The following is a 144,179-nucleotide window of genomic DNA, read 5'->3' as shown; positions in this document are numbered from 1 at the left end:
TCGTGTTGGGCCATTGTGTTGACTGTCACCGTCTGCAGGTTGGGAATCTGTCCCGTGCTGATGCTGACTGGACTGGAACCCAGTGATAGCGTCTGGACTGGAGCCAGGGTTATCTGCTGGGGTGGTGTGGTTGGCAGCTGCAGGTTCTGCAGGTTCTGCACTCCCTGCACCTGAAAGGTCTGCCATTGTATCTGACCCGACGGCGTGACCGTCTGTGCTTGGATGATGAATGTTCCCGGGTTGATCAGCTGCACGTTTTGCAGGTTCTGCCCGGACTGGACCACCTGACCGTTGGTGGTCTGAATAGGTACCTGCTGCAGCTGGATGATGGACTGAGCGGAGGACACCTGGATGCTCTGCTCCTGGTTCTGTTGGATGAAGCCCTCCTGGAGACCAGAACTCGAGTCGGCTTGCTCTGTACCCACTGATGACAACGACGTGTCTTGTGTCAGCAGGCCCGATTCGTTTGTTTGAATTTGTAGCTGAGAGGAAGACGTTGGCACATATATCTCGTGATTTGCATTTGAGCCGTCTACTGGTAGTGTCTGTGAAAGGTGATTATCTGTCTTCGCCAGACTCTCCGAGCCATCAACGGGCTGACTCGTCATAATTAGCTGGCCATCGGCAGTGATCCCTGTTGCTATAGTCTGAGCACCAGAGAGGCCAAGGGAGTCCAAGTCCACACTGTTAATAGGAACAAAGGTAATGTTCCCAGGCAAACCCACAGGCACATTAGTAACAACCTGACCCTGGTTGTTGAAGGTGGAGCTGCCAAGAGAAACCCCCTGGAGCTGCTGGACATTAGCAGTCTGTGATATGAGGTTCTGGTTGCTATTAAGGATGTTTGCAGTTGATGTTATGCTACCGTCAGGCAAGATGTGAATCTGCCCTGTGGCATTCTGAGACAGAGTCGCTCCTTCCATGCCGGAAGTGGAGAAGCTCAGCTGTCCGTCTGCTGTTTGAATCTGAGGAATTACTTGGTACTGAATGTTAGGCACTGAATTGGCAGAGGAGACGTCGGTTCCCGACGTCACAAAGATCGGCTGACTCTGTAAGTTCTGGAGAGGAAGAACGTACTGTCCGTTCGATGTTAATATTCCGTGATTTTGGATTTGTATCAATCCGGATTCATCTTTTGCTGCTGTTGCGGGGGTTAACACCTCCCATTTGTCTGTTCCAGTAAGCTGAATAGATGCATCTGATGTCTGAGAAAATAAATGATTGACATAAAAAAAAGACATTAGGCACTTGTTGTTAGTTAAATATCTTGCAAAGCGCTTGCTCAGCAGTCTAGTTATAACCTGATTGTCAAAATGTACAGGAAATATATTTGAGACTTTGTACACAGCGCAATATTTTAAAGAAAATAGGGTGCAAGCACGTTGGGGCAGAGGGCAAAATGAGCTAAATTCTATGAGCTGCATAGGAAAGAAATGTAAGTTAAGTTAGACATGTATGTTCCTGTCCTTAGTAACTGGTGAGCTACGAATGTGATATCACCTTAGTTTTGTACGTTTAACTCAAGAGTGTTAACCCTGAAGTCTGTCTGGTAACTCATACTTTAGACAATTAACCTCCGCAAATGGGCAAACGCACGTGAGCTTGCGTCGACTGTATCAAACGAGAGCCGTGTGAACACAGCCAGAAGGAAACCTCACAGTTTTCTTATATGTTATGCTTTGTTATGCTATCACAGTTGTAATGAAGTGTTGATTTACTATAAATACAATCTTCATTGATGTTGCAGCTGCTTTAATGTGAAAACATTGAACTAGTGCTCTTGGCTTCATGTCTTTTGTCAGATTGATCACAATCAATCGCATTAATAAGCACAAATACAAAACCACATTTAACAACAGACACAGTCAAACTACATGTTGACCTACATTCATTCATTTATCTATAGTTGAACTTCACTTCATTCCCTGATGCACTTGTGGTTAGAGATGGAAGAAAATATCGAAAACATTGAGTATTGCGATATTGTGTTTTGTGATACTGTGAGCAAATAGACATCCCGCTCTTCTGATTGCATTACAAAGTAAACTATTACTCATATTCTATCCATGTGGTGTGTTCTTTATACTACGACAGTGTTTTCCTAAAGTTTGATTTTAAAATATTGATTACAGTATCACAATATCATATCATTTCATGATATGTATTATATCGCTAGACGCTTGCCAATACACAGCCCTGCTTGTGGTTGATGTTGCTGTTTTAACTGAGGGCAATAACAAACAAGCATGAAGCAATAGAGTGAATTTCCAGATGCATAGAATATAGAAGGTCTAGCTACGTAGTACTACCAAAGATAACTGCAATTGCATTCAATACGTCATATACATGTAGTCACATGACCAGAAGGATATGGATGCCCTTACTGAGTCTGTTTTAGTAGTTAATGGTAAAAACATTTGAAGTTGAAGCAATGAGACATCCACCTAAATGTCAAAATGTGTAAAAGTGTCAGCTTGACTACTCTCCAACCACCAATTCTGCTCAGCTGTGACTGACGACTTGACTGCTGTAGCTGTGTCTGATCTAGCAGAGGGGCTGACTTACCACATCAGCTACAGCACCTCTGTCCACCTCTGACGACGGTGACCCAACCTTAGTGCAGGTGGTTGCTAGCAGGTCGAGGGGTGATGGCTGAGTGTCCTTCCCACAATAGGCAAATTTAAAAAAGGAAGAAAGTGGGTGTCCATTAGTCTGGGCCACATAGAAATTATAACTCATTGCCAAAGAGCAAAGACTGAAGTTAGGAGGCTGAGGGACTTTCTTTCCAGGCAGCACCTATGATGATAGCACCCAGCTAATGTTGATATCTTACAGGAGTTGACAGCCTGTCACTTGAATCCAAGCTGAGGAAGCGGGATATGTAAACTGCCTGAGAAGTACAAATGAGGGCACAATACCCCACTCCAAGTTTGAAATGTGTGAACTTCGGTAAGCACGACTTAACGCCGTATAGCCTAATGAGTCCTAATCCCATGAGTGAAACCTTTACGTTACCTGATTGCCCCTGCATTGCTCCTGCAGCAGAAAGACGCCTTGACTGCTGTCCCCGTCAAAGGCAGCCATATCTTCTGGTTTCATCGGCTGCTCTGGGGCTGTGTAGTAAAACGCATTTAGCTAAGAGTGGGAACAGCCGAAGCTAACGTTAGCTAAACAAGCTTAATACTCACATAACTAGAGGACAAGCAAATACATGTAACGTCATAACGTCAGTAGACTGGCAAACAATACAATCACAACTACCGCTACCAACTGTACCACAGAAAATAAATAAAATAGCAACGTAGCAATAATGAGTTTGACTAGTAATGTGTCCTAAACAAGCTAACACGGCTAGCTTAGCTAACGAGCGCAGCGTTAGCTGCTACTGCTAACTTAGCCGGCGATGATTAGCAATATCACCAACCAGCATCCCTGCTAGCCTGCTAGCTAATTTAGCCAGAGGATGCCTGTGGTAGCTTGTTAGCTTGGAGAAGAATAAGATATATATTACATACCAGTCATTCCGTGACTTGTCGTGAAACGGAGAGTCCTGATAGTCACAAGGCACCGGACATTATCAGCAAATACAATTGATTGTTTACGCGTAGAAATAGGTGATAACTGTCAGATTTTTTTCTATTTTGATTGACGGGCGGTAGGTAACACAAAGGGTGGGGCCTCCAGTGTTGACTGGGAGTGTCTGCGTCACATACAGGAAATCCCGCCGTCCTTCACAAAGGTGATTGGTTATTCGTTTTGCACACCATGGTATTATTTGTCAGTCGACATGTCAATCATCCTTTGTTGGATTCTTTTCCTGTTTATTATGCATGTTCAGTTTTACAGTACTGATGTTGATGGTAGTGAGGATTTGAAGTTTCATTGTTTACTTTCAGTTACATTGTTACCAGTGAATCAAACCTGTTCAGTGAGACGGCTGCTATTATACACTTTGCCTGTAACTATAGCATATATATACAGTATATGCTGTATATATATATATATATATATATATTAACACCACTGGCCTGATTAGGCGTTGTGGCTGGTGTGATAACACAAGGTGGAACAAGGTACTCTAAATTCCAGGCAGATTCTTAATTTCAGATATAATGCACCAATCCAATTTGTTTTTTCTCCATACCGATACAGATAGAGATCTAGTGCTCTCTCATTTCCAAATGTAAAATCTGTACACCTCACTGCGTAGTGCTTATTATCTCCACTAGGAGGGTTATGTGATCGGTGAATGAGTGTGCACCTCTGTGTCTGTCCACGGCTAATCTCACACTCTACTGCAGCAAACTGCATACATTTTTTGGGGGTGACCACTTATGGCAGCATTCTCAAGGCCTCTCGTGCTTGCAGTGACTCACACTTTCTCACAACACATTTCATTGCCTGTTTTATACTGCCTGATACTGCCTGTTCATATATTGCCATTAACTGCCTGCCGACTTGTCACCCACCACTCTTAACCGGCCCCTGGTCGGTAAGGGCCGCTAGATAACACATATGAGTGCATCGCCGACCCCCAGCCACTGCTCTACGCCCAGAGACACATTGGTTTAAAATAGTTTGCTCACTTTCATTGCTTTGGACGATGTGTTTGGCTAACAGCTAACAGTACTACCAGTACACACGCTGATGCCACTCAGCCCTGCTACACAGGCAGACAGCTTGGTGAGTTTAATTTTTGTTTTTGGCAGGATTGCCTGTATCCTTCGCAGCTTGTTTGGAGTTTGAATGAAGAGTCAGCTCATTGCTATGACCGACCAGTATGGCTTTGAAATCTGAGCTGGTGGCCTGCTGGGAGTGAAATTTAACTGATGGAGGAAACACTGAATTTTACAATTATTCTGACAAAGAAACTGTATTTAATGATGATGGTTCAAATAAAGGCAGATTAGTTCAGTATCCATGTATCCTTATTTTTAAGTTCACAAAACAGATTTATATTTAAGACACTGCTAGAAATCCTGTCTCTTTGATGAATCTGAATGATGCTATTCAACATGGCAGGTTTGCTCGCATGTGTTTCTGCAAACTATTAGTGGCACTTTCTTTCCTGTGATTAAGAAAGTGGTCAGCCATTGAGTTTTAAGATGTGTGTTGATTACTGGGACAAAAAGGAACACAGTCGAGACACAATCTGAGTTTGTATTCGACGTGATTCTTTCCCCTCCATCTGATTGTGCACAACATTGTGAAAGTGCATTGAAATGAGAGCCTGCATGCTATTGTACATGCTCTGTGATGCTATCAGGACCCCACTTCTGAGTATTATTTGTGGTGTGTCAGTTCCTCACAGTGCGCGACCGCAGTGAGGCTATTTCTCTCAACCTTCAATTCAAACTTGGCCCATTACAGCCAGACTACAAAAGCACTTTCCGTGCACTCAGGAGCTCACGGCAGTGAATGGTGGATATTTCCAATCACTCTACTGTCAATCCAAGTGTCAGGTAAACACAGGCCAATGGAAACAGCTTTAGAAAAACCTTGCAGCTGTGTCTGTCTTACTCCAGGAGTCCTTGGAAACGTATCAACAATTTCTACAAAGACCTCCAAGTTAAAGGGAAAAGTCAAATATCCCAAAAACAGTTCAAATGCAACCCCCTGGTGGATGCAGTGGCCTACACGAGACACATCTGCCATGGTGTTTGTCTTCAGACCTGTGAGTGTTGTCACCAGCTCCGGCTGCAAACAAAGGAAATGAGATCGTATTGACGGACCTTGTATTCACTTCGTGAGAGGAATCTGTGAAGTCTGTGGAGCAATTACCCAGTGGGAGCTTCAGCACATCTATAAGGATTCGGTGTGATAGATATAACTGTAAATAGGGGCATCAATGACCTTCTCACTGCACAGACCCAGCTTTTAAGTATTGTTAAGGGGAAAATTTGATGATATATCATTTTTTAACAAATCTTAACAGAATAAATGGATTAGAAATAGTAATGAAAACTTTATTTTTCAAAGCAAAAGCCACTTCTCACTTTATTCTGGGGGTGAACATTGTTGTTGAGGCACAGAGCAGAATGGGAAGGATAAGAGGAGTACCAGAGTGAGCCCACAATGGCTCTGAGTGTTTCATATTAACATATTGACAGTTGTTTTCATGAAGGCCAGTCCAAGAGAGAGTGACCCCACGGAGAGAAACTGCCCTGCTGGAGGCACCTTGTGGGACACTGTAAATGGGAGCTGGGAGAGAGAATTGAATCTGGTGCAGCACAGAAGTGTGGATGGAATATCAAACCTCTGTCTCTGGAACTGAGAATATAACTGTTACATACGTACAAATAAGAGTTGCATGAAAGGTACAGACGTAACATGAATGCATATAGTATCAGAAATTCATGTCAACTTTCTTGACATGTACAAGACATTTTATTCCAGTTTTCAGTCGCTCTCGTGACAAAAAAGCAAAACAAAGACAATAAGGTTGAACAAAGATAAGCAAACAAATACAGTTTTTATGTACAGGTAAGAGGAGTAGAAATAGAAACGGCAATTAGACAACAAGCACAAAGTATCTATATATGGAATAATTGTTGGGGTGTGAACAGGGATTGAGGTTTGATTGGTAATGTATATTACAAGCATTCAAGTGCAAAGATCACTGAAGTAATATGGTATATAATAAATTTCTCCATGTACAGATGAGGATTATGTGTGTCTGTTGAAAAGCGGATTTACACTCAGTCGCCACTTACTAACACCTATTATATTATATTATAGTCTAATGTAATCTAATAGAACAGTTTTGCCATACAGTCTACTTTTATGAAGCCTATAGTGTTGTTGGACTGCATTATACTTTGGACTGTATTATATTGACCTCAGTAATGACATCATTGTACATGACCTCAGTAATAAACATACTTGAATTTACATATTCAAAAAAATTCTGTAGTTCAGACACATGCAATAAGAATTGCAGATGCAAACAAAGACTGCATTTGTCAACCTGATTATGATTTAAACACTTCATTCTGGAACTCCCCTGGGCTGTTAATGGTGTTCCTTTCTCTCAACATTATACTGGCAAGGTTTTATCACTCTGACGCAGAGAGCAATAAATCAAAGCACCAAGTTGAATCACGGTAGTAGAACTCGATTGTTGCAGTAACTTTCATAAATGAACATGAAGTGTTATATTTGTAAAATCCTGATTCTACATTTATGTCATGTTTCTTCTGTGTAGTATATAGTGCATGCGACAGACAGAGAAGTCACACAATAGCAGTAATTACAACATGGCAACACTTTTATTATCATCCAAAATAGAGATAATTCCTGTCTGTAATAATATGATGCAATGCGTTAACAATGACCATTGCATTTCCCCACACAATCCCTTGTGCATCGTAGCTGCTTTAAAAAATGGCGTAGTTATTTATATGTGTATTTGTTGTGTGTCAAACATTCCTTTTTTAAAAGTTCTTCAAACATCTTTGGTGTGCATGTGATTTACAACAGCAGGCCGCAGTCTGTTTTCCTGGGTGTGTGTTTGAAAGCGAGCTTTCCACTCTTAGCCTTCTTGGTTTGATGCCACTGTGGTTTGCCTCTGGGCAGAGTGGCACCGCTTGATTGATGGTGCTGACAGAACATTCGTGTCAACAGAGATTCTATCATATTTCTGGACTTGTTTTTAATTAGATGTACTTAGAGGTTAAACCAGTTAGACTTCTTTAACAATCCACCTACGACGTCTGATAATGGTTATATTAGGTGCTAATGTTTGCATGTATGCTTTAAAATGTGCTTAATTGTGTCAGGACACAAGGACACCCAGTGAGTTTATAATTCATAATACTATTATTCTATTATTAGAATTCTTGCCTCTTTGTTTTGGTGTTTTGTTCCTATTCTACATCTGCATGATTCTAAATAGCCTTATTACTCGCTCTGAGAATATTTATTGTCACTTTATGAAAAACAAAATACTCCACGACCCAGACCACTGGCAACAACTCGTCAATCTCCGAGCCTCAAAACTACAGCAGATGAGTATGTGGGGTTTAGGTTGGCCAACACCACCACCACCACCACCTCGAGAGGAATGCAAGGCCCCCATTGTGTTCTCCAGAGGATCGGTATGGTTTCACTTAGAAAAAAGTGAGCCGAAAACAGCCTGTTGTTGCACAGAGGACAGTATATGAGCGCTGTTAATGTTGGTCTGCTGCATGAAATATCTTTAAGTGATTAAAATCAGTGGTTAATGCTAAAGCAACCAGGCAAAGTAAGCTTAATGTTATTTTATACACATGTTGTCATCCTTCTTTCGTTCCATCCAACCACAATAAACACTATCCTGTATTTTGCCACTGATCTCAAACCTCAAAGACTATAATCCACCTTATTTCCATGACAAACACTGTGCTTTGTAGTGCTAGCACAGGCTCGGCTCCTTTCCAAAACTTGGATATGCAATACTATCTCCGTAAAATGACCATTTTTATTCAATCTTTTTGTTCCCATCAAAAGGCCATTTTGTTCTCTGCAGTCTTAATGGTTACAAGATATTCACCAAAGCACTGCTGATCTACAGCTCTTTGTTCGGACTCCCACGGAGAATACAATCTTACTTTGGAGCATTGCGGCTGCAGCCATACAATTCCATCAGCATAAACGCTTCACAAACACTTACACACAAAGTATAGAGGCGAGAAAAACACTACTTCAGACAACAGGAATCGTTTTCTGGTTGTGGATTGTGTCAACCTCTATTTTCATACAATACAGAATATCACAAGATGTGGACTTTTTTTTATAAAAAATGGTTTGAATATTTGTTCATATTTAATTATATTTATTTGTAGGTGTGTATTTGCCTTCAATGTTCAGGGACAGGAAAAATAAACTGTAAACATAACAAAGATGCTATAATAGAGGTTTGCAAGAAAGTACTGTAGGGACTGTGAAAGAGAGGACTCACATATATTCATCATCATTCATCATAAATTAAATGAAAATTGTAAATGAAAGGTTAACTCAATCACTTTACAAATAATCATTTAAACTGACCAGCTCTTTTGGCCGAAACACCTGCATCCTGCATGTGCCCTTCTAAAATCAGCATTACTTAACAGATTTAATTATAATTGTCCCCTCTCTGCTACAGTCAATGTCAGCTGTGTCTTTTAATTCTCTAATCAGTGGTCGGCAGGACCACTATCACCATCCCCATGCAGCTTCCCACTCAATACAGACATCCCAAAACACACACAGACTGGTTTTGTCAAATGTTTTATTGAGTGTAGACATCTGGGCTACTGTAAAACATGCATTATCTGCAGAAGGGGGAGAAGAGCAGGTGGCATTGTCCCCGCTGTCAGCTGTGTCAGTGCTGGCACCCGTGATGGAGATTAATGAGGTATCTGGAGAGTAATATGCTCCTTCAAATGCTGCAACAATTTGGAGTGGGGGCCGATCCTGATCTTAAATAGCAAAGCTGTCAGAGTTTACTGAACCTGTGCTTTGGAGCAGAGGGGGATTTGATCCTAATGTGAGAGTGTGGCAGTGGGTATCAGGCCAACAAAGGGTAAGAAGAACAAGATAGTTATGTAAACAAACAGATTCTTGTGTCACTTTTTCTTTGGTGCATTTGGGGTGTTAAACTTGAAAAAGATGATGTCTCCATCTTCAACAACATAGTTTCTGCCCTGTTGTCTGTATTTCCCTGCTGCCTGTAACAGAGGAAAGAAAAAAAAAACGAATTAACAATAGAGCACATAATAACAGTGTGCATTGTAAATAAATAATAGTGGAAAAAGAATAGTTTTCTGTCTCTCTCTCTCTCTCTCTCTCTCTCACACACACACACACACACACACACACACACACACACACACACACACACACACACACACACACACACACACGCATCCATGTTTTGCTCAAGGGGCGCCTGAATTCCCAATGACAGAATCCTCTGTTCTGTTCCTTGCAGTTTCATGTGTACAAGCACAACATGTTAATAAGCCTTTGATTACAGCAGTATCAAACTTCTCAAGGAAACAAAAATAAGTTCTAACATTTCTTTTGTATACAGTAAGTGTTTGTTCTCCTTCCCGGCAAACTCAAAAATAATTGACTTGAAGTGCTAATACGGACAGGTTTATGCATTCTGGTTCTGCACAGCGCACAATTAATTAGAAGAATCAATGTCCCTTTAAAGGCTCAGGAGACCATTTAATCCAAGCTCAATACCACCAGAAACACTGGATGGAGAGGGAGACAGGGAAAAAAATCAATGGCTATTTGTGATTCCTGAGTATGTATTAAACCAGACACGTCTAACTGGTTCATTTGCACTTGAAAGCAGCCATCTGGAGCAGCAAGCTTGGCTTAAGCAGATATGATTACTAATAATGTGATATCCCCATACACTGGCCGTATTCAGACAGCCTATTCCCACAACTGGCATTAAATAGAACAGACATTAATGCCACAGTCAGAAACGCTCAATGTTCTCATGAGGCCCAAAAAGGGATTAGTAAGGGAGCATGCAGTAAGGACCTAACACTCAGATCTCAACCTCGGATAACAATGGTGGAACTCCCCAGGGACCCACACGCTTCACCCTCTGTTTGCAGCTTATGATGGGTGTGGACAATACACTGCCGCTGCATTAAAATCTAAAAAAGGCTTGAATAGTAAAGAGATTTAAATGTTTTCATAGTGCTTCCTTTCCACACTGGTCCCCGCAGGTCCCTGTGTCACCATAATTACATTAGTTGAGTCTGTAAGTGGGCACATGGAGTTGATGGTGGTGATAGTGGGATTGTAATAGCATGGCTTGCAGCTGCTTCTCACAAATGTCACACATAGCAAGGTTTAAGTCACTATACTGCTTTAATTTAATCAACTTAGAATTTAATTTTTTAAACAGAAATTAAGGCATGAAAAAGAGCATCTTTGATTTGAAAGGCATCCTAGAGCGTTGATTAACGGATTATTAACTCTGTACCTTCAATTACCAAATTACAGTTTGCCGATATGAAACTACACTATATAAAAACAACACTTGTAGCGGGAAGGAATAGCATTTTGCAAAGTAGCTGATGCAGCACATGAACAACCCACACCCCAGTTAAAAAGTCAAAAACAAACACTGGCCATCATAAAAATAAGATACGGAAATCATATTTATGCGCTAGCCATGCACGAAACAGTCCTTATTTGGGGAATTTCACACTTTATTTAACTTGCTGCTTTATATCACTGTCACATGCTTACAGTGGCTTGGGGATTTGGAAACAGAGAGCTCTGAGCTAACAGCACACTCTATAGATCTGATAAATGCCTGGTGAGGAGACGAAGTGCTACCTCCGAGCAACTGTGCTGAGCCACGACCAAGAGCTGCCATCAGCCAGTTAAGACACATTGTGATAAAGATATGCACAGCTGGAGCAGAATGGCAGTGTTTAGAGCCAGAATCAGTTGGCTTGTCAGGAGTGGTGCTGGAGTGTGTGCAGTAATTTCTTCCCCTGAGTAAAGGTGAAGAGCGGTTTGCAGTCGGGGCTGTGTGGTGACTGTCAGCTCCACTGATCACAGGAGACTTCCCCTCATCTCTGCTGGCACCCTGACTGCTCACCTTGACAGCATTCTCACTGCCTTCCTCTTTAAAATCCTGGAATTTCATTACTTCCGCCATAATGAAGCCCTTCTCAAAGTCTGTGTGGATCTTCCCTGCAGCCTGTGGAGCCTTAGTTCCTTTCTGTCACGAGGAAGGAAAAGAGAGGACAAATGAATTGTTTTGGAGAAGATGGATTGCAGCATGCGAGCGACATGGTGTTTGATAGGGTGATAGCGTCGTGAGCATCACTCGGGGGTGTTTTCAGTCAGGGGTATTCTTGCCTCAGCCCTGATTTCTGGATAGCTTTCCACTCGGCTGTGCCCTGCTAGGGCAGCCTGGACACCGATAAGGACCCAGCACTGCTATCAATGCCTTCTGATTCCCATTCCGTGGTGGTATTGATTTCTGTCCAAGCAATCTCGCCTCATTGTGGGTCGCTGCTCGGCTCTCTGGACATGACAGCAAGAAGACCCAGTGTTGCAGTGAGAGGCCAGGGTGGTATAGGCCTCACTGCACTATAGGCCTTACTATTTTGGCACAGCAGAGTTTGGTCATTCAAATTCATTTCAAACCTTCAATAATATTTCACTGTTCGAGATGCAGGGCGTGTATGAAGCTGTTTATGATGTCTCTAAATTGACTTAATGATTATATCCTCAAAATATATATTTAGAGCTGCGCCTAAAGTTATTTCAAATGCCAATTTACAAAAGACAACGTAACAATTTAATAGTATATATATTCTTTGTACCTTGCATCCTCTTTTAAACTCAAAGACACAACTGGTGACTGATAAAATGTGCAATTTATATGCACTGAAATAATGCGGGACGGAAATGACAAATGACCCAAATAAGTGACGTGGCTGCTGTGTATCATTATGACTCCTGCCTGTCGACCTGCTCGCTTTCTCTCTCTGCTCTGCAGCTCTGTGCTCAGGAACTGTTGAGCAGTTTTAATTATGTATATATAATCAGGTTGGGGTCAACATATTTCATGCCAAAAGAATGATGCGTATTTAATGACTCTAATACATTACGATCTCTTTGCAATCTCGTTGACGGAGTGCTTGTGAGTTTAACTACCATTAATCAGCATCAAGGTTTGTCTATCTGGAGAAAAATAGATTAAGGGAGGGATTTTTTTCATACGGAGCATAACAAGAGATCCACATTGTCCTAGTTAAGAGCTATGCAGAGCAGGCTGATAGATAATGGTCACCTCGAGGCTGCCTAATAAAGCATGTTAAAGGACTTAGGAACACGACATTACTGAGTGGAGTTTTTACAATGCAAGATGTATTGGCTTAATATAGTTACCCACTGATGCTTACCTGACTAAATGCCCCTCACACACAATCAAGGCTGGCTGTAATCAGTTATGTCCATGAGGACAACAGTGTTTTTGAAGATGCCTTTGAAGTGTTTCAGGACTTTTTTTGTATATAGTGAGGACATCAGTCATGCTGAGATGAGTGTGCGCCTTAACCCGGTGATGTCATCTGACTGAAATGTAATGTGAGCTCACCTTCCCCTCTGGCCTGTACTTGTCTGAGAAGCCATCATGAAAATATTTAACAACAGGTCCTGTTTATAAACTTGTGTGGACATGTTTTATACCATTTGTAAGATTACATTTGATATTTACATCAAATATAAATAACAGAATTATGCTATTTGAAGATCACGGTTCCTTACATGGAAATGTGATATTCATGTGAAGTATAGCACTAAAATAATTATCTGATCCAGTCATTGGCAAAAGAATACAAACAATTTGCTGCATGGAAATACAATTTGCATTTCTGATCAAAATGGGAATATGTGTCTTAAGTATCAGCATGAGGCGTCCTGTTGGCAGGCGATCGAAGGCTCATTCTGTATAATGAAAGCAACATACTGTGTTCCTATCTGACCAGGAGGGGTTTGTTGCACGCTATCCCCCCTTTCCTAACTTCCTGTTTCTCTCCTTTGTAAACAAACTAATAAAAGGAACACCCTGAAATAATCTTTAAAAAAAGAATACTCAGTTTGGGTTACTGAGTCTGTATTTTCTTACATCGCAACATAACACAAGAAATATCAGATGCTGTGATGAATTCCTGTATTATTAATGCATATTGTGACTTTAAACCTGAAACAGTTTGGAGTCATTTAAGGGCACATTTGGCAACATAGAGAATCTGTTTTCACATGTTGACGTTCCAACACCACAAGACTGGAGATATCATCCTATAAGATAACCAGTTAAGCTGTAAATGCAGTTTAACACACGTCAAAGAGATTCATACGGGAAAAAAACTTTTTGACTGGTGCTTTGTTTTTGTGAGAAATCCATGGATCTATAGTTGGTGTTCAGCTCATATTCCAGCTAGTGTTGTCCTGCTGCATTCCTGGATTCCTATAATTATCAATTACATTGAACATTTCAACATGTTAGCGGTGGATAATTAATTATCTAATGCCATCCTAATGCCATTTATTTCAGATGGACCTAAATTCACAACTTAACAAAAAAAAAAAAAAATATATATACATATATATATATATATAGTTAAATAACGTCTTATCTATTTTTAAATATTGATGTTTATCTGTCATTATACACTCATTTAGTATACTAACTAAATCTTGAAGAGAATAGCATTTATCCCCTTGAAAGGTCATTGAATCCTGTCAAATATATATATGATGCACAACACAAACACAGCTTCCAATGTCCTGCAGGTAATAAGTAATGTCGGTTTTAGAGAATTTCAAGCAGTATCTGCAATGGTAATGCAGCCTATTCTACAAAGATATTGAACAGACAAACTGGAGAATTTTATTATAACGTCAAAATGGAAATAACTCACATTCAGGGAACAAAGCCATAATGATCTGCTTGGCAACACATTCTTTGAATAGATATTGTGGAAAATTGCAATACTTTTTGAAAACGGTCGTCCAAGTAATGTTTGTGGGAAGTTTGAAATTATAACCCCCATATCAAATTTCTGATGGGATGGAAGAATGGATATGAATAAGTGTGACAGAATACAACTCAAATCTTTCGTTTTCAAAAAGTTTGTTGAAGAGTTACTTTGCAGTACTTTTAGACCTAAATGATCTCACAATATGTAAGTCTTAATACCTTTTTTTAGCGGCACTCAAGCCTTCTATTTCCTCAAGAAAAAAAAAGATATTTACACAATACCAACATGCAAAGCCAACGTCTGTATTCCAGTTGAAGCTCTTGGCAGGCCAGGCTCAGTAAACTGAGACACACAGGGAGGAGGAGCCCCCTGCAAGGCCCACAAACAGTCGAATGAAAAGCAACATCAATTTTGGCACAGACAACCTCCGTCACACAGATTAGGCAGGCACAATGCACAGGCTCCTTATCTCCAGCGGCAGGAGGAGGGCAGGCAGATCTGCACAGGATGGAAACATTCTCATGGACGTAATGGGCAAAATCAATTGTTGCCCTCCTCAATCAATGTAGCCCCCACTTTCACTGTTCAGCAGCTCACCAGTAATTGAAGTTATCCTTGGCCTGTAATGACTAGCTAAGGCACAACCATGACAAAGTTGAAAGTGTGTGATATCAGTGAGGGTGCCAGCAGGGTGGAACGTGGGACACTGTGTGTGTATTCCTGTACGTGCGTGTCTGGTACACAGCCTCACACTCATATGTATGTGCACAGCAGGCAGCTGGCTCTTACCCGAATGGTCCATGCACGGACCTCATCGGGTCCAGCAGTGAAGAAGTACTCCAGCAGCAGGGCTGCGTAGCCTGCCTTGATGATCTTGCTCAGGGCACTGGTGGAGAGAAATGTCAGTTTAAATTGAGGGGTCTGAACTGTTTAAGTATTATTTATTGCCGCTGATGCCAAGACAAAGTTCACTTCAGTGGCATGGCCCCATTCATCCCAATATAAAGTCATTAAGTGAATAAGATGGGTCACTTCGTTTCACATAAGACATTCAACTCTCCAATGGTTTCTTTGATTAATTAGAAAGCTTGTAGACTCATTTAGCATTTTTAAAAATTCAACACGATGCCTCCTTCTGCACCAAGAGGAGAAAAAAAAAAACATCTGCTGTCACAATTTTTCTCTCTACAGAGGTTTTCACACGAGAACAATAAACCCAAAATGCCCAAGTTATAATTATACCTACAGATGACAGATGACAGTTAAAAACTTAATTTAGAGGAAAACCCTTTGACTGAGTTGTTCGGTAAGAAGAGGGATCCTTTGCTTTATAATGGTAATTACTCTGCCATTTATTATTCTATCAGCACATGCAATTAAAGGAGTGCATGGAGGACACAGCTGATAATAAAGTGTGGGGGGACTGAATGATAATTAACCTCTGCGTCTTGTGCTCTGTGCAGTGCTTCTCCCTCTCTTCTTCACTCTTGTCCTGTAGCTGGCTCTCCAGACTGCCGCTGAAGGGGATGACCAAGGCTCCGGGGTCATGACTGTCCACCCACTCCTTGATTTTCACCAACCTGGTAAAAATCAGCAGCCACAAAAGCAGTTGGAGGACTTGATTCACATGAAAGTATTTGTTATCCGCTGGTGTATGCACCATGAGAACAGCTGAACATATGAGTGTTTGCAGGAGACTTTGTTTCCTTAAAAGTGTTCACAATTAAAATTCTGACTTGACATTGTCTCATAGAAAAGAGTATAGATCCACACAGATTTAAAAAGTAACAGCAGCAATATCACACAGTAAAAATACAAGTACAAGTACTGCATTCAAAAGTATATATATATATATATACTTGAAACAAAGTTGATTTTAAAATATGTTGACTGATTTAAAGGATTTCATAACAAATCCAAATGACTGATGAGAGGACAATGCATCATTTATTATAAGCTGATCATATCTTTCTTATAAAAAATAATCTGCAAATAACTGTATCTGCAAAATAAATGCATTAAGTAAAAAGTACAAGATTTTCCAGTGAAATATAATGAGAAGAGGTATAAAGGCACACAAAATGGAGATTCTCAAGTACGCGTATCTCAGAATTGTACTTAAGTATTGTAAACTGAGTGCATGTTCTTTCCTTCCAGTTCAAAACACACACACAAAGCGTTGGATGGATTTTTACGATACTACAAACAAATAGAGTTCATTCAACTAAACATAAAGCCAGGAGAGAGTAAAAAAATGACCGCAAAGTGTCTCCTTACTCATAAATGTCTTTGTCATTGTCTTTACCACTTGAGTTTTTTTTCCTCTTTTTGTCCAGCAGGACACCTGACATTGCAGGACAAAGATATCCTCACACTTAATGGTAACTCTCAGTCAGAACAATACGAGGGGGTTAGGGCAATTATGAGATTAGCCCCACAAGCTCTCAGGCTGGGATTGGACAGGTCTCAAAGAACAGCATCACACAAATCCATTTTCACACGGCGGCTCTGACCGAGCTCCTAGGCTGGATTGATTCTAAGGGGTCCCTGTCATTATCTGTAATCCTAGTTTCCTGTTTAAAGCCCATAAGAATCAAAGACTGGGAGGGACCCAACCACCTCAATACCACATCTATTCCAATAACAATGTCACCGCTTTATCACCTACAAAACCATATCACTGCTCCTACCTAATGATTATCAATAAACAACATATGACAGGGAGAGCACAATTTTGCTTTGACTGGATGTTTTTCCCAACAAGGTAGAATAACACTACAGGGTACATTTGAAATGCCTCATATGCCTCTTCAGATGCACATCTATTAAGATATGTAACCTAATATTTCCCCTTCTGTTCGACATTTGACTGCCAACGCAATAAGATAGTTGCCATGTCTCACCAATAAAAGGACAGAAAAATAAAACACATTTAGTCAAAGCCTGAAAAGCTGAAAACAGGAGATGGCGGGCGCTCTAAGAGGGGAAAAAAATCCAATCTGAGATAATAACAGCTGTAGTTTGTCACTTTTAGCAGCACAGCTGTCTATTTGGTGGCACGTTATTTGCATTCCTCAGGTATTGCGTACTCTACAGGCGGCTGAATAATGATTCACAAATCACTCTCTCCACACCAGTCAAGGGCTGTGATCCTTTGAATAGACCATTGTACCTGAGACTGTAATTGGTGAAGACTTGACAGAGCTGAGCCAAGCCAGCCAAGTAACAAAGAGGCTCTCGGTAGAAGGCTGAGGGATGATTTTAATAATGTGAAGCCGAGACGGAGAACGTGAGCTGCAAATGAGCACGGGGTCTCTGGGTCCTTGCACTGAGTGACACAGGACCAGACAAACACCTTGCCACAGGAACACGAAACTCCCCCTTCCCTCAACTCCAGAAACAAAGCACTGTCAATTAAGAGCTTTGATGTTCCGTCAACATGGCTCCCAAAACCGATTCTGTCAACTTCACCGCTGTCTACCCATGCCACTTTGCAATTTGTATTTATGTCCTTTCCAATTATTTGTGTGGAATTCTATGAGGATGTGTAAATTGGGGAAATGTTTATGTAAAACATGTTGCCGATTTTTTTCATCTTGTCATTCATAAAATTCAAAATCATAAAAAGGTCTCCATGTAAATATGTTTTTCAGAGAAAATCTAAATGTTGACAAGAATCATGATTTCTAGACATAAAGTCTGCTCAATGGCATTGTATCAACATCTCCTCTTTTGAAAATGTACTGCTTTTTTTAATGCAGTTTGGGGTTTTTTCTGCTTAATATCCAAACGTTTTAAGAGAAAATTCAAAATATGTGAACTTCCATGACAGAAATAACAGATATAATAGTTGTTCATGTAGAACATTTAAAGGGGGTCTCTATATGCAAAAAAAAAATCCAGTGTGCAAGATTGTGTATGTATGTGTGTGTGTGTGTGTGTGTGTGTGTGTGTGTGTGTGTGTGTGTGTGTGTGTGTGTGTGTGTGTGCGTGCGTGCGTGCGTGCGTGCGTCTGTGTCTTGTCAGTCTCCTATTATGTCCCAGCACTGAGTGCCATCTCTCACTGCTCGGTTAATAGAAAGATTCAGCACTTTCTGGTCTTGATATCCCTCTCTGAACAAATGATGCCTGAAATTTTTATTCTTTTTATAATGGAATTCCAATGGCCTCTGCTGCAAATCAAGTGGAAATTTTTGCATATCAAGTGGGAAAAATTTAATATTAACCACGTTTTAATGTGATTAAGGGTGACAGGGACATTATTTCTGCTAATCATTCACCAGCTTTCTGGCTCAAACAAAGCTAAGGAACAAGCCATGTTTATGCTTTTCCTGCTGCTCTCGATTCAAAGAGGAAAATAGTTCCCTCATCAAACTTTTATAAATCTAAAAGATGTTATGCATTTATTTTATATTTTTTGGGTTTATGTTAACTGATAAAAACAAAACAATAATAGCCAATAGAGGTTTATCTTACATCTTGACAAATATGTCACGTTATTTGTTCTCGGCTTGAGATTTGATGTTGTTGTATCTACAATACATCCAATTTAAAGCACAATATAGTGAAATGAGGAAAAAAAAACAATTGAAGCTTCCACAACAGGCTGGCTCTGAATGGAGATGTCCCACAGGGGGCCACCCTCTGGGGCTAGTCTATTTGTCTTTTTGTGTGGGAATCCTGAGGGGGGGGATGCCTGTGTTTCCGCATGCCTGGGGCTTCCCTGGGCTTTGTCAGAGCTTTGATCTGCTTAAATGGCTCAGGAGGGGAAAACAATGGGAGTTTCTAAAGTACAGGGGCAGCTACCTGAGACAATGACCTGGGCCTGCGTCAAACATACATTCATACAGGTTGGCTTTATTAGGAGTGCTTAGCCAGTTAAGCCTGTAAAAGGTGGGCCATCACCTCCAGTTTGTGAGCTCCTTTCAGATGCAATTGAATGTTGACAGACCTGAAGAGTAATCCACTACCTGCATCCACCGCAGCTTTATCACTGACACACCCAACCTGGAGAGGGGAGAAGGGATCGACGACGGGTGTCTGTGCAGGCGGGCTTAAATAATTTAGGAACGCTGGCCAGGTGTTCCCAGTTCCCGCAATGGCACCTCAGCTCCACACAGGACCGAGGCAAAGGGCGCTGGGGCCGCCCCAACCAGCCGATTGTGTTACTGAGCCGTTCCACAAATCTTGGCAGCTGCTGGCGTGCATGCCAGGCACAGACTCATCAAGTAATAAACCCAGGGTCCCCTGTGTTTTGCTGCACCCCAATTGCAGGGACAAGCATCTTAGAGGGGAATGCTGCAGCACACAGCGCATACTAACATCCTCCTCTTTCCTTCTTCTGTGGGGGGAGACAGCTATGAGAGGTATGAGCTCATGGTGGCTTTTGAGGCTGGGAAGTCGGGAGCTCTGTGGGAAGCTTTTCATCCTCCCAGTGGTGAGCTCCTGAGCGACAAGAGTGCAGACGCTCTCTGCTCCCTGTGGCCATGGCCTGATCGAAAGGCATTACACATCAGCCTCTAAAAAGAAAGGAGATCTGATACACACACACACACACACACACACACACGCACACACTATCTCCAATATTGTTAACTTCTTTCAGCCTTCAAAGCAATCACAAGCTGTAGGAAACAGAACCCAGCGCAGGCACAATGGGAGCAGCTTTAATTAAGAGCATCACCTCACATCATATCTCAAACAAACCTCGGGGGTGTGCTGGTAACAAGCTTTTTCTAACAACTTTTTCTTTGATAACTTCACCCATAACATTTTTGTGACTTTAAATGTTTGCACATGACAGATAAAACCCTAAAAAAATATCCTCTCCCCCAGTGTTGTCTTTCCGATGGCTTTTGAGAACACATTATCGACGCTATATCCTTGTGTAAGGGTATTTGTGAGAGGGGGACGACAAAAACGCAAACATCTACAATTCAAACAGTAACCCAGAGGAGTACAATCTGCATCACCCAAAATAATTCTCTATATGGGGTATCCATGCTGTCATTCACAGCAGTTGACTGGGCGAGAGAAAATAAGGGGGCTGGGGTAGAGTGGGGGGAGTCATCAAAATGTGACAATTGTGACAAGAGCAGGCAAAGTGTAGCGCCGAAGAACACCACACGGATTTCTCCATCTCTTCTTTTTTTTTTTTCCTGGATGACAGCTTAATGTCTTCCACATGCAATATTTATTCTCATCGTGTGTCAGACTGTCTAGCTGTCCTAGGGAGTACAAAGAATGCCACTTATTAGAATAAAAGCAGAAGGAAGGTAATCAAGGACATATGTAACATCAGCCAATCATGTCCCCTTCCAATCCTGCATCTTTTTTCCCCCTCCCCTATTCATAACAGTTCAACAATAATCCTGATAATAAGCGTTTAGGAGCTGTATGTGGCAACACTAAATTCACTTATTTGTCTCATTAGAGCTGCCGAGGCCAAAGGCAACTCACTGTTACATGTGTGTTCGGGCTTAACCTTATCGCAACGATAATGAAAAGCACAGCTGAACAAAGCCAAAGCTATCAAAATGTATCATTAGACAGACTCTAAACTTGCAGACATTTCCTTTTTTATGTTGTGCCGAGCTTGGACTTAGCAGGGGAACAATTCCCAGGGCGCTTTCAGAGAAGGCGAGCATGTTGTGTTGCTACAGGGGTGTCTACATACATTATAAACTGCAGGAGACCCACTCGGCATTAGCGTCCTTGGGCTTGACAAATGAGGGTGAAGTGACAATCTGTATTGGATTTTTGAGAGCAAGCCGATTTCTTGCAGGGTCATTAAAGAACAAACAAGAAACAGAAAATGTCTCTTTATCCTCAGGTTTAGGGTCTGTCTCATTAGTTACAAGAACAGTGCTGTGTCTTCACCACCAGGACACAACAAAAGACAATGGGGTGACATGTTACCAGTGTCCTTTCATTACCTGGACAGGGGACAGTCAATAGGATAACTGGACAGACAGGACTTTATTAGCCCCATCTGTTTCAGTTTTACTGTACAGCCTCTGCTGTTGTTTTCTCTCATTGAAAGCTAGCTGAAGGCATCCATTAAGGACTGACTGTGGGCAGTAGAATAAACATCTTACCATGGGAAAGTGTTTCTCAGGATCCCACACTGCACAAGAAGAGTGGTCGACTGTGCACAAAATATAAAAGAGCAAGTGATCGTATATTTCCCTCACAGCTTTGAAAAGGGAACGCTAACTCCCCAGATAGTGGTTCCTAAAAACTTGGATGGAGCCAGTGGTTTTGCACTCAATAAAGTTTCAGTTGTGTTTATGGGAATTAGGGTCTGGAGTAGCTGAAGTGGGCTGCAGTGACTGCTTTCATGGAGTGGCTTTCGGTGAATCATAATAGTGTCTCCCCATCTCAGTTGATCTTCTGTCTCTAAATCTTGACGGGGGTTCTCAGAAATAGCTGGTTGTTTGTCAACATGATCACACAAAAAGAAAATGCATTTTTAACTTATTACTGTGCTTATTCAAAACCAAAAAAATGCATATAACACAATACAAGTCAACACTAAAGCTATAGGTATGTGCTCTCGAGACAAATGTCATGCTGCACCTCCTGTCAGGGCTTCCTTTACTTTAATTGTCAAAGCTCCTCCTACAGGCCAACCAGAGTATCAGTCTCAGCAAAGACATTCTCTTCTCCTTCCTTAACTGCGGGTGGATTTCTTTTTAATTTAGCATCAGAGATGTCAGCTCGTGTTTTCAGTGCATTAGACCCTGCAGGGCGACTTCAATAGAGATTTATGATAACGCCGATGTTATACTGTATTTGTCTTATTGTCAAAAAAATCCCTATAAAACGGGTTACAGATACATAGTTTAATTCTGTAAAAAGGATAAATTGTTTCCTTAAACAGCTGGGCAATGTAGTTTTTTAGCAAACATCACTCTAGAGTACACAATGCATTTGTTGGGGACTATTTTCAGCTGTGGAGTGATACACATTTAGTCAGCTAGTGGGTATTAAGAGTGGAAATCAAAATAAACTACAGTGTCCATGTATGTTGTTATAAAGGAAAATGTCACTCAGTGCAACGGTGTGGCTTACTGATGCTAATTTAATTGTTTTTAGACAACAATGGAGCTCTATGGCACGGAGGGATGAGATCAGGTTTTGGCTACACACACAACACTTTATAGAATTCATTCATTATTGGTTTTGATCTTTTTATGAGATTTGTTGACAATAAGAAAAAATATAAAATACCTCCAACCATATCCTTTTTACTTATGGTGAGAAAAGTAGACAGGGGTTGAGTCAGTGTCTTTCTCAAAGACACCTAAACATAAAACAAAGCCTTTTTTCTGAGATCAAACCAGACAAAGTCTTATTAAAAACAAGTCTCCTGAAGTGCTGAGCCACACTGATTGTTGTCCAGACCCAAGCTGTCTTTTCATCATCATAGTCAGAAATGGCCGATGAGAGCACAAGCATGGCAAACAATTTTCTGAATTACACCATGCCAGACAAATATGTAGGTAATTAACTATGAAAGATCAATTCATGCCTTTATGGCAGGGAAAAAAAAGATGATTACAAAGGCTGACTAGAAGAGCAGCTGCGGTATGTAACTATTTCAGTTGTGGTTTCCCAAACATAAAGACAGAGGTAGCTAATGTAACACACATTTAGAATAAAATAATCGTCAACGAGACAAAGTATTCAATACGTTTGAATGAGTGTAATAATAAGACTCGAAGAGTACAGACTATAGAGAGAAGTAGGACTTCACATGCCCTGACATATACACACTTGCAAACAAGCAGGCAGACAGACAACCACCCACACACACACACACACACACACACACACACACACACACACACACACACACACACACACACACACACACACACACACACACACACACACACACACACAAACACACAGTATTCACAGTTAACAAAAGCTCCAAGCAATAGTACCCTGCAGTTCTTACACTCACCAGGAGAACCCACACGGCACACACTCACAGACATAGGTCACGCTTGCTGGTTTCCTTAAAGGTCAACTTATCTACTTAAGAGGCACCAATTTACTTTAATGCACATTGTCAAAAAGAAGAAAAAAAAAAAATAGAAAAAGAAATGACAAGAGAGAAAAACATCACAGCATATCTGGAGTATTCTCAAATGTGCTTTTCAAAATGGGACTGCTCTTGGTTCTCTGAGGAGGATTGAATAAATGTCTGATATTAAACAGAGCAAAAAAGAAATAAAGACAGATAAAGCTGGCGAGGCCAAAAGCTTGTAAAATAAACAATAACTGACAAGTGAAAACACACTAACACTGGGCAGGCTGCAGCCACCACATCATCAACAGTGCTCTAATGACCCTCTCTAACACACAAACTCAGTATGCGGCACAGAGAGAAAGTCTTCGAGGCAGCTCACTGACGCCGAGGAAAGAGGAGAAAGCCTCTTGATAGACTCTTGTAGATGCCATTCCCTATCACGCAATGCCTCTCAGTCATAAACACATGACAAATGCGGCCTTAATCATTTTTTACGAGCGGGGATGTGCAGGGGGCAGTGCATGGTTAGAGGGGAGAGGGGAGCGGTGAGCAGCAGGCGGCCCCCTCTGCACAGAGGAGAGGGCTATGTGGTAAAGTCTCCTCTGGAACATCACTCGGCCAGCGATGCTTTGATCTCCACACCGCAATTACACCAGCATCCAAATGAGCATGGAGTCGCCTCTGAAACAGACTTCAAACATGCACATGTACACATTCTAATACACATACACTGTATAGGATTGGAGCCATGTGCTCCTCTCAACAGTAAATGATGTACTGTCTCCAGCAGAGAACCTGGGGATGAAAGGAGGCCTAGCTCCTCGTCTGATCCCTCCATTAATGATGGCTTGCTGAAGCTAATACTGTGTATTCTCGTCTAAACAAGGGCAGCTTCCCAGACTCCAAACAGGATGATCTTGGTTTACAATGGACTGCTTTTGAAAGCTCGAAAAAGTTTGATCAAACTGCTGCAATCTCCCATGTGAGACAAAAGCTACAGCAATAATCAATTGTGTCTCTACAACCTGTGACAGAGTGTGTGTCATAAGGAAATCAATTAACTTAGATACATTAAACTCATAAAATAATGTTTGGTGGAGCGTGCTGCTAGAGCATTAACATAAAGCCTGAGTGGCAGCATGAACAAAACACCTAGAATATAAAACAGCACCACTTGAAAAAACTGAACCTGTGAAATGGCCTGAATGGATGTCCCGAGAGACACAGATGAGATTGGCTTATTTGCCTCATTTTTTGGATTCGCCCTCTTTTCCTCCACACATTTTTGAGCTGAGATTGCAATTTGTCTTGCTGTTTGCTTTGAATAGTTCTTAACCGTATCATCATCTCAACTGTGCTGGTGGAAAAACACGGGAGCATGGCGACAGCCAAATGGCAGTCTGGCGTCTCTGCTGCAGACTAGCTGCCATTAGAGCTGAGAGCAGCATTTATTGTACAATTAGGGCCAGCTAGATCTACCTGTAATCATCTCCATACAGGTGTGAGCTGCTCTCTGGACAAGGGAAGTGACTCATCACTTGTCAAACATCAACACTTTGATGTCGACATTGTTCATTGTGGCGGCCTCAGGATACCTGAGCACTACTGTTTGGCTCTTTAAAACGCTCTAAGATTTATTGCGTTTCACACAGTTAAAAAAGAGGCACACACACGCAACATGAAAAAAAAAACCCTCTTCCTTCTGATGACGGATGCTCCACATGTCATGAATCATTTGATTTAGGAGTTCTCTTCCTCCTCCCTCCGTCTGACACTCATACTTTCGTGTCAGGAACATTTTAACAAACAGTCATAGGTAAACAACTTCCCTTGTAATACAATGCTGCCAAGCAAAGCACTGAAAATAAATTTTGGAAGAACGGACACCACAAGCCTAGAGGGCAATTGGAAAAGTGCAATAACAATCCACAAGTTGGTGTTATTGACAAAACGGCTGTAGTGTGGAAAAAGTAGCCTTTTCAGATATAATGGTTGTCTAACACCAGCCTTCTAGATCCGCTCTCACTGTGTCCACATGACATTACTATAAAACGTGTTTTGACAGAACAGAGCTGGAAACACAGCGAAGAAGTTTATTTAGTGCGTTAAAGGTCATCCTCAGTAAATTCACCTTACAAATAGTGTTGCACCTGCAAAGTAAAAAGTGTAAATCCGTGTATCTTAGCATTAAAAGCAGCTCTCTGTGCATCAAGAAAGCCTCAGTTGTCATTGTGATCCGTGGGAATTTCATTTGTAAAGTGATGCTTGTAAAACTACTTCAGCAACAACATGTGAGGACAAAACCAAATATTTGGAGCCAGACATATTTAGATGAATAAGTATAATATTCATAGAGTGTTGTCCTGATGATTTATTGGCTCTCTCCAGATGATTTTAATCACTTGTTTGGCTTTGAATGGACACGTTTGTTGTTGTTTTTTGTCATTTAAAGCCTTCCACATGATATGACAAATTTTGATGGAAAATGGGGACCATATGCTAGTATGAGCTTAATGAAGTGCAGAGTCTGGTTGGGGTTCGCAGAGCTGGATGTTGTGTTAGAGCTCACTTAGCGGCACCTCCAGGCAGATCCTCTCACAAAGATATGACCGTTTTTTGTCAGCAGGAGACCACAGTCATCAGCAAGGCTAACTCACACACGCCCACAATTCTCACACCCCGTATGCATACGCAGACGCATGCATGCCGACTTTTTATAGCTGAAATGCAGATTCAATCAAAGTTAGTAGAAATCAATGTAAATCCGTACATAAGCAGAAGGAAAAGCTCTTCGGTGAGGATTAATGAGGGCAATGAGTCGGCTCCAGCCTTTCCTCGAAGCACTTACCATTTGTTCTTTTTCCTGATGTAATCTTTCTCAGAGAGGTTAACGAGGTAAATCATTGGTTTGGATGTCAAAAACAAGTATTTGTTCAACACTTCGATCTGTGACAAAGACAGACAGGGCAAGTACTGAGAATCCAAACTTTCCAATGTTGCCTTTGAGGACAGCACCGATATAAGTGAAGCCAAGTCAAATTAGGATCTGGTATATAGGCGCTGTGGGGAGCGACTTTAAAGCCTCTAAATTAAAGCAGCGCGGCCAGATGTCATTAGCTTGTACAAAAGTAATGTCAAAATACAACCAACAAAAGACTGTGCATAATATTAGCTTGTGATTTGCACAAAAGACGAAACAAAAGAGGAGAAACAGCAGTTGTACTTTTAGGTCGGATGAAAAGATTAGCAAGATAAATCACATTAATAAATTTGACTGTAACATCAAAGGCTTACCTCCTTGTCGTTCCAATCATGATAGTAGCGAACGTGTTTCTTTTCATCCATTACCCAGCTCTTGATTTTGCACATAACGTCCTGTTTGGGGTTAAAAGAGAATGAACAAGAAGCCATTAAAGGAGATGAAAAAGAATATAAAACCAGCAGGGTATGGGGTAATTATTTCCTAAATGCATGGCATCCTGATGCCAAAATGAACAATGGCTGTGCTCGCATTTGAGCAGGAGTGGCCTGGCTTTGACAGGGATGGCATGCACAAGGCCCCCTTCCCTCCTTTAAATCATGACAAAATGCCTTCTGGGGTGTCTCGCTTAGAGTCACAGTTTTGAACATCAATATTCCATCGGGACTGTTTAATGAAAAGGATAGAGAGGAGACTAAATTGGAAAGAACGGGAAACTAATTGGAACTTGGTTAGTTGTAAATTATTGGTCCTTCCTCAGGCACTTTGCAGAATGTATACTGAATAAGCACTAGTGAGGTACAGAACCAATTATTCACCGTTTCTTCTGGAGAAAATATTGAGCATTTCCAGCTATGTATGCCACATTCATTACTGAGGTACTTGTGGGTTGAGACCACAGACAAGACTGAGCCTTGACAGGATCTGGAAGCGGAAAAGGGTGGGAAAAAGGGAGGGAGGTAGTTATAAAATTTGTAATAAAGAAATTGAGCCTATTATTGTTGATCCAGCCCCACAGAAATTAGCGGAACACATTCTTTTTGTTCCTGTCAACTTGACCTCCCCCTTCATATAAAAACTCCCCCACCCCCTGCAACACTCCCCCTACCTCCTTTTCCCTCCCCAAACCCTTGCAGCACTTCACAATCATACTCCCTTTTGAAAGAACTGAGGAAAAAATCCTGCCAGAGCCTCAATTACACAATGGCAGAAAAAGCTCCACACACTGACCCCCAGCCAGCTGCATTCACTCTCTGCACATCTCTCTCCACAGGAATTCTAAAGGCCTTTTAGTCAGGCAGCCAGAGTGCAGCCAGCGGGAGAGAGCGCAGGAAGAGCTGCATACACTCCGCCCGCGCCGTCCCAAGTCTTCACAGAGAGATTAATCATCTGTGAAATGGAAACAGCAAACGGCCAGTGACACAGGCTGAACCCGCTCCAGGTTTCCCTCATCAGCTCGCAGCCACCGTGCAGCGCTCCTCTAACAGGCAGGTGTTAATAAAAGGCATATAGGTCCCACAGGGGTCAAACACATATGCCTGCCACCATGAAGCGCCGCTGGTGGGCCGGCTTCTTATTATTGTTTTGTGAGGGTAGGGATTTTGAGGATTCACGTGGACAAAAGCAATGAAACATTGTTCTTGTAAACACAGTACCATCAAAATGTATTTAAATCGTCCTAACGTTGCATACACATGAGCCCCGTGCTGCTGCATGCATATGGATTTTGCAGAAACTCACAAATAAATATTCAGGGACTTTTTTTTATTCAGAGAGCAAATTTATACTATTTTACAATATATTCCAAATTTGTGATTTTTTTTTCTTCCTTACAAAACTGAATTTTCTTAAACAGCACATTTTCAGCTGTGAGCTGCAGCAGCAAGCGTATGAAATCTCAAACCAATAAAACCCACACAGGTTATATTTCTATTAATGTTGCCCCCCTATAAAACAGCTTTCCTCTCCCTAACTAATATCCATTTTAGTTCACAATAGTAATCGTAATTGTCTTTCCTGTCCTGTTTCAGTAAGAAGTACATAAAAAAAACAAAATCCTCGAAACACTTCATGCTTCATTTGTGTTGCAAACTGCAAATATTCAACATTATTATTTTAGGAGCACATGTACTAGGTATCACACTATAACACAATTATATACATGTATGTACAGTAGTTATCTCTCAGTGATACAATAAGGTATAGTGTTTCTATACATAGTGGTGACAATGTACAGGAAATTTCCTACACTGCCTACATTTTGCGAGAAAGAAGCTACAAAGCAATTTTAATTTTAATCTTATGCAACATAGAGATTTCTGTGGTCTTGTCATAATTACTTGAGAAATGTACTTAATTAAATATTTTTTTCATATAAAAAATCACTAATTGGGTTTACTATATCTTTATTTTACTTTCACTGACAGAACACATAAAATGTGAGAAGGTATGTTAAAAAAAATTATTTAATTGAAAAAATAGATTTTTAGGACAACTTAATGTAAACATTTGTGTACATTAACCAGCTCTATAAGTGTGAATGATGTATCATCTTGAATCATATCAGGTATACTATGTGACAATAAGCAGATATCTAAATGGTAAAATAATTGTGTAAATCTACTTCAAGCTGGATAAAAGCAGCTCATGCTCATGAAATTTCAGGCCACATAAAGACTTGTAGAGCTTATAGGAAACTGAGTGCAACAATGGAAATTATTATTTCAAAGGTCTTGCAAATTATTCAGTAAAAAGAAAAAGCTAAGGAAGTAATCATCATCTCCCTTTTATTCATGCTGTGGCTCTGCTAAAGAAAGTACAAACACTGCTGTTTCTTATAAACTGTACATTTAGACGTAGTCTTGATGCACATGTTCTGCATATAGATTACACAAACATGTATATGTGCCTTTGCACAGCTGAGCGTGTCAAACGCTAGGCGCAGCCTGTGAGACAATCACACAATCCCTCCCATCTAAAAGCTTGCTGCAGCCTTTGATAAGCACCATTCTTTGCCATCTAAAGAGGTCTTCCATAGATTTCACTTGCCGACGTGTGCACAACCTTTGACAAGTAATGTATCATTTTTATTCATTGCCTAAAATTGTTAGCAATTATGTGCGTAAGCGGCCACCTGCCTAGCCTGAATGGCTCCTGTCTGTGGGGCTACAGGGGTGTGGGGAAGTGGCTGAAGGGGGGGTTTAGTCTGATGGGAACCCACCAAACAGTGGGCCTCTGCAGCAGGTGAAAAAGCCCCACTCGTTAGTGTAATGACTGGTCAGAGCCTCGGTGTGTCGGGGCCTGAAATTGGGCATGACGCTCCAAGTGAAAGGCCAGATCCCCTCGCGTGCTAGTTCAACCTATCCTGCTCCACTGATGGAAGGGCATCATGAAACGTTTACAACCAAATCGTTGCTAACATTGGCTGCTCAGCCTCATTACCTTAACAATATGACCATCTGAATGCGTGTGCATCCACATACATTTGGATCTGACATCCAGGATGTAGATTATTTTTCTCTGATCTTACCCTGCATTTGGCCCTGCACCTCGCTGCATGCAACCGAGAAATCCTCTGTCAAAGAATATTCTAAACATTTACGGTATTCATAGCAATATATTGGCGTATGTGTCACCCACTGCATGGCCTTATACAATTCCCTGAGCTGCTGTAGGTGTAATAAGCATGAGCCAAAGCTGTGCCATGATTTGAGTATTACTTTAGATAAAAAGAGCTGTGTGGAAACACTTTCATTAGCCCAGTGCTGCAACCCAGGGTCACCCGCTGAATAAGTAACTCTCTATTAATGATTTCTACAGCAGAAAACCCCTGACCCCTGATCACTTTCAATTTCAGAAAGGGAAAAAAATGGGGCAGGGGGAGGGGTGAGACCTATTGGAGGGAGATTAAAAAAAACATACTTTTTTCTCCATGGCCATGTGTGTGGGAGGGTTATTATTTGTGCCTTGCTGTGAGGGGTAGCAAAGGGCCTGCTGGGACATTGACTCACGTATTCTGGTTTGAGTTTCTTGTCACTGCCTCTAATGGCCGTCTTCTCCAGCTTGTCAATAATAGGGCCGATCATCTCCTCATCCTTCAGCCTCAGCTCCTCGTGAATGGTCTCCATATCCCTCACTGGGTCCACTGTCCCCTCAACATGGATGATATCCTCATCCTCAAAAGCACCTGCAGCGATAGGACAAAAAACACAGAGAGATTATCAGTATAGAATTATTGTTTTTAGCAGCAACAACAACACTTTTTAACGTGAAGACAGTACAAGCAACAGAATCAGAGCCACAGAATCAATAACATTGACTTCTTGAGATCGAATGTGGAACAGTGATTAGATTTGACCCCAAAAAATCATTACCCTTTTGCAGATAATATGGGAAAAATAAACATCCACATGAAAAAGCACAGTGGGAGTCATGGGGAAGTCATAACAAATACAATGAAATACTCAGGAATATATTTATTGTTTCTTTTTAGTATGCAAGTGTCAGAACTGCAAAAAAAAAAACAGCTTATAGTGTCAAAGTAAGTTCCATTAAAATTGTCTTTAAGTGCAGCAAAACAGGCTTGTGTGTCACTCTGCATGAAGTGGGGAGTGTCTGGTCGTGCATTTTGTACCCCTTTGTCTTAAAACTATTAGCCATTAAGTTAAAAAATACAAGAAATTAACAAAAGTCAGTATGATTTAGGAGAAAAACCTCAACATTCACAGACCACAGGAGACCGTCTTCCCTTATTAATTTGCGTCGTAGATGTCTTGGCTGTGCTGGTGATTAGGTAATGAGGCTCTGAAGCAGACCATTTATCCAGCAGCGGCTCTCAGGACTCCTGATTCTCCAGCAGAGGGAGGGGGTGAGGGAGGGGGGGACACGGGTCTGCATCTGTCACATGAGAGTGACAGCCTTTAACATTACCAGTGGACTGCAAAGTATTCTTTAATTTGCAACCCATACAGTTGGCGCACAGTTTATTTTATAATATCACTAATGTTGCAAATAAAAGGGGGATTTACTGTGGTGGGAGTATTCAGATCCTTTACTTAAGTAAAAGTGTCAACACTTCAACATAAAAATACTGCAAAAAAAGTCTTGCATTTGAAATGTCACTTAAGTAAAACTTTGTAATATCATTATCAAATTGCGTTTGGAGAAAAATAATTAAGATTACCCCCATGCATCTAATAGTGTTAAATATTATATTACTATCATTGTTACACTATTGGATTATTATCACTGATTGCAGCTTGAACAATTTTATAGTAGTTATATTCCACACTGGGGAACCTACATGCTAGAATTATTTAGTACTAGTAAATCTAGCATATTTGGATTCACACATTTTGTAAATCCGTCAACAGTGACTTGGGAAGTTTCACGCTGTGGCATAATGGGAATGCCATCTCATTCAACAGGGTGGTGGATGTCAGGTGAATGATGACTTGGCTTTAAGTAATACCGCGTTGAGGGATGTCTGGAATGTGCATGGTGGAGTCACTTAATGACATCAACAATCCATATTCTTGTGTTGACACCTGAACGGTGAAGGTCTGTTGACAGGTGAGGCCCTGCGAGACATTAACGTCACTGAGGTGATCCGCACTATTCAACGCTAGGCTGTCACGTTGTCTCTCAACAGGTTCTAACAGTGATACATGTAGAAAATATTGATGATTCATAGCCGTGTGTCGTTGCCATGATGAGCAACAACATACGATTCAGGCAAATCTCTGCAGAGCTGCATTGACGTTATCTGAACAGTTAAGTTAGCCTCTCCAATAATCAGATAAATGTCCTGGTTGACTAAACACACAAACTAGAAACACGGCCCCTGAGACCATCTCTGAGAGTTTTTTAGTTGCATGGCTCAAGGGATGGCAACGCCAGTCCGCCAGTCCACGACTTTAGATCAGACTAAAATATTGCAACAACTGTTTATTGGATTGACAGGCTAATGCTCATTGACGTTTCACCTACATATATGAAATGTTGTAGGCAGACGTAACATGCCAACCAAACAGGAACTCATATTAGCCAATGTTTAGGCTTTTACATGCCCTGTACTTTAACAAACTCCCCCTACAGATTTACTCAGAATGATTTAAAATTTGGTCAGGAACTTTGATCAAACCTTTGCGTTTTCAAGCAACATTGTTGCCGTGGCATGATGCCATAAAACAGAAAGTTGTTGTAAATTCAGTGCACTTTATCAAATCTGCTCCAAATTGCTCAAGCATGACAAGGGTCCAGGTCTGTGTACATTTACATGCCAATATAGACACATAGCTCTGCCCCTTTCATCACCCATGAACCAGTTGTTGTTGACTTGTGGGGGGGCGACATTGCTTGAATTAAGAAGAGACACATACATGATTTACCATGAAACTAAACGTCACGGCGTTTACAATCTAGCGTCACTCATCAGACATATCAAAGCTCAACAACAAAATGACAGATAACCAAAATTCCTATTCCAGTGGCCTTATTGCATGCGAGTCAACAGAAGCTGTAGACTTTTGTGCAAGCTGTCATCCTGTGCGTTGTCCTCATGGTGAAATGAACTTATCCAATTACTCTTTGCCTAATCAGGCTGTTTTGGTTCCTCTCCTCTTGCAGAGGTACTCCACAGTATAAACAGTTCACTTACGCCGCACAGAAAGGGGCTAATCAGTGGAATTATTGTTTTGCTGCTCCAATTTACCAGCTCCCTGTTCACCACTGATTGGAATGAAAATTTGCTATTGTGTCTGCATGAACCCAGAAAATATAATGCAATGTAATCATTTTGTTAGCTGCAAGAAAATACATACATTATAAACAATTATGATGTACAGTTTTGATACACTGTTACAAGTTTGCTGTTCAATTTAGAACATATTAATGACGAGCAAAAAGGTTTAAAACAGGTTCACATGGTTAATAAAGTACTCATCATTGGTATCAATCCCTGTTAATGAAAGCATGAGAAATGAATATATGTCAGTCCATTTATTAAAATGTTTAAACACCTAAAGCAAGCACAATCATTTCGTAACACCTTTCTTGAATAAGTAATTGAGAGTTTCTTACTATTGTCATACATCCCTAATAAAAAAGCTGATAAATCAAAATTTCAAAGAGTCTTTCAAAGAGCAGTAGCAGCTGATTACTCACTATTTAGTCATCAGCTGATGCTCTCCTCTGACTGCCACATATTCCAAAGTAATTTGCTTTAATTAACTCCGCCTAATTTAACATTCACATCTACTTTACCGCCGACCCATTCAAGGCTTAGAGCCGGAGAACAAATGCACGAGGTGAAAGAGAGGAGAGAAATCTGAGGGGCAATCTCCACAATTAGTCCTTTAACAACTGGGTCTGGGTAGGGCTCTGTGAAGACAGCTCTTGTGAGTCTGCGGCGCCACACAAAGCCACATGCAAGACAGTTAAAACACACAAAAAAAGAAGAGAAAGGTTGGAAAGGCCCACGAGTCAGGCCTGTCTCACAATTACAATTTTACTGCTTCATTTCAAATAGTGTATGTTTTGAAGACACTATTAACAGGTGCTCCTTTATTGACAGAACAAAAGGATTAGTCTCTAGAGGGTGAGTGGTGTTCAATGGTCTGATTAGGGATCAGGCTAAGCTCTGCAAAATTATGGACTTACAGCGGCACCGCAGGCTGGCGCGGCCTGAGAGGATATAACTACATAAACATTTACAAATGAAAAACACTGACACAATGAAAAAAGGAAAGGAAATGAATTGATTTGACTGACTTTGTTGTTGTCTTTTACACTAACCTTACCATGCAAAATGTCACTTCAACACATTTGTTTCTAATATAAACAAAAAAATAAAAAAATGAATAACTTGCAAGCTGTTTCCAGTTTGTACAGGATTAACACCTAAAACAACATCAACCAGCTTGAGCTAGCTATCATCACTTTTCTGTCAGGTATACAGACAAGGCAGTCATCTGAGTCAAGTGAAGATCAATACTGATTGAGCTGCTTCCTCTCATGTTGCTACCTGGGAGGATATGTGGTCAACATAATTCAGTAAAATTACAGTATTCATTGACTTCTAACTTCCTGTGCATGTTTTCACATGCAAGATGGGTGCGAGCACATCTAAAGAACTTGCATTCCTCGCGCTGCTTTTAAAATGTCCATGCAAACTCAGTGCCGCAATTCTCCTGGTATTCAGAGCAGTAAAAGCTATTTTATGAGTCTGTCAGGAAAAGCATTATGGATGTCTTCCCAGCATAGAAACACTGGCAATGCACACACGAGTATTTCTGTTCATTCAGGAAATATCTTCTTGACATTCATTTTAGGATACATGAAATTGACAGCAATTTGTAGTACGCTGCTTCTGTAACAGAGTTTGTGGCATATTCAGCCTTGTTTCTTTGCTTATATCAATTATGGCAAATACATTGGCTGCTAAAAAGCAGTTCGACATCAGAAAATGGGTTTGAGCCCTTTAGAGAAACACCGAAACATGTTTTCTACATGATCCCATCCTTCAAAATAGATCACAGTGAAATCATAGTGCTCGATAGTATGAATATCTGTACCTCTCAAAGTGTCTCCAATTCCAGTGTGTCATACCAAACTGATTATTAAAAGGTGCATCTTTCCAAAATGTTTGCTATTACCGACGGGAAAAAAATACATGAAGAGGAAAGCCGTTTAGACAAGCCGGATCTGTGTGCAGTTGAAAAGTGGATATACTGGGGAGGCTCCAGTTTTCATGAACTCTGACAGAAAACAACAGTGTTAATTCCCCTTATGATTAGCTTAACCTCTATCACTCCATTTATTTTGTTAAACCACTGAGCATGAGAGTGTCTCGATTGAAAGAAACCGTCATATGCACACCACTGTTGTCCCACATCATTCAGGGAACACACCTTTTTAGATCTTTAACTACTATAGGGCTGCTGATTGCACAGGCACCAGCAATTTCCTAACCAACCGCCACCTGAACAATGATGTGTTCAGCTTTCAGACCCTCCAGCCTTTCAAAGGTGAATCATTTCACAGTTTGGAGCGAGATCTCCATAGCAACTCCTCTTTGAAGGGTTTAGAATCACCATCCAATAATTCTATGATCATCGGGCCTTGCCTTTCCCAGTGGTTCTTTTCACAGCGGACAGGCAAGGGGGGCATGAGGAGGAAGCAGGAAGATTCTACAGTCTATTTCAGGCAATTCATCTTGCAGCCCCATTAGAATTCAAAATATTGCGACCTTCAATCACCGGGCATGTTATCTGGAGCTGTGGCGATCTCCAGTCAAGATGGGTAGACATTTTGCTCTAATCATGCTCGATGAGTGGAGGCTGACAAAAACTCTTCATTCTCGCTGAAGCAAAATGCTCATTTAAATACTGTGACAGCACCTCAACACAGCCCCGAAAACACACAAAGGGAGGATGATCCTTATGCACAGCTAAATGATCTAGATTTAGAATTGCTGTATTGGTTGACATTACTAATATAAACAAAGACCCACGTGCAGGGAAGCGTATTTCTCTCATTGATTTTAATGCAACCTTACTGTTTTTTCCTCAAGCTTAACAAAACACAACATTAAGGCAGGTGCTAGGACCCAGCTGAGACTGATGCACAACACAGCTATATTTGTGGTGTGGGAAGTGGGTTGTTTACCTCTTATAAACCAGTTACCTTTGCCACAACAGAGTGGATCTGAACATTAAAAAACAGATTAAGAAACAAAGTGACACATTAATGCATAGACAAAATACGTAAGTGTTTGTACAAAATTGACAATTGACTTTAACCTTAAACTTGTTTCCTCTTTGATAATGTAATGCAATTTTCATCAGAAGTATTAATTTGACAAAAACAGTTGTTGGCATGATGGTACCTCAGCAGAAAAGAGTATTTCATACAGGCTTCTGAGGGATTTGTACTAATATACAATTTTATACGATATAGCAAATACTATTATTACCAGAATTACTATTCAAAGATGCAACATGACGGTTGATGGATAAAGCTGTAATAAATGCATTATGTATGTGGGCTAAACTTGTGAAAATGTTTGTTTAGTAAAAACGTTTTAATGCAAAGCTAATTAAAACAGTGCATTGAACTACCATTACTGGAAACATATTGTTTACTTTCCTTCTTTTAAGATTATGCTTTTTTGATCCCATAGATGTCCATGAAGTGAGCTAACAGACTCTTCTCTCTGATCAGCAAACATTAAAAGGATACATCTGTTGATGTTCTTTTTTTGTCACAAATCCAATGAAAAAGCTACAAACAACAATAAAGTATTCTTTTAAAAGCCAGACAAAAGATTCCGTTGTGTCATAGATCTTCATTGTTCATCAAAGATGTAAACACGTCAATGAGTCGCACTGTTACACTGAGTGACTCGCTTCTTCATGGCCACTGTTGTTTATTTTGAGTCAATCCCACAAACACCCTCCTGGTGCTAAAAATATTCACAGTGTTCCAAATGTGCATTAATCCGCTGCTGAAAATAGTCCCCAACAAATGCCTGTTTAAGAAATATGTGCTATCGTGCCCTTAAGAAAGTTACTCAGATCTTTCTTATTAATATGAAACTCTATTTAGGTGCCGTTTTTAAAGATTTTCCTCTTCAGTGGAGTAAACAAGAACATTCAAAATGGGCCCCTTTGTATTTGCTGTTGCAATGTGTGTTAATGCAGTAGCTAAAAGGAAGTAAACTTTGACTAAAACTATTGCCCTGGTAACAGAACGGCAATGGAAATGTCCATAGACTAGATAGGGAGGTCTAAGAGTATTCCTTAGCTGTTAAGTCTGTTTCTGCGTATAGTTGAGAGATGCAAAAAAAGGAAGTCAAATTCCTTGTATGGGTAAAGGTGAGTATGATTTTAAAATATAGGTTTACTAAAGAATTGTTAGTTTATTTGTTTGATAGGATTTGTTGACAGTAAAAAAGAGACCAACAATGTGTTTTGATTGGGAGGAAAACTACAGTATGACATAAATATATACTTTTAGGTCTTGGGAGGATTTTCCTCTTTTAAAAAAATCACTCTGTAAAATACTTTAGCAAAATAAAAATTGCATTTCTAATAGTTACTATAAAGTGGTCCAGGAATGATGTATTTTTGTAGGCCAACCCCAGAAGTTAGCATCACACTGGTTCCCTTGACAAAAAGTCAATGTAGTTTTTTCCATTGGATTGGATTTTGGATTAAGCAAACACAAGTTTATGATATTATGAACGCAGGTTTTTATCATTTTTGAAGCGTAAATGCAATCAGCAGAAGTAAAAAGCTAACGTTAGGCTACAGACCAAACTGCGAAGGCTGTGAAGGCTGACCAGTCAGCATGAAGTCGTTTTGTCATCTCATTTAGAAACTTGTCAGCAAACGCCTTTATTAAAACACGTAAAAGCTTCAACATTCCGGAGACGGGTATTTACTGATGTATTTTATATATAGAACAAAAAGGTGAAAACTCTCAAGCTTGTGTTAAGCACAGACCTTATTTCAGGCATCTAACCAAAAACCCATTCAAAAAAAACTATTGACATCGAGACAAGGGAACCGGAGGTGCAAAAATTGTCACTCATTTCCGTGTTTTAGAACTCATTCCTGCATCACGCTATTGGTTGTATAAATTGCACACAAAAAAAACAAGAATAAATTGCATCAACGCAACAACTGATTCAGCAGCTGAACTGATGAGAGATTCACTCACTGCCTGATTTGTTTAGATAGGCACACACATGGAAGTCAAGGGGCTGGGTGAGGCGTTCTGGATGTTTGTTAAGTTTGGGAATTTGTGAGTTGGTGAGTGATACGGCAGAACTCTCGGTGATCAGCCATTACTGGCGTCAGTGAGGAGGCAGGTTGGCCATAAATCATCTCTGAATAGTCAATCCAGTTTGTTCATAACGCCTGGAGCTAAACAATCATTTTGATTTGTTCACTGTAAGCGATTAGTGTCCTGTGGGCTGACGTCTGCATGATGCAACAACCAAACACAAACGCAATGTCCTAACAGGTTCAGCAAAGTGAAGCCAAGTGATTCGATCACCCACTCTTTATCATCAGATCGTCAGATATTCATCCGTTAATGATGATTCATGTGGAAGTCACTGAGGATATTAGAGCTCTTTAGATAGTGCACATTTTTAGAGGTGAGTGACTACGACCAATTTCTGGATCAATCTGTTGTTGACTGACTTTGATTTTATCATATTAGCCCCACCACCAACCACTGAAATGGACAGTTAGCACATTGCAACACTCCCCAAGTGTTGATACACAAGCTAACACGCTGCAACTAAATCAAACTAACATAGCAGCTCATTTGCTATTGCTCTGTTTGATGTTGTACAAGCTGCTGTTACCACAGCTACAGCTACCGGTTTATATTTACAGTGAATTATGTGACTAAAAAAGTATTCCCTGTTAGTGATAGACCTTTGTGGATTTGTTACATCTTCTGTCTGTTTAGTGTATTAAGGACAACACTGCCTACACTGAATGACGATAACAAAACACCGGCGTTATTAGCATTCTGTACTGTGGTTATGACGGCAATCAATGCACAACATAGATAAAAAAAAGTAACCTGCAACTAACAATTATTTTCACTGCCAATTCACTTCTTGGTCATAAAACGAGATGTTTTGTTTTGTTCGACAAAGAGTCTAAAATTCAAAGATAAAAGCAAATCTTCACAATTGAGAAGCTGGAAATATTAATGTCTAGTTAATGCATTAAATTGGTTGCTGATTAATTTACAATCGACTAATTGATTGATAGACCAAATGTTTCAGTTCTTTGAAGGATAGAGCCATGCATCTTCTCTACTGCTCTATAGCAAAGATGTCTTGTAATCAGCTTTACTACCCTTAAAACTTCTACCATTATTTTACAAAATGGGAAAACTGTCTTCTGTCTGCTTCAGGCAATAGAGGAGGAGAGGGAAGAGCCTCAACTTAACCAGGAGTTCAGGTGCTGAAAGCATGAATATCGCGGTGAGAGAAGAGTCTACGCCTAAACAAACAGCTACCTTCCACTCGGCTGCCCACAACCACAGGCAGTCCCTATGCAGATACAGTATCTTAAGGCTGGATTCTTACTGGATGTCGCGCAACCGTAAATAAGTCTTCATTAGAAGTGAACCAGAGCATTCCTGCAGTGATGAGGGGGCGACACTGTGTGAGCATTGAAACATCTAATTGCTGAAAAACAAACATCTGGGAATAAGGCCAGGTGAGCTGGCAGAGTTGCGAGCGGGGAACAGAAGAGCAGATGAAGTAGAACATGTCTGTGTCTTGTCTCAGACAGTGAGGTGTTCCAGTCACTGCGGAAGCACTGGGAACACTTAAAAAACATTTTGTTATGAGACCAGGGATCACCAGCCATTCAGCAGAATCGGCTTTCAGGATGCGCCGTAATAGTTGTTGGAAGGTATTCTTGAAAGCAAATCCACTGTTTACACAGGCTTTTCAAAGTCATTAGGGGTTGAAAAATATTCATAATGTGCACACCAATGGGGGAAGTTTGAGACATCAAGTGGAAAATCAAGTTGGACTACTCTCGAGAAACAGTTGAATCTTTTAAAAAGATGTAAATACACTATGTGGTAACCTATTCCACCTTTGAAAAACCTGTTGGTCACTATTTCTCAAATTTCACAACTTCTAAACACATGAATGTAACACTATAGGGAATAAAAGACCACACAATACAGAAAATCAAGCCTGCTTTCATCAGGCTCAGGTCAATTGCTTGTGTCCTCAGTTTGCACTCACGATCACTGTGTCATGCTACTATTGCAGATGAAGCTCTGTAGCATCTTTATAAACCCGTTTGCTAATTCACAGACAAAAAGCATACCACTCCAGACACAAAAGAGTGTGATCCACCCCCACAACCATATAATCAAGCTCTATAAAAGTAGTTGCTTCAACGCTGCAGTCTGCCTGACACCAGATAGATATAATTACAAAACAAATCCAGCTATGTTTAATGGTTAACTTGTGAAACATACCACATTGTTTCTGAGGACTTCACAACAGTGGAAACAATGACATGCCGAAGCAGATGGACGTAAACACACACACACACACTCACACACACACACATAATAAGCTTTCGATCTTCCTATTTATGACTGATGAGGATGTTTTTCTTCTTTGGGTGAGTAGAAACAAAAGAGTTGGTTTTGAGAGAGGATCTGGCATATACATTTGGCCCATATCAAAGGAACTGTACATGGTGATATTAAAAATACATATGACCCACATAAGTAACAATAATGTGTCACATCATGTTAAGTTGTCTCTCAAAAAGTGAACAAATCTAAATAATAATTTTGACGTTCTGATAACACTGTAAAGTAAAATATAAAAAGAAATGTAAAGAATAAAGTTGACAATATTTATGTTTTTCTTAGTGTTAAATCTCATGAAAAGACAAAAACCATCAATGAACTGAACCTACAAAATTCCATGTGTGTGATATAGCTTATTCCCCTGTGCCATAGACCACTATTGTTGTTCAAAAACTAAAAACATTTCGTCAGCGACACCGTTATACTGGTTGACATGTTCTTTCGTTACCATGAAAATGGGCACAGTAGTTTATGTTGAGTAAATCCCAAATACATCCTGCAGCTGTTAAGACTCACTAGTGCACCAATTATGTATTAATCCGCAGCTGAAAATAGTCCCCAACAAATACACCATGAACTCTTGTTTGAGTAAAGTTTGTTAAAAACTACAGTGATCAGCTGTATTGGGATATTACATATCCTTCTTTTTTATTTAAAAACAACTAAATATTTATGACGGACTAACACCTTGTTGGTTTTAACTTTTTTAAGGGTTTTGTTTACAATCAGAAGAAAATATAGAATAACACAGGCTTCTTCCTTGAACTTAAATTGTACCAAAAGTCATTAAAAAGTGAACTGACAGACCTGTTTATCTCACCTCACATGAATTGTCCACTTTGTAAATCATTATTAAGTCTTATAGCGGGTGATCTTCCAGTCCCACTTCTCACAGAGTCAAAGGCTATTTGAAAACTGTGCACCACTGACAAGTGCCAATATAGCGAAATGGCCCTAATCTTTACCCTTTGTATGCCGCTATTCCATGCCTGCCATCACCGACTCCCTAATCAGAGACTTTCCCACCGGGAAAGTCAATAACAGCATACAATCAGTGAACAAATTCAGCTGTTTTTAAAAGGGCTTCTGAATTCATTACAGTTTCTGTAATTTGAATGATTGTAGCATGTAACACTTTAATTGTGTTGGACAAAGACCATGTCAGGGACACAGAGGAACTTGAGGGAGACCTGTAAACTTTGTGATTAGCAACCTGTCTCAGGGAGGGACAGACTGGGAATAATTTGCTGAGATAATCACATCTCTACATTCACAAAGTCAAAGAAGGCAGTATTTCGAACCATTCCAAATATACATTATTTATATTAGCATTAGCATTATTATTGTTGTCAACAGTATTATAAGCAGTGGCAATAGTATGCATGATGTAAAAAAGAAAAAGAAACGTTCATCCTCACAGTATGTTCTTCAATAACTGACTTAGCTCCACTGTACTCAAACTTAACCAAAAACGGCATTAGGAGTCATATTACAATAGTATGTGGTGCTCCTTCTGAACTGTCTTGTTATGTTTCCAAACCTCAAAATATGCTACTGATTGTGTGAAGCATGGCTAGGCACAGACCTTTTCACTTTCCATTCAGGGAGCCTCCCAGTAGGAATGTGAGGTTTGATCTGACTTCATTAATCCTGACTGTTATGTGTGTCTTGGCACACACCACACAAGATGCCCGACCAGCAACGCTGCAGCACAACTAAGGCCTTTGCTTTTTAAAAGCTGTCACTGGGTCTATTTAGTGTGACCAAATGTTGCAGAAGCAACTGCTTTACAGTATAAAATACTGTGATTTGCTGATAATGTGAATTCCTATGAGCGAGAGCAACCCTCAACCTGTGACTCACGTGTCATATGGAAGATGCTGTCACAGGCGCTGATATGGGACAGGAAGGCATTTCCCAGGCCTTCGCCAGCATGAGCACCTTTCACCAGGCCAGCAATGTCAACAACATTAAGGAATGCTGGGATTTTACTGCAACCCAAGGAAGTAAAAGGAGAAAAGGTCAGCCATTTAAGACTTTAAACATCTTCACTTTTTAAAAAAATGAGAAGAGCAACTGCGTGCATTGTGCTACTGTTAAATACAACAGTCCTGTAAAAAGCCTGTAAAACTTCAAATTTGAATTGTGCAAGATTAAACTAAGACGTTTTTGTTTGTGATGTTGTTGTATTGTATTGCATTAGATTGTACTTTTTTTAGACAGATTCCTCGCCCAAATTTGTAAAAGTGGTGGACAATAGAATAGAATAAATTAATTGTTGGTGTTGGTCTTTCATGGTCTTTTTTACATTCAACAGAAAAAATATATGATTCGAATTATGTAGAATACCACCAGATTTATCATGAGAGAGGTAGGTATGGTAGAGCCGTTTTATTTGCTGGTGTATTTTTTTATTAGAGGAATCTGTTCTGCATGTAATTGAAGATACAGCATAGAGAATATACAGCATAAGTAGGACACAACTGTGTAGTGAGATTAACCGAAAGCAGGAGAGCGTGTTCTTCATGCCCTGAAGTGCTATTCAACATACCAATTCTTCTCAGTCAATAAGGGACATCTCACTAGTACTGTATCGCCCAACAAATCTGAATTCAGCCTGCTTTAACAGCCTCTATAAATGTGTATGATAACCAGGTGTTGAATGTTTAGATGCTTCATCTTTTTCCTTAGCAGCAAACTTTTGAGTAGAGCAGCAGTCATACATCAAACACAACTGGCAGCTACATGTCAACAACATTGTTACATGTTTTCTCATACCTATTGCAAGGAGACCGTCAGCGACTACAGACCTGAAGTGTGAATAATAGGTCAATGATGAGACCCCATACCTGGGAGGTTTGTGGAATTGGCAGAGGAAATCATAGCGTTCATCTGGAATGGGCACTCTGCTTTCATTTGGGTCAATGGTGCAGAAGGGGAAATTTTCAGCTGCAGCCTGACTCTTTGTCAACACGTTGAAAAAGGTTGACTTCCTGAAAATAAAAAACAGCAGTGAGGTCAATCCATTTTAAAGTGCTGGTGTGCAGAACCTGATGGTTCGATAGTATGATCCTGAAACACTTCAGTAACTTATGAGAGATTGCCTTTTTTATTTTCTGCACAAGAAGGAAAAAGCTTATTCCAATGGACTGCATATTTTTAGGGCTTAAACCAAAAATACTCTATGAAATACTTTGCCCAATTACAAGGTCAGATAATCCCATAATAGATCAATTGTACATGGAATCGAGGGGCAAATTACATTTCTGATAGGTCGCTGCTGTTGAACAGGATCAGCCAAACGCCGCCCCATGTTGTGATCACAGAGAGATTTATTTTCTATGGAGCAAGAAGCAGCTGAAGTGTACTTCAAAATCTACAGACAATGGCAAGTGTCTAAGAGTAATGATGGCATGCAGTTAACTATAATCCAGGACTTTCCCTTTTTATCCCCTCACTCAGTGCTTCACATTGAAATTATTATTGTTTGTTACGTCCAACAGGCAAGAAATTGCTCAAGATTGCTAAAGTGCTTGCATTAATTCCTTATATAAAGCTAAATTGTTTCTCTCACATACTTGAGGGCTTTTCTTGGGTCACCTTGGGGGAAAAAAAGAAAGACAATCCAGTGTAACACCACAACCATCGTCAGGTGTAAGAAATGTTCTTAATGATTACACAGCAAATGACTTACATACGTACCGATCAGAGTGTAATATGCTGGTCGATGGGGGAAGTGATGTGTATTAGCAGCTAGATTTGAGTGTGTTTCTCCACAGGTGGGTGGCAGAAACTCCTTCTTATAGGGAGGTGAGACATATAGATGTCTGGGCCAAATATTAAGCTAAAACCTTGGACTGGGTTTACTATAAAGACTATAGTTGCAGACAAAAATATGTATTGTAGAATACAATGAATACATGAGGATTGAGCAAACTCCAACAGTTAATGAAGACTGAGAAGCGTGTGAAATCTCCAGTTAATATAGATTATAATATAGACAAAATGATAACTGTTTAATACAAATCTGGGTGATCAGTGTCCACGCAAAAAGTTACAAACACATTTAAAATGATTATTAAATGGAAAAAATGTGTTACACTTAATGACAATTCTTTAATTATGTGGTTATAAATGGTAATTAATAATAAACAGCTGTGGCCTGAAATCAAAATCTGTCCTTGTACCAAAGAGACAGGGGGCTAAAAGAGCAGCTTAAGAGCAACATGCAAAGTAAAGCTGGAAGAGGAGAAAGACGAGGAAGAGAACTGTACAGTCAATGTATACTCGAACTTGCAAATCGTTCCCTAATTGCACACCTCTTCCTACAAAGATGAATTTCTTCATAGGGTCAGAGTGCAGGGTTGGCAGCTGACAACAAAACATGTTGCTGTACATTTATTAAATGTATCTGTTTCTGTTTCTAACAATAGTTCATATCACAAGATTCTTTGTTTTCGTGGTGGAAATAAATATAAATGTGAAACAATCCGCTCATATACGTCGTCTAGTCGACTCCAAATCCAGTCTCGCCAGGGTTGGATTACAACCCGTGGGCCTTTGCTGAGTGTCATCCCCTCTGTCTCCTCCACTTCCTGTCACTCTCCAGCTGCTCAAATGAAGGCAATAAAAGCCATAAAAACAATATATTTAAAAAATGAATGAGACTAACTCAACTTGAGTCAGTTAGGCCATATACTGTGCAGCGTGTCCAATCAGGGGTTACATTGACAAGACTAAACTTTGAGGAGAAAGACAACATGTGCTGGTCTAAGAGTAGAAACAGCCACAAGATTGGCTGAATCACACTCTCAAGTTTCCCATGTGTGTGAAGAATGGTCAGCTACGCCCAACTAACAGCAGGCTGGCATTTGAACATGGTTCATTCATGAAGAAACCATGGGAGGGTTGGCAAGTTATACTTTGACACAAATGTAGTATGGCAGGCCACCACCTCAATGAGTTCACTTCTTATCCCCGAAAGTGATTTGCTGGGGTAAGAAATGAAAACAAGGGACTCTAGAGAGTTGGATCTTTGTGCAATGAGCTCCAAATACTAGCAAAACAGCTAAAATACACTACATGTAGAAGCACAAACCTCTTGAACTGAATTTACTCTCCATCATCAATGTCCAGTATATGTGAATATATGACGATATGAGTCCTGTTAAAAATACCTTCAGCCTGTCTTTACAGTTTATTTAAAACAATATCTGTGGCTTATACAGTTCACAGTAAGTGGATAACGTCACGACATCATTGGCTTTTCAGTCCCTTTAAAAGCTGCAGTTTTCAGCTCTTACAAAACTTTCTAAGCTTCTTGAAAACAACAGTTTGGCTGAAAATGACTCCAAATGTTTTAAGTAGCTGCAAAAAGATGAGAACCTGCCAGCTAAGCAGAAGATAACCTATAACGGTGGCCCTTCCTGTAGCTCAAGGGAAAGTCGTGTAGGTTCTGCCCTGTGATTACACTCTGTCTCTGATGTTGCTGAAGGTCTGGGTAGATGCTGACAAGGTGGATTTGTCTGACATTCAGACAGTGTGTCAGCCTGCTAACACACACTGTGGCCATGTAATACAGATTCTTGTCAAGTTGTCCACCTTACCGATAATAATCTCTCACAGACTGAGCAACTCTTTGACTATAGGGTTCCAAGAATTCAAATATTCTTCAACTAACTCACATTTTTTCATTCTTCACATCAATTAATTGTGTTTCATTACATGGATTCATTGACCACCAAGAATTTGAGAACACCTCAGTTAGACTTTTACATACTCATCATTTCCTGTGTCAATGCCTGAATGTCTATAAGGTGCTGTCTGTTTACTTTCACTGTTAGGTGCTCATTGTGAACTTACACCACCAACATCATATATGCACCCACCTTCTCCCCTCGTATAACAGCATAATACGATGTAGAAGAAGGAGACAAGATACGGGACTTCGTTTGAAAACTTGTTCTCATTAGGTTCTCAACTCGCATTGCTTAAGTTTGTTGTGCTATAGAACTTTTAGGTTAGCTATAGCTTAGTTATCATTGCAAAATAAAAAAGCACAGTAGATATATTCTTGTATTTGCAAAAAACAACAACAACGTACAAACGAGATTAAATCATAACGACGAGTATTTTTGTGATGCTTTCCATGCTGGGCTTAGTTAAAGTGTCTTTCAGTTCTAAAATGATGTATGTGTTTTTTTGTAGGTTCATTTGATTAATCTTAAAATGTAGAAAAGTTGCAACACTCATTAAAGTGTCACAGGCACTGGTTGTACCTGTGAGACTGGGAGCGGATTCCAGCAACTACAGGCAAATTGCCATGCTGAAAAGTATGATTTCATGCAAGTGTAATAGTGTCTAACTGATGAGCGCTTTGAACATGCAAGTGAATTTCCTCAAGAAGGTACTTATATTAGAGTCGTGTTTGTGTTCACTTTGTGATGTGGTTCCTCAGACGTTCGGCCACGCTAAAGAGACATGCAGGTTAGGTGAACTGCAAACTCCAAATTACCAGATATATGAATGTGATAGTGACTGTATGTAGTATGTGGTGGACCGGAGAGGTGTCAAAGATGTACCCTGACCTTTGACCGGCGCATGAGTGATAAGTGGGTATTTATCACCAACGAACAATAGGGTTTGTTCATGCTTTTCATTCATTTAACCACCTTCTCTGTATTCACAGCTATAGCGTGGTATGGTCCATGATTGCTATGCCAGTTTTGTACAAATGTAGATGAGTCATGACACATACTCATCAATATAATGTCACATAGAATTAAACAGTTTTCTCTAATTGACAATATGCTGCCGTGATCATAAAACCCACGATCATGAAAACAGTACAGGATACACACTTATAATAAATTGTAATATGTTTTAACTATCAAAACTATGATTTTTGAAGTACTACAACTCTTTGAAGTCACAGCTTTACCCTCACTCATAACACTTATCTGCTATAACACACAACAAATGTATTGTTTGAAGCATTTTGTAAAGTTTGAGCAGCTCATACACTTTTGTTTAGACCAAAAATATGTAGAGAAGGAAAGACAACGCTCTTGTGGGATTTGATCATAGGCTAGTAGGGAACAAGTGGTTCCAGACACTTAACAGCCTGAGGAACACTGAAAAATGTTACTCAGACAGCCATCTACGAGTAAGTCAGGTGTTTTTGGCTCTCTGGCTATTATATACATCCAAATCATGTACATCGTGCAGCATAGCTTTTTGCTTGTTTCAGTATAAAGTGTGACATGCAAAAGGTGAGAAAGCTCCTTTAGGAGAAACAACAGAACAACTCAAAGTCTGAAGTGTCTGTATATCTTGTTTGTATAAATTAGATGTAAAGAAATGTAAATTAAAAACATTTAATTTCTAATCTTTAGTCATGCATTCTACTGGACTCAGCTTAGCCTTACATGCATTTATATGTATGGTATCATGGAAGACAGGCATAGTTCAGATGTAGACAGAGCACATGCTGCTGCTGCATGCAGTGTGAATGGTGAGAAAGCGAAACTATCTATTACATATAATAACAACTTTACTTACCCAACATTGGGCAGGCCAACAACTCCTATTTTCAATGAAGTGCCAAACCTTCCAATCAGTGGCGTCTTTGCTGCGTCCTCTCCCGTTCCCTAATAACGACAATGTGGAGATGTCTGCAGTCAAAGCGAGCAAATACCATTACATAATCTACAATGCAATGCTCATTTTTTTAATGGAGCTACTTCTCATAACCTGCACCTTTTTTGGAGCCATTTCCCACTATTACACTTCCACAAGAGCTCACCAAATCAGAGAAAACATCACATTCATTGAGAGGGAAATGTGCTAAGCTAAGTCCTCAAATGTAACCAGTCGCCTGCACTTCAACTGGCTCGCTCCCCCGCACTCAAAATAGAACATGCAGCCTCTGGAAATGAAAGTTGACACTGCAAGCTGGCAAGCTGACCTGAACTTCCAAATGTAGCTGTTCATAGAATCGATGTAGGTTGATGAGCTGCTGAGAGATCAATCTTACACACAACTGTTGGTTGAAATGTGCGTATTTAAAGCGAAGTTAATCTGTATCAGAGGCTCGACTGTATTGTCAACAGCTGCCTGCTTTCTATTAACATTTGAATCATTCACTTGACAGCCGTCTAACTGAAGACATCCACGAGTTGCGACGCAATACTGACTGGTCAGAGCAATTTTGCCATTTCCCTTTGTGTTACAGCTTATAGACTTCCTTCAGCACTACATATTTTCATCAAGTCGCCTTTTTCCCCCAGCGCACATTAATGTATATCAATTATATTTCCATGCTGTTGTCTCTAATTGCCTGCCACCACAATAAACAATGACGTCGCAACCTTAAAGTGCAAGAACAAACTCATGGGAAACAGAAGATGAGACCAAGACATTGTCATTTAAAGCAACAACGATAAAAAAAATTCTGTTTCTATAATCATCTTTCATAAGGAACTAGAATATTACAACCCAAAAATATCTGAAAGAACAGGGAGGTATCGTAAGTGAAGCGTCTTGACAAAATCGTTATAGGCCTACTTGTTTTACATTCAATGAGCTTTCACTGATGATACAAGTGTAATGGTCAGACAACAGTGTAGGCTACAGCTTCAGCGCCACAGAAAAAAAAGTGAAACATCCTCACACTCATAGTTTCCGTCAACCCCCCCCCCCCCCCCCCCCCCCTTTGAGAGAAACAGGTGTAGCCACATGAGCACACAAAATTACAACAATTAGTCAAATGTCCTCAAATAAACTTCCCTCAGCAGAAATACAAATTAAAGCACACAGGGGCACAACCAGAAAAAACGTCGGCCAATCCAGCAGCCTGTCTGGTTTAACACGCAGAAAATGAGGCTCTAATAATCTGGATTTGAGGCAAGTGAGGCTGGCTTTGTAGAAAGAATTCAAATGAATAGGTCTGAATTAATCATTTATCTTTTGTTGATGGATGCACCCCCACTTAGACTCATCACAATAGATGCAGAGCGTTTTGTTCGACCAAATAAATCATTCCCATTGTTTAAGGTACATTGATCAATCTAATGGCTTGTAATGGGCTTCTAATTGCCACAGAGAAGTGCTCACGAGTGGAGTCCAGAATTACAGATCCGACTCAAAATTCTCACTTGAATGACAAGGCGAGATCCTGTTCTCCCCTTTTGTCCAAGCAAACATCGTCTGAAAAAATCACTATTATTTTATTATAGCTTAATCTGACAAACACATTTATTTCTAAATAAATTTAAGGTATACATTTCACACATTTATTGGTGCATAAAGAGCGATTCCTAGGCACATTTCTTTGTTAGGATCATTAATCCAATCTGAACGGTCACACAGCTCCTTATTAAGACATCAAAGCCTGTTACACAAATACTCATGCAAGAAAATTAACATTTGAACAAACGGACAGAAGACTTTAAATAATGTTTTTTTTAAATAAATGTTAACTTAATTAAAGGGTTGATTTATTTTCTGATTTTTTTAATATTATGAAAGTGTAATGGAAAAAAGCTCTTACATACTGCGTCCATTCTCATTTAACGCTCGAATTAATATGACTTCTTTAGCAACAATCAACTGTATTTGTGTGGAATAGACATTTAATACTGTTAACAGCACTCAGCCAAATTGTCATGATTGCAAAAATGATTCAATTTTCTTGGCAGCGCTCAGTATTTGATGAGGATGATTTTATTCACCCTTCCAAAGGTGCTGGTTTTAAAGCAAAAAGAGTATTTGAACAAATTGCGCGTGTGTTGACTGGCAGCATTCGTACTCTATAATGGAGCATTATTCGCCCGTTTTGAATACTGTAATGCACATCTTTCGGTCAAGCTTTCTCTGGAAAATTGCTTTAACTTTTAAAAGGATGATGGTTCACGTAAGAGCAGGTCAATTTTACATGATGCCATTATCCCTGGGCGTTTTAACAAGCTATGAGATATGTGGGCTTATTGAATTGTGATATTAAAAGAAAAGAAAACTCTTAAGTTAAGGAAAATAGTTGAAACACGACATCCTCTTAATTGTCCACAATTTAATGAATGAGTGATTAGAGAAGCATACCATTTTAATTCTCGGATACAAGACAGGCACCGTGCGTCCTGTTTAAAGCAGTTTAATGGAGATGACTGGCGGCCTTACAACATCACCTGGACGATGAACTTTTCTCGCCCATAAAATACTTCTCTTTTTAAACACATGCACTACACGCCCTGATAAAGCAAGCTGTCATTTTTAAGTAACCCCTCACCTGCACTCCCCCAAAAAGTAAGCAGGGAGGGGGGTACGCTCGTAAGGAATGGCCGCGCGTGAACTCGACCACAAGCACGAGCGCAGACGCGCGTATATTTTTGACTGGAAGTAAACAAACTATAGGTTATTGATCCACAGCGAGCACATACTTTGTGGTTCCTTCATGTATTCAGGGACAAGTTGTTAGCTCATAAATGACCGAACCGTGGTTGGAGACGTGAGGTCCGTGCTGTCAGGCCTGTGCCTGGACTTCTTCACTAAACTTAATCCATCTGTGATTTTCCATTATGAACCCCAGCACATCAAGGATTTAGGATAGAACATATAGCCCCAGTTGTTTCCCCCACGAGTATCAACTGTACCGTGCCTAACACACAGGAGCATGCACTGTTCTGAATAAGGCATCGGCAACAACAGCGTCCCTCACCTTGTCCAGGGTACTATGTGCTTAAACGGCAACGATTCTCAATGACGTGTTGCGCATGATCTGAATATTGAAAATCAGAAGGGAAACCTGGAACTACACGGTGTCACCACAATCCACAAACGCTTTAAAATGATTGAAAAGCTTACCTCTTGGAGAACTGACGCGCGAACTCAATTCTGCAATGAAAGGAGACATTGAGCTTTCGTGTGAGAATACACTACATAAAAATAACTGTATGCATTCAACAAAAAAAAGCCAAATCGTGTCTTGTATGACAGTCTGAGCAGAGGCTGCACAACAGATGATTGACGGCGGGGTTTGTGGTGTTTCTGCCTGCGGTCGGGGCTCTCATTGGCTGACTTCGTCCACAGCCATACATGCGGCTATCAGATTGGCTGCGCGTCCTCGCCAGCTGTACTTCAAAGAACACGCTCTCTACAACTAGGTAGTTGTTGGGAGCGGCGAGCCAAGAGAGAAACCGTGTGACCTGAGTCAAACACGGTGAGTCTGAATCAATTTGGAGCCCTACAGCATTGCAATCGCGAACACTCTCACCACAGCACAGACCCTGGATATGGCAACGTCTATACTTGGGGTGAGTCCGACTTTGTATCTGCGAACAAGTTGTGCGTAAAGTTATCGTAGCCTGCTGCTGTTTGCAGCTTTCATAGACATGCTTGCTTTCAAGTTTGCTGTTAGTATTTCCTACTGTATTAATTACGAGTGCCTACTCGTTTATTATTTTAAAAAACAGTTGAGTAACGATAAAGGCAACTAGAGCAGTGTTTTGCTCACTGTATATTCACAGCAGATATCTGACGCAGTTCATAATCTGAGAAAGTTTGTAAAAAAAAGGTTTGCTCGTTAAAACACGCTACTCCTTTCTCTCCAAGCACATTTATCCGAGCTCAAATGCTACTTTTAATTATAACAGTTGTTATAATTTAGGCTATTTATTTAAGACCTGTTTTGTCTGCCTCCCAAATATCCAGATTAAACGAAAATCTTTCAGCAACATTTGTTTTAACTCCAACGTTTGTGTGTGTTTTTCAGGAAGAGCCACGGTTTGGAACTACACCTCTAGCTATGCTGGCTGCAACTTGCAACAAAATTGGCAACACCAGTCCTCTTACAACTTTACCTGACTCGAGCGCTTTCTCAAAAGGTGGATTTCATCCGTGGAAAAGATCCTCCTCGAGCTGCAACTTGGGATCCAGTCTGCCCGGTTTCACAGTAGCAACAAGCCGCGCGTCGACAGGACTAACACCGACCAGTGGCACGGGCAACAGCGCCTTTTGCTTAGCCTCCACCTCCCCGACCTCGTCTGCATTTTCCACAGACTACAGCGGTCTGTTTTCCAACTCTGCAGGAGTCGCGTCCCAAGAGTCCGGACAGTCAGCTTTTATATCCAAAGTCCACACATCAGCAGAGACTCTTTACCCCCGGGTGGGGATGGCGCACCCATACGAATCGTGGTACAAGTCCGGTTTCCACTCGACCATCTCTGGCGATGTTGCCAACGGCGCGTCCTCGTGGTGGGATGTCCACACTAATCCCGGGTCGTGGCTCGATGTCCAGAACCCTGCAAGCACCCTCCAGACCTCACTGCACACCGGTACGCCTCAAGCCATCCACTCCCAGCTGAGTGGCTACAGCCCGGACTTCTCCTCGCTGACGCACTCGGCGTTTAGCTCCACTGGAATCAACCCCACCGCGTCCCATCTACTGTCCACCGGTCAGCACCTGTTAACGCAGGACGGGTTCAAAACGGTCATCCCCACTTACACAGACGCTTCTGCCGCCAACGCCATGATTTCTGGGGGCAGTTCAGGAATAAGTAGCTCCTCGAGGTCGTCCCGGCGGTACTCCGGCAGAGCAACGTGTGACTGTCCGAACTGCCAGGAGGCTGAGCGGCTGGGACCCGCCGGGGCCAGCCTGCGCAGGAAGGGACTCCACAGCTGCCACATTCCCGGCTGCGGTAAAGTGTACGGAAAGACATCTCACCTCAAAGCGCATCTGCGATGGCACACCGGCGAGCGGCCTTTTGTCTGCAACTGGCTTTTCTGTGGCAAAAGGTTCACTCGGTCCGATGAGCTCCAGAGACACCTTCGCACCCACACAGGTGAGAAAAGGTTTGCTTGCCCGGTTTGTAACAAGCGCTTTATGCGGAGTGACCATTTGAGCAAGCACATCAAAACGCACACGGCCGGTGGAGGAGGCAAACGGGGCAGCGACAGTGACACCGACACCAGTAACCTGGAGACCCCGAGGTCCGAGTCCCCAGAACTTATTTTGGACGGGGTGAATCCCAGAATCACTGTTAAGGATCAGTCTCCTCAAGACGAGCCCTAATGATGCTTCATCCAAAATCAATCCAGATTCAGAACTGCACAGCATTGAAAACGGGTCTAATTTGACAGACAATAAAAGGAGAAAATATTTCCAGAAGCGATTGCAAAGTCTAAACAATGTATTCTACACAGGCGTAACAAGTATGTCATTCGTAAATCCATCTAAAGAAAATACAGGCAACTTCAATATGAAATGGATGTTTGAGGTGGCGCGAGACCTGTTGAACTTTGGTTGGACAATGTGAGTTACATCTTGTATATTGACGACTAAACTATGTGTTATTTTCATGTAAATGTTAGGCTATGATTGTTTTATTCGTGTTGGTATCCTGGAAATCAGGGAGTTTACTTTCGACGCACTTTGTGGATATGTATGTATACAGCTTTTTCAACTTTGGTTAACCATTTTATTTCTTTGCTAAAAAAAATCTATATATAAATGTTTACCTGTATAAAGTCACACGTATAAGACTTTCATTTTATCGTAATTAAAACATCTTTAAAAAAGGCTGCAATTGTGTGATGTAGATTTTATATATATTTTTTTTGGTTTAATTATTTACGTGAGGTTTACACTTTAAAAATAGTTTAATTTAATTCAGAAATTTAGAGTGCTGCTCTTAGGCTATTTTTCTTAAAATCACCTATAATACCTTGACTTCCCCCTATGGAATAAATCAATGTTTAATGCACCGGAAAAAAACATTTCATGGCCAAATGACAATCTTGTTAAATGGTATTAATTATGACTTGGAGCACATGGCAGCCCCATGTGTCTTGTATTTGCGATTAGGGATTCGTGTCTTATCAAATATCTAATTAATCTCCGAGACATCTTTTGTTCGGTTTCACTTTATCGGGGGGTTTCCAGGGGGGTTTGACGACAAAGGGCCCTGAATATTTATTCTAATTGTCCAAATTAACTGCTTTCATTTGCATACCAATCGATGGACCGAGAATAAGGGTACGGCGTCGTTCTTTTGGCCAGAAGCCACATAGATGTTATGGGAACAGTTTTTTAAACTTGAGAAAAAGAAGGGGCAAAGAGTCACATGCAAATGTTTGAATTAGAAATGCTCTTTGCTCAGCGCAGCCAAACGGCGCCTGCATGTTATTTGAATATCAGTGGCCCCGTATTGAAAGGGTTCAAGGATGCTCTCTGACTTCTTTGTGCTTACCCACTGCAGCGTCCGACTCTCAAAGAAAAAAGCCGGGGAATAATTACAGCGCGAGTCCAGGACTGGGAATACGTCAAGGAAAAGCGTCTCATCCAGACACCCTCTTTTTCTTTTTAAGAGGATGTTAAATTGACCAGAAGGCAATAGAGGGAAATTATTTTCATTTCCTTTTGTGCAACAGCGGCTTCAAGTAAACGGCCAAATAGTGAAAACTATTAGATAGCCTATTTGAATTTCATCAACATATAAAAGCTAACACCTAAGGAAAACATTTAGAAATTTAAGCTTCTGAGATAAAATGTAATTGACAATCTTTTATTTTAAAATCACAAGTGTTTTTCCGAGTCTATATTGTAGACTGTTAAATAAAAAAGGTGTAAAATGTCGGCCCAAACAAAAGTGAATAAGAAAGAATTGTCCAATCTAGGTAATATAATAATAATAATAATATGAATTCTAGTTTTCTCCAAATTAAAATATAGGTGTGCACCAATAAAAAATAAATACTGAGCTTTAGTTTCGTCTCTATATGCTGTATTTACACGCTGCATATTTAGACAGAAATCACATTTGTTTTGTTTGACGCCCGCAAAAACTCAGCAGGAGTATTGATAACACACATTGTGTCATTCAGGGAAACCGGCCGGAAAATTATAACAGTAAAAGTAATAATTTGCCATCAAGTGAGCAGAATTTAAAAATACTTATCGTGGAAATACGCTGATGGTAATCAACAGAGATGTCTACATTTTCAACCGATTTTTAGACACAGACATTCTTTCATTCATCGCAAAACAAACTCATTAAATTAAAGGTGATTACAAATTTAATCAGAAAATACAAAGTCCCACTTTTTTTGTGCAGTTAACAGCCGTCTAAGCAACACATTACCAAAAAAGACAATAATGAAAGCCAGATTTAAAAAAATAAAAATAAACTGCAGCAACAAAAATGTGTCTTTCTAGAAGCCATTAAAAACGAGTCCAATATTTTTCCACCAACGGATCATAGCCGCAAATTGCATCGACTGGTAATCAAATGATTTAGACTCTTTCATACAGGACAACATGAGCTGCCTCTACACATTTCATGTGTACTGCTTCCCTCTACTGGCGAAAAGGGAGACCTACTGCACAATATCTGCAATTCTAAAAACAGGGACACTTTGAACACCAGAGAATAGTCATTGCCAAAAACAGTCAACACATTAAGAGGAATATTGTATACAATATTGTAAGAGGGAAGAAAACAAACAAGTCAGTGCTTTCTGTTTGCTCGGTCTTGGCTTCTCTCTCTTCTCTCCCCACTCTTACTTCTTCCCCTGCCCTCCTTTTCCTTCCTCCTCTCCCTGCTTCTACTCCTCCCATCTGCTGTTCTGCCTCTCCTGCCATCTGTGCTACTTCTGTTCCTCTCAACGTCTCTGCTGTGTCTCCCGTCTCTACCTCTGTCCTCCCTGCCTTTGTCGCGGCTCCCACTTCTGTCCACGCAAGACTTGGAGCTGCTAGGTCTCTGCCTGTCCCTGCTGTTGTGTCTCTTTCTCTCTTGACCTCCCTCCAGCTTGATCTTGTTCTCTGGGCTGCGATTTCGACTGCCGCTCCTTCCCCTCTCTGTCCTTGTTTGTCTATAATCTCCGGACTCCTCTTCACGCCGCTTGTGTCCAGTGTGAGGGCTCGGTGACCTGCTTCGAGGAGAGGAGGCCCTTTTCTGACTCTTGACTCGCCGCTCGCTCTTAGAGCTGTTATCCCGACAGGAATCTTTTTTCTTGTTCTTCTTTCTCTTCTGGCTCTTGAACTTGCCGTGACTGTCTGAATCTGAGCCACTATCACTACTGCTACTGCTGCTGCTGCTGCTGCTGTCGGAGGAGTCACTCGAGCTCTCACTACTTTCATGCTTCTTCTTTTGTTTTCTTTTGCTCTTCTTCTTCTGTTTTTTGCTCTCCTTCTTCTTCTTGGCCTTCTGCTTATCCAGGCGATCGAGTTTTCTGTAAAACAGGAGCACAAACGTTCAATGAACATTCGACCAAGAGGCAAATAGAGATAGAATATCAAGCGTCTATGAATCACATTAATGTTTTGAGCAGAGGAACGTAAAATACTTAATCAAAATGAAATGCAAAACATTAGTTTTTTGTTTAAATTTCAAATAGATTTATAAAAAAAAAAAAGATTAAAGTAACCTTGCATTTCATAAGGATATCCTTAAAAATATTCAAACAATGTTACAACAATAATAATTTTGCTCCACTCCTTGAAGCTTTTCATAAATAAAACATTTGTAAGTTGTGCTGCATTGTTTACCCAAGGAGCTTCTGTTTTTGCTTTGTCGTTAATGACTTCAGAAATTCCACTTCGGGATCTTCCTCTTCATCACTGGCAACATATTCCTGCAGAAGCACAGAGCGCATTGAAAACGTACAACTAAATACGACTCTCAAAGACAAATTTGAGCAAATCTACATTTGAATAGATCAGTTGAACATCTTTTAATGCAATTGAATGAATCTAATCCGTTCACTTGACAAGCCGGCCCAATAACAGGCCGCTCTGCAGCATTTATGTATGCTAGGGACACATCACAGACATATAGTTTGTCTTTTCTCCTTGAAGGTATACGTGTATGTGTGGGTTTTTTTATCGTGCTATGTGTGCAAAGACGGGAGTGCGAGAAGACAATTACCTGCGATGGATCACAAACAGTAGCGTTCCTACCAAGAACACATTTTTTCAGGGCAAACCCACTGTTTCGCATCTCCGCCATTAACTCAGAGGGGTGCATCGACGGACCTGTTAGCACAAATCACAGCCTCAGAGTCCCATTGATGTCAAACCCAAGCCGACCACTATCTCCACAGTGGGAATTTCAGGGGCGGCTTTGTTAACAGAACGGCACATCAAATCAACTCACTCCACTTCCGGCTGAGCAAATCATACAATATCATTCTCTGCCAAAGCAGCAGTTAGAGGAATCAGAATACACAATAATTACATATTTTTCTCCCGGCACAGGAAGGGGACCATTACAGCACTCCACCATCAAGACCAAGCACTGACTGGACTCTCCCGGGGTAAACATTAGTACTTTACTCAACTCGCTGATTGCTGGAGTCAGAATCAGCTCAAGACTGGGAGCCCCAGCTGAAACCCAACAGGAAGGATACAGTAGGTGTGCCTGCTGCAGAGCCTGTGGCGGACTAAAGCCGACACACTCGCCACAAATATCAAGCAGCACTAACATTTCGTGGCTCCTTGTTCTTTTTGTGCTGCCATGATTATTCCACAACAACCATGTTTAACCGAAATATATACTGCAGCAAGTAAAATCTCTAGATATCAATTAAACTTTTGATTGTTACTTATTTTAATTTTACGCATTGATGATGGCTCACTCACTTTTAATTTTATATTTATAATGTTAACATGGACTTATATGATGATGCTAATGTCAGTTAATGAAATTCTCCCGTTTAATTCAATAGCGTCAAAATAAAACCTGTATATAATGGTCGTGGTTTGTTAACAGACATCAAATTAGCATTTAATTACATCCATAAACAAAGGAACTGCAGGGAAGCTGTTTAATATGTCAGCTTTACACAATTATTGTACATGTACTATACCTGGTGCCTCCTCTGAGGCCACAGAGCTGGCGTTGATCCCCGACAGCCCATAGAGAGGACACTCTCTGTCTGTGTTCACGTGGCCCCATTTGTGACATTTGATGCATCGCACGTTGCGCACCTGGGAAGTTAACAACAGGTTTTACTACAAAGTGTGGCGATGCATGCGTAATTATTTAAAACTCAACAAACCTCTTCAAATAGTTGTTAAAAATGATGGCACACCGATTTACTTTTTGAAACATTGTAATGTAGAACAATGCACACACAGTGAATGTAATTATTATATAGTGGTTCCCTATCCTTTCAGCATTTGGCTGATAAAAAACAAACCAGTGTCTCTTTTAATCCACTTGTGACCCCGTTAGATTTATTCCCCCACTCGTGAAGGCGATACGCTTCAAACTAATAAAAAGCACCACACACCTGGATTCCAAACGGCTGATCTCTAATATTCATGTCATCCTTCGCATATCTATGAGAAAGTTAAGGATTAAAACAAATGCAGATTCTGGAAGAATGCTGGACAATATGGCAAAAAAAAATGTAATTGTGTATAAAAATAAAATACTTACTTCTCTCGAGGAGCCGTCTTCTGCCACTCAAATTTGTACTCTTCTTCCCCATCCTGGAAAAGAGACATTTTCATTATCAATGTTTGTACGTCAACCTCTCTCGATATAAATAAGTGGAGACAATGCAAGTGGAATTGTATAGATTCACAATGTTCTCTACTTTACCTCTTTTGATTCCTCTTCAGGACAGAAGACAAGAGAGTATTAGAATGTTAGAATCTGCTTAAGAATCAGGTGTTTCAGATTAAACACAATATTTATTTGGGATCAGAGATGCTCAAGTGATCATTTACCTTTTACTCCGGGCGGAGCCTCGTACATGAAATTGAGGCCATTTTTAACACGATCGTCCCCCATCAACACCCTAGAGGTGAGAAAACAACATGTTATTTTAATGGTGATTATCAACATTTAGAAGGTGAAGTTAGCGGAGGGATTTAGAAAATGATGTTTAAGTTACTGTTCATAAAAACCTTGCCATTTACTGAGATTTGCACAGTATGTATTTATCAATAAACAAAAAAATGTATATGTTTAAAATACTGATAAATGATATTAAAAGATCATTTTTTTGTACAAGGTAACCTCTGACCTGTTGTTGTAACAGTCTTGCTCTTTCATGTACGCCTGCATAAGATCTTCTTGCTTCTTCTTGTCGAAGGTCAGTTTCTGTTCTGCTATCCATACCTGTGAAATAAAGTGAGGAGAATTACTGCACACATACTTCTTCATACATTCCCACAAGCTTTTTTGGGGACAGCTTACCCACCTGACACACAACTGCATGAAGAAATAAGTAACTCGACTACAAAGAAGTTCAGGTTTAATGCACTTTATGCAATTACTGCCCTGTACATAAATAATAAGTACATTTACAGCTAATTAATTTGCAAATTAATTGAATATATTTGGATTCTGGACTGTTAGTTGAATATTAAGGCAATCTGAAGACTTCAACTTAGGTTCTTGGATATTGTGAAAAGAAAAATGTTCTACATTTTATAGACCAATGAATCAGGAAGTGACAGAAACATTAATACAATTAATTGTGAGTTACATGTCTAAAAAACAAATTATTGAAAGCATACAGGCATTGAATTCATTGATTATTTTAGTTATTTGTTGTAGGGTGTATTGACAATATCAATTTAGACAAGTGACGTGTAGCCTACCAGAGGTGGCTCAGGTGTTTATTAAAAGGACATACTGTACATCCAGACAATACCAATACTGTACTTATCGTATATTAAATAACGTTAACATTCAGTACAAATAAGAAATAAAACAGCATTACTTGGTGTGGTCCAAATATATTAAGACACAGTCATAGTATTACTAGCAGTAATGTGATTTCTCACTAATACAACGCACACATGAGCAGCAGCCAGTTAAACAGTAAACACAGTTAGCATAACTCACTAGCTAGCTAGCTAGCTAGCAGGCTGTCTTCTCGCCTCAAGCAGTGACGCTAACTGAAGCTAGCACTCACCTTTTTTATATTTGACTTCGACGCAGGGTGGAAATCCTTCTTACACATGAAGTTGGCAAACGACTTCCCCATGATTGCCCACCTATAACGTCAACTGAGTGGAAATCGTAGCGTTTATGTTTGGCTAACAGAGTCGCTAGCGTAGCTTCCTTCGCATACAAACAAGTCCGTCTGCATGAAGAGAGTTCTATAATGGTGCTACGGGGAGCCGGAGGACTCAATTCTTGTTTGACCTCTGAACTACGGAAGTCAGTGGAGTTGTATAATAGATTAATTTTTATACCATTTATTTATGCCAAAACCACCGTGTCACACCAGAGATAGAATACAATATATATTACATACGTTACATTATTTGAAAACTATAAACGAAATGCTACGTAATTGATTGGTAGTGTTATAAATAGTCATCTCCTTCGCCGACATACGCTTAACGTCGAATATAAAACGGACTTCAGCTCGGTCACGTGACTTCACTGTTTCCGTTTCAGAGAACGTGACCTGTGACCGATGAGGTGACGTTATGTTGTGCAGAAATGAAACCAGAAACTTACGGTGACAGTACTCCGTCAGACCTACAGACACAGGTAAGGTTGCCTTATTGTAATGTTGAGTATAGTAACATCATTACATGACGTGTCTTAAACAGCACACATTCAACGTTATAGCTCTAAATCCGATGTCATATCAGGTGAATTTGAGGTATTGTAAAGTGTTTTGGCTGCTTATGCTAAAGTAAATCTTAACTTCTGTTCGTTGAATATTGTACCTCATCCAATCAATTGTTCTTTCTGTAAACTCAGATTCAAAATGCACCCTTCCTCCTGTGACACCTTCGTGGCTCTGCCCCCCTCCACGGAGAGACAACGCATCATCTTTGGGAAAAACAGTGACAGGCCCTGTGATGAAGTCCAGGAGGTGGTGTATTTCCCTGCCAGAGACTACAGTGCAGGGGAGAAGGTTGAGGTAGGTGACACAGACACACCACATTGTGACTGTTCCTTGGTGAAAGGGCAGTTGGACAACTATTAACAGTTTTTATTTTTCCTCCTCTTGTGAACAGTGCACATACATAGAGATTGAGCAGGTTGCCCACACGTATGCAGTTGTGTTGAGCAAACCAGCATGGCTGTGGGGCGCAGAAATGGGTGCAAATGAGCATCAAGTGTGTATTGGAAATGAAGCAGTGTGGGGCAGAGAGAGTGCAGATGGCGACGAAGCTCTTCTTGGCATGGATCTGGTCAGGTTAGTTTTCCTAAGCCTCTGTTACTTGTTAAACTACCATCAACTTGAGATGCAAAAGGGGGATTTTAATGACACCGCACTAACCAGAAACTATTTTGTACAATTTTTTTTTTTCAGGATTGGACTTGAGAGAGCCAATGCAGCTGAGAAAGCTGTGGATGTGATCACTGAGTTGCTGGAGAAATATGGCCAGGGAGGATCTTGCATGGAGGATGAGTGTAGCTTTACCTACCACAACAGCTTCCTCATTTCAGACAGGAAAGAGGCGTGGCTGCTGGAGACGTCAGGGAAGCACTGGGCAGCAGAGAGAGTGGAAGGTAATTGGGAAAAATAGTATTAAAACTGGGTGCACATCTGATATAAGGAAAAGCACCTGAGGACATTTGAAACATGTTCAAATTTGAGAATGCCAGATTAATTATATTGGCTGATATTTTTTTTCATCACAGATGTATTGGTATCTGTATATATGCCCCCTTGGAAATGTTTAGCAGTATAAAATGCCAAAGATATGTTTGAGGTAGTTCAAAATCAGTGTTGTCATGAACGAGTTTGTCCACCAGAGGCCGCTGGTAAGTTACTCTTTTAACTGTACAATCGGTCCCAGTCAGTACAATATTTTGGTTACAATGATCTCTAAAATGTCAATAATAGTATTGGCCTGAAATAGCAGTATTTTGTCGGGCTATAGTTGGGAGAACATGGCTGCAGACAAGAGGGTGAATTTGACAAGTACCATGGTCATCAGTGTGTCACAATACACCAATGGCTGGAAGTGGTTTATTTTTAAACACTTTCAAAAGCAGAATTAGAACAATTTATTCCACTCGTTTGCCAACTTTATTTAAATTGATTGCTTACAAATACTTCAGATTCTGCCTTTCATATAATCTCTGGTTAATTTTTTATCTTTATTTGAAACAACAAAAGTCACTTTTTAGATTTATTTTGAAAATCTAGGTCTCAATTTTGTACCAAATTACAACAGAGAGGAAGCTAGTATAACGTGAGTCTTTGTGCTAACGAGCTTGTTTCATGCAAGCATGTAAAATTCCCTAATCTGTCTGACTACCATCAGTCTGACCTTTTCAGCTTCAAACAACACAAAGCCCTTCTTAGTATGAGGCCAAATACTTTTATAATTACTTTGACATGGATTATGTCACACTGTTTGTTGTATAAAGGGCTGGTCGATATCATCTGAAATCAATATGATTAATTGACACATTTACCTCAACAATTCATTCTTGTTAAATACACAAGATTCTGTCTTTTATCGTCTTGTTTTACTCTTCTCTAGCTGGATATCGTAACATCTCGAACCAGTATGGCATAACGACCAAGATCGACAAGGAACATCCAGATATGAGGGAATATGCGCGAAGCCAGGGCTGGTGGGACGGAAAGACTCAGTTCAACTTTTCCACCGTCTACTCCTTCACGACTACGGCCAGAATAGAAGCCTCTGGGAGCAGATACTGTGAGGGGAAGAAGTTGCTGCAAAAGAGCAACGGTGCGTACTTCACTGTGGAGAATTGACACACTGGAGGAAAACGTTACATGACTTTTACCTCTGCTTACGCATGTCTTGATTTTATTTACTGAAGGTCACATCACCGCTGAGACGATGATGGATATCCTGAGGGATAAAGATAGTGGCATCAACATGGAGGGCATGTTCATGACTACAGGAAGTATGGTGTCTGTGATACCCACGAATCCGGCTCTGCCCGGGGTTCACTATTTTACAGCAACTCCAGACCCTGAAAGGTGCAGCGCTTGATCTCACTTCAGCTGATGATGCATCCTTTAAATTCATTTCAACAGCAGCTAATAATGATTTGATTACATTGTTTTTTTGTACAACAGATCTGTATTCAAGCCTTTCATCTTCGTGAAGAACGTTAATGAGCTGAAGGAGACGTCTTCTCCCAGCTACGGTGCAGATGACCCTGTAAAGAAGAAACCGCGCTTCCAGAGCAAGCCCGATCGCAAACACGTGTTGTTTGTCAAACATGAGCTGGTGGCTGCCATCATTCAATCCTACGAGGTTTAACAATTTTATTCCAGCTGGCTATTGACTTAACATTCTCACTTGGTTTAGGATTATATATATATTTTTGTTTGTTTTTTGTCTATAGGACAGAGGAAAGAAGATCACAGCAAGTTTGAGGAAGCTGGAGAAGGAAAAGATGACACAGATGGAGGAGAATCTTTCAAACGGTATTATAGAACAAGATTATTTTGCGGATCTGTTCTCAAGCTGTGTTCGGGAGGAGATGGCTGCGTACGGAAAAAGCTGAAACCACAAAACATGTATCCGGGGTGAAAGTAGCAGCAGACGCCTCTGTATTTTAACTTTTTTATCAGGTAGAAGTAAAAACGTGCTTGTATATTAAATCCTGAAAACACAACTGACTAGTAAAATTATTGGACAAAGAACTAAGCAGCCGAGGATACTGATGACTACAATGTTTACTTTTATGTATCGAATCATTGACCAGAAATAGAGGAAAGAACAAATTCATTATGCGAGACATGATTTGAGGGTTTGGCAATATTTATTTTAAAACAAATGCATACCTTAAAAATACAGCCAGTGCTACACACGCTATTAAAGTATGTTTTTATTAAAGTTTTCTCAACATTATTTGAGTTAATAATAAACACAAACCTTTGCACTTAATTATAAAGATGTATAATTAAGCAGTTAGTTTTCTACTTATATTACTTTATTCCTGAGAGAAGAAATGGAATTATCATATTTTCCCAACTCCCAATGTCAACGTGAACACTTTCCTTAAAACACATACATCAACACCAAGTTCTGACACTCATTTATACAGTTATCATTTATTAATAATAACTTTTGTTGTCAAACTGGCAGGTTGTGTGTTGAAATTGTGATACCACTAACACAGCCCTGGTAAACGGTAACCACTACTCTACATCAGTGCAAAGTCATGTTAAACTGCAGGCTGTCAAAGCCACAATACTCGTGCTTCGTGCTATATTACCAGTTAACTAACTGGTAAAACTAACTTAATCCTGAGTAAGACCGACTACAAACTAACTAACTAAAAATGGATACAGATTTAACCAAATCTTCCCTTTTTTCTTTTTGGAAAGTGCTTTAGTTGAAGAGTGATAATTCACTCTAAAGTTTCCCAGAGGAGGAAATGATACATTCAGCTGAAGAGTGGTGTTTTTGCCTGCACCTATAATTAGCTTTATGGGGACAGTGCATCGGCGCTCCCCAAATGACACAAAATAAAAATCATATGTTGAAATACATATTGAAATCAAAATGCTTACAAAAATTAGCAAAGTCTTGGCTCACCCTTTAAGATTGGCTGTTCATTTTATAGTTTTGGCCATTACAGACAGACTATTACAGACAGACTATTTGACATGTAGATAAACTAGACACGGAAACTGACAAATCTTAAAATGATTACTGTCTGTTGTAGACATGACTTCCTGACTAAACTCTAATCTACGGTACTAAGTGGCAGCTGTGTAGTACATTTTCCAGCCATTGAGGGATTAAAACTGCCATTTCAGGTATTCCCATTTAAGGTTTTACCTCAATATAAATGGTTATGATAATAAGGCTAAACGGGGGATTCCCTGTACATGTACGATCATCTGTCAGCTCAGGTAGTGTCCTGATTGACTGCAACACAAGAGCTCAGCAATTATCCTAGTGAATTAAATTTAAAACTGCAAAAACATTAATAAAAATATAAAAAAATTATTTTCCAGACCAACTCCACACAATGCATTATGCCCTGGCATTTTAGGTTTGAACTGGTCAAGTCTGTTGCACTGCAGTGCTGTACTTACAGGATGTGCTCAGCGCATGGCAGTCTGGGTGCAGGTATTTTTGTAAAGGTCGGTATTGTTCCTTAGGTTCTACATCCTCAAGATGTATTTATGTCATTTTATCTCAATTCAAATGTCATTTACATTTGGTAAAAAAAAAGAAAAGAAATGTGGACTTTGACCCTTGTGTCTTACGTCATGAAGCGGTAATAGAGGCGACTGTCTTGGAAGCCGTGTTCCTGCTTGATGTGCTCGAGCACGGCACCCTGCTGTAACCGTGTCCCATAGAGTACCGCCTCACCGGGGTCCTGAGCCAAGCCCACCAGCTGGAGCCACTCCACCAGTTCACAGCCAAGAAAACAGTCCACCACAGTCCTCTTCCCACACCTTAAAGAGTTAAAAGAAGCATTCACCCAAAGGTCTATGGATTCTTTAGAGTAGAAGCAAGCTGAGCCCACAAGCATCAGAACGATGAAATAGTAATAGAAATAATGGTATAATATTTGTGTTGTATGTGAATGACTACCAGGACTTCTCCACACATCAGAGAACATGTTTATTCAGACAGTCTCTCATAAACTTCTGACAAGAGCAGCAGTGAGTAAGACGATGAGCTCTCACCTTCTCCTTTTCACAATGTCATGAAAACACTGGTCCTTGTGGTATTTGGTGAACTGGGTGCAGGTCATCCTGATTTCCTCAGGTAAATCAGTCTGCGGCTGCTCGTCTTTCTTCTTTCTATACCACAGACTGTATAACCTAAAGACAAAAACTAAATATAAACGCATGGAGTACAGTGTAGTGTGTGTGTGTACACATGGTATACATACACAGTACATACAGTATGCCGTGTGTATAAACAACTCTAAAAGCGGCCGTAGTTTCGTAAGATGAATGTAGTTTACCTCTTCTTAAATGGCAGTATAATCAAATGCTTGTCCAGCCCAAACAGAGCAAAGGAGAGAAAACCCTGGAGGCAGAAAACATGTCATGATTGGTGTTGTGTGACAACAAATGCTCACAATCTTCGTAGCACAGTGTCTGGAACACCAACCTGTCCATAGTTGGCCACAGCACAAAAGAACTGCAGCTCCAAGTAGAGTCGACCGGGAACCTGATTCAAGAGCAGCCACAAGCAGCTGGACAGGTTCTGTCAGAGAGAGTTCAGAGGGTTGTTGTGTTTATGCGACGTGTAAAACTAGATCCTGCTGATAGAACATGTTGAGTTACAAAAAAAGTGTATGTACTGAACTGCCTTAAAGGTCGAGTGTGGCGCATCTAGCGGTGAGGTTGCAGATTACAACTGAAACTTCTCCCGTGCATCACGGTTTGTTAAGAGGATAATAGATATAAACTGATCATTGGTTCTCATTTTCTAAAGAAATAATACTAAATTATCATTATTTATTATTTCCATTTCTGCCAATAGATCCCCCTTGAGGCTGCACACTGTACCTTTTAAATACACATTTAAGAAAAATGTGTATTTGCACGTTCTTCGTTTTTCGCAGAAACACAGTTAACCACATTACACACACTGTATTGGTATTTGCTAGTCATATTTAATATACTTCCCATCTGTTATGACCAATAAATACTAATCAAAACATAAGAATCTTCTGATGGGTTTCTTTGGAGAAGGCTTCCTCCGATACCAAGTGAGTGAGGTGGAAATTACACGGCTCAGCCATTTGTGTCCGATTTGGTTTGTGATGCACTAAATATAATGATGCAGGCAGTAAGGCTGACTTCATGTCACTGCAGAAGTGAAAGGTGGTGGTTTACTCACAGCAAGCGAGCTGACAGTCAGAAGCAGACATAAGAGCACATGACGGGCCACTTGTCTATCTGCACCCTGTTTGAGCTCCTCCACTCGGACAAGCAGGCAGTCTGAGGACTCACAGCTGTTCTCACATTGACCTGGGGGGGGGGGGGCAGCAGAACAGAGCTTTAAAAGACTGAATCGTATTCATTGGAGAGAAAAGCTGAACGTTATTCAATGGTTCTGTGCTGATATGTTTTACTTATTGGGGTTTAATGCATTCTAAATTCTGTTGCTGGTCAATACAATACCTGCGAGTGTTGTTGGAGTGTTGTTCATATTTGTGCTGGTGACCATGTCAGGCACGGGCTGGGGTGGTGCACAGTCACATACGAGGCACGCTGATAACAAAGTGATAAAAGTGGGAGGGATTCTTTACCACATTACTATGATATAGCAAAAAGCACATTCAATAGCACCACTTATGGAGAGATGATCTGTTTAGTGTTGCTGTTCATTGCTTACTTTAAATAACTAACTTAACTGATCAGGAACTTCAGATATCGTGGTTCTCCAGATAATAACATGCAGAAAGTTGTGTTCCTTCTTCTTCTTTTTTTACAGTGTTTGGTTTATGATTTTGTAACTGCAGAAGCTTTTTCTTCCTGTGGAGGGACAAACGTTGCGTTGCCTACGTGGCAGTTTTCTGTGGATGTCTTAAAGATAAGGGTCAGTCGTGACCGATTGTGCTCTTCCTTTCCTTTCAACTTGGGCTTTGACAACTGAGGTGACTGAACTTCTTCTGTATGATCAAGTGATTGTAATGTGCTGTGATACAGACTAAAGTAAACCAAGCCTGGTATTTATTCAGTGCCATCAAGGTTACCTAATCAAACACATGTTAAATGGTCTCCATTAGAGAAAGTACCTCTGGTGAGATCTCCCGATGGGCTGACTGGCTCAATCAGAGTCTGGTTTTCTGCTTCAATCTCAGTCACGAGATCCTCTGCAGAGTTTCCCTCTTGGCTTTGGTCACTGTGGGACCAGCTTCCTCTACTGAGACACACAAGAGAACTCCCACCCAGCAGTATACTGAAGGCAACTACAACTGTAGTGCAGACTATCTGTCAAAGAACGCACACATGCAGACCTTTAGGTAATTCGTTGGGGGGTTCAATAGCAGTTCCTAAATGGCAGAAAGAGTAATGATTTCCACTTATGTTGTTACCTGTGGTTTGCCGTAAAAGAATGCAGAGTCAATAGTGTCTGACATTTTTACCCCAGAAATGAGCAACACAGCAGTTACTAAGGCTGGAACCCTGTTAATTAAAGACAACAAAATAAAAATCACTGTCAGTATTAAGATGTAAAAGGTAAACCATCTTAACGACACAGAACTGCAGATTAAATTGGCAGGAATTTAATAAGTTTGTTTGATCATTTACATTCAAATGAGGCATCATCACCCCTGTAAACCCCCCCCCCCCCCCCCCCCCCCGTCCAACATGTAAACTATAATTTAGGGCAGTTATTCTGATTGAGGCTCCGTTGTTTTAGAAGACCAGACAAACTAGCTTAGTTTCATTTCCGAGGTCTGTCTTCTTTCAAATGACTCACCCCCAGCCAGCAATGACGAACAAGCCCGGTGAAACTTTCACATCCTCAAACTTTTTTATAAGCACAAGAGAAAGTGCTATCAAACCTAAAACGACAAAACACGCATGAAACAATTAGCAATCAAACTTCAGATTTCAGAGCTCACCCAGATAGATGAATGTGGGGTAAATGTGGCTGGATGGTTGTGTGCATACACAGCATACCTGGCCAAACAAAGGTACTGTAGAGGGAGGTATATAATAACGCGAATGTCAGGACTTGCCCGACGAAGTTGTCTTCTTTCACCACAAAGTTCCACATGATCATCCCGATACAAGTAAGAAACTAGAGCACAGACACATGATGTGAAGTTATACCTACTGGTCTTGTCAATTCAATTAATGGATAATAAAATGAATTTAGTGAGTATGTGCAAGTGTGCTCACCTGTGCAAAGAAAAGGTTGACTGTAAACATGTGAGGTAGCCTCTTGAATTTCTTGCTTAAAAACATGACAGTAATTGTCCACACCTGGAAGAGAAACAAATATATTTATATTTACCTTCATAAAAACCTTTGCAGAGATGCTAAATACAACTATTATTAAACATCGTTGGCAAGTTATCTATTTAAAAGCAGAGGAATTGTGAAATTATTAAACAGAATTTCACAAGAAACACTAAAGATGAACAATTACTGTATATGAATACAAACTCAAATGTGAACATGTTTCACCACAACAAAGATAAGTCATTGTTTACAGCAATGAGTTGCAGGTTCCTTAAAACACTGAAAGTAGAAATGAATGAGGAAGTAGGTCCATAATTCAGTAAAGCATCTGTTTGGCCACACATCCTCTGGATGACTGAGTCTTTTAAGTCGACCTGCCACAGCGGTTAAAAACATCCAACAAGAAGCCATATTGTGTTGTATTTGCATTTCATTTCTGATAAAGATGGTGCGTGTAATATCAATGGTGAATTGTGCCATGTTATGGAACTAATCATGAAAGGGCAAACTGCCTTCAGTTAAGAAGTGGAGCATGCTAGAACAAATTTCATTCACTTTGACCTCAGTTTCCACATACTGAGAAAAAAGAATGAACAAAAGAACCAGCCGTTAAAAAGTCAGTTATAAAATATTAGCGAACAACAAGTTTACACATATCACACTAAAGTGTACGACTCACCAGCAATACCAGGGAAACTATGCTTATGTTGAAGCTGACATTCTGCAGTGAATTCATCAAAAGCTGAGGATCCATCCAACGCATCGAAAGTAACCAGGCAGAAACAAACATGATCGGAGCCGAGAGAAAAGTGCTGATCACCATCCCAGAGGTGACCTGTAAGGAAGCACAATTCAAAATCACGGCGGTACGATACAAAGAAAAGAACAGTTCAGAACCTGTATGGCACATAAGAGGTTGGCAGGTAGATGTAAGCAACTCACAACTTCCAGCTCTGCGTTGTAGTAGACGGCATAGATGGCCACGCTTGGTGCGGTGGGAAACACGCCATAAAGAAAAGCGTAATTGGAGAGGCTCGAGTGGTTCACAGCGCTGGTGTTGCTGTTGTCCAACAGATCCACCATTTCCTTACAAATCAGCGGCATCAGCAACCTGAAAGTCAAATCCAAAGACCGGTGTCAAGAACCATCGTTTGAGGTGTTTAGTTAACACTACGCTGAAAAATGCAGTTCTAGTAAAATATTTACATAGCTATTATCATGCTACGCTCGCCTAAGACCTCTTTGCATGTCATTTGGCAGAAGGCTTGTGGTGTGGGAGATGTCTGAGTCACACAAACCATCAGCACTAAACAACATGTTGGGAGCTTTAACCTGCTGACTCTCCACACTCCTCAGAGCATGTCTCATCAGAAAGAGGTCATCTGATAACACAAAATCATCTCTTGCACAAACATCAGGAGCAGTGAGTGTTGTTTTTTTTCCACTCACAGTTTTGCTGTAGTGAGTAATATCAGTGTCGCGACTGTGGACCTGGTTAATTTCCCCAACTGTCCCACCATGGACAGACCCAAGTAGAACAGAGCGGCTCCCCCGAAAGAGTTGGCCAAGCCATCCACAAATTGAGCCATGAAGGGAGGAACCGTCTGGTGCAGGGCAAAGTGGGCGATGATGCCGATGATAACCATGAACACGATGGGGTTCTTCAGGACCTGTAAGACTACAATTCCCACAATGAAGAGCTTTCTCGGCTGCTGATATGCCCCATTCTTCCATTTCTGGATCTCGCAGAAGGCAAAGCCGATGGGATTTAGAAGCATCAGGGACACAGGTGCAACCAGGTAGATGTACTGGAGGTACTCTGGGTATGTGCTCTGGTACAGGGCCGCAACTGTGGATGAAGACAAAAATGGCTCAATACCAACAAAACCTGCTTGGCACATCTGACTTGTTGGGGCAGTCACAAAAAGCAGGAAACAAAGTCATAAAACTTGGCCTAGATTTCACACTCACGGTCCTTGTGTACAGGAAGCCTCGTGTAAACAAATGACCCTACATATGTAGTGAAAGCAAACAAAAGGAAATGTCATGACTAAAATATCAAATGGGGGAGAAAGGCTTAGGAGCAAGTTGATGCTGCTAGAAATTCTGCTTCACTTGAATGAAGAACTGCAGAAATTACCATCCACTCCATTATTATATTATTATTCAATCAAGCTTAGATGGGTTTGTTTATTAATTTGATAACAGCCTGAGACAACTATTAAAAGAAACATGCAAACAGACCATTAAAGCACAGGGCTTTTTTAATCATTGGGCCAGTTTTGGGAGATTTAATGTAAACTTTTCCAAATAAACTAAAGGTAGCTGTGCATAAGCATGATCAAAGATGTGTTTTCTGCAAGTATGCAAGTACAGGATGATCAAAAAGATCACAACCTCTGTATTTATTTTGTACGCGTGTTAATAAGGGAGGGCCCTGGAAGCCATCTCATTCTGTTTGCTGAGGTAGTTTACAGAGCAACATAAAGATAATTATGGTTTTGGTTTGAAGGGTAAACAATCACACAACATGATTACAGTTGCAGCGGTGAATACAAGGCACTGTGGGTGGTAGGCTTAAAGTCATCATACTTACCAATGGGATACCCCAGGGCAAAGTCATTGCTTTGGGTGGCAAATATCGAGAAGAGCCCAGCTTTACTGTAGCGGCCCTCGGGACTGGCAACTATCAGCGTGAGGACGCACACGATGAAAAACACAACCACTTTGGCAATGAGGATGCTCCACAGGAACGGCCAGATGACATTCCCAAAGTCCAACTGCACCATGTTCTTGAACAGCAACGCTGGGAGAGCAAACTTGGACACAAAATTCCCCAAACCTTTGGCCTGGGTGGACGTGATGATGTTCGCCCTCCCTGCGATGTACCCACACAATATGATCCCAAAGCACTCCAGCAGAGCCGGTAAGAGTTTGTCAATGGACATGCTGGATGAGAGCGCAGAGGAGTCCCCCTCGTCCCCCTCCTCGTGTGAAAAATTGAAGTTGTTGGCTCTTTCCGGTGCTTCCATTACGCCAGTGCTCCCTCCAGGGTGACCTGTCACGCCTGGTTTGAAGTCATGTCAACGTCCGCGGTACTGGAAGAGGGAAATGAGCTACAGTTAAAAACAGGAGCCGTTACAGCTGACAGTTGGTGCAAAGATGCCCAGACAACTGCGTTAGTTAACCGAAACAACATCATATCCGTATGTTAAAACTGTTACCATATCCAACGAGCGTTTCAATGTCAGTGTGCGCGTTACAGTTGCTCACCTGCTTTGTGTTGTCCCCACTCATGTAACGCTACTGTAACTGTCACATGGACGCAGGAGGAGCGGTTAGCCAGCTAAGCTAAAGTGGTGAACCGAGAGTAAGGGTGTCGTCAAAAATATGGAGTTAAAAAAGCTTGTAAATCCACTGTTAGGAAACTGTTTACACAATTCTTGACTAGCCAATGTTTGCTGCTTAAACTGCGCACGTTACATAGGTATTAACGGTAGTTTAGTTCCCACCCAGCAACTTTTATAATCTCTGATTGTCAACAACGGTTTAACCAATCACATTATCCAGACGGTGGGAGGGGGCGGGGCTTAGACCCTCATCTCTGCTGCCTTAAAGAAACAAGATGGAAGCTGTTGCACACTTTGGTCTTGATTGCCTCGCATCACATACGTATATACAGTATAGTAATCAAACTGAATTAAACTGGGCAGTCAATTTGGGGTAAAGAAATAACTAAATTTGTATTTTATTGCTAATCAACTTTTCAAAAAGCAACATTTTTCAATTTTAATGTATTTGGCTTTTATATCCATAGAATCCTCATCCAGACTACTAGCAAAAAACATTTATGCTCATTGTATTGTGAAGAGTTGCTTGGAAAGTTGTTGTTATTGTTGTAAGTTGTTTATTTGACTAATGTTACATACTATTATTGTAGTGTGTGTGTGTTGTAGTTTTATATACATATGTTTTATTATCACTTATTTGTTTTATTAAAAGCTTGCACAAAAAGAAGCATGTAATTGGCAGGTGAAACATGTTTGTATGTGTACCGATATTGTTAAAGAAAAGTTATTTTAAGTTTTAGGGGAAACACAAATCGTCAGGGAAACAGACTTGTAGACAAGACTGAGGCTTCTAATCAGATTGCAAAATCTAAAGATTCACAAATACAACCAACAAAAAAGTAAGTTGGAAACAGTTCATACGTTTATTTATCATTATCATTCGTTTATTAAGTTTTAAGGATTTATTTATTCAGTTAAGCTGCAGTATTCAATATCTGTATTAAAAATGGATGACATGACTGTGACATTGATGTGACTGGGATCATTTTTCGGGATATGTTCACAGATAACTACTAAGTCTGCACTGTCCCTCATCTTGAATCTTAATAATTCATTGTTTTCGTTTTACGGCCTGCAACTTTAACTGTTTTGGATCTGTCACTTTGCTCTCATAAACATGTTAACGAGAGCAAAGTGACAGATCCAAAACAGTTCAAGGCTGTGTGAATAGGCAACTATAAACATATGTTGCACTAATAACTTAAGAGAACAGAATTTCCATTTGTATTTGAATGTGAAATGGAGTTGTCAGAAAAATAAACACATCTAAATAGTGCAGTGGAAAACCGTGGAGAATAAGTGCATAAGCGCTTCAGAATGTTTGTGTTTCTATTGGCCAACAAAGCCTGCATGTCCTGACAAATCAGGGACAAAGTCCATATCAGAGTTAATGTGTAATTTTATTGTACTTATCACCTTAAAAACTGACAAAAATAACTTTTATTCAGTTGTTCCCTATAAACATTTCAAGGAAAATATTTCAAAGTTTTCTTTTGAATGAAATCAACATTTCAATTGCACACATATATTCCCTAAAAAAGCAGAAAAACAGCACTGTTTTGTCATAAAATATGCTGAGGACACTGTAAACACCGTGCTCTTTTACAATCCCAAATAGGACCGATGCAATAAAGAGCAAACAGAGATTTCCACATGCAGCGTGAGTGCTGCTGGGCAACATACAATAGATTCAAAAACAAAGGTCGGAAGTTTCACATTGATCAACAAATCTGAGAAGGTGCAAGCCTTTTATAGCATGCTCAGCTCAATGAGACGGCCTGCGAACACGCCTAATGTGCCGATGAGACACACAGCCATGAACACACACAGCAGAATATGATCCAACACCATGGCCACAAACTTCCACTCTTCAGCCGCCTGGAAAGAGAAGAGGGACAACGTGTCACTTACACAAAAGCGAAAATCCTTAAAGAACCATATTAGTGACTCTTTCTGTGTGAGCGAGATTACATTGTTGGATTCCTCATCTGATTTCATGGTTTCTGCGATGTACTTGACTCCTTCAATGGCACTGCGGACGTCAGGGTTCTTGGTGATGGGTGACTGGTAGGTAACAGAAGAGGTCTGGTTGCCAGAGATGTCTGAGATGTCAAAATCAGCACCATAGATACTAGATTTGGTCTGCTTTTCTTTTCCTGGGCGTTTCATTGTTGAGAAGAACATGATGTTGGGAATGGTTTCAATAAAGACCTGTCATAGAAAGACAACAGATAATGCACAATGTCAAGGGACATACAACATCTACTACCACTAGATGGCACAATAACACAGAGGAAAAAAAAGATGAAGGATCGTTCTCCAAAGCTTGGGAATAGGTCCAATGGATTTCTATTCAATTAATGCTGTTGTGCTCACCGTGCGGACCCAGTCCGGCATTGTGTGAGTGCTCGGGGAGCGGTGGTGGGTGTTGATGACGATGACAGTGATGATGATGGAGGCAATGACGAAGACCATGGTGAAGAGCATGTACTTCCCAATGAGCGGTACAGCACTGGAGGTAGAGGGGATCAGCTCAACAATGACCAGCAGGAACACAGTCAGAGACAGCAAGACAGATATGCTGAGAGTCATCTTCTCACCTATGAGACACAACATAACATCCTCACTGCTCTTACTAGCGTTTTAATTACAGTAGTCTCAAACTGAGAGGACGTCATACAATATGCAGTTCTAAGAAATATTCTATCAACATTTCGACCGGTGTTTCTCAGTGAGGAGGTCAGGACACGATTAGAAGGGTAGGATTAAGCTGAAGGGTCCAGATGAGTAACATTTGACAAAACAATCTCATCTTAGGGTTCTTTTAGTAGCATTTGTGATGTGTGATATGATAAAAAGCCTTAAAACAGCTACTGAGATTACCTTGACGTGTGATTGTTTTTCAAGTGCTGTTGATAAGGTCACAGATGAACTAAAATAAACTCAGAAAATTGCATAACTATATCTTATTAATAATGTTTTCTTTTTCTTCTTGTCAATTTCTAAAAATCCTTCAAAAATAAATAGTTCTTCAGTTGATCTTGTGACAAATACGAAAGCAAGGACGATGGGTCACAAATCATCATTGCTTAATTGTAATGGGTGAACTTTAGACCACAACCTCCGTCCCAAAATGTTTCTAATAGAATATAGGACATGATGGACATGATGTTTTTTCAGTGAGAAATGTAACATATAATAACGCATTCTGCGTTGTTCAAACACATCCTATAACACATCCTATATACATCCTATTAAAAGAAACATTGAAATAAATAACTCTGAAACCAGTGTGGGAATTGTGGAGCTGCCACTTTAAACAGCTTTTTAGCTGATGATACCCATAACATGCAATCTTAATACAGTGCCACAGGGGAGAGCTGTTGCTATATGAGTAAATACTTTCCTTCCCTTCCCATCCAATCAGGATAGTATTTACACAACGACACAAAAACGGCAATGATCAACCGAACCAGCAAATCACATTCTAAAGAGTGTGAGCAATTCTGTCGTCGTTGTTTTTTCACCCAACAATAGCACAAGTAAACAGATTCTGACACCATTTCGCAAGTAAAATGCAAGACATGTTTTTGTTGTTCAGTACGAGCAGTTATCCCAGAGAGAGCATCCTTTGGCACCAGCTTCTCCTCCACACTTTCCTGTCAGCAGTCATATCAGAAACTGAGATCAAGTGATCTATTATACATTAAAGCAAAGGCCTGCTTTCAGACTTGACAACACAGAGGGACCCTGGGTAATGAGGCAGACCTACACACTGGGAACATATCCAGATGTGCACACATGCGGTGCAGTTCCTGCAGCAGCTGATGGCTCAGAATAAGGGACAAGGTTTTGTCATGTTAGTTATCATATCATATCATATCTGTGTTTTCATCACATATCATGAAAGCGAAGACAATTGCAAAAAGTGTAGATTTTTTACAGAACGTTCTCAACAATTTGCACATGTTGTTTTGCATACCCCTTATAATAAATATTCAGTGTGCATCTAAGTGCATCAGTTGAGTGTGTCGTAGTACATCACTACTATTGTACTATTGTAATGACATTTACTGTCCTCCATGTTTAAGAACTAGTTTTACATTTTGGGAAATAAGTTGCTTTCCTACTGAGAGTTAGATAATAAAATACATCTTCTATGTCTGTGGGCTGAACATGGAACTACAACGAAGAAACGGTTAGCTAATAACTTAGCTTTGTTGAATAATCAACTCTGATTGGTCAATTATTGCATTCTACAGTCTGCTATTTTTTTTTATAGCAGACTGATATGAGTAACGCAGTTTTGATCTCCTTACACAGTGAGTGGACTGTTCTGTTTTAGTCGAAGCAATAAAGTAATTCTTAAATCAATAAAATCATTTCTTTCATAAAATGAATTGCAACAAGAGGAAAAAGGCAGCGCGTGGGTCTTTACTGGGATTTTAACCTGGATATTAACCCTGACATGGAGAGCAGGATCATGACACGAACCTTAAAGGTGGTGGTAGGCAATTAGGGAAACAGCTAGCCCTGTCCAAAGGTAACAATCTGCTCGATCTTGTTTGTTTAATTCATACACAAACTGAACTGTGAAACCATTATATTACAGTCTACTGAAGGAAGCAGTGACTTCCTGGAGTTCAATAAAACCACCGTTTTTGTACGGATTAAACTAAAAAGATTTAGCACGTTAAATAGTGAATAACAGTTGGACCAAGCAAGGCTATTGTTTCCCCCGTTTCCAGTCTTTGTGCTAAGCTACAATAACCATCTCCTGGGTTAAGCTTCATATTTATCATAGAGATATGAGAGTGGTATCAATCTTGGGACAATGTCTTGTATATATATATATATATATAAATAATATAAATATAATATATTTATTATGAGTGATTGTATACATATTGTGTGCGATGAATGCATTTTTAAAAATCTGAAAAATAGCAACTTTGCACTGATATTCATTTTGTCTTAATGTCATTATGCTGTTAACTAATACTTAAGGTTAGATTCCTGTGGAAAATCAAGAATGTGGAATCCGTGTCAACATACCAGAGTCTGTAGGAAGATAGAAGACAAGACCAGTCAGGAAGGAGAAGAGCATGCAGGGGATGATGACGTTGACGATGAAGTACAGCGGGAGCCGCAGCATGAGGAAGTGGTAGGTGATGTCCAGGTAAGGTGTCTCTGGGCAGCAAGCGTAGTACACCCAGTGCTTCCAGCTGCGGAAATCCTTCATTACCCACTCCCCACTTTCCATAAAGTTACTCAGATCAGGGCGGTCACTGTCCTGGTGAAGAGAGGCAATAAACAGGGTGAGTAAAGGATCATTTAGAGTTGATGAGAAGATCAATACCACTCTTTGATTGTATGGTATGAATCTACAGACAGGAGACCGTTAGCTTAACTTAGTTTAGCGTGAAGCCTGAAAGCAGGGTGTAACAGCTACCCTGGCCTGGTCGAAAGGTACAAGCTCATTAATTAACCAACATAACCTCAGTGGTATATCTTATAAAAAGTTATTTTTTGTGCATTGTCCTACAAATGCCCAGGAACCCGAGCGTTCAGTGCACCTGTTTAAGAGAGAAAACTACTTTGGTTTAGGATAATATTATGGTTTGGTTTAAAATAAGTATGTTTCTTACGTATTTTACGTGTTGTGTTAGTTAAGTAAGTTATGTAACAAAAGTTAAGCTAAATTAAGTCAACCTTTTGGAGGTATACGTACGACCAATGAAGGAGAGCAGCCTGAATTAACACGTTACATCTCTTTTGTTGGAACTGTACTGAAACTGTACTGTTTGTGTGTTTTTATGGGACTACTGCTGCTGGCCAAGAAATGGTCTGACACAATAGACCTCATAAAACTGTAATATGTAGTTTTCCCCCTTTCAGTTTCTGTGCTCATGAAACAAACTAGATGTACTGTGCTAAATAGTGAGATTTAGAGGTGCTGGTAGGCAGATTTTTACCTTTGGACAGAACCAGACTAGTTTATTCTTAATGCATATGCTAAGCTAAGCTAACTGGCTGCTGTCTATAACCTTATATTATACGCATGTGAGAGTGGTATTGATGTTGACTCTTTGGAAGAAAGAGAAGAAGCACATTTCGCAAAATATAGAACTATTCCTCTTAAGAAATGGCCTGAATGAAATTACAGGATTGACGACGACCAAGTTTCCATCGTAGGTCCAGGTACCCAGCTTCATGCTGCAGTTCTGGAGGTCAAAGGGGAAATGCAGCACGATGATTTCACAGTAGCTCTTGAAGATGGCAGGTGGGTTCCATGTGATCATCCCTGTGTGCTCCAGCAGCACTTTGGTCTCGTGAACGATGGCAAAGTCTCCGTCAGCACTGCGGGCACAGAAAGCCCCAGGCAGCATCAACATGGGAGATAATAAGTTAAATGTTAACACAAGGGGACATCAGTGCCTGAGGTGGGGTCAGTGCTGATGTCGCACCCCAGCCAACCAGCGCTCAGCTTGGCACAAGTTGTGGCAGCGGAGCTGGTTGTCAGGGGGACGCAGCATATGGTGAGAGGGGGAGTGATTGCAGAGTCCAGATTTAGCCTAATGAAATCTGAGCTTTCACACGCTGCATACTGGAGTATAGGAACGTTTTGAAAACATCACTGATAGGTGTTTCTAGAGGTATGGATGCTTCCAGTCATGTAAAGCTTACTGTACTGAAGAAAAAACAGGTTTCATAAAAAAGGGATGTGGCATGGATCAAATATAGCCTGATAACATAGCCTACTTATTGTAGAGAACCAGATCAGGCCGCCAAATGTCAGTGGAGGGAACTCTGATCTTTTTGATTCCACTGTAATCCTCTGGGTTCCACTGCAAGTTCACATCTTTCCATTGCTGAAAGACAAACAAACAGAAAAGAACACCCAGAACAATGAACAGCGCTTCTTTTACGATATCCACTATTCATATTTTCTGAGAAAAAGCAAATATTTGTGTTCAGAAAAATATGTTAAAGGAAAATTACATTTTCTACATAAAGGGTTCCATTAATTGCTACATAATTTTATTTCCTATATTTCATCAGTGATATTATTATATTGTATTCATTCATAGAAGAATGATACACCTCGTATTTTTCCCACTTACCATTCTAAACTTAGAATCAATCATTTGGTTTGAAGAGGTGTTCTTTATATATAGAGCAACGTATAAGTGAATTGAATCAATCAGGATTCCCTTTGGCACTGCAGAAATAACTGAACAAAATGAGTGCCGTACCAGACCATAATCACTCTGTGAAGATGGTACCAGCAAGTATTCTTTTCAGTACACTTATTGTATAGCTTGCCTATTATTGTGGTCAATCTGTTGGTTTGTCTTTATGGTTTACTCATCGAGACAAAACATTATTTCTTAAAAGTGTATTTTTAACATTTCCTAAATCAAATATCTGTTAATATATGTACATTTCTTGGCGTAAGGATTCATTTTTTTCACATTTGGGACATTTATAATTTGTAGCTAAAGAAGCATGATGATGTATGTTTCTTACACATTTTTTATTGGTACATAATTTCAATTATTATCCGTAAATATGATGGTGTGTCTGAAGTCTCTTCTTCTTTCATAATATCTCATTAACATAAACAAAATAAAAAAATGTATCAAATCAAACCTGTTTCAGTCGCACATTGCTGCTGACGATCTGGTTGACCTCGTCCTGTAAATTCAGATAAATGTATTTAGACAGTTGCTGACAGTGAGTCTTAATGCGGATGGTAATGTGATGTGTTACATGAGACCTCACCACACTGATGAGCTGAATGAGCTGAAGGCCCACAGTAACAACCACCGGTTCCTTGAAGTGATTGACAGGACGGACCACCTTATTGTAACCAGTGAAGAGGGTTTTGACCAGACGTGTTTCATCAGAAGAGGCCCAGGCAGCACCTAAAAAAACACACCATACACGCTCATTGTTGTTTACAGTTACTCTATTTAAGGCGTTTAGACAGTACAATATGTCTTTACTCCTCAAGCTACAACTTGTGTGTGTTGAAACATTATCATGTTGTGCCAAAGGAGAATGTCGCTTTAAGAACATCTGATACTTGAGGTGACTTAATTTAATATGAGTTGAAAATAGATGTGACAAGTGTCATACTATAGTGAATGTGCATGGACTATGTTGTAAACTGAAACTGACCCACTTACTTGTGTACAAATGTGCACAAATGTGCATGGAGAAAAGCTCCAAAGCGTTGGGCTTTTGATGTGTTTTGGTGATTTAAAAAAGTTAAATGTTCGCTCACTTACTTCAATGGAGTTCCAAGATATTTAGTAGAGATAACATGCAATAGCACCCCAGTGAGGTTGTTAAAAGAGATGTTCTTATGCTCTTTCCACTACGTATCTGTCACAAGCCGGAGCAAGATCCCCTTTCATTTTTCAGCTGACCTTGAAACGAAGGTCATTTTACAGTTAACATGTTGTTTGAATGGTCGAATGATTCTCCAGACATTCGACTCAGTAAACTAACAAATCACATCAATATAATTATGCAGGTGACTTCATGAAGTGGCAGACAGACACAAGGCTGAAAAGCAAAATGCAAACAGCACACATGCCCTTGTCAATCAAGTAGCTGGTTTGCACAGAATTTAAATTTGCTCATTAGTTTTGTTGCTTTCACTAAAATAAGAGCTCAAGAAACATGATAAATGCAAACAGAGTTAACTGATTGTTTTTGTAGACTTTATAGACTTTTTATGCTATAAACACTAAAAGTAATTCACGCAAAGTAGACAGACATTTATCTCCACAGGTAACCAACAGACATTTTCTTTAGTTTTAAATAAGTTCTTACCTGCTAGAATGACTAGATGAAAAATGAAAAATACAGTATTCATTCTTGCCAATGAATGCAGGCATCCAAAACCAAGATCCAACTTCCGCACGCTGCCCGTTGACCACTTGAGAATTGTAAAGGTTTGACCCACCTAAAACATTCTTTCAGCTCTGGCAAATGACTTACTGTGCAAGCTCCAAGCTCTCCACTGGCAGCCTCGTTGTTATTGTCTGACAGCGGATGTGAGTGAGTGGCTGCCAATGCTTGTCATTTGAGAGGGCCACATTCTTTGTCATCTGTTATAAGATCAACATGCCGGAGTAATCCACCACTGAAATATCCCATCGTGAACTTCGCCACACACAACCTCGAGATGAGAAGCAGCACATGCTTGCGGTTTCTTTTTCTCGTGACAGTGATGTACTATCCTTCTGTTTTCAAATCTGTTTACACAGATCCATAATGTTTTAGCCGCTTGAAACACTGACTAATGATTTCATATGTTTAGTCAGTATCTGTTTGTGCCAAAGAAAGCTCTCTCTATGAGTGATGTACCATTTAATTTTTGTATAGTTTTAAAGCTTTGGATCTTATCTATAATTAAAAAATAAAGCCCTGTCAAGTTCATTTTTGACAATATGATCCCTCCACAAGGGCCATTTAGTAGCAGTTAAATTGTCGCACATGATCAATATCCATCTGCCGAGGAAGAGCATGTGATGAATTTTGAAAGCTCCAGAAACGGTTTGTGTGGTCACAAAACCCCAGTGATTAAATGTCAAGCAGTGATTGCTTCTCAGATGCTTTGTGGTGATATTTAAAGCACAGAAACCTAAACAGGGGGAAAAGCTGAACGTCAAGCTTCGAACAACATGGTGGGCCAAACACTTTGGTTACGTCAGATATTATACCTGCCAATAAAAATAAATAAATAAAGAATTTCTTGAAACTGTATGCAATTTCAGAAAAAAACATATGAAATGTATAATATGATTTATATGTACATTTGTAATATATTCATATATATTCATAAAAGGCTCCCTTGAACATTAACGCTAAACCTTGAAATTAAACTTTGAAAATACTTAATAAACTTAAGAGTTTTAGTGAAGTTCAATGATTAGTCTGTGATTTTTAGTTTTATTCATTATTTTTTTGTGTGTGATGCTGTGTAATACACTACATGGTTAATCTGACAAATGTATATCTGCTTACAACATTATAATGTGTTATAAACCATTTAAATGTCAATATACTGCTCATTGTTCATAGTGATTTAGTTAATAGTCGTTCAATGAAAGGCAGCGTCTCTCATGTCCAGTTGCCCCACAATTTATGATATTATAATCTCAGACTATTCAGATGTTCAAACAGTCTTGTGTGTTTCCTGGGGGGCCAGGTGTTACACCCATGTGTCCCTCCTCTGCTCTGGACTACCCCACCCTGTCGGCCCGTGAGGGGTCAGGCAACTCAATTTCCTCACACCCCAAATCCGTTCAATCAGCCAGTCACTCAACCGCCCACCTCATTCATCTTACTTAAGGACAAATGACCATTTTGGCAAAGTCTAAATTATGAGAGATTTGTCTCAACCAACCCCCTCTCTATCTCCTATCACTCAAGCTACCTGAACTTACACCATGTTAGCACCGCTTTGCCTTTCTTCAAGTCTGTCATGAAACACGGGACAAGCCAGCATTGTATCTGCTCAGCCAACCTGTAGTCCCAGGCGTTTTGGTTCTCTGTCAACTGTTAATTAAAACACTTTGAATTCCAGTCTCTGGAGGACTATAAGCTGTGTGTATATAACTGCGCTGTGTGTGTGATTAAATGTTCATTGAATCTGAATGAAAGTGTTCATGTAGTATCTGCAGGGAGGTGGATGAAAACTGGACAACATACTGGATGTTTATGCCTCGATGAAGATTAAGAGGATTAGAGTTTTCACAGAGAGATTTGAGACAAAGAGATTATGATGTATGTTGAATGTTTGTTTTTTTTACATGATATTCCAACATAAATATAGCAACGTTTGACATTGAACAGCATTAGTAACATTCCTTGGAAGACACTCTTATGTTTACATTAAACCATTATATGGTTTCCCTGTTGCTAAGTATGCAAGTCTTATTTTGACAGTGCTGGTTTGTTAAAAGGTAAAATCACCCTTTATATGAATTAGCATTGTATATAAAGCTCAAGCACAGCAACATTCATCATTCACCCTTTTATATAATTATTACGCTGTTGCGTGTTCTATATGAAATACAAAAAAAACATGATTATATCTAAGAGAATAAAATGTTTTGATTTCAAATACTTCACATTGGTGAACTGAATATTTCTTTATATTGCTACATTTGAAAATGTATTCAGGTCAGCTGTTTGCAGGGGAGGAAAGTATTACCATCCAGTCAACAGTGAAGAGTCAGTTATCTCATGGATCACAGCCTTTCAAATTTAGTCTCATTACTGTGAATGAGGCAAATCCACCGCACAATGCATTTGGCAGACATTACTCCAACACGGTGTTATCACAGCATCTCGATAGCTTTATTGGTGTGGCTTACCTCCTTTCACAGTCAATGCCTGATGTAGATGAAGGTATGATATATCTAAAATGGCTGATAATGGCGGGGGAGGATAAACGGTCGGATGAAAATCCAATTTTGCCACACAATCACCAGAGACAAGTCTGAATTTGGCTTACATTAACTCAATGTGATGTGGTCACAACACCCCAATGATTAAATGTCAAGCAGTGATTGCTTCTCAGATGCTTTGTGGTGATATTTAAAGCTCGAAAACCTAACACGGGGAAAAGCTGAACGTAAAGCTTCCAACAACACAAACATTGTGGTTACGTCAGATATTATATCTGTCAACAATAATCACACCTGACAGCTCACGTGTCCACAGAAAAAAAATTATTAATACGCAATGTAAAATGAAGATACTATCCAAATAACTCATATTGGAGCCTAAACAGTTTGAAACAGTGGTCGTGTAATGAGTCACTGATAGCTGTGCATGGCTGGTTTATAGAAATTGCTTGAAAGTCATAACCTGTGGGTGATTAAACCTAAAATGCATAAATTTAATGTGGCATTGTTTGCACATATATCCAGTAATTATCAGTCTCTCGAGTGGTGTTGCCTTGGGTGTTGTGTGTTTGGTTTTAATCTCACCATGAATCAGTGTGACTGATGTGTCGTTAGAGGGGTTTATGTACAGTAAAGTCACATGACGTGAGGCTTTTAGGCACAACATGTCATTCTGAATATACAGAAGTCATATCTGCAGCCACAATGTTGCTCAGTTCAAATGTTTTAAGCAGCATCAAATGTTTATATATCTTTTCAAGGAAAAAGATGTTGTTATTATATATTTTTCCTATTGCCAACAAAACCCATGAAAAGACAAGAATGTGTTTGTCTGTATCTTGATAATTTCGGATTTCGTCTTGCTATCCGTGGCACTCAGCCCCAAGCCCATCAGATACCACTGATTTTTTAATTAGGCTAATTACCTAAAATAGCTGGGAACTGCTGTTTGTAGCTAACATTACTGAAACAGGAATAAAGAGTACATTTGTTGGGGACTATTTTCAGCGATTAACACACGTTTGGCGCTCTAGTGAGAATTTATGGCAGGAGGATGGAGTGTTACGGATTGACCCGAAATTGTCCAGGATGATAATGGAAAACGTGAGCCAGCGCATTGAGGTGTTTAGTGCATCAATGGAGGCCGATGGCTCAAAGAACATCATTTTGGCTTCACAGTCAATATTTGTTAGTGAAATAAATACATTTCTGGTTTTAGTCTTTATGACAATATGTCATGTATTTTATATTGCCGGACTTATCCTTCAGGGCAAAGACACGTGAACAAATAGATAGTGAGGAGGTGTAGAGAGACACAGGACAGTAAAGTGTGGCTGGGTTCATGTGAAGACGGTTCACATGTGATTTCAGAGGCAGCATCACTTCTGCATCATTTGAGATGTCACCATCCCTGTAGAGCCTACTGTATGTCTATATGTTGTTTATCACTAAGAAACATTTGGATCAAATGATTATTTGAACTATTTAGGAATCAGTGATTTGGTTGTATAGCTTATATAACATTGACCTTTGATGCACACAGCTGGGGCATCACTAGCAACCCCGACCAGCCAGGGTCCAGTTAGGAGTAGTGAGTAAGGGGTCAGCAGGTAGTCAATGGCAGTATAAAACAGGCATTAAAGGGGGGTGGCAGGTGGCCAGGAACACAAATCCAAATGAAAAGGCCCACATGTTTACCATATCAACTTTAGAGTTGTGTTTACAGCTTGTTTCTACTGCCCAAAAGTGGCCGTAAAAAGTAGTTTTAACACACAATTTGATGTAGATCTTTATTATGCTAAGTGAGATGACACATTAAGCACATCATTTCTCAGAGTAAGGTTTAATAAATTAAAGTGATCATGCACAAGTTGCGTACAAAAACATTACAATAAAAAATTTAAACACAATAAAATGTTACGGTCAGGCAAATGCACCAGTGTGTACGCGTTAACAGGGAAGGCGCATTCAACTACAGGTATTCAGGTCACATAAAAACAGTTGAGGAGATCCAAAAAATACAGCATCATAGAAATTACCCCAGAAATATCAGTAGCATATTTTTACACCCAGCTATACAAGTGTGACAGAAAAGAAAATGCACAGCAGGCAGCTGGGAATGTGGACTATATCTACTACAAAACAGACAAAAGCGAAATCTCAGCGCTACACGATCTTAACACATGCTGGGTTACGACTACAAAGCAACAAAGACCTTGCACCATGCATGCTGGCCTGTCAGCTTCTGAAAATCCCCCGACAAAAATGGGGAGACATAAAGTACTTAAAAGTGTAAAGTTCATCGTCCACACCCGATACAGGAAAGGAGAGATGTTAGGGCAGCACTAGTCCATACAAAGGGCATTTAAAAAAATGTATCAATCAATGTAATACAAACAGTCATTCAAGTCTTTACACAAAAGATTGATTAGATAGCCGTTCTATAAAAGTCCTGATCTGTGTTTAGAAGAGCGCATCTTCATTTTTAATGAGCACCTCCACCACCTGTCTCTGGTAGCGGATGTCGTTGAGTGCTGTTATGGCCTCCAGGTCTGGTGATCGCATGAGGGTGGGTCCGAAAATGATGGCGAGGTTCTCTGCGTTCATCAGGTTGAATTTCTCATTCTGTGTCACCCTGCGAAAGTGTATGAAAAGAAGAAGAATTACTAAAAAGTTAGAAAAAATGACATATTCTGGAAATAAACAGTTAAGGGACTGTATGAAAAATAGTTTTGTGGTGAGGACTGGACATCATGTTTTCATTTTATTTTTGAGCAAGGCCCTGCCAGTGTTTCTAATATTAGACCGTCACCTTTTTGAAACACTCTCCCCACAAAATCTCAAAATAATGTAACACTTTTGATATTGGTATTTAGCCACCCGTAATTAAAAGTGTGCAAAGAATTTAAACCATAAAATATAATATATATTTCTCTCCCTTCATCAAAAACAAAACAATAATCATCCCCCTCTTCTAAAACCTTTTGCTCTTGTTTATTTTCACACGGTCCCTTAGCTCTTGCAGTGTTCGACTGCATTGCTCACCTTTTTAAGTGCGCCATGAGGTACTTTAAAGTTTCGCTGTGTGATGGCGGCAGCAAAGCAAGAGCCTCACGGAAAGCATCCAGCTTCTTCTCTGGGTCTGTGAGCTCTGAACAGAAACAGAGAGGAGCGTTCAGTTAGAGAGGCTACACTCTCTGACCTCAGAGGACACAAGCAGAAATCAATGTAGTTATTACCTGTGGGGAAATAAAAGCCATTAGTCTCTGAGAGGAAGTCTGAGGCTGCTTGAGATGGCTCATGCAGATTAACATTGTGAATGTGTCCTTGACTGTTGTGTTTTGCAAATTAGGAGCACAATTGGAGTTGAATACTTGTTCAGCTTTTAACGTTTTCAACTTATTCTAAGTGAGCTGTATAAAGCTGCATTTGAACAATTCTGTTCCAAATGCAACTGAGGAAAATTACCCTTTTCTCAATAATAACCATAAAATCTGTGTAAGCAAAGTTTTAAATTAAAGCAAAGGACTGTTGTTGTGCTGGCAGCAGACACACACAACGCACACAGTCAAAAGGACATCATATTAAGTGCAGTCTAACACAAGAACCCTGCAAACTACAGAATGTATGCTTTATAAACATATTCATGAAATCAGTCTCGACAGAAATCAAACATTAGTATTTACTGGAAGTCATTTAATTAGATTCCCTCACATACAGATGTTTACATAATTAAGCCAATATACTACAGCTGACATGTGTCTGTCATCTGTCATTTTCTGCAAATAAAGATTTTAAAGATAAAATACTGTTGCAGCTATTGTCTGTAATGTGACTCGCTGTGTGACCACCTGAAGCCAACAACATGAAGCTTAACAGTGACTGTTTGCCACCTTTAACTGCAGCAACATCTAACACAGTAAAACAGGTGTGTTTCTGACTAATTTGTCTCGTTGTGACTTACTTGCAGCCTCGATGAACCTGGGGTAAGCATCGTATGAGATGATGGGAACAGGCAAATCCCTGAGGTAAAGTTTCAGTGCACCCGTGATGATATTGATGTCTTCATAGGCATTCACTGAGATGTCTGTCTGCTCGCCATCTGTGAGGACGTGTGATGGAATAAGGGAGACGAGAAGAAGTGAGTTTTCACACTGTAAAAATGGTTGACATCAACACTTTCACATCATCGTGTGAATTGAAGAGTAAAGAGATTGTGTTACTGTGGGTGGAAAGAAAAAAAAGAAAATCTTCTCTCGCTTTGTATGTAGCTGCTATCATCCGCCTGGCCTGTTTTATTCTGACTTTCCTTCAGTTATGCATGCTTTCCAGAGCGGGCCATGGCCTACTTGTGCTGGCAGACTGAACATCACAGGGCTATGAGTTGGAGTGACACTCTGTCATGGATGATCTCCCACATGCGGATCTGGTGAAGAGTTTAGCCCACTGCTGCAGGGTTTTTCTTACAGTTAAAATTCACACTGCACTGGACAAAGACAGGCTCATTCTCACTAAGTCTACTACTGAATCCCAACACAGCGGAAGTTTTTTTTTTGTGTGTTTTTTCACAGCTATGTTTGAGGCAGTGAGAGTACATCCATGCTTTGTATCCCCTGAGGTCCCCCTGTCTGTCCATACTGTGAAAGCCTGCGTGAGAGGGACATGTCAGGATAGGATCTGCACTCCCAGATGGACAGTAATCCTCCACTCATGTGTCACTTTCTCATTAATCCGAAGTGTTCTGTGTGTCCTATGTAAACATATGAAAGCACGCTATGTCAACCGTCACGGTATAGGCTGACAGAAATCAATAAAGGAACACATACCTTTGTCAAACGCCATCTTGACTTCTTCCAACAAATCACTGAATCCAGATATTCTGTAAAGGCCTTCAGACGTCAGTCCTTGAGAAACAAACATATTAACAATTAAATCGTCAGGGCTGTCATGAGCAATGTAGAAAGATTCACCAGCATATATATCGCCTTGGGTAATTTAAGAAATGCCATTAAACACCCTTAAATATGCATAAGAAATGAAGGATAAAATGTCCACAATGTCACACAATAGAACAACATGGGCGCATGCCAATAGTTTTCTGCATCACTGGGCAAAATAATAAAGACATAAATCAAACTTAGCTACAGACATATATTAGCGGGCAGACAATGAGGGAGCAATGAGTTTCCTCCATAGTTGAATGATTTAACTGAAATGCAATCAAATAAGGCAGCAGGAAACAGAGTAATGTATTCCTCATTACACGTTCACAATTAATACCAGAACACTCATCACTCCTCTCAGTCATTCCCCCCGCCCAAAAAACATTACCTCAGTTCGTAATGTGGGCAGATTTTAAGCACCTCAAACAATAGTATTGTAGATCGCTTATTTAAAATGAGAGGAAAGCTATAAGCACCATAAATACAGTAAACAGGATCCATAAACTTAATTTCAAATGGCATTTTAAAGGGATCGTTAAAAGTAATTTAATTGTATTTATTAGTTATTGCATTTTCTAAAAACACATTCAGATCAACTTCAGAGTTTCTTGACCTGACCGGACATGAGCTTGATTAGTTGTCCTCGAATAAGTAGTAAATGTCTTCATGGAAGCAAAGAAAGGCGACACAGATTTGGATCTTATGAGAAATAGAATACCTTTTTATGAAGTTGAATCACTATTGAAATTTGAAAACTTACTTCATGGCTTTGAAACACCAACAGTATACTTTGAAAACTATCCATCTGAATGTAGACATTTCGAGAAGGTAATTTATGTATTTTCCATAACTGTATATTAATTGATGTTTACATTTTTTGGTTTCACAGATAGAAAATGTAAGTGTCCAATATCAAAGTCCTTCAGTTGGTTATGTTTGGATCTAAACTCTTAAAGTCGTGTCAAAAAATACATTTTCTGAAATTTAAGTTTTGAATTGGTTAAATGCTCAACATTTCATTGTTTTATGTGAATTTCTGAACACAGAAAAAAATTTCAGAGAAATCACAAGATGTTTTCTGATGGATATAGACATAAATATCTCAATGTTATAAATTAAATGTCAACATTAAGTATGCGGTGGAGACTTCAATTATTACCGCCTTTCTTTGTTTGTTTGCAGCATGTCAGCTGTAATCCTTCAATAGAAAACCTCCACTCAATTATTGTCAGTAAATCTAGTTTTACAGCTGTTAGGGCTTAAAATGTATTCAATTCGTATATAAAATAAACTGCATATTTACATCTTGGGGAAAAATGGTGTTATATTGAGGTATACATATGAAACACACACACACACACACACACACACACACACACACACACACACACACACAAGGACGTCTTAAACTGACCTCTAGACTCGATCTCTCGTATGCACATGTCCACCACCATGGGTCGCGCTGTATTATAAGCTTTCACCAGGGTCGTGAGGTCACAGCTGTAGACTTTACGGATGTGTCTCAGGTCTGGTTTGCAGTCGTTGGGCACCAGAGATGAACATTGTTTGTGGACGTTTAAACCACAATCTACAGAAAGAGACATACAGCAGGTATAGTTCATGAATGTCTGTAGCTTGAAAAGAGTTATTCAATTTAAACATTTGTCAACGCCAATGCAAAGTCAAATAAATTATTTCTCGTAGGTCAGCCATTTTATCTCTAAACGGAGGACTAAAATACAAATTCACATTCAACATCAGGTTCATTTGGATTTGGTCGGCTGGTTTCGTGTGTTTTGGCTTGCAGAGGAGAGTTAATTCCCTTGATCAATGTTTGCCCCTTAAATGTCACATGACCACTGGAGAGCTCCTCTCTCTCCCCCACACACGGCATGGAAGTCACCTTGAGAAGCCGGACAGATCCAAAGTCACCTCCAGAGGGCCATTTGTGTATTAAGAGCAGTCAAATAAAACAATGATTAACCACAAGACAGTACATTAATCTATGAAATGTTTGTGTGTATCTAATTTCAATTTGTATGAAAGCATTCACTAGTCATTCAAACATCAGGCAAAATGCATTAGATAATCATCAAAAGTGGGGAGATTCTCTTCTAGTTTTTTTCCCTTCGATATGATATTTCCAGGCGCCGGATACACCACACTGGGTGCTTAAATGGCATATTAGTCATGATGTCAGTTTAAGTATCCCACATTGCGTTTTGTCTTCAGTCACAGCGGATGAGGCCTGAGGCACAGCTGTTTCAGGGCAGGATTCACCTTGTCGGGAACAGAGGAGCCCGTGGAGAGCAGATGCAGAGAGAGACTGCAAACTCTGCTTTGTAACAGAGACGCATGGAGGGAATTAGAGGAACACTGAAAACGCTGTGGCCTGGAGGAGGGCGCTACTGCTGCGTGCTCTATTCTTTTCCAAATCCAAGCTCACACACAATGGCTGTGGAAGCAGCAATTGAGGCGCTGCGGGCTACACTAGACCTAGTTTCCCAGACTGAAATAGGGCAGCTCTTCATGCTCTTAGATCTTTTGAGTCGTTTCCAAGTACTGATAGGGTTTTTCGACAAATGATGTCTGCTTCTTGATTCCAAAAAAATTAAAAAAATGCATTTTAATCCCTCAGAAGAATCGCTACTTTTTAAAATCTTTGATCAAAAATACATCTGAGAGCAAATAATCTATGCTTCTGGAGGACCACAGACAATATTGAGATTAATATGGATCCCTGGAGAAAAGCCTGCATTTATATGCATTGATGCAGAAATGTAATTACTTTAAGAGATGATTCTCTTAAGGATATGAGACAGGCAGTGTAATAGAGGACGGCCTGTCATCAGAGTCTGCTGGGCTCCTGTTGGCCATGTGAGCCCACTGACGGCCCCGGGTCCCAGGTGGGCCGGGTGAGGGTGAGAAAGGGGCCCAAGGGACGCTGGGAGCCAAAGCGACAGGGGATGCTGCATTACTGCACCGTCAGCTCCGTCTCTGTTGCTATGGAGAGGAGACTGCAGCTCCGTTTTGGCTAAAGGGCTCTGAGAAAAGGTTTAGTGGTGGCTGGTTGCTAATTTCTAATCAGCACACTATCACCATGTCGACTAGCAGAGTTACCGGTTAAAACCGGTCCTTCTCTGACTGGAACTGAAAACAAAATGTACCACTGTATTTGTTGGATGGTCTGTTTCTTTTCCTTTTTTTTTACCAAGTTAAATAGAGGTTGAGCTGCTTGACCTAGCTCTTTGGTTGAAGCCGCTGAATTTTAATGTGTGTGGAAACAGAGGTCCTTCCCCACGCTCCGAGCTCTGCTCCTCATTAAAGAGACATGCCAGCTTTGTTTTCCTTCATGGGCATGATGGGATGAGGCTGGGGGGGCGTACTCTGATGAGGAAATGTGGCACAACAAGCACAAGCAGAGGCTGGCTTCGTGGCACACGGCCAAAAACAGTTCACACACACAAAAAGAAAAGGGGGTGGGAGAACATTTTTTTTTTGGTATGCAAATGTGAGCATCATGTGAGACTTCGCTGCCCTAGATACTGGTAGCTGTGGTCGAGACTGAAGAAATGGCAACATAAGAGTTTGTAAAGATTAGCTCCAAACACATCCGCCTTTTTATTATTATTGCCAGTGTTCAAAATCAGGACATTAATAATTAACGCCAGAGCTCCCACAGATTTGTGTGACATACTTTGTTTCATCAATAAAACATCAAAGACACACATCAGACTATATTATAGCACTATTCTGGGATGTGAAACGGGCAAATTCAACAGAAGCATTTACCTCACAATAACAACGTGTGACGGTTACATACACAAAGTAAAATAATATTCATTAAGGACTGAACATTATTACAGATTGAAGGTGAATATTTTTCAAAATATGCATCCACTGTGGAGCATATAATGACGAAATGCATTTTGAAAAATACAAATACTTCACCTTTAATCGCATTATTTTTGTCTGCTGCTGTAGCGAGCCTACTGTTGTGTGTTTATTAGGTTATGATGCAGCAAATGTTTAAGTCATGGAAGTGGAAACACAGATTGCCTTTGTTATTGTAATAATGACAAGGAGGACAACCCAAGTCCTGATCTAAAACACGTAGTTATTATTTCCAAAAAGACTAAAGAGCTACTTTTAGATTATTTTAAAATAAGATGTCAGTGATGGCTGATGGTGCTAAAACTGATTCTTCTTATGGTTTGTATAGATAATCCATCCACAAAGCAGTGGGGGAAAAAGTAGGTCAAAATAAGGTTTTAACATAGTGTAAAGTACATGTTACATCATATGAAGCTCTCATTTCACTCTATTATACAACTAATCCATAAAAACCACTGTTGGGATTTTCGATTAAAACTCAATAATCCAGCTCCAGTTGCACTAATAACCAAGTAACCCATATACAGCAATGCCCCCTTTGTATATGTGCCATGAAGGCAGTTTATATAAGCCTGAGAACAAGATGTACCTGCACATTTGACCCCCTGAGCCATCAGTCCCCACATGAAGCTGGCACAGTGTTCACACCAGTGAGGCCCTCGGAAGGTATGGACCTACAACAGAGAGGAGGACAGTGACAGACATTATTAATGAAGTGCAGTGAGAAAACAGTGGGGAGTTTTAGCCGTTTGCTCCATAGATATACCACATCTCCTTCTTTAGTCAGGAGACCTGTAGGTGCTGCCACTTTAAATGAGACAGAGGAGGAGGAGGAGGTTTGTTGTTCAAACAGACCCTCAAACTGACAATACTCAGGCTTTTTGCCATCATGGCACAGTAGGATTTGACTTTTAATCAGACTGAAGGTGCAAGATGTCAGGGAAACCTGCTATGGAAACAGTGGGATGCCACCTTGCTGGTGAAGGAAAGGAAGTCCCAAAAATCCACCAGGCTGCAACAGCCCATCCAATCAGGGAGGCCTCTGGGAGCCCGAGCAAGCCACAGCTCTCCCTGTTTTCCTATTAAGTCAACAGCAGATACAGCAGACAAACAAACCGCTTTGATAAAGAACTGATAGTTTCTGACGGGCATAACACGGTGCAGTTTGATCATTGTGTTAAAGAATATTATAACTGATGGTTATCCCAATCATGTGACATTTCTTTTCACTATTTAAAGAATCTTGGCATTACAATTTCACATGTCTCTATAGTCAATTTGTGCTGTTTATATGATCATATGATTGTTCTTTGTTTGGTTTGTGATACGTACTGCATCACGTCTTCCTTTTCAGGTTTACTGGCAAGAAAAACATCTACATGCAGGCGGTGCATGTATTTATTTAGAGTAATTCATTTTAGAGGCAGAAGGTTATGAAAATGTCGGATTAAAACTGTAGTTTCTTTGATTAAAGTGACGCTTAACTGCCAGGGAGCCTAATTTAGAGAGTTTAAAATTCAGAGCACACAGATGTTGTTGATACTCACCTCATTATAAATTCACTCACATTGTACATCATCCTTTAGTTGTGGGAGCTTTGATCACAGGAACTATACACTGTTAAAATGTTGAAATGCAACATTCATTAATTCTAACGAACAAAGCAGCAGAAATATATCGGTAAGCATCAGCAGTTTGAATGCTTTGAAGGTAATATTTCACCTGCTGCTCCCATCCCATTAACCAGCCAAACTAGGAGAGTGAGCCTGAGCCAAATAGGGAGACACTCCTCCACTGTTTGCCCTCTCCATCGGCCTAATCTCTCCATCTGGAGCTCAAACTAACAGCAGTGGTCCACAGACCACCCAACAGATTTTCCTTTTGATAAAGGCTCATTGGACAGACCAAAACAGCTCTGTTTTTCATCCCATCTTTCCCCCCTCTCCCCCCTCTTCCTCCTCCCATCTCTCACAAGTAGCCCTCTGGCCACGTATGATGAAATTAAAGCAACGTTTTGGAGAGGCAACTTCTGATAAGAATTATTTAAGTCTCACCTTGAAGTTGTGGACTTTCTCAGATTTGGGTGTCCGCTCGCTCTCCTTCAGCGTGGCTCTGCGAACCAGTGAGGTTAGCTGTGAATAGGCAAATAGTTTAAGTGGCTGCCAGAAAGTGGCTGGAGGTTTCTGTGGCCCCATCCTCATCCCCAGAGCTGCCGCCAGAATTTCCTCTTGATTGGCCTCTCGCTTGGCCTTCTGCACCATGGACTTCTCTTCCTTGTGAACCTCATAGGACTCTCTAGATGGCATTCTGGTGCTACAGTCTCCCAAACCAGAGGAAGGAACAGCCTCAGTAGAAAAGTCCCAAAAAGGAGGGGAAAACTGTGTGATGCTCAGAGCAAGACTATATCAAATGATATTGCTTGCATTGTCCCAATTATATAGAGGCATCACAGGCAACAAATTGCAAATTTAAATGGTAAAAAAGATCCTGAAGTGTCTTTTAAAGAATCCAAAAGGGAAAAAAACTGTGGTCCTTATTAAATCCTCTCACAGCAATGACAGTATGAAGTGGAGCCGCTGTGATAGGAGTGCCAGGTTTTATACAAAAGAGGTGCAGCCTTGGGTGCTCATGTGGTTCTCTGGGAACGTGTATGCAGATGAGCTGAGTGGTAGTGCTAATCCTCTCCTCCCTGTGCAGAGCTGATATTCTCCCTGGAACAGAGACAGCACACTATTGTGTATGGATGCCGTCAGGGCGGGAGAGCGAGGGGGAGGAGAACGGGGGCGGACCCTGTAGTAGTCACAGCAGATTAAATGGATCCCACCAGCCAATCACAGCGTGGACACACCGGCTCTATAGTAGGCACTTCCCCGCCCCCACACAACCGTCTCCATCAGATATCCAAGCAGGGGGACCTTGGGTAGGATGAAATGAGGGTGGGACGATAATGAGCAATGAATGAGTCATGCATCAAGAGCGGGATGCTGCCTGCAGAACTTGCGACAGCAGTGGGCCGTTAGAGAGGAGCTATTTTCAAAATCATGTTGCCACAGAAACCGATCATGGCTGGGACCACGACGGGCACAAACACAAAAGCACCAAGCACGCAAGCAATAATTGATTTGAATGCACGCTTTGATACAAAGTGTTGATCTACAAATTAAAAGAAAATCCAAATATATCAATGATAAATCAAAATGATGAAGAATAAACAGAAATATACAGCAACTCCTGAAACAAAATCAGTTTGAGCTTAGTTTTTAATCCTCCACACATGATGAAACAGATTTGAAATGTCATGTCTTTAAATGTTGTATTTCATATGTCTTTTGTGCATCATGTGAAGGATATTGAATTGCCTTATATGCTCTATCAATAAACTTGCCTTGTCTTACACATAAACAATACAAAAATCACCTTAAAGGAATTGAGAAAGACATTTTAAATTGTATGAAATCTTATCCAGTTTAATCATTTGCATGATGAATCGAATCAATGTTCATTGTTACCAGCAGCATACTGCATCTTCTTACATAAAGATAAAATATACAATAAAGAATTTAACAACATATGTCTGGAAGCTGGGAGCCTTTTCTCTTTTTCTTTGCAGTCTTTGTCTGAATGTTTGTTTCCTTGAGGTTTACACTGATGCGAGCGTTGTGTTGTGTGCATGCAAATGAGGTATCAAATATAGCATCAAGACAGCAATGTGGGAGAAAGGATCCGCAACCTGCCTCTGTGATTCACACTGCAAGTCAAATGTGATTATGCTCCCACGGCTTAGAGTCTAATTCAGACTCAGCCGTTAAAGTGCAGCGTTCTCACCTTTTAACAGAGGGCAGCAGCAGGAAGTGACTGTACAGACTCTCCTACGGAAATCAATACGGACCCCCGTGCCACCTCAGCAGAGAGGTATCAAAATGAGAGCATGAACAAAGGAGGGGAGCAGAAAAGGAGCCTTTGAAGATCAGCGTACTTATGTGAAATGGCGTCCCAAACTGTGGTATATGAAGGAGTTCAGATCACAACATGAAACACATGAAACAGAGGGCTTCCAGTGCAGCTCTACTCTCTCATGCTCAGGCAAAAGGCTCTGCTCAGGAGGGTACCTGGCGAGTGGTATAGATAAAAGACAGTAAGAGTCTTTTATATGCACCCGTTCATCCTCTCAGACCCTGAGCACTTTAGAGGGTTTTGCAGCATAATTGCATTGCCTGCTGTTAAGTGCAGAACTAGAGTCTGAGTCCCAGGATGTGGTTTACTTTGAACGCAGCTCTAATTGACTCTGATTGATTTGCTTGTTTCCCAAACATGTCCAGAGATGGGACTCTTGAGGATGGATGTATACAGTATCGTATCTTTTGTATCTCTGCGATGTCCATCCGGGTCCAGCCAGCAAAAGTGAGTTTCTCTGAATGTTTCGATCCAGCCACATTGATTTATACTAGTACTACTACTACTAATAATAATAACTTTATTTATATGGCACCTTTCAAAACAAAGTTACAAAGTACTTCGCAATAAAAACATAAAAGCAAATAAGATCCAGAAACAAAGAGATCAAACTAGATGGAGCAAGATTTGCAATAAATAAAATCTGTTACACGTAGGAATAAGCCGTACAGTAAAAGTGAGTCTTCAGAAGAGATTTAAAAGAGGATACTGAATGAGCCTGCCTTAGATCTCCAGAAATGGAGTTCCACAGCTGAAGGGCCCGGACAGCAAATGCCCGGTCACTAGTTGGGATTTTAGTACTGTTAATACGTCCCAGACAAGATGTGTCCCAGAAGTAACATAGGTAAACAGTAGGGGACCCAATATTGACCCCTGGGGGACCCCACTGAAGAGAGCAGCACAAGAAGAGGTGGCATCTCCAAGCACTAGAGAAAAAGACCTGTTCCACAGATAAGACATCAACCAATCCAGCGCTACGTCACTGATGTTCACATAGTTCTTCAGATGGCTGATTCAGACTTGGTGGTCCACTATGTCAAAGGCTGAGCTGAGGTCAAGAAGAATTAAAGTGCAATACAGCGGAAGGTCATTTGTGACCTTGACCAGAGCAATCTCATTGCTGTGTAGAGAGGGAAAGCCAGACTGACATTTCTCAAATATTTCATTGCTGTTCATAAAAGAAATCAATTGAGTTGTCTTTTCTGAAATCTTTGATAAAAATGACTGCTTGGAGATGTGTCTAAAATTAAAACTGAGGGATCTAAGGGGGGCTTCTTTAAAGTGGGTAAACAGTAGCATGTTTAAAATTAGAGTTGACTTACCGGTTGACAGACAGCAACCTAATGGCTAAAGTGGCTAAAATGTCTGGACCAACCGTCTGAAATACAGCTTTTAAAAACCAAGTGGGAATGCAGACAGTGCAACAGTGCAACAGTGCGTTCCAAGGTTGACAGAGAGATTTTGTAAAGTGGGTTCGTGTTGAAGGTGGGCAGGAGTCAGCATTAGGCTCCACAAGTTCAGCATCAAACTGCTGCGGAAATTCTATTTTACTATAAAAGTAATGAAAATCCTCACATCTCTCTGGGGTCGAATCAACTGGCCGGCTAGACGGGGGCAGATTACAGAGTTTATGATTCAAAAGAGAACTCTGGGATTGTGACCCGTTTTAGTGATTGGAAAAAAATCATCAATTGTGTACTGACAGATCAACATTACATTTTTTCGAGAGGCAAGGGAGTCACTGAGTTTATCCTTTTTCCAGTTTCGTTCTGCGAATAATAATAATAAGCACTCTGTCATCCTGTAACATAATGAGTGGTTAAAGGATCTAGGATTTAAACAACTTGATTTTGATCTCAAAATGTTCTTTGTTAAAACATTATTTCGTCACTCTCTCCCCCTCTCGTGTAAGCCCTTAAGCTGTTGGTATGACTACTTATGTGGGTTAGGAAGGTTGTTACATAAGGAAAGGTTCTTGTAATGCACTGCTGACCCAGCATCGGCATAAAGACCCATTAAGAGGACAGCAATATTCGCTCTCATGATCTGTGAACTCTCAGGGCTATGATTTCTATCTCTCACGTAACACTCTTCATTTGAGATACATAACAGTTGTCTTCATCTTAATAAATGACCAAATAAAGAGATGCCGTTCTAGTCATATCCAACGCTGAAAGGCTTGAAATTAATGTAAAAGGCGGCTGATCCACCAACCTCATCCTTGAGTAAAGCTACATAATGTTATATGACAGCAAACTACAGCATGATGGCGAGAGTGAGAGCCAAGATGTTATAACAGAGTTCAAAAACACAGAGGACTGGTGTCAGAATGACGGTGCCTTCACACTGAAAGCTTTCGGTGCAAGCTATTGAACAAAGCAATTTGAATCTTGTCATGCATTGTAGGTCTTCACACTGTGACAGGAGTGTCTATACTTTAACATTTTGTTGCCATTTATAGTGAAACAAATAACAGCACATTCATTCTACAATCATCCATCATTGGACCTAAAGGTAAGACGACAACGTGAATCGCTGGCAAAGAAAGGCGATGTATTTTTCGACCACCAACACCGGGAAATACCACATATGCATAAGATGCAGCTCAAATCTTTGCTTTTTTTTTTTTTTTGCTGAGCTTGCTAGAAACGTGAAACAAATTACCAGGATAAATAGATTACCTGGATGTGGCTGGAACAGTCTGCGTTTTGACAGTGATGTATGGGAGGCTGCTATCACGCTTCGCTATTCACACAGCAAGGTCAGAGCATACGTACGACACACTCTTTGCAATAGTAACAATAGAGTGTGAGGTTATAGTCACAGCTGCGTTTCAAACTGTGGATTTACAATCTTGAATGTGTGATTTCTAAGCAAACACCTACATGATTTATATTGCAATGGCTAGATCTGTGCCACCGGCCTATTTAAATAGAGGAATATTTACACTCACAATGAGCAGCAAATCCTTTAAAAGTTGTAGTTTCTGTTCATACTTAGGTAGTAATACAACAAAATAAAGTCTTTTAGGTTTTGAAAATACCTTCAACTTTGTGTTAGTCCCCCTCAGTCTCTTTGACCGGCATTTAATCCTGCAAAAGTTCTATTAATGGGAAATAGATGAAATCGTGTAACAAAAATAGGTTTCAAGACTAGTGATGCTGTTTCTGTCAAATTCCTCTACCTCTCTGTATGTTATGCAACTTAAAAATAGCAACATCAGACAAATGTGGCCTCTTTTCTGGTGGCAGGAGTGGAATCCTCAACATTAGTTGTGTTGTGATTTCAGAATGACAAATACAGTTAGAGAACAATGAGATACTAAATAAAATCTAGTCTTTAGAGGATGATTTATTTTTCCTTGGCAACTTTTCATGTTTTTTCCCAAATGATGTACAGATTTGTGTCATTATATTATCAACTTGCTCAAAAAAATAGAGCATATAGCTGCTGTAAATAAGAAAGAAAATCTCCTCTACGTTTGTCTGAGTCAGGAATGTCTGGCTTTGCTCCTGATGAAGAAAAGGTCCCATAACAAAAAGTGAATACAGGCAGCCATGTGCAAATGCTGTCATTAATCCTGTCTTGGAATCAATTTAGTTGCCACAAAGCCAACTACTTTGGGAATCACCTACTTTTATAAAGAACGACTGTATTATATGGAATGACAAATGGCTGTGGAGAATAATTAAGAGGCTTGAATGGTCTTATATCTCTGTGTGCTTCTGCAGTGAGCAGTTTTCCCCAACAACAGTGCTTTAGAGCATGATGAATGGCTCCTTGTGCCTCCTCTATTTTGGCAACAGGGTGATGATAACAGGATAGGATGATTGTGTTAATGCCTGAAATATTTGGACAGTCTTTGGGTGTTTTAACAGAATAGCAAAGGAATGCCTGATCTGTAAAGGGTTCATTTACTTTTTAAACGGCACAGCTTTACACATATATTCTCAAAAGGAATAGTTTAACATTTTGGGGTATTCTGTATCTTTCCAAGAGTTAATAAGTATTTTTTATAAATGTTGAACTGTAAAAACTTTAGGGTGTCAGACAGAAAAACATCAAGATATCTGCAAATAAGCCCTTTGAATGTATTAATGGTTTATAAATGATTGAGAAGCTCCCTGTGTGAGCATCCAGGGTGGAATATCTGAGTGCACACACTGGCCATGGATAATCATGGATGGATAGAGCAGCTATATCAGTTATGTAACTGCACCTTACTCCTCCACATCCCTGAGGAGAATAAGGCCAGAGGTTCCTGGGGCTTCCTGAAGGACAGCGAGACTTCACAATCTCACACAATCAGTTTTAGTCTCATCAATAACAGACACCAGGTCAGTGGTCTATGTTCTCATCGTGTAGGAATCAAGACAAAGGAATATTTACACATATGATTAAACATCCAGATTAACAGCTAGGTGTGCAGCAGCGACTGGATTTAAAAATCTAGATTAGCATTTCATTACATCACGTCTTGCATTCATATCCTGTTAGTTACAAAATGCATTATGCTTGAATGAACACATGACGGCAGCAGACCACTCAGAAGATATTCTGCCACCAGAACGATTTAAACATGATTTATAGAACAAAAGTATAGATTCACATACACTATATGATCAAAAGTATTTGACATGTTCATTTTGTGTTCTCTTGTCTTGGTGACGGTGATTCCAAATTATTTACTAATCATTTTTTTACAAGTTTCCCAGAAATATTCTTGTCGTTTGGTGCTTTGTATGTATTCAGCTGAAAAAGAGATTGTGACAGCGACAACTATAATTACATTCTTTTGCAAAGCTAGTGTAGCCAAAAGGTGAGCATACAACTTCAACACGAAGAATTAAGATTCCAATAATAATCAAAAGATGAATGATTACTTACTCGATTTACACAACACAACCACATTTTGTATTCTCTAGGCTCTGCAATTACAGCACCAAATGACATAAATCTTTCCAGAAAACTATCAAGAAATCATTAATTTGCATTAGCATTCTATTTATGGTAGAAGTTTCAATTATGGGAAATGCCACTGAATAAAATGAGATTTCATTGGAACAAAACTTTCTTGTGTTAATATGATAATATACACAAAGCTGGGTAGTTTTGTGCGTTTGTTGTGGAAGAACTAGACTGGCCTGGCGTCATATACTCTCATTTATATTTATACTTTTATATTCTTCTACAACACCATTTTATGTGGTTGTCCTGCGTGTTGCACTACTTTTTAGTACCTTATTTCATGCTTTACCTTATGTGTAGTCTCAATGCTGCATCATTCATTCTTTTGGTTTTGCACCATGACTATGTACTGTACTACATATACAGCCTGATGACCTGTGAACAGTCCCTTGTGTTCACAGATTCAAACAGCATCCAGAACATAAAAGAAATGTAAAAAATGTATGTTTCCGTTCAAAACTGATCTGCTCCTCTAGCTTCTTTGTTTGCGGACAGGTGGCCCAGCGTCACATTTTGGCTGCGGGGCTCGACTTTCTGATCATTAATCTGCTCGCTGTCTGCTCTGGCAGAGGAGGACACAAACCTGTGGAGTGCTGACCATATTGTGTCTTATTATGTATCACTTACTGCAGAAGAGCAGCATCTGTTGAGAGTGCCAGCTTCCCATGAGAACAATGTTTCTGAGGCGGTGGACTTTTTTAATACTCTGCTGGTTATTCTAACAGCTGAAATTAGTTGACTGGTCCCATGAGGAGGAAGTGTTAATAGATATTTTAGAGGTGCTGATGTATGAATAATTTGATTAGTGTTTTTTTATACTACACTGCACTGCGAACATACTGCATTCTGCAAATGAGTGCTTCATAAAATGCCTCTCTCATTTGTAAATAGCACCAGGAGGAAATAATAAAAGTCAACAATCAGAGAGCACAACGAGACCTAATAACGTCATTTTATGAGAGCGCAGAGCCCTCCAAAACTGTGGCAAAGGAGCCTGCAGCCGAAAAAATATATTTTGGGCTCAGCTCATGACAATGCCTGACAGTATTAGAAACAGCAGCGCGAACACCTGTGCGGCGAATGACAGAGTAAGGAAGGAGGCAGACAGTTGAGTAAAAATAACTCCCCCTTCTAATGACTCATTCCCTGTGTGCCTAAAGGCTGCTGATAATCGGTAGTTTTGTCCTACATAGAGAACAGCGGCTGTGGTCAACTTGAATTCATTGCTGCCAATGATGAAGATGGTTGGTGTGCATACAACTGCTCAAACCACTTCAGCAGCATAATCCATTCTTCTTGTTTCTTGATATGTTTAATACAATAGTTGTTTTTGCCTGATTAGGACTAAATAATGTCGAGTGTGTTGCTCTAATGCACTCCTCCGTGTTCCAACGCTTGGACCATCACCAAGTGTATATAAAATTACAAGAATTGCTGTTACATTGGTAATATAGATTAGTTTAGAATGAGTCGTTGGTTGAGACTAAACACGCCTTTGTGTTTCTGGTGGAGTTCACATCACGTACCCCTCTGGCATCAGCTTAGGACGTGAGACTGACAGTGAGTCGGTTTCCAATCGTTCGTGTCTTTTCAAAATAAACTTCTGTTGTCACAGGAAGTTAGGTTCAGGCAACAAAACCACTCAGTTAGGTTTGGGAAAAGAGCGTGGTTGAAGTTAACTTGAGGACTCACGTCACTAACAAGTGATTAGAACTCACAAGATGAAATATATCTCACATATATACCTCAGTTGCTCTGAGCATCTATTAATGACGCGGGTGGGTTTACATTAGAGTTACTTGAAAGTGTGGTTTGTTGGTATCAGACTCCGAGGAGCACTGAACAAGCATCGACCTTTGACGTCTGACATGTGATCGCTTCACTGTACTATTGAGTCCTTACTGCTGAACTCAGGACCGTGTCTTCATCCTGAAATGCAGACAGCTACATTGTGTTATATTCACACATCAGATCAAGCTCACACTAGACATCTTTCTTCGCTATAATCAGCTGGAAAATGACGCCTCTGCGTGTGAATCTTATTATCTTATTCTGGTTTTCACACGTTTCAAATAAGTGCTGACAGGAAAAGCAAATAGCATTCAAACCAGCATGTGTCTTTTCGACATACAGAGACTTCCTGAGTCTGACTGTGCACTGGATGCTGTGTACGTGACTTGTAAAACTAAGTAAATCAGGTTGAGTGTAATTTTTTAATAACCAATAGAAACAATCTCCAAATATATGACAGTAAGACAAAAGCCTTTATTACAAGAACATATTGTTAACAGAGGTACCAAAGTCAAACAGCATGGCAGTAGTGCGCTATCATGGCAGCTGCCAACGGCTAAGTGATTGCCATTGATTGTTGAATAAACAACAAACCAGCAGTTGCGAATGAATATATATATATGTATTTCTATCTGTCCAATCCAAGGCATTTGGCTCCAGGCAGTTTTCAAATCAGCCATCCATGAATAGCAAATCATTCAAAATTATCCAGAGCAGAGAGACTGGTGGACATCTGGTCAACCGGTGTCTGAGAATGATCCTCTCCCCGTGCAGCCGGCTTGTTAGCATATCAAACACAAAAATCTATTAGACAGACAAAAACAAAAATAATCATTTGAGCTGTAAAAGTATTTTGTCTGGAAGTTTTGGTCCACACCAACACACCTTCACTTTACATAATACCCACAATACAACATTATACCAGCAGCGGGATAATGAATGTAATCTGCCAAGATTTTCAAACAGAGTTTCTCTTTGTTTTGAAGTTGAACTCCCCTCCAGCACCACCGCCACTATTATTCACGCGTCCCCTGCACTGTGGGAATACATAACACTCACGACAGAAGAAAGGGAGAGTTGCTGCAGAGGTAATTCAGCTCCAAGTACCGCCCTGAACCATTCTCTGAATTTATTTCAAAGCGATGTGAAATTGTCAGTTTCTACGCAATCTCTTCCTGCGCCGTTAAGCAAGGACAAACTCGCTCACTGTCGACACGGTGCCTTGCTTGCCTCTGGCTGGTTGTCTGTTTTAAGAGGTCTGCATTTTTCTCAAGAGGCCTGACTTCGTCAGAGTACAAACTCATTTACCATCCTTTGTATCCATCGGATGAGTAAACAACTTGCACTCAACTCATGATAGGTCAGTGTCAAAGTTCAGTATAAAGAAGCTAAGGTCTTACTTGTCTACACGTATCTGTAACATCTGTACAATATCGCTTTCATGTGGATAGATGGATACCCTGTTGCCATTGTTATATCATTTCCAAAAATAACTTTCATTGTGCATCAAGAGAACCTCTTTTGCTTTGCGTATCCAGTCCCAGTTTACAAGTGAAGACAAAACACGATATGTTTCTGTGTGAGAATACAACCCCTGTACAATTGTGCAGCAAACCACAAATAAAGCATTTTTTTTTATACTTTTGTATCTTGTGAACTGACATATCCTCGCCCTGGTGGGAAACCACTGACTTGGAGGCAGTGATGTGGAAACCATTTTTCATTTTGATTATCGGAGCCTTCTGTCTTTGATTGTTCGGGTAAGCCCCTCCTCATGATGAACAGAAAGGACCGGCATTGATCACACTCTGATTGTTTACCAACCAGCCAGTCAGAACGCTTGAGAGCTGAGTTGATTATGAATGGTTTAAAGAAAGAATACCGGAATACAGCAGATACAAATAAAAATGTTATGCAAGCAAAATAAAGATACAGCATTTTCTTTGAATCATTTTGCTGCTGTAGAGTGCACTGGTCAGGTCGTACTCTGTGGCATACGATGTCAAAGTCTTTACAAAGCCTGGTTCAGGAAGATTGTGGATAAAGTCGCCCTAAATCACCCAATATTGCTTCCCTGACCAGGGAATAGTGGAGAAGTGCAATTTTAGATTCAACACACAATAGAAAGGCATTAGGTTTGTTGGCACAGAGACCTAAATGTAATAAAAGGGTGAAAATATCACCATGTGTGGACCGATCAATATCTGTCATGGCTGACATGTTACAGAGCTGTATGTTTCCACGACTAGAGTTCAGAATGTGCAACATTGCCTGTAAATAAATAAATGTTTGTGTTTGATAATCAATTAAAATGTCATTTTCCCGACATTATAGAACATATTTTTTATCAATATAATCGGACTATATGGCACTCGGCTCGCCAAAATAAAAATAAAAAAAACATTTGAAAAACTCAACAGTAATGTCTCCTTCCAGAATTCATGACTGGGCTGCTCAAGATAAGCAACACACCATGTTGTGAGCAGTTTCATGTCTAAACTGTTATTGAAAGATAAAGGGTAAGAATATGTATCTTTTCATATTTGGCCGAAAAAATTAAGATTAAGTCCTGTACAAACTAAAACAACGATATGCCTGGCTGGACACCCCTAGAACAGAAGCAGGACAATGTGTTTAATTGTAATTTAGGTAAACTAACATTAGAACATGAGCTCTGACATACTGTAAGTATATGTAAATGTATGGGAGAATTTAGTTTTATGTGCAAAACACATGAAATAAAGTGCTAATTGTATCTCTGTGCACATTAGCAGAACAAATATGCTATAGCATCAGTGCAATGTTAGAATAGAAGATCTTTTAGAAATCAATCAAAGATGATATCTGATTTCAAATCAATTTGTAATTTCCCGAAAGCCTGTCTTAAAGCACAAGCAGTAATTAGCCATCACTTAATTTAATGGAGGAATGTTAAAACAGTGATTAGCTCGTCTTTGTTGTCTTGATTAATTAATTCGCTGGCTGGAAAGAAAGCAGCTGCAAGTCTCCTAATCAGTGGCAACAATCATCACAACAAGACAATCTTCACAGCAGCCTGGTTAAAGGAAAGAGCACAAAACTATCGATCTTGATTTCAGGACAAAAGCGTAACATTTTAAAGGGTTTATTAAAGAAAAACCTGCGATTCTATATGTTTTTCCATATGCCAGCAATGGTGATGATGTCTTTGTTGTTTTCAAATTTTAATCTTGGGCCAATAATTGTTCTATGCTTTACACAGCTTGACCTACGCATATAGATACTGGATCATTTATTCAAAAGTTACATCCAATTACATCCGAAGAAAGGAATGAAATGGAAGATGTCAAAGGAGTAAAAGTATAGGAACAAGATGACTCATGCTGCATCTAATAAACTCATTTGTTCATACGCCTACTCCTCCAAATTTGAAGAACCTGAAACACTTTAAAGGATTAGATGAGAGATTTTGTTGTTACTCTTTAAAGAGATGTCATCTTTTGGTGTCTTTTATAACAAAGGACCCATTCATGTCACCGCGTTGGGGACAATCCCAGGCTCATGTGCGTTTCTGTGACTGCCAGCGTCTAAAAAGACATTTTCAATGTCAATTATTATTCATAAAATGTGTCTTCTTGTTCTTCTTATTTTGCATGCAAGATGTTATTTGTAAACAAATATCAATGGTGCATGATCACTAATGTATGTCTGTGGATAACATGTTATTTTTCCTCTTTATACTGGCTGATCTAATTAACAAAAGCTGAGAAAACAGACCCAGTTGCTCTCATCTGCATGACAATATTGTGATGGTGAATCAATGTCCAAAATAATGTAAAGGACACCCCAAAAAGATTAATTTGAGACCATAATATTGATTTAAAAAAGAATCTAAAGAAAACACAGGAGATCTTGTTCTCTGATTTTCATTCCTGTCCTGTGAAAGCAGACATTTTGACATGTTATTGCAAGAAAAACAGTGGTGCCGTTAATAACAATAACGACTTCATTCCCCTCACAAGTACCAGTTTCAGGGCCCTTCTAATGTCCCTGCTGACACAGTGGCACTTAAATGAAGCCATCGTTAATGTTATTAATGTCTGCTGTAAATGGACATTTAACTTAAGAGTGAGTCTTAAAGGGTCATTGTCATTATCATTATCATGAAAAGACCAACACCAACAATATGTAAGTCCGTCTCTCGGTACTTTCTGACTTCCCAACTCTGTCTGTGACACTTAAGATTTACACAAAATGTAAATCGCTCACAAAATATGCAACGCAGTTTTTGAAAAAGCTCAGTCATTTCCTAAGACACCTGAGCTCTGTAGTTTTTATAAAGAAAGTTGCTAAAACAGGACTAAATCGTGAATTTGTTGGGGTCTATTTTTAGCAGTGGATTAATACACATTCAGTGTTCAATAAAGAACCAGTGCTTCATTTATATGCACAACAATGGAGTTCTATGGCATAAAGAAATACGAAGTATTAAACTTTGGCTACACAGGATATCACCGGACTTAGCCTTTAGAATCACTGATTACAGTGGATGCTCATTGCATGACAACCGAGGACGATATATTTGATGAAATCACGTCCGTGCCTCTAACAGCTCAGTGTTTGGATTCACAGGGTTGTCAACAGCTGGCACAGCAGAGCTGAGGATTTTATGTTGTCTCTGTCGGCCTGTCAGGCAGACACGATCGCCGTTTCACCTCGCTATAATACACTTTATGAGCACAAGACAGACTTTAATACCGTCAATAAAAGCGGTGACCTCACAGTCCCCAGTGTCATCTGATAAACCGCAGTAATTCCACTCCCCTTCATGTGTGATGAGAAGTGCCCTCATTAGCTCGGCACTGCTCTTAAACATTTGATAGTTAAATCCTGGGTAAGCAGCCTCTTCTGTAATCCCATTAACTTCATCAAGCTCAGACACCACTGTTGGAGAAAATGGGTGCGAGACCACGAGAACAAATTCAGTCAAATCGTGTGCATCTTGATCACATGTTTAAAGTTCACTTAAGGATTTTTGAAATCCACATCAGGGTAAGGCTGTTTTTAAACCCATTTAGGAGGTTTATGGAAATCCCATTAAAGGGTGACTGACTCAAATTAGTGCTGAAGAAATTGGAATATACAGCTGTTGAGACAAAAATGGACTTGACTCTATTTTATGACTCGTGATGAATATAAAACGGGAGTTAGCACAATCATAGACAATGGAAGATAGCTGCATGCTTCATTGTGGTTATTGATGAAAAGAAAGACAGATTTATTAACTTCGTGAAATACAATTCAGTGAAAATTAAACAGCAGAGTGTCTTGATAGCAGAAAATGGGCGCTTTGCATACTGTATTTCTTTGGCTTGTGTGTGAAATTCTCACCTGCTGTATATCCAACAAGATCATCACGGTGGACCTGAACTCTTCATGTAATGGTGAGTCGACCCTGAGACGTTTAGGGACAGTGGAGCCAATGAGTTTCTTTCAGATACTTTCAATAAAATCAATATCTTCTTGAAACATGTAAAGCAGAGTATGTCCAGTCAGCAAAGTGGGATATTATATTTAACCTTGAATTTGGTGTACTGTGTGTTGTTGCTTTAACAATCACTGGACAAATGAATAGAGCAGCAGCAGCAGGTACCGGCTTATTTACAGATGTTTTTTTTAAAGCTGCTTATTTTGTGAATCACATCAACTTAGAAACTAAAACCTTCCCTCACTCCACGTGATGGTTTATTAAACCTTTCCTGATATGATGGGTTTGTTGTATTGTTAGTACGAAAAGAACAAAAGCTTTAGTGAAAGACCTCTGAATTTAAGATGAAAGATCAACTTTATTGATCACGTGCAGGGAAATTGAAGCGGCACAGCAGCAGCAATACAATAAAATGTGAATTCCTGGATATATAAATGTTCATCAATCCAGCAGTTTTCTGTAGTGGATAGGAACTATAAAGTTTAGGATATTCACACAAATACAGTGAGGAGACAAGGAAGAAGAACTGGGCAGTGGGTGAAGTGTCTTGTGTCTGCAGATCACAGTGTTAAATACAGTTATTGCACTTGTATAAGCAGAAACAAAGTGCATGTCTCAAATTCAGGTTAGCAATTGAGTAGTGTTAATAACCTATTGTCCATGTAGTCATGTTGGACCACTGTATCTATTAAAATAACCAAACTAGCCTTAGTAAAAGGAGGAAAATGTTCTGCTGCTTGAACTGTTTTTACTTATTTCTGACAACAAAGTGACTAAAAACTGAAGCTCAAATGTGAGAAAATAAGGAAACTATCAATATAACCACCGAGCATAAGAATGTTCTCAGAGCCAGCTCAATAAAACTCAGTGTACAATATGGCCCACCATGAAATGATCAACGGCGTAATGAAGAAGCTAATGAGGGGGATCAAGATGGCTGCAGAGCCAATAAATCAACACAACTGTGCCTACAATGATACGGGAGCAATAAGTAACGCTGGTCAGGGAGCAGAGGGGGGAGGGGAGGGTTGGGTGAGGACTGAGGGGGGGAGGGGGACAGACTTGGGGGTCGACGCTGCAAGCCAATGTCAAGAGCACATTGATGATATTTTATGGCTTCTGAAAAAGAAGAGCTTCGTTTTGCATGCAGCAAATGAACATGAACATAAAATGATTCAATAAAATCTTTCAAATGAATCCATATAACTATGGTAATTATTGCAATTAATAAAAAATCCATTTGACACTTCGCTAAAGGAAATCAATCCTCAGATGCCCGCTGAAGTGTCTGACAATCGATAAGACTTTGCACTGATCAGCAGTTAGTGAAGAGGATTCCCTCGTGTAAGCATGTTGAAGTGAAAAGGTCGGTCGACGGTTCAGCTAAGAGACTCCTTAGGAGGCACCTCGACAGCACATTTTGAAATCATTTAAAGGTAAATCGTCCTCACGCTGAGATCAGAAGACAATTCGCCGCTGTTGTCATTAGTGAATCAATGTTTATGAATTATGAAACAGAAAATATCGATGTTTTAGCGTTCAGTAAAGTGAAACAGAGAGCAACCATTGTTGAAGGTTCTATGGTATAATAATGAGTATAACATTGTGTGTTACTGCATGATACAAGGCTGAAAGGTACTTATGAAACAAGGTATTTTGGTGCAAAAACGTTGACATTCGTTCATGTCCATCGTTTGCAGAAACGTAAAGTTACAATATGTTCTTCTAACTAGAGCAGATAATATATGATCAGGCTGGGGATATATTTTTCTTATTGTCAACAAATTCCATAATTATACCTAAAACAATAATGCTTGAGTCCATCTTTAAATATTTTCTTACATCCCTACTTAATGGCTATCACCCCAAGCACATTTGTTCTTCCTGGAAATCTTTAAAAACAGGTCACGAACATCAAGTGCTATTTCAAACAAAGGAATAGCACTATCATAAACAAAACTGGGCACTGACATTTTTTTTTTAGCAAATGCTACTCAAATGGAAGTAAATAGTGAATTTGTTGGGGACTATTTTCTACGACTATCAGCTACAAAATAAAACACATTGAGTGCCGTGGTTCCCACATTTGGAATGAAGACATCCACAAGGGATCACAAGATGAATTCCAGGGTTGAAGGAATTAAACGTATGATTAAATTATATTATATTATATTAAATCTTTCATTTACTTTTCAGAATGAATGTATGTGATGAGTTTGTTGTTGTTGAATGAATGATTCAGTGTAAGAGATGAGATTTGCTTGACTGCACTAAACTAAAGGAGTATTTCTATACTGTAGTGTTGCTACAGTACTTTTATAGAAGTATTCAGATTCTTTAGTTCCTTCAAAGATCCAAAAACATCTTCAACCACAGCACAACGAACAGTAAATACTGGCCAGACAAGACTGGTCCGAGCTCTCCTTCCTGGTTTTACCAGAAGGTACAACATATTATCATCAGCATACATGGATGGACTGATAAACAGGCATTCTGGGGCACAGATCCAGGGCCACGAGATGTCTGGGGGCACAAAAGAAATGTGACACAAACAAAAAATGGATTCAAACGACCACAAAGAGACACAAACCAACCACAAAGAGATGCACAAAACAACTACAAAAAGACACAAACTCGAATAATGCAAAATGCCTGCAATACAAAACAACAATGTGAATATTTCAGACTGGATGTCTTGCTTCTATTAGGGGAAGGGAGCCCACTGTTTTATGACCCGTCAGCATAGAGAGTAGAGTGGACCACTATAAAATATTGATAACACAATAAGCAAATGCACATGGGAAACAAAATTGAGTAACAGAGTAAGACTTTGCACATACAGTATGCACATACAGTCACAGGGCTACTGCCATGAATAGACTTCATGAATGCTAATGTCAGTGTAGGCTAATGGAGGAGACGTCCTGGTGCCTCCAGAAGCACCGGGGAGTGCCCAGGGGAGGGATTGGCAGAGTCGAACTCACTCAATGCACGGGGACATGCCCACTGGGGATTTTGCCTCTACCCGTGCAGTTCCCTCAGTGGTAGCTGAGCTGATACACCCCTATAATACTATTAAATAGATGCACTGGCAGAGCCAGATGCCATGCCCAGTCGACCCTCCAATCAAGAGCAAAGGCAAACAGACACAGTATGATAGTATGTGAAGGTTGCCAAGTGAAAATAATGAGTTGTTATCAGTATTTGTAGAGAGAACATATGATATCCCATCAAGAGTTCAATTAAATGGCCAGACCATGTATAAAAGAAATACATCATTCCTTAAATTTGAATGACAATAGAGGCCATCTTTGCCGGGTGCTGCAGGCAGCTTGCATTGTGCTCTACGTTTGGTTTGGGACACGACCAGTGTATTTACATAATCTGAATTAAATGTAAATCAAGCTGTTTCATCTCTGTCTCCCTGGTATACGAGGGGTTAAAGTGTGTGTTCAAAAACCTCACCCCTCAGCAGGGGGAAAGAGTCTTCATTGTTGAGAAATCTGGAGTTCAAGGCCTGAAGCATCTTCTTTTCGGCAAATCTCTGCCTTTTAAAATATTTACCCCTGATGCCCCCTGAAGGAGAAAGGGTAGCCAGTTTGTATTTATGACACAATTCACGTAAATGTGGCTGTTTGGCCTTAATCCTTGCCTAATTAAGTGCCCGTCTGCTGAAGCAGACTGCTAAGGGCCAAAGCATAATACCTGTCGAATTATGGGAACAGCTGGAGCAGCCTGTCTGTCAGCAGATCAGCTCCACTTATTATCCTGCTCATTTATCGAGAGGGTAAAACAGAGACTCTCAACTAGTACCGGGGCCATCTTTATTTCTGTCTCTTTCTGCCGTATGTTATGGCTCCACATCCATGTGTGGTTCATAATTGTTTGAAATATGATGCTTTTTTATTTCACAGTGTGGGTCTGCTGTCCGTCTGAAAGCTTCTCTTCCTGCTGCAGAACACCAGAAAATCGAAACATGCATTCATTAATGAAAACTTCATCAAATTACCATTAAAATCATTACAGAATGCATAATTAATAAGGCAGAGCTGTTTGCCAAGGGGGAGTTTAATTAATCAAACAATCATAATTAATAGTTTGCATGTGGAGGTGAAAAAGAAAAAATATGACTGTGATGCTCCGCTTTTTCTCTCCCCTTTGATTTAACTTCAAAGATGCAGAGCCGTACTGTAGCACCACTCGGTGCTAGATTGGTAAATAAGCAGCATTGAGCCAAAAGTGTTGTTATTCGTGAATGCTGTGACCTACATAGTAACATTTACAATTCTCCCCCCTGTGATCAGCAGCTAATCAAGGCGGCCCACTGAAGCACTTCAGCAGCTTCAGTGTGATGGCAGGCAAAATTCTGATTCTGTCAAACATGAATTACACAAAACTGATTGACAGAGCAGAGATTATTATTTGATTATCAATGACATTTTAGTATAAACAACTGAATCCACTTTGTGTTAGAACAAATCTTCAATTTGAAAAGCTTCTTTCTTTATGTGTACATCTTTGTGAGTTCTCCTGAAAGTAATCTGAATAATGTTTCCATAAAAAAAAAAGGAGATTAATACATTAAATCAGGCACTTTCCATTTGAGGCATCGCTTTGGATGTATTGCCACCTGCTGGACACTCAGAGTTGGTGCTGGTGGATTCATCAGCGAAACATTAAGTCGTGCGTTTTTATGTCCCACCCTTGTGCAGCCCTTATGGGCAGGATTTATTAACGTGAAAACATACAGAAAAGACAATATCTAAATACTAGTGTGAGATGCAGCAAGACCAGCAGTCCCCACACCAGAGGTCTCTCTTCTGCTGCTGGCACAGGAGTCTTTAACCACTTCCTCCCCAGGCCACGTGCACCTGGTTGAGCAATGCGTCACACCTGGGCAGAGCCCTGACATACGTCATGCGGATCATCCTTTGCTCAGTTTGGAGAAGAAATTAAATACAAATATTCAAGTGAAGTAGGTACCTCACAATTGTTACTTTTCATTTGCTGGTTAGTAAGTAAGTGGTGGAAAATAAGCGTGTTTATGTACTTTATTTTAAAATTTCTATAGTATAATACTTTACAGACCTATACTACTACTACACCACTAAACTTCACCGGAAAATACTAAACCTTTACTCCAAATCTATCGGAAAGCCAGGTATTTATTTGTTACTTTGCAGATCAAGATATTACACACAAATCATCAACAAATATAATATCATGGATTATTCTTTTTTTATTAAATTATCCAGCAGTATGTAAAGTTGTCAAACTTAGCTCCACTATGAACATCTTTTTAAATGTAAATTTAACAACATTGTGCAGATGATATTTAATTACTTTTATTTATGTAAACTTTTGCCCAGAGAACTGAGACAACTCCAACATCCCCGATCAAACTCTGTAAAGGTGAAAGTTCACTGTGGTTGTGTTATAATATTTGTAAGTATTGTTGTTGGAGAGTTATTATGAAATACACAGTCAGTACCTTTACTCGTCTTATGACTTAGACTCAACTTCATATCTTCCACAAGGTGGCAGAATACACCACAAGATACTTTTTGGAGCACCAAACAGCTTTACAACATGACTTCAGCACCTTAGTTCAAGTCAATATACGGTTTTGTGTGCAAGCTATAGGACACTGTAATATTGTTACAGCTAGTGAGGTATGTGTGGAGGACTGGGCTTGTTTGTATTGACATCATCATCTTATTGTTAGAAATATAGTGTAGAGCCATTCATTTGTTATTATCCACATATTCAGAGTTTCTTTCCATCTGGAGAATTAAAAGGAAGCAACGCTGGAATTTAAAGAGATATTAAAAGGTTTATTACAACAACTTATCAATTAAAATTTGTATACAGAACTTTCACAAGTTACAGGTACACTTTCAACACAGTACCACTCCTCTTTTAGCAGTTAGGCCATGGTAAAAAAACAAAAACTAACCAAAGCTTTCTTAAACTTAGAACTACAACTCAAGTTGAAACAACTTGTTTAATGATATTTATCTGAACGAGACATTATCCAAGAAACAGTTAAATTCTCGCAGAGAATTATTACCTCATGCAGATAGCACATAACAGTTAAATAAAGATACATTTAAAAGAAAAAATCATACTTTATTAAGAAAACATTGTGTTAGCTTCTCATAAAACTACACAGTAGTAAGCCAGTACAGACTAAGAGAAAAGGCAAATTGACTTCATGGTTGCTTCCTACAATTATTTCAACGATGAAATGCTCACAATTCTTACAGGCGGTAGTAGTGTTACTCTAAGATACATGATGTGATTCCACATGACAAGCTATCGAGTCAGGAAGAGGCCGATCCTAATGACTGAAACATTGTTCAACTGCTAACAGAGTTCAACAGGCCTCAGCTACTGAAACCAGACTATGCAATAAAAAAACAAAGTACATAACACCGAGAAAGATCACATATCACTGATGTTATTTACAATGTTTTCTAAAAACGTCATCGAGGATTTACAATCGTGAAAACAACATAATCTTCTTCAGCATTTAAAGTCATAAACAGTCACTTATAAAGCAAAGACAGTATACAACAAGATGTTTCCTTACTGAGAAACTACGTTTCATGAGACCTTTAATCTGAGAGAACAACCGTCAACTCAAGCTAATCGGCATTAAAAAATGTACAGAAGTAATTCATACAAAAACATTAATGGCACTGAATGAAGTCCACATCGCCGAGATTGAGTCATGGAAAAGGTACTGCAATCCTACAATCACTGCTTCAGGAACAATCAGACTACAGGTGGAATGTTAATGAAATAACACACGTTTCTAAAAAGCTCACGTCCTTAAGACTAGTTTTACAAGCAGAGGTGAGCTCAAACATTCAAACTACACGATGCGACTGCAGCTGATCTCACTCGCAGAAAAGTTGTCAAATCTAAAATCCGATTCGGCCGTTTACATTTGTGTATTTAAAATCCGACTTCTAAAAAGCTGCCAGTACTTAACATGTGAGCTGTCAAACTCTAAAAAGGTAAACACCGTCATCTCTCAAAATGTGCAAAATGTGAAAAGCAAAATGATGAAAAAAAAGTGACTCCTCTTTATTTAACTTCATCATAAAGATAGTGCTTATTGAAAGTCATGAAAACAAACTAGTTACAAATGAACAACAATACACTTTGGTGAGGTCTAACAATTCACTGCTCAAACCTTCAGGCTTTTAAATAATACATAATAATAAATAAATCACACAAACATCTAAAGTGCCTGTTCTTTTGTCTTCGCCAATTCCAGACAAAACGTTTGCATTTTCAAAAAGCAAAATGGACCAAACACAAACAAATAGAAAACAGCAGTGTCCAAACTAAAGATGAGAGAGAATCCCTTTTCCTCTGAGGCGGCAGCGCTCCGGCGTCGACGCTCAGGCACAGTTCGGGACGATCAACTCGCCGAAGGCTGAGACTGGGTCTCCTCTGTGCTCTGGTTCGATGTGCTGGACGAGGCCGAGGCGGCTGAGGTTGTGGAGGAGGAGCTGACCCCGTTTGAGGTGCTGACGGAGCTGTGCTGGATGGCCTCGTTCTGGGGGCTGCCGGGGACGGACATCTCCTCGCAGCTCTCGTCCTTGTCGGAGACTGTGTGAGGAAAAAAGATGAGAAAACACCTGCTGAAGAAGCTCGTACCATTGTAACGTTTGGATTTTCTTACATATCCGTTTACCTGCAGCATTAACCCGATATGGAAAAAGGCGTTTGGAAAGCTTTGCCATGTGGGCCTAATCAGACGTATGCGGTGTACGCAAAACCGTTTCATTAATCCCCACAATGCTACTTCTGCACCCCTTCCTTTAATTAAAGCTCCAATGTCAATTTAAACCCACATCATAAGGGTGCATTACATTCTGGGGCATGTGGCAGTGTTTCCCATCCCTAACTGCATTCTCATTTGTTTTTTGTTACCTTGCCAACTACTGCAGCGACAGATGATTACAGCACCTGATTTTAATGATGCTCACACTGGAGAGTAGGGAAGACTTGGAGTCGAAATGCCACCAGCTGTTAGGCAGTTGCATTGAATTAATTGGATCCTGATGGGAAAAAAAAGACTCTACTCTCATGCTCTGTTCCGTAAAGGAATAAGGAGCACAGTGATAATTAATATTGTTAATGATATGAAGTCACTTGTTATGGCACTTTGTAATTAATGACTGGGTTTTGCATTTTAGAACGTAAAATACAGATTCCACAGCAAGAAGAAGCAATTAAAGTGCAATACAAATGTCTTCACATTAGAGGCTTCATCTGCCTTCTTGACTGGACGTTGACCGTGTGATTTAGTGCAAGTGAATGTCAAAGCGCTATAAACTTCCTTGCTGTTTTACTATGCAGAAGGTCAGCCTCAGAATAAATCAGCTTGGTGGTTTTGTTCCATGTTCAAGTGAGCATTATTGCTCCTAACGACATTAAGGGGTGGCTGTCTGATATATCGTAATCCCAGGGCAGCCAGAGCTTCTTTCTGCTCTCTTGGTTTCTGAAGTGGGGTTCGCTTGTAAGCAGATGGACCTCTTTGTGTGCCAAGTGAAAGCATGTCCTGGCTTGTTTGTGGGGCAGTCTGGGCAATTTCCTTCCACCTGCCATGGCTACGCCTGGGCAGGACGATGAAGGGTATTACCAGGCCTGGGGGGCAGTGTAGCCTTACGGGATGTGTAACATTGAGGGGAAAAAAAGGGGGCTTGATGAGGCCTTTACATGAGTGTGAGCCACGGATCAGTCAGAATCAAATAATGTGCTTCACTAATTAGCAAGATCGATTATTTCAGTGATTCCCGAGCAGGGGCACTCGTGCCTCGGGGTGTATTTATGCAATTGCCAGGAGGTACGTGGAAATATCGCGGAGAAGCTCAACTAATTTGAAAAAAACATAAATTCTGATTTAATTAAAACAATATTGAATCAGCTGTAACACCTGTACATGTTGCAATTTAAAGTGCATTAAAACTAGTTAGCAAGCAAGCAGCGACATCTGAACACTTAGCTAAGAGTAATGGATAAATGGCTGAAATAGACGCTTACAGTGGGAGTAATGAATTATAGGTAAATATACCGGATGAATGGTTGAAATGGCTAAAACCTTTGGGTAGATTTAGCAAACTATTTCACTACTTGCAAAGCAGAAGTGAACAGAGATTACATATTTAGCTGGAAACAAAGTATAAAAAGTGAGCTCAAACTATTGTATTAATAAAAAACTGAAACTAATGGATGTAAAAGGTCTGTGGAGGTACATCAAACGTATTGTTATTTCGTACTTTTATTCTACCAGACTTTTCATTCTCACATTAAATGGCTTGTCTAAAATCTACCCTCACGAGCCAACCTGATAAACTAGGGTATTTGGATGAAGTTCTATCTTCCCAAACAGGGGAAAAAGTGCTCCAAATGTCATCCTTCACAAAGGGTCTAGAAACATGGGACAGACATCCTCAGCAAACGCATGAGAAAGATGACCCAATTCATCCGCAGATCTTTCTGAAAGGGAAACCAGACGACACCAAATGAGACCTGGCTCTGACAGCCCACTCTAGCCTGGAAACCAGCAGTCCCATAATGCGCATGACGTGTGTCAGTGGGATGGTTAGCAATAAGGGATGCATAATGAACAGCCTAGCTTGGTGGACACCTCGCCATGAGAATGCTCTGCAGTCTTGTCAAGCTCGCTGCTTTAATGGACTCATTTCAGAGGCAATCATTGTCAATACAAGTCAGCGGAGACCGCTCGGAGCACAGTGGAGAAGTGGCTTGGAGCGCCACTTGTTCTCGTTGCATTCTGGCTCATCTGTGAGGGAAGCTGAGTTATGGCCAGAAAATCTGAATGACAGAGCCCCCGGTCGCGGGAAACGAAGAAATATCGGTGATATAATTCTAAATGAGACCATGTGATGAACAAGAACTGGCATGGAGACGACACGGTGTCCCGGCTGGCAACAGGACATGTAAATGAAGAGGCTGCAAAACAGGCAGAATCTTCTTGTGTATTAAAAATGTTCATGATCGTCGTGTGGTTTAGGTGTTACCAAAAGAGAGAGATCATGCTGACTTATCCACTTCTTTACAATCCAAGCATTTGGTTTCTCGACATCCTTCCTGCAGACACCTAGTTTCATCTGACAAATGTTTATTTAGGTGTCAAACGAGGAGGAAACAATTGGTTTCTTGTGGATACCACCTGTGTCCTCTTGAAACGACTCGGACAATGACGCCAGGGAGAATTTGTCTGGAGCTACACCGCCCATAAATGTCCGAACTTTTGAAAAGTTTTTTTGTTTAAATGGGATCTAATATGTCAGTAGCCTTTTCTGTGTGGCCATAAGTAAGACATGTCATTCCAGTGGTTAGCTGGAGCTCATTTTAGAAGCCTTTCACTGGAAGCCTCGGGCTGAGAATAATGGAGCATTACTCACTGTGATAGCCAGATTTCTTCTGCATGGCGGTTACAGGGCAATCTTTATGAGCCAGAAGAAGCTGCTTCAGCTGAGCCACTTCGTTTCTCAGCAGGGAGACTTCATTCTTTGAGAGAGAGGAGACACACAACAGCCCTCAATAAAACATGGACAAACTATACAACGATAACACTGTTTCTACGTTATCTCAAACATATCTTTAACATTTCAGTACTCTTCTTGTTACCTCTGGGCCAACATGTAAGCAGGTACTGATATATCTGCCAAAAGGTAAACATCTACAAATGTGTCAGCCACCTGACTTATCGGTCTAACTCCACTCTGAACCCAAAACCTGATGCTCAGTACGGTATACAAACCAATCCGCAGCTTGAATGTGGCTTTGTGCCCTCTCTACATGGAAGGCCGTACCTCTTATCCACCATTGGTGATTTTAAAGTCAGTTATTATTAATCGGATCACAGGGTTAAATACTTGTGACCTCTTTTGTACAGTAGGCCTAAATGACCACTACATCACGGCAGATAAACTCCAAAATGAACAGCACACGCGGAAAGGTAACAGTGTAATGAATGAACTCAGAATAAAGTACGACGCGCTTCCTCATTAATTTATTTTCTGCGCAATAATTAAAGGCCTTCGCTGGCTTCCAACCAGCACATTTGTCAGAGGTGAGCTGTTCGGATTCTCCCTGCAACTTTGCAGATGCAGCTGAGATTTACACTCTTGTGTCGTTACAGCTCCCAAGGGAGCGGAGGATTTCTGCATGTCGTAAAATAGGGCCACATTACGCTGAAGGTGACTTTAACTGGATTTAGAGCGGCCAGGGGCCCGCAGAACACCCAATGGCAGATTTAAGCTCCTTCTCTTTTCCTTTAAAAAGGACTATGGGCGGCTTAATCTATTAGTTTAAAAGCAGCCAATTTATTTGATTCCATCTGTTTAGTGTTGGCAGGGCTGCGCTATTGTAAGACAGATTTAAAGACAGCTGGAAGAAGCGTATGCATCGCATGTAGCTAAAGCCATATTTACTGGGTCTTCAACATGACTGCTGCCGTTTACAGCCAATACAAACACCTTCCTTTGAATCTCTCCCTCAACTCTGACACAGGAAGCACATGAGACAGGCTTGTGGACAAGCGTCCGAAATGTTAACATGCAGATTCATTAGTTGGATGCAAAAACAAATTTTACAGCTTAGCAGTGAAAGCACCGCGTTTGGTTGAACCATGACAGTGATGCTGCCATTCACGCTCCGGCCACAGTGACGTCACATCGCGTCATACCTGGAATCTTAAACTGGACTTGTGAGAGTCAAAACTTGTTTGCTAACTTTGTGAATAAATCAAAAATTGAGCAAATGGGCCTCGGGTGACGCTGTGAGCCCTGTGAGCTGCCTGCTCTGACATCTCATTAAAAAGCCAGTTAAGGATGATGTTAAAATAATTGTGCATCATTAGAGGCAGTTTCACTGATCAGCTGGGCCATGTCAGCAAGTTTTTTTTGTTGTTTTTTTTTTTACAAAAACTGCACCGCTGATTAATACCTTCATATAAAGCACCCTTTTATTTTCTGCCACATGTTGTTCCCTTCTTCGCAGTTAACTGCAATGCCCTGTTTATTACCTCATATACTCCCCTATTCATCTACCTACATTCAAATACAATTTCACAAAGCACACTCGGGACAAGTGTTTTTGAACCAGATATTAACGACATGAACCTAATTCTTTACATTGCTGTCTTTCCCCTCCTCCACCTTCCACATCTTACTCTGCTTTCATCGAAAAATAAGACAGTGAGCAAATAAACACCACATCTCATTTAATTGTCTGGAACACCGATGTGCCGCACCCCCGGCTCACACTTATCAACAGAGACAGCAGATACATGAACTGTTTCGAACTTGTCAGCATCAGATCCTAATTGCTTCCAGCAAAATGAAGGTTCAAAAAGACACCTTTCCCTAGGAGATTTTTGAGGCCATTCAGTAAACTGCTGAGACAGAAGCGAAGACACGCTTGTGCGCGGCTGACATCTGGAGGATACATCTTTATTGACAGGGACATATCGATGTAAAGGGCTCACACGCCGCCGCTGTCACACGGCAGCTCTTCTTAATCGGCTTTAATGACTTCATCACCACGGAAGGGAAAAGTCTGTGTACACGCGCTTACAACAACAGCACATGGTGATAAACAGACATACGCATGCATACACATACACGAACTGACACATTGATGCATAAGAGTACAAAACAAAGACAGATGAGGTAGCTGTTGTTACATGCAGTAGCTGGGGGGGGGTAAAGAGCACCTGTAGTTGTCCGTTCATGGAGTTGAGATCATCGGCCTTCTTCTCCAGAGACGAGACCCACACTTTCCTCTTCTGCCGACAGCGAGAGGCCGCAGCCCTGTTACGCTCCAGAAACTTGCGCCGCTTCTCATCAGGGTTTTCACTTGTGGTTCTGCGCCGGCGACCCCCGGTGCTTGGGGGGTTTGGCGCAGGGGGCGCTGGAGAAGCCTGAACAATAATAATAATAATAATAATAAACAATAACTGGCAAAACAACAGCACCACCACATATCTAATGTGCTGCTGGATTGTAGTCCTGCACGTAAGCATACCCACAGATTACAGACACAAACAAAGACGTCTTTTCTATAGAACTATGCTGAAACATTCGCACTGCAGTAGTGGATACTTACAGGTGTCTCTGTGGTGGAGGTGGCTGGCTGCTGAAGGGAATGGGGGGACGGTTCCTCAGTCGTGGGCAGGTGAGGAGGAGTTAGGACCGCGACGGGGGCTGGAGTTGGGGCTCGGGTCGGAGCAGGAGAAGTGGGAGCAGCGGTGTGGGTCACGGCGCTGCTCTGGACTTCAACAGCATTTCCATTGGTTACCTGAGGAAGCTGCTGGCTTAACGTGGCCTTCAGTTTCTGGGAAGAGAATTCAGCACGAGGCAAACAGTCATGACATGTTCATGCAAAGAGGAGAACTATATTCAGGTGTTAACACGGTAAAAAAGAGACAGTTTTATATAGAATCACAGTGTGTTCTCACTGACTATGATTTACACCTGGAATACCTTCCTTTGACTAAAACAATTAGGCTAGTTGTGACACACAAACAAGGTTATTATATATAATAAATAATGTTTGAGAACATAAAAATAAAATGGCAAGTACAACAAACTAAAAAGATACCTCAGTGGCTTACGGAAGTGTGAAGTTGAGGAAGAAGGGGTTACCTAAAGATGGCTAACGATCAGACCTATTATAGTATGAGAGTGAACAGACGAACATCTTGCTTCAGTGAAGCTACTGAAGCTACCAGCAGTCCGCAGAGAACAAGAAGAGAGGCATAACTGCTGACATTATTAATAAGGATGGTTACTAGATCATGGGAAATATACTACCTCTGCAAGTACTTTATTATCCCCTACCCCCGAATTAAGATTATGAAATAGGATGCTAAAAAATGAAAAAATCTAATAAGTAAGAAGAGAAGAAGAATTGAAAGAAATCCTGAAATATTAAAGAAACTGATGAAGCATGGAACACACTCCTCACATGTATTTAGCATGTTTAGGGTGTGACGTTATCTGAAGACCAAAGGTGATGGACATCCATGGCACATAATGTGACTCAAACTATTAAAAAAAAACGCTCTTTTTTTTTAACATCGACTGGGACTGCAAACGCCACACATCACACGGCCCATTCACAGAAACTATGTCTCTACAGACAGTGTTCACGATTCACAGGCCAGTTCCTCGAGTATCAAACAAGGTGAAAGTGAATGAGCCTTTCGAAGCAATAACAAAGTGAGAGGGAATACATTTACATGAGAAAACAGAGGACCACATTATTGTAACAACTACCTTTGCCAGACCAATCTATCTACCAAATTAGTTTATCGTGTAATACCCTTCCAGAAGCTCTTCTGGCAGAAACAAGATATTATTCTCTTGGAATGGCCCATAGAAAGAGGGGAGAGCCAGTCAGATTCATATTTCATCTCTGCCACGGAAACCTCATCAGTGTAATAACCCTCCATCTCATGGGTGTTATTCAACCATCTGCTACTATATTACTTATCTTTATTTTGCAACTAATTAACAGCATAATCTTCTAAATTCAGCAAGTTAATTATCATTATTGTGGTCTTTGCAGCATCATCAGTCCTTGTAAAGTACCGTCTCTGCGCCCCCTGAGAGAATGGTGGGGGCGGGGAGCAGGCAGGTTGAGCGGGGGTCTGTTTTCTTGACGCGGGCTCATTAGGTGTTTGCTGATGAGCTGAGTGCGGTGGGAGGTGCCGGAGTGAGAAGATGGAGGGGTGGGGGTGTGGGGGGGTGGGGGGTGTTCAGGTCAGGCAGGATTCTGCTGAACAAAAGGTTCCATGCAGGGCGAGGCCGACTTAATGTGCCTCGCTGAGCGTGTGCCAGGATGCCCCCAGCTGGCTTTCGCTGGTAGCCCCCGCCGGTTGGCCCCGGTGTCGGCGTGCTGAGCACAACGCTGTCTCGCCGTTTGTCATCTTCGTACCCCATGATCCCCGACAACCCCGTGCCCTCCTCCTCCCTTCACTCCTTCCTCGCCAGTCAGGATCAATCCTTCCCTCCGAATACACACACACACACACACACACACACACACACACACACACACACACACACACACACACACACACACACACACACACACACACACACACACACACACACACACACACACACACACACACACCTCCTCTCTGCAGTTTATCTGTTAATTTCCACAGGCGGGGCATGCTGCGAACACTTACAGGTTCTGTGATCCGTGCTTCATCACATTGCCACTGATCTCCCTCCAAACACTTCATATCCCTGCCCTTCAACTATCACTTTGTATACAGGAGGACCCAGTTAGTTGGGGGGGTGTTCTGTTTTTTTTCATTATCGATTAATCTGCAGATCATTTTCACAATTAATTGTCACAAAATAGTGAAAAATATAATTTCCCCTGTTGTCCGACCAAAAACCCAAATATATTCAGTTTACTATCATGTGTGACAAAGAAGCAAATTCTTAAATGCCTGCGTTATATTTATTGTAACGGTTTATATATTATGTTATTATTACTATCATTATTATTAAAGAAGCTAGAAGCACCAAATATTTAGCATTTTGCTTAATTTTCTGACTTATCAGTTAATCAACTAATCGTTGCAACTCTATAAATCAGTAAATACAAATCAAATTTCAAAGAAATACTAAGCAGTAAAATCCAGATGGAAAGTCAATTGTTAAAAGGGGAATAAAAAATGTAATTAAATAAAAAGAAAACTAAAAACACAGTTTTTGGACCACTTCAGACCCAACCTGTCACTAGCGCCCTCATCTGGTCAAGGAATGATCTCTTATCGTCAGGCTCCCTCATTACTTTGGTTGTTATTATCCCTCTCAGATGGGAAATGACAGACTCAACATGGAAATAATATTTGATGTAAAAGAAGAGATAGTTAATACCAGCTTCGCTTCTGATTGGGCGGGCTGTGGCGAGGGAGGTCCTGGGATCCCGGGGACGTTAGGCACTATGGTGACAGGTCTGACAAGCTGACGGCAGAGACAAAGAGACAGATCAGCACGGAGAAAATTTGTCTTCAGCTGTAAAAAAAAAAAGAAAAAAAAAAGAGAAAAAGACACAAACGCTCGCACATTACACAAACACAGCCACGGCAGGCTCTCAGAGTTTCCTCATATCTCAGCCTCATTAGGTTGGATGGCCTGTTATTTTGCGGAGGCAGCGCCACATGGAGATGCCGTGTGCACGCTAATGAACCTCTGCCTGCCTGCGTGAGAGCATATGGGCAGGGAAGCTGAGGAGAGGATGGAGAGACACGAGTTAGAAGGCCAGAGCCAGGCCTCATCTCGCAGCCGCTGACAATGAGACAGAGGGAGGTGGGGAGAGGGGGAGAGGGAGAGAAATAAAAGGGTGGGGGGGGTATGATCGAGTGAAAGCCCCACTGGTGGCTTATGTTCTCCGTCTACTTTTGCCCTCCTCTACTTGTCAACGGCTTTCCCAATCCCCACAGACTGGGAGAGGGTTTTTTTCCCCTGCTGTGCCGCTATCAGGAGATAATCATCTGCTGCTCAGTGTTCCACACAAACAACCAGGACTACAGCGAACAACAAGACAAGCTTCCACATGGGGGACCTAAAAGAAATTCCAAAAAGACCTTGATTTACAACATATCTCCTGTATGAGATTTCCTATATCTGTTACAATTGGTTAGTAACACACGTTAACAGTATCAGCTGTCTGCTCCGCCAGAAATCAAGAGCGTTGATTCTAATTGTACAAGGACAAATAGTAGTGAAGTGTGCTGGACCGGAGCCCGCTGTGCCTCGGCCAAATCCTGTGTCTTTGCCACTGTGACACGCAGTTGTGTACTCCTAAATCCATTACATCCCACAACCGCTGCAGCTCTGACTTCGCTGCCAAATCTGAGATGCCAAAAGTTGTAAACACTCCCTCTGTCCAAGTAGAGCGAAGACAATTTGTGGTATTAATGTATCGCTACAGCATAAGCGTATTCTAAATGTCCCTTTTGGAAGGACTTCAAATTTTGCTGATGTGAGCGATTGTCCGAACAACATCCCAAATTAAAAAATGTGATTAACAAACAGCAAACTTGTTGAGTTATTCGACACAATCTAGTGATTATGTTATTCTACACACTGGACTAAAATATAGTTATTTAAAGTTACCCTGCTTAAGGAAAAATATGCTTATTTTTCGTCAGTTAGTTCATTCATGTCCGTGAAAACGACAGTCGACAACACAATCTGCCCTCCAGGTTCATTTAGTGGCTGTTCTGAAGCTTTGTGATCGGGTTGAAAGGTCCAGAAACAGCTACTAAATGGACTGTCTGCTGTTTTCACAAAGTCGAAAATGAATTGCGAAGCTCGACTTTCAAGCCAATATGAATGAGACGTCTATAAACTGCTCAGAATGAGAACATGAGCCACTAAACTGACCTCCAGGTGAGATTGTTTTGTCCGCAAACAACATTATTTGTTCAAAACAGTTATTAAATTATCATAAAAGTCTCGTTTCAAAATGCTGCTTTCACTCAAACACAGTAAAACAACATTAACATGATACAACAAACAGCGAACTCACAGGGATCGTAGTTGGAATATGTACACTTGAGGTTGTAATGGCCGCAGGTATAGCAACCGGCATGGTCTGACCGTTAGGCAGCTGGAAGAGCACAGGGAAGGTGCCAGACACCGGGCTGAAGGGGGAGAGAGAAGAAATCCCAGTGAGGGAAACAAACAAACAACTTTGTGATTAACACACAAAACGAAATCTGTCGCAAATTAAAGACACGGGTGGCTACTAATACACCAGCATGATGTCATAATCAGGCAACAATTCACGGAAATAAAGTGGAACCAAAACAACTCAAAAACACACCTGTCGCGTAACAGGTTGAAGCAAGATTATCAGAACACATACTTTGTCATCACATTAGACCCCATAAGTGACATCAGTGTTGCCCAGATGTGGACTTCTGGATTCGGTAAAACACGTGGGATTTCCACCAAATTATCTGTGTGTTTGAAGCATATTTTACTTTCATTGATCATTACTTTGTTTGTTATTTCAGGGGGTTTCGATTAAAAAAAGAAATCTTAATTGCTCAATTATGGGCCCAGGGAGAGTCTGCTAGACAGATTTAGAATAAAACATCATAATTTGTGTCCGTGCGTCACTGCAAACATAATTGTTCAGACAGATTTTTAACAAGTCTAATTTCTTTGACCTGTGAAAGTTTCTGTAGCTGTAGCTCCATTTCACAGGCAATTGACGATCATAACGGATATCTCACATGTACACACAATCTGGCGAGCTTGTGCTTCACTGAACACTGTCCGTGTTCGACAACAATAGTCCTTCCTTACTGCGTCTTTGTTCCAATAAAAAGAGGCTCGATACACTTTACAGTGGTGTATGAAGGCCTCATACAGGGACAGATCATTACGTGGAAACCCCTTTGATTGTTTTGTTTTAAATACATTTTAAATAAATCTATATTTGAGGCAATGTCGATGTTATTCTTGGAGACGAGACTTATGAGGTCTACAGCCACAACAACTAAATTCCTTCACAGTGCAAATAAATGAAAAATCAAAAAACAAGCACATGCCTCATGAAATATGAGCTCACCAAACAACGAAACTGCACACATATTAAAAAAAAGATGACTTAGTAAAACCATAATTTAAAAAATAAAATGGACGTTTTGAGTTACTTACACTATAGGCCTATTAGTGGATGGGACTTGGGTAATAACAGAGCTAGATGTTGGTGATGGGAGAGCTTGCTGTATTACAACATTAGCCTCTGAGGTTGCTAGAAGTACATTGGGAACTTGGAGGGATGCAGGATGGACTATAGTGGATGTTGGCAGTGAGGCTGGCTGCAAAGATAAATCCTGAAAACATCATACAAGACCTTAGCTGCAGGAAGTATTTAATGAACACCAGATTGTTAAGAAGGGTTGCAACGGTATGAGAACCATCTCAGAAAATATCACGGCTTCACGGTCGCACACTATTCTTCGTCTTTTTCTTCTTCTTACGATTATAATCATCTTTATCGTTATTATCAGTTACAATGATCCTTAAAAGGATTGAAAACAGAACATGTTTCATAACGGAAGCATGTTAGCAGCACTAGCATGTTAAAACATACAAAAATAACATCAGCTTTGAGCTTTTAAAATAACGCCCTCTGATTATGAACAACTAATAAATACTGAGGTTTTTTATCAATACTGTAGATACGCACATGTTCATGTTAATGGCGCTGTATACCGTTACAACCCTATTAAAGTAAATCACTTCTTATGATAAAATGAAGGCCACATGTCACCGTATTCTTCTCAATATTAGGAATAAAAGAGCTAAACACATGGAAGCGTATTAGTCATCTAAAACATCCAATGAATTTCTCTAGATAATATTTGTGTGCAGTACTGTTAGCAGTTTTTCGTGGAAGTTGAGACAAAGTCAAACAGAAACAAGCCAATAATCTGATCTCTTATCACATTTATATTCATACAAGTGGATGTGTACCAATATATACCAATCACAAGAGGACGCCTGCTCCTCACTCCTCATGACATCCTTGTATACGCTCCATGATTAGCACAAATACTGCAAACAGCTCCTTTACCTTGTCATCGTTCGTGGTAGATTCGGGGTGAGGCAGTGGGCTGTCTCGATGTGCCTCCATAGCTGTGGGCTCCATAGCTGTTTTGTTGCGGATGATAGGCGTCGCAAGAGGTGACAAATCCAATGGTAACTACAGAAAAAATAAGAATAAATCATCTCAATGAAACATGTCAGTGGTATCAATGATCTGCTGACAGGAAGTCTGGCAACGACAACCACCTTTTTAATGTCATCTTCACTCGCTTTCTTGAAGTCGTGGTCAAACGGACTTGCAAGTTCATTGAAGAGTCCGACCTCCTCACAGTTCTTCAAAAAGCGGGTAGGTGTCGGTGTTTGGTCTGCAAATGGAGGAAAACCTTCAGAACCAAGACTGTAATGTAAAGTATGAATGGCATCAACACATCTCAACGTCAAGAGCACTCACCAGCAATGATGGCACTGTCGTTCCTTGCTGGACCAAACTTCAGGGTCATCTCATGTTTGTGCTTGTGGACAGCCAAGTGGTCCTCATTTGTGAATCTCTTTGTACGGTCAGAACAGAAAGAACAATCAAACAGGATCTCCATGGAAAAGTTTAAGAACGTCTGTTTGCTGTTTTAGCTGCAGGTGAGCAACTCAAACGACATCTCTCAGGTGTGTTCCAGGTGTTTCTATTATTGTGTCCATATTAAGATAGGTAGACTTAATGCTATAAACAACTCTTATGACAGTTTTGACAAAAACTGAACATTTTAATTTTCAGAAATGTGGGATTTTTAGCTGCAGGTCTGTTGTGTGATGACCCCTCCCTTCCACTAGGGGTCTGTGTCCTGTTTGCTGTCCGTTTCTCTTTCAGGATGTTAGTCGGCCACTGATGAGCGACACCTGAGCCAGGTTTGGTCCAAGCTATAAAGGCTGCCCCTCTCCCTTAGCTGGAGGTTCTCCTCACCTCCTCTTTGGCGGTGACTCGCCTGGGCTGACACGGCTGCAGCTTTGATTGATTGTTTGTTTAAGTTTGGTTATTGGTTCATTAAATAAATGTATATTTATTACTTTTATCACTCGTCTTTTCTCCCTTATGTTGCAGCCTTTGACCCGGGTTGTAACAGTTGTTAACATTGAGAATGCAGAGGTTATGTAAATTCTTCTTGATTTTGAGGACTTGAAGCTCAGTTTATACTTAATAATTATTCTAATGTATGTGTATATATGAAATAAATATATTACAACAAACGCATAAAATTTGAATTAATTTAATATAGTAAAATATGCAAATTAACCGTTTTTTTTTGTTCCCCTCCAGAATGACTTCATGCCTCTTTAAATGTATATTGGAGGGTTAAGGGGTCGGCTCCATATCAGTCCAAGGAGCCCCGGGTTCAAAATCTAGCGATCACACTTTATTATCTTAGTTGGTATTGTGCTCACATGGTGCATTTTCCAGAGGCAGGTTGATCCAGCTTCAGGTATGTCTACATACAGGGTAATATAAATCAGTGTCACAATAACATTCACGATAACAGAGATGACTTACCTGTCCACACCCAGGAGCAGTACATTGGAAAGGTTTATCATCACTCATATTAAGGAATTCCTGTTTTGTCACCCTGAAATAAAACAAGAAAAACGCACAAGCAGGAGTTAAATATCAGAATGAATAAAGATTATTATTGTAAGGGTAAACTGATTACAAATAAGACTATGGCTCCTTCAATAAGTGGAATAAACATCGTGGCTGTGGCTCAAATGACAGCAGATCTGAGTCGTATCGGATAATATGTGACAGGCACAGTAGAGGTGAAAGTCCTGAGAGAGCTCAGCTACACATTTGGACAAAGCATATCGATGATGGGCGGTTGCTTTGGTTGTTTACACCTCAGTGTCATCATAAAAGACGGTTTGTTTTCTTTCGGTCCAAATACGCGGCTGAGGCGGACATCCTCCGCTGACACGGTCACCGCTTTACGCTGTAAAATGTCTGGAAAAGGCGCAACACTAATAAACACATTCCGTTTATCTCTTTATTGCGATGCTCTGCCCAAGTCGCTTCCATGGAATAGCCCGAGCGCCCTGCGTTAACATACACCCGTCGCCATATTTGGAGCTAAATATCTCTGTAAACAAAAGAGATGTCAGGGTTTAGCTCGAGGTCGCTTTAATGTACCGGAGCACAAGTCCCTCGCAGTGCCAGAAAAGATGCCTTTTTTACAACCGCTTTGTGCCTTTTCGCCATCAGTTAAAGTGGACACTTACCTCTCTCAGCCACAACCCTTGATTTCCAAAAACCCCACGTCTGTACCGAAGTATCGCGAGAGCTGCTGAGGCATTTCCGTAAACGTCACACGAGGACAGTGCCAGGATTCTCATCATGTAGTTTTTGAATATTTATTCAGGAATGTAATTACAGATCCCCTTTAATCCGGTTTTTAAGATATATGTAAATACTCTGCTTTGAATAATGTTTTATTTTTCACAAAAAAGTTAAAATATCTTATTAAAATCACATCTACAACTCCTCCCTCACTGAAAAACCCAGAAACTACAGATAAAAAAATGTTCATTTCGAAATTGTAATTACTGAATATGTCTTGTACTTCACTTAACACGTGTATTGTTCATTTATGTTCTCGAGGGTTCAAGTAGCCAAATCTTTATGTAAGTAGCCATACACCTTGATAGTTTGGTGTGCGACTTAAAGATGTCTATATACCTGTTGATATATTTTATTTAAGATAATTGTACTGCTGTATCAACCCTAACACATGGTTATTAACTATTAGTTATACAAGATAAGGATGTTAGGTACTTTCTTTAGAAGTCTACTATTGAGTTGTTAAATATGTACCAGCACATACAAGCTTGCTTTCAATTCCATCTGACATCTTAAACTGTCAACTACACCAGAGTATTTTGTTTGACATTTACCATTATGTGATTTGGTATTAATTTGCATGTTTAGATAAATAATTAAGTCTAAGAACACATGAAGCCCGTCAACAGTTCCCAATGAGACACTTTTAAATAGTTTGTCTAACAGACCAGAACCTAAAGACACAATTTAAAATGGAACAAAACTGAAATAAATATTCAGCAGTTTCTTCCTTTGGAGAAGCTGGTACCAGGACAATGTTGGGTATTTTTGCTTCATAAAGTGATTCAAACATTAGATGTTTCTAAAATAAATTAACTCGTTTCTGTTTGAACTAAATTCAACCCAGCTTCCATTACAGAAAGCAAATTATTTTAACAACCCAGCATGAGATTCAAAAAAGTCAAAACCCATTAAATAGCTCAATTAAATTCTCTAGATTTATTTAATGCCATTTACAAAAGCAAGCGCTCACTTGCTGCCTAGAATGAATTCAGATGGACCCCAAAAACTTTGCATGTGATGTGCTAAGAAAACATGGCCGACTCATGACAAGTCGACGCAGCTGCTTCACAGAAAAGATGACATTAATGAAAGAGGACTGCTTTCTATTGTGCTAGCATGGTATTCCAGACAAAAGTTAAAAGTGCCATTGTTAAATAGTCAAATACATGTATTTTAATCACGTAATTTCTTACATTTGTACAATACATGTTTTGCGTATTTTTACAGTGTCTGAAAGTCTTGAAAATGTACATTTCCACGACACCAACACGGAACAATTTTGGTAGCCACAATAAAATATGTAGTCACATCTGTAATGAAAGTGTTGAATGACAGCAGAGTTTTACATAGCGAACAGGATAAGGAAAGCAACCATCAAACAGAACAGTCCCATGGCTTCAGACAGGGCAAATCCCAGGATGGCATATGAGAACAGCTGCTGCTTCAGAGATGGGTTCCTGCAAACAAGAACACATGATGGCATCAATGGAAAAACAAAGTACGCACCAGAAATCTATTAATTCAAGAACATTTTAATATTTTCAGGATGTATGTTTGTGAGAACAAACCTAGCATAGCCGATAATGAGACTGCCGAACACGGTCCCAATTCCAGCTCCAGATCCAGCTACTCCGACCGTGGCAGCTCCAGCGCCGATGAACTTGGCAGCAGTGTCGATGTCCCTGCTGACAGCGCTGGTCTGGAAGCCCCTCAGTATGACCTGGGTGAGGGGGCTCTGTGGCATCACAGCAACGCCATTCTGGAGCAAGAAAAGACAAAATCGGTTAACACACACCTTCAAAACCAATGACATGAGATATGACAATACAGTAAGTGAGAACAATAAAGGAATGGAAAAAATAATGACTAAATTACAACTTTTACTATCTTTCGTCAAGTACCAATTTCCATGTTAACCTTCATGATGATTTGACAATATTTCTGACATTTTATAAAGTAAATGAGCATTAAATAATCAAGTGGTAGACTGACAGTCCTAGTAGAAAGCCTTTAATTCTCACCTCTGTTTTGAGCTCAGGCCTGGACAGCACAGAGGCAGAGAGGGGTCTGTAAAGAGCCCGGGAACCAGCACGGACCTGAAACAACACAAAAGCTCAATAAGACATGAAACATATTGTTGGTAGCTGTTACCAGTCTGAGCAGGTGGAAGGAACCCTAATGTCACTTTGTCAATCAGTGTCACTTACTGCAGTGCACACACATGTTACGACCTGTGGCCTTTAATGATTTGTGGGCACAGTCTGTGCTGTCAAAGTCACTCCTGGGTTTGTGTTAGTACTACAATAAACAATAGAAAGTTTCCGAACAAATTGTCCTATTATAATTGAAACTGGTAAGACTTCTAGAGATACTAGAAAAAGAAATATGACCTTGGTGAATGACTTGACAACACAGGCTATATTTAATATAATTTAAAGGAGATAGTGTGTGGATCAGTTGAACAGCCATGTTCGTGAGTTTTCAGGGGAACTCTGCACAAAACTCGGCTAACAAAAGGCTTGTGATGACCTTAGCTAACGGCCATTACTGAACATGTTTGCTACAAGCTAACGCAAAGGCAGTGGCAGTGTTTCAGATAACTTACATGCACCTGAATCATTAGCATTAGCGCTACAATGCACACATTAAAAAAAAAAAAATGTATGTAATGCTGTAAGAGCTAGCTAGCCTGTTGGCCTAGACTGCGGATACCCTTGCCAGTCAGCTACAGTCAAGTTCAGCCAGAGGCCCACCGGATTTATCCGGGATACTTAAGAGAGCAGGACTCAAACCCACAGCAGGAAAACAAACCATAAAGAGTAAACTCACCAGAGCCGGCGTGGAGACGAACTTAGCACAGGCGTACATCTTCTAATGTAGGTACTTTTAACCGGTTCGGTCAAATCTGGTTGAATCCCGGGTCTCTCTGAGGAAGGAAGACCGGAGAGAGAAGTAAGGTCAAACGGGTGTAAAAATGCTCCAGGGAGAAAATAAAGGCACTCATATGCACATTCACATCCATGCTGCATGCTATTCTCACTTGCGCGCTGCAATGTGGAGTTACGAGAGAGGATGAAATTGGATTTGTAAAGATACGATTCTCATTCAAACTGCCATTACACACTTACCGACTGCAGAGGTCGAACCACAGTAGAACAGTGCGCATGCGCGATGTGACGTATGTTGAGGCCCGGATGATGACAGTGGAAGGTCATTTCACAGAAACTTTATTGAACAAATCGCAAAAACAGCAATGTTCATTCACTTCTTCTTCTTCTGGATGTTCATTCACAAAACCAATCTCTGTTTGTGTAAATTGATGAATGATATGATAATCAATGATATGATTAAGAAGGACGATAAACTGCATTTCATTATATTGCTTATAGTTATATTGATGGAAACGCACCGCTCCTGTTGGTTTGACTCTACTACAATGTTGAATATAAGCAGAAGATATTGGAACTTAAAGAGAAAATGGATGGATAGCTGATGATAAAACAGATGTGGACCCTTTTCAGTTAAAACAGTCCTCCGTGCCATAGCTGTTTGTTGTCCAAAAAGCAATTTAAAACTTATCAATAACCATGCTGTAGGTTATTTTAAGTCAATCCCATATACATTTCCTGCTGGCGTAAATACTGAGTAGTACAGCAAAGCTATGGCTAAAGGGAGCACCTCATAAATACATATTTCCTCCTGTTTGAGTAATATTATCTAAAAACTACAGTGACCAGTAAATCATTTAGGCTTTACACAATGACAGTATTTATTTGTGACCTATTTTTAAAGATTCACATCTTTAGTAGCAACTAATGTCTGAGGTAGTAAAGCTGTAAAGTACTGACAGATAGAAAACAACATTACTTTTGGCCTATAATATCACCAGCCTTATACTTCACGGCAATGATAATTTCATTTCATACTGTTGTTTACTGGTGCATATTTCCAAGCAAGTTTAAAATCAATCAAGCTCCCACAAATCATCTGACACACAATGACTCTCCTGCATCAGCATGGGGTAAATTGGTAATCCAGCCTTTCTTAGCTTTGAGCATATATGTGCACTATAGTCACGAAAATAGCTCCAAAAAGGCTTTGACTGGAACTCTGCTGATTCATTTGGAGCCCCAAATGGCAATGACGTGGGTCTTTAGGCTACTCCCCAGGATGAGCAAGCTGTCTGTCTTGGATCAGCTTTGTGTATTTTCTCCCCCCAAAAAGCTGTATATCAAGTTCTAGTGGAGATCCCAGTGTCCAAGGATACCAGGGCTGGCTAAATTCTTGGTGTAAGAAAGTGTAAGTGTATAAAATGATACACACATAGAAAATGTTTCATTTGAGGCAATGCTCCAGCCATAAAAAACACGAGGTCTCAGGTTTAAATATTGTATTAAACTCACCATATCCAATAACTTCAATGTACAGCCAGAACAAGTCAATACATAAATGCAAAGAGCGCTGATTAAGATTGTATCTCCACCTTTAAAGCAACATAAAGGGGAAATTAAAAGGAAACATTTGGATTTAAATGGGTTATTATATTTATCTAAAGCAGAATTTACCATAATAAGTAGTATGTTTGGGGTAAAACAATGACAACACACTTACCATTGCTTGTAACAGTTCAGTTGCATTTGTTTCTGTGGATGAGTGTAAATGATAAAAATATATAAACTCCTTTTTAAAATATATATTACAAATACGTGTCTGATTAGTGGACGTTAAAATGTTATTGTAATCATTTCTGCAGGCAAGAAGTGGTACAAATCTATGAAGTTGTCACGGCTAACATTTAGATATCCGTTCTTAGTAGACCTTGGCTCAACTGTGGGCATGAGGGTCTATTTCAAGGGTAGACATTCTTAGCTGTAACATTGCTGCGGGTCAAACATTTAGCTGAAAGAAGGATAAATCCCTGTGTCGCTCTCAAAGCTCTTCTAAGTGATTTTGTAATTGGCGTCACACCAGCACAACATCGAAAAGAGACAATTTCTTTTTGTCAAATGGTCTCCATCCTGGCTGCAGAGAAGCAGAATTTCAACCAGTATTTCAAAATGAGTTTTTCCCTCATAAGAAAAGCTGCCTGCCGCTGTCCACTACCATCACCTGTTGTGGTGTGAATTTAACACTCTGCCCAGAGGGACCGATGGCTCGGGGCCCTGCCTGTGCATCTCACAGGCTGATGGTGGAGCTGTAGGCTACCAACACTGGGGCGGATTTGTAATCGTGATGAATGACTCCACAGCAGCTGGTCTGTGATGGAAAGGTAATGAGCACAGGGAGTCTGCCTTTGCTGCATGCTGGCTTCACGAGAGGAATGTCTCAGTGGCTCCTCAGGTATGATCTTTTCAGTTTCATAGTCAACATGAAGCCACAGATTCAGTTGATCATGTATGTGCATGAAATACAGAAGAAGACAGCAAAGTATTTTATGCATTAAAAGTCAAAGAACAGCTGAACAAAAGTAGTTCTATTCTACCCTATTCTATTGTGTTCGGTTCTCCGATTCTATTCTGTTGTGTTATGTTCCATTCAGTTGTATTATTGTCCATCATATTCTGTTGTATTTATTCTGTCATGCTCTGTTCTATCCTATTCTTATGTGTTCTATTCAATTCTATTTTATTCTGTTGTGTTCTATCCTATTCTGTTATATTCTTAAAATAAACCAATGAAACAAACTTGGCGAACAGAACAATAGACCAAAACTGATCAGAGCAAATAGAATAGGGTAGAAAAGAATATGATAGAATAGAATACATCAGAATAGGCTGAATAGAATAGAGTGGAACAGAATAAATTAGAAGAGGATGTGATAGAATACAATATATTAGAATAGAACAGAATAGTATACTTATGAGGCTTAAATGTATTCACTTTGCATTAGCAGTTGTGTGCCAAGTAGTTTCTTTTCAACGGCCTATTTGACATGATTTCATTTATTACCATGTGTTAGTGATAACCTCTGCAAAGCTGAAATCAAACTTGTGTCATAAAAAAAAACTGAAAAAAAGAATCCCATAATCTGGTAAAACTATATTTCATGTCCTGCAATGATTGTTCCATGAAGACACAAACGTGTTATTGCATCATTAAAAGCCTTGTCCAGCCGGAGACTGAGAATAGCTTAAACATATCTTGTAGCGACCCAAGAACAAAGTAATGTCCACAAAGGTCCAGCAGAGGGTGCAATAGGGTCTAATGTAATCATAGCCTTTGTTGCACGGGTCACAAAAGAGACGAGAAACATTAACTATGCACAACAGCATTGTTCTAAAATTCACAAGCAGATTAACCAGAATATAATTGTATCTGTTCTTGTTATATGTCTCAGTAACTATCCCATAGACCATAAATAAATAATCAATAATAATACTTTTATCCCATTGTTGTGATACTGTACCTTGTTTGGTCTAAACCTCTTAATCTTCCTGTTGATTATGTAAGAACAAGAAAGCTTTGAAAACAACACCAACGTATCACAGATCTTTAGTTTCACATTGCTGATATTGCAGTTGTGTTAATGCAAATGTAAGATGTAAGAATGTATTGTAGGCCCAAGTGTAATGCAGACACTTATAGGTCAGAGCTAGCCGTATGATAAAACATGAAGATTTACAATATATTAATTGCGAGACGGCACATATCAAAGTGGCCGTTAACTACCTGAGGTCAATGTCATACTGTCTAATTAACCGGGCAGCGGCTGTGTGGTCCTACATGGCTGAGGGAGGTGGAGAGAGAGCACCCGATCTCACGCACCCCCCGCCACCTTTTACTTCCTCCCATTCAGAAGCACGCACGCACTCGCTGTCTGAGTTCTTGCATAGAACACTCTGAGACATTCCATTTGCATGCCCGCCCCATCAAGCTGGATGCACTCAGACTGGTAATAAAAGGCATTGACCCCCTTAACCTTTATGAATTACAATTTGTGCCTGCAGCACGTCCTGTCAGAGGCCTCAGAAAAGCAGGCACCTCAGCCCGGGTGTGTGCGTGTTGTTTTGCAGTTGTTAAGGAGAGGGGAAAAGGTTTTTACAGCTCCTCGTCGGAGCTCCTGACAAGCAGGGAGGAGGCGGTCTGACAGGAGAAGCAGGGTAGGGAGGGACTGCAGCGCTGCTGATGGCTCCATGCTAATCTCCATATCTGGATGCTGCACGAAACTACCGAGGCTCCTTTCTTTGTCAAGACCAAGGATACACCGCCTGGAGGGATACAGTTCATCTGCGCTCCACCTCTGATTTCTTATCTCACGTACATCACTTGAGGCAGTTCCCTCTCTTAAAAGTAACTGAAGCTAATCGATGAATCAGAAGGCTTCTTATGGAAACATCTGCCTGGGCTTTCATTCATTGCAAGTCTGTATTAAAGGCAAATAAAGCTATGCAAACCTGCTTAAATCTAATGGTGGGGACAGAAAGAAAATCAAACTACAACTATAAGTCTAACGACAACACTTGTTGACTGTTCAAAGACATGGCCTGAACTACAGAAAATTATTTCACAGTCATTTTTCATCCAATACTGCTGCTGCATTGACTCAGGATGGCTTAGTCTACAAGTATTATATATATACATCTACATGACTGTTAAGAGATCAAAACCTGAGAACAAACTATATATATACACACAACACGACAAGTCACTACATACACACTGATTACACTAACTTCATTGGGTTCTGCACTTTATTCCAGTATGATGCATATTACTGAAAACCAGGTTTCCCCTGTTCAGAGTAATATAGCGATTCGTCTAAATTTGGTATAAAACAATGTTTTCTGTATTTAAAGTAGTTCAGTTTTTGCTTTATGAACAGTTCACACATAACCTTCCCTTCCAGATGTAGTAGACCTGGAGTCCTTATTATAAAGCTGCCAGATGTGTACAGTAGAATAAGAGCTCAGAAATGTGTGCATGTAATTTGCATTCCTCTTTAATCTTCCATAAAGGCTTTATGGAAGATTTTCAAAAATCGCTCTTTATAGTTGGTTAGCTACTTTGCTGATATAAGTATAATAAGTCATACTACTGGTTCAAATTGTATTTATACTTTAATGTTATTAGATACAATCAAGATTATAGCTGGACAAGTAGACTACTTTTACTGTAAATGATCACCAGAAAGCTATTTCTAAATAACTAGTGAAGCTAAAAAATATGATGGTGCCATTTCTCCTGGGTGGCACAGTTAATAATTACAACATCATCATACACCATGATAACAGTTTTATTCCCTGAGCAAACGGGAGAACAGGTGCAAAATCAGGTGGAAACTGAATCCAGGTCACTTTGTTTTAAAGACCTGCACACAAACTGCAGCGCTGCAAAGACTCTGCTTTGTGAATTCTTTAACCTGCGTGGGTCGTACCAGAGAACCTGAGAACCTGCTTCATTGAGAGTGTAGACAGCCTTCAAGCAGCCGCTCCAATAATCCACAGCTGGAGTAGACAGGCAGATCTCTGATACCGCGGGAAATCATCCCACAGAAATGCACCGAGCGTTCTTTATCTCTGAAAGATATAAAGGACATTAGCATTCAAAAAATTGATTTTTTCAACAAATCCATAACACTGATCTTTGTGCAGCTGGTGAGCAGTGCAGTTGAAAGTGGTCTACGAAATGCTGAGGCTTGCAGTATCATTAGTCTTTATCCTGACTTTTTAGCTAAGTCTGTAACGCCTCTCTATCCATATGCCCTGCACTTAGGGATGGATGTTCGACTGAACAGCTATTTTTATTAAATAATTTCCTATCAGCAGAACTATAATGCTAATATTGGTTGGATTTGAAATCAAGTTGATATTGGCACTGTGTTCTTATAAACACTTGTGTGAACTGAGCTGTATTCCTCTTTCCTCCCTCTGTTTAACATCAGGAGATGCAGGCAGTGACTGTGTGAACAGGAGCGTGGCTGACAGGGGCAGCCGTGCGATGATTGGTTTACGGATCTGTGCTTTTTCTAGTGACTTCAAGGTCACTGAGATTTACAATGAAATGGCTTATGACACTTTAGTAAAAAGCCACCCAAAGCTGATGACAGGAAAAGAAAACGAGCCGGCCACTTTAGAGGAATCTGCTTGACCTCATACTGTGATCCATTACTAGGCTGCACTGTTGTCTGTTTTTATTATAACACCTAACAAAGATGTTCACGTTAGTTTCAGCAGACAGAAGGTTGTTAAGGACGGCATATGGAGAGTGGATTTGATGGACAGATTGTATATGCTGCACACAGTATAGTATATCAGGAGAACTTTGCGTTTTAAGCTCCAGTAACACTGCAGTTACACACTACTACACAAAAGAGCAATTAAATATGATTTAAAGGCCAATCTGTAATGGCAGTGTGCTGCCCCCTATTGAAATATTATTGCCCTACTACTTACTGTTTTAGACGGTGATTTAGTGTATTCTGTCGAGTTTGGTTTATTTCAGTCGTATCTCCGAAATATAATGCGTTAGCTTCTGATTTAAACGGTAATATACGTGTTGGAGGCTCTCAAAGCTTTGTTCTTTTGTCGAACAAAACAAAACGATGTTTTAAAATAATGACGGGTTCAGAATGTTCAACCCCTACGCTTATTTCCCAACATCTCACTCTTTAACTATTAAAATCACCATACAAGGAAAAAATAAATGCAGGCTTTGTTTCAGTCATTCAACCAAAGTACATTACCAAGACTTGGATGTGAGACTTGTTACACATACAGTGATTTTCAAGGCATGTTTACTTTGCACTCACATGGAACGCTGTTGATTTTTATGGGATGCATATGGCTGCAGTTTATTGTGCTCAATTAAATCGCTTTAAAGTGGGATTCACTTTTTGGAGTGGCAATCTATATAAATGACGTCTCCTTACGTGGAGCTGTTCACCACGCGGCTGCTGCAAATGTCTCCTAAGCACTGCTCACAGATTGGGGTGTCAAATATGAGGCTGTCACAGTGATATTTAGTGGGAAAGCCCTTCCTGCTTTTAATGGCCTGACCTACATCCCAGTTCAGAGAGCTAATAAAAGCAGTCTGGTGGAGGTCCTGGAGCTGCACAATGTCACTCACAGATCCCCAACTCAGCAAGATCCGGAATGCTCAATTAGTTTGTTTTACAGGCTCCATTAATACGCATTAACTCTCTTCCGAAGTACGAGCACAGACAAACAGTCGCTGCTGGCCATAGTATATGAGACAGGTAACAGCTTTCATTTGTTTTAGCTTTTCTACAAATTTGATTCGATTTTTTATTTCCACGGCATTACAGAAGGAAATATTGTAAGAGTTTTAAGTAATAGTACTGCAAAAAGGACTACTAGTAAAAGGATCTGGATACTTTCCCCATCCGACTTAAAACGCGTTTTGAAATACAAAATGAGCAAGCAGGCCGATACATCTAATGCAAGAAAAGACATCACACACAACACAACAGCTATGGGAAACCATAACATTTACATATAATCCCTAAACCAGCCTCAGCTCCCCTTTTGAGCCAAGACAACAGATAGCTCACCACAGAAACCTACACAATCTGGTACCTCTCCTCCCACACAATAAACCGATCTGGCACATAGCAAGCCGAATCAATCATGGCACTTTATTATCCTGTCACTAGTCTGCTTCCTGCAAGTGTGTTTACCCTGTCCATGGCCCTGCGATTGTGGCTGTTCAGTATACATTAAGACAGACATAATTGAGATTGTGGGCGGCCGAAAGTGCAGGGCTCAACCTGTTGTCGTTAATCTGTCGTATTGTCGAGAGTCACAGCAGCAGTAACCTGTAGGAGGCTCCACCTTGGACGCACGGCTGATGGCGCTTTGTTGTTAATGGCAGAGGGCCTCACCTATTTTAAGTTTATTGGTTGGCCACCAACGGAGAACCCAAAGAAAGCGTGATCTATTGCTCCACCTCTGACTTCAATTTCTTTGCTCTGCTCCTAATCCATGTTAGGTACTTTATGATTAGTAGTGGCGCTCTTAAAACTCATCACCTCCACATTACATGCTGGTATTCATGATCTAAGTGATTAAGGATCAGACTGGCTTTCTTACGGTTAAATGTTCTGATGAAAAACAAGTTGAAAAACTCAAAGGAGCAAACAGCCATGACCAGCATAATGAAAGCTTAATACTGGGCTTTATAATATACTAAATTATACAGGCAATCAATTTGAATTAATTGGTAACCCTTCAGATAGCAGCAGATTCTTTTTAAATTAGATTACTGATGGTTGTGCTGAAAATTCGCCTTCACTTTGTATAAATTAAAGCTCTGGAAAAGCATTTACAAAATAACAAGATATAAATGAATGCAATCGTACTGTTGGAAAAGGTGCTTTTTACAATCACACAACATATTAGAAATAATAGCTAAATCTTGCCTCAGCGGCCTGTTATTAATTACCTGGCAAATAGGACCTGTCTGTTTTCAGACTGAGTTATAGCGGTGGTGAGAGATCACCAAAGAAAATTAAACAGCAATCAAAGTGCATTTCTATCATCATAATTCTGATTGTCAGGATCAACTTTCCCAAGATGGCTCATAGCTGCACAACAAATCCAAAATAGTTTCCATTAAAGTGGCTCAATTTGCCGCCGTTCATATTTTACATTTATTGTTGCATCATACATGTATCCTGCAATCTTATTCCTGGTATGCAGCACAATTTATTTGACATGGAAACATGAGAACGCTGCCAGGAAACTGAATTTAATTGATAGTTAGAGAAGGCGTAGCTTCTAAAGAGTCATCTGTGGCGTCCACTGTGCAAAGCAGCACGATGTGTTTACGCCACACTAACACAGACACAGCAGCAATAACACCGAGCACCCTGGAAGACTTTTATCACATCATGCATGCCTTTTAACCAGCCTTGATTTTGCACTGCAGAAATTCCCAATCGTTTAAATCTCAAAGAGGACGTAAGTATCTGGCTCTGTGTCTTCAGAATGTGTCTTCTTTTATAGCGGGGGGTTATATCAACCTGGAGACCCATAAGTTATGAAATGTCAGGATCCTATGCATTCTAATTGAGTGTGGAACAGTTAATGGCTGTGGAAATTCAGCCACTTGACGTCTTATTCCCCCGTGTGCCGTTTCGCAGCCAAGCCCATGAGCCTCAATTAAACGACAAAATGGGCCCATTCTTGAAAATAACAACAATAAAAACACAAGCCTATGTGGCAATAATATCAGGTCTCACCTTGAATCAACAATGGTCACAGCTTGCAAATGACTAAACAGAGACACTGCGATAAGAGCAGAGACAATGTGCTGTATTTCCTACCAGTTTAATATAAGAATATAATGTATGAGGGCTGCAACTAACAATCATCTTCTTTATTGATTAATCTGCAGATTATTTTCTCTCTAAAGGCCAGTGGTGCAATGTAACTAAGAACATTTACTGAAGCACTTGTACAGGCTTATTTCCATTCTATGCTTCCTCACACTTCTATTCCAATACATTTCAGAGGGAAAGTATTTGACACTTTGCTACTTTTTACAATTTAAAAAACGCAGATATAATGTGATGCAGTACTCTTCTACTCCCCAGCAGTATGCAAAGTATCTTATATCGGCTCCACATTGATGAGCTGCATTAATATTGAAATTATCGTGCATGTTTTTGTTAGTGTAAGTTCGTAAGTAAGCAAAATACTATAATATACTTATAAGTACATTTTGCTGATAATACATTTTTACTTTTACTTAAGTACCATTTTTATTCATTTTATACGAGTAACTGAGTATTTTAGACTATGGTATGGTGGTAGGATTTTCCTCAAATAAGGTATAAAAAAAGAATCCCTCTCAATCATCACTTTTGAACCACTAAAA

At 40.2% G+C, this 144,179-nt stretch overlaps 11 protein-coding genes across 14 annotated transcripts in view; 2 read left to right on the top strand and 9 right to left on the bottom strand.

The window, feature by feature from the left end:
* The window catches only part of sp3a (sp3a transcription factor), a 7,205-nt gene extending 3,550 nt beyond the window's left edge, over positions 1 to 3,655 (bottom strand). Inside the window, exons 1-4 of one of the 2 annotated variants that reach the window (XM_079169984.1) lie at positions 3,516 to 3,655; positions 3,016 to 3,113; positions 2,566 to 2,661; positions 1 to 1,205 (exon numbers count right to left, since the gene is read on the bottom strand). The exon at positions 1 to 1,205 is cut by the window's left edge and continues 23 nt beyond it. In XM_079169984.1, coding sequence (XP_079026110.1) covers positions 1 to 1,205; positions 2,566 to 2,661; positions 3,016 to 3,113; positions 3,516 to 3,522 — 1,406 coding nt within the window. In that variant the 5' untranslated portion in view covers positions 3,523 to 3,655. The remainder of the gene's footprint in view (positions 1,206 to 2,565; positions 2,662 to 3,015; positions 3,114 to 3,515) is intronic. The other variant, XM_079169985.1, reaches the window with a different exon arrangement.
* A 5,609-nt stretch (positions 3,656 to 9,264) lies between these two features.
* Positions 9,265 to 48,551, bottom strand: LOC306703859 (obg-like ATPase 1). The gene is made up of 11 exons (XM_079169990.1): positions 48,425 to 48,551; positions 48,227 to 48,315; positions 43,516 to 43,659; positions 42,530 to 42,657; positions 30,526 to 30,701; positions 26,830 to 26,910; positions 26,384 to 26,481; positions 15,935 to 16,075; positions 15,285 to 15,381; positions 11,600 to 11,722; positions 9,265 to 9,689 (listed from the first exon to the last, which is right to left on the bottom strand). Exons 1-11 carry the CDS (start codon positions 48,437 to 48,439, stop codon positions 9,588 to 9,590), a joined length of 1,194 nt encoding a protein of 397 aa, XP_079026116.1. The 5' UTR covers positions 48,440 to 48,551; the 3' UTR covers positions 9,265 to 9,587.
* Positions 48,552 to 51,839: 3,288 nt separating this feature from the next.
* Positions 51,840 to 54,224, top strand: sp9 (sp9 transcription factor). Its single transcript, XM_079169841.1, has 2 exons — positions 51,840 to 51,975; positions 52,434 to 54,224. The coding sequence occupies exons 1-2, from the start codon at positions 51,955 to 51,957 to the stop codon at positions 53,730 to 53,732; spliced, it is 1,320 nt and encodes a 439-aa protein (XP_079025967.1). The 5' UTR covers positions 51,840 to 51,954; the 3' UTR covers positions 53,733 to 54,224.
* A 1,493-nt stretch (positions 54,225 to 55,717) lies between these two features.
* Positions 55,718 to 60,753, bottom strand: cirsr (corepressor of RBPJ and splicing regulator). Its single transcript, XM_079170697.1, has 10 exons — positions 60,590 to 60,753; positions 59,693 to 59,787; positions 59,394 to 59,464; positions 59,266 to 59,279; positions 59,101 to 59,153; positions 58,952 to 59,000; positions 58,526 to 58,646; positions 57,586 to 57,692; positions 57,207 to 57,292; positions 55,718 to 56,890 (listed from the first exon to the last, which is right to left on the bottom strand). Exons 1-10 carry the CDS (start codon positions 60,659 to 60,661, stop codon positions 56,167 to 56,169), a joined length of 1,392 nt encoding a protein of 463 aa, XP_079026823.1. The 5' UTR covers positions 60,662 to 60,753; the 3' UTR covers positions 55,718 to 56,166.
* A 343-nt stretch (positions 60,754 to 61,096) lies between these two features.
* Positions 61,097 to 64,143, top strand: scrn3 (secernin 3). The gene is made up of 8 exons (XM_079170430.1): positions 61,097 to 61,176; positions 61,393 to 61,555; positions 61,653 to 61,834; positions 61,952 to 62,151; positions 63,135 to 63,347; positions 63,442 to 63,604; positions 63,704 to 63,884; positions 63,976 to 64,143. The coding sequence occupies exons 2-8, from the start codon at positions 61,400 to 61,402 to the stop codon at positions 64,135 to 64,137; spliced, it is 1,257 nt and encodes a 418-aa protein (XP_079026556.1). The 5' UTR covers positions 61,097 to 61,176; positions 61,393 to 61,399; the 3' UTR covers positions 64,138 to 64,143.
* A 1,693-nt stretch (positions 64,144 to 65,836) lies between these two features.
* On the bottom strand, positions 65,837 to 72,997 carry gpr155a (G protein-coupled receptor 155a). The gene is made up of 16 exons (XM_079170428.1): positions 72,800 to 72,997; positions 72,123 to 72,624; positions 70,976 to 71,375; positions 70,469 to 70,637; positions 70,206 to 70,361; positions 69,464 to 69,547; positions 69,242 to 69,362; positions 69,039 to 69,123; positions 68,650 to 68,740; positions 68,350 to 68,545; positions 67,733 to 67,822; positions 67,449 to 67,579; positions 66,714 to 66,809; positions 66,565 to 66,629; positions 66,281 to 66,418; positions 65,837 to 66,046 (listed from the first exon to the last, which is right to left on the bottom strand). Exons 2-16 carry the CDS (start codon positions 72,556 to 72,558, stop codon positions 65,851 to 65,853), a joined length of 2,454 nt encoding a protein of 817 aa, XP_079026554.1. The 5' UTR covers positions 72,559 to 72,624; positions 72,800 to 72,997; the 3' UTR covers positions 65,837 to 65,850.
* Positions 72,998 to 74,264: 1,267 nt separating this feature from the next.
* LOC306703579 (acetylcholine receptor subunit alpha-like) lies at positions 74,265 to 81,875 on the bottom strand. The gene is made up of 9 exons (XM_079169581.1): positions 81,721 to 81,875; positions 80,662 to 80,804; positions 80,530 to 80,574; positions 79,639 to 79,748; positions 79,041 to 79,236; positions 77,932 to 78,169; positions 75,253 to 75,476; positions 74,848 to 75,087; positions 74,265 to 74,754 (listed from the first exon to the last, which is right to left on the bottom strand). Exons 1-9 carry the CDS (start codon positions 81,761 to 81,763, stop codon positions 74,626 to 74,628), a joined length of 1,368 nt encoding a protein of 455 aa, XP_079025707.1. The 5' UTR covers positions 81,764 to 81,875; the 3' UTR covers positions 74,265 to 74,625.
* A 4,893-nt stretch (positions 81,876 to 86,768) lies between these two features.
* Positions 86,769 to 95,448, bottom strand: chn1 (chimerin 1; the record flags this gene model as incomplete). Its single annotated transcript, XM_079169736.1, has 7 exons — positions 86,769 to 86,940; positions 87,351 to 87,456; positions 88,270 to 88,407; positions 89,132 to 89,209; positions 90,663 to 90,836; positions 93,732 to 93,816; positions 95,197 to 95,448. 7 exons carry the CDS (start codon positions 95,446 to 95,448, stop codon positions 86,769 to 86,771), a joined length of 1,005 nt encoding a protein of 334 aa, XP_079025862.1.
* Positions 95,449 to 115,141: 19,693 nt separating this feature from the next.
* On the bottom strand, positions 115,142 to 127,291 carry atf2 (activating transcription factor 2; the record flags this gene model as incomplete). The annotated part of the gene is made up of 7 exons (XM_079170258.1): positions 115,142 to 116,945; positions 119,771 to 119,876; positions 122,086 to 122,292; positions 122,478 to 122,705; positions 125,273 to 125,359; positions 126,930 to 127,044; positions 127,269 to 127,291. 7 exons carry the CDS (start codon positions 127,289 to 127,291, stop codon positions 116,755 to 116,757), a joined length of 957 nt encoding a protein of 318 aa, XP_079026384.1. The 3' UTR covers positions 115,142 to 116,754.
* A 773-nt stretch (positions 127,292 to 128,064) lies between these two features.
* LOC306703751 (cyclic AMP-dependent transcription factor ATF-2-like) lies at positions 128,065 to 131,248 on the bottom strand (the record flags this gene model as incomplete). Of its 2 annotated transcripts, XM_079169816.1 has the most annotated exons (6): positions 131,222 to 131,248; positions 130,503 to 130,575; positions 129,414 to 129,510; positions 129,209 to 129,327; positions 128,991 to 129,119; positions 128,065 to 128,247 (listed from the first exon to the last, which is right to left on the bottom strand). In XM_079169816.1, the coding sequence occupies exons 2-6, from the start codon at positions 130,548 to 130,550 to the stop codon at positions 128,065 to 128,067; spliced, it is 576 nt and encodes a 191-aa protein (XP_079025942.1). In that variant the 5' UTR covers positions 130,551 to 130,575; positions 131,222 to 131,248. The 2 variants fall into 2 exon arrangements, with proteins under 2 accessions (XP_079025942.1, XP_079025943.1); XM_079169817.1 differs by lacking the exon at positions 131,222 to 131,248 and having other exon boundaries at positions 130,503 to 130,629.
* A 1,011-nt stretch (positions 131,249 to 132,259) lies between these two features.
* atp5mc3a (ATP synthase membrane subunit c locus 3a) lies at positions 132,260 to 134,520 on the bottom strand. Of its 2 annotated transcripts, none has more exons than XM_079169773.1 (5): positions 134,471 to 134,520; positions 134,172 to 134,268; positions 133,364 to 133,438; positions 132,911 to 133,101; positions 132,260 to 132,799 (listed from the first exon to the last, which is right to left on the bottom strand). In XM_079169773.1, the coding sequence occupies exons 2-5, from the start codon at positions 134,208 to 134,210 to the stop codon at positions 132,685 to 132,687; spliced, it is 420 nt and encodes a 139-aa protein (XP_079025899.1). In that variant the 5' UTR covers positions 134,211 to 134,268; positions 134,471 to 134,520; the 3' UTR covers positions 132,260 to 132,684. The 2 variants fall into 2 exon arrangements, with proteins under 2 accessions (XP_079025899.1, XP_079025900.1); XM_079169774.1 differs by having other exon boundaries at positions 134,383 to 134,483.
* Positions 134,521 to 144,179: the final 9,659 nt, after the last annotated feature.

Source organism: Pholis gunnellus (genome assembly GCF_910591455.1).
Source record: "Pholis gunnellus genome assembly, chromosome: 12".
NCBI classification, from domain to species: Eukaryota; Metazoa; Chordata; class Actinopteri; order Perciformes; family Pholidae; genus Pholis; species Pholis gunnellus.
This window is presented reverse-complemented; position numbering and strand designations above follow the sequence as displayed.

Bases quoted from the DNA above. Each gene is read 5' to 3' on its own strand.
- gpr155a (XM_079170428.1), bottom strand. From the start codon at position 72,558: ATGGAAGCACCGGAAAGAGCCAACAACTTCAATTTTTCACACGAGGAG. The intron at 71,376-72,122 runs GTAAGTATGATG...CTTCATCCACAG, and splicing joins TGCCCTGGGGTATCCCATTG to TTGCGGCCCTGTACCAGAGC. The intron at 67,580-67,732 runs GTATTGTATTGA...CCCCCCCCCCAG, and splicing joins CACTCCAACAACACTCGCAG to GTCAATGTGAGAACAGCTGT.
- scrn3 (XM_079170430.1), top strand. From the start codon at position 61,400: ATGCACCCTTCCTCCTGTGACACCTTCGTGGCTCTGCCCCCCTCCACG. The intron at 62,152-63,134 runs GTAATTGGGAAA...ACTCTTCTCTAG, and splicing joins GGCAGCAGAGAGAGTGGAAG to CTGGATATCGTAACATCTCG. The intron at 63,348-63,441 runs GTGCGTACTTCA...TATTTACTGAAG, and splicing joins GTTGCTGCAAAAGAGCAACG to GTCACATCACCGCTGAGACG.
- LOC306703859 (XM_079169990.1), bottom strand. The intron at 43,660-48,226 runs GTAAGTAAAGTT...TTTTATTTTCAG, and splicing joins GTTGGCCTGCCCAATGTTGG to GAAGTCAACCTTTTTCAACG. The intron at 26,482-26,829 runs GTAAGCCTTTGA...TCTTTGTCACAG, and splicing joins ATGATTGGAACGACAAGGAG to ATCGAAGTGTTGAACAAATA.
- LOC306703579 (XM_079169581.1), bottom strand. From the start codon at position 81,763: ATGAATACTGTATTTTTCATTTTTCATCTAGTCATTCTAGCAG. The intron at 80,575-80,661 runs GTGAGGTCTCAT...CTGAATTTACAG, and splicing joins TCATTCAGCTCATCAGTGTG to GACGAGGTCAACCAGATCGT. The intron at 75,088-75,252 runs GTGAGCACAACA...TTTCTATGACAG, and splicing joins TGCCGGACTGGGTCCGCACG to GTCTTTATTGAAACCATTCC.
- cirsr (XM_079170697.1), bottom strand. From the start codon at position 60,661: ATGGGGAAGTCGTTTGCCAACTTCATGTGTAAGAAGGATTTCCACCCT. The intron at 59,465-59,692 runs GTCAGAGGTTAC...TCTCACCTCTAG, and splicing joins CAAGACTGTTACAACAACAG to GGTGTTGATGGGGGACGATC. The intron at 57,293-57,585 runs GTAATTGTCTTC...GTGCTTCTGCAG, and splicing joins CTGTTTGTGATCCATCGCAG to GAATATGTTGCCAGTGATGA.
- atp5mc3a (XM_079169773.1), bottom strand. From the start codon at position 134,210: ATGTACGCCTGTGCTAAGTTCGTCTCCACGCCGGCTCTG. The intron at 133,439-134,171 runs GTGAGTTTACTC...GTGTTGTTTCAG, and splicing joins TCGTCTCCACGCCGGCTCTG to GTCCGTGCTGGTTCCCGGGC. The intron at 133,102-133,363 runs GTGAGAATTAAA...TTCTTGCTCCAG, and splicing joins GGCCTGAGCTCAAAACAGAG to AATGGCGTTGCTGTGATGCC.
- sp9 (XM_079169841.1), top strand. From the start codon at position 51,955: ATGGCAACGTCTATACTTGGG. The intron at 51,976-52,433 runs GTGAGTCCGACT...TGTGTTTTTCAG, and splicing joins TGGCAACGTCTATACTTGGG to GAAGAGCCACGGTTTGGAAC.